At 43.1% G+C, this 124565-nt stretch overlaps 2 protein-coding genes and 2 non-coding genes across 9 annotated transcripts; 3 read left to right on the forward strand and 1 right to left on the reverse strand.

Annotated features, from left to right (window-relative positions):
* Positions 1-1272: 1272 nt before the first annotated feature.
* On the reverse strand, positions 1273-29833 carry LOC140916751 (P2R1A-PPP2R2A-interacting phosphatase regulator 1). Of its 3 annotated transcripts, none has more exons than XM_073358486.1 (10): positions 29364-29833; positions 19641-19719; positions 12364-12420; positions 10001-10044; positions 9864-9918; positions 9212-9304; positions 8461-8549; positions 6668-6732; positions 4895-4991; positions 1273-3211 (listed from the first exon to the last, which is right to left on the reverse strand). In XM_073358486.1, the coding sequence occupies exons 1-10, from the start codon at positions 29816-29818 to the stop codon at positions 3052-3054; spliced, it is 1194 nt and encodes a 397-aa protein (XP_073214587.1). In that variant the 5' UTR covers positions 29819-29833; the 3' UTR covers positions 1273-3051. The 3 variants fall into 3 exon arrangements, with proteins under 3 accessions (XP_073214587.1, XP_073214588.1, XP_073214589.1); XM_073358487.1 differs by having other exon boundaries at positions 9212-9286; positions 29364-29824; XM_073358488.1 differs by lacking the exon at positions 9212-9304 and having other exon boundaries at positions 29364-29823.
* An 8605-nt stretch (positions 29834-38438) lies between these two features.
* Positions 38439-54759, forward strand: LOC140916753 (PABIR family member 2). Of its 4 annotated transcripts, none has more exons than XM_073358492.2 (10): positions 38439-38650; positions 40810-40888; positions 42768-42824; positions 43317-43360; positions 43440-43494; positions 43706-43807; positions 44598-44686; positions 46397-46461; positions 51382-51478; positions 52762-54759. In XM_073358492.2, exons 1-10 carry the CDS (start codon positions 38535-38537, stop codon positions 52910-52912), a joined length of 855 nt encoding a protein of 284 aa, XP_073214593.1. In that variant the 5' UTR covers positions 38439-38534; the 3' UTR covers positions 52913-54759. The 4 variants fall into 4 exon arrangements, with proteins under 4 accessions (XP_073214593.1, XP_073214594.1, XP_073214595.1 ...); XM_073358493.2 differs by lacking the exon at positions 52762-54759 and adding an exon at positions 49673-49830 and having other exon boundaries at positions 51382-51467; XM_078854281.1 differs by lacking the exon at positions 38439-38650 and adding an exon at positions 38983-39036.
* On the forward strand, positions 49722-49852 carry LOC140917829 (small nucleolar RNA U109). The gene has a single exon (XR_012161019.1). It is a non-coding gene; the product is annotated as a small nucleolar RNA U109 (small nucleolar RNA).
* On the forward strand, positions 52527-52671 carry LOC140917828 (small nucleolar RNA U109). Its single transcript, XR_012161018.1, has one exon. It is a non-coding gene; the product is annotated as a small nucleolar RNA U109 (small nucleolar RNA).
* Positions 54760-124565: the final 69806 nt, after the last annotated feature.

A 124565-nucleotide genomic window follows, 5' to 3' on the forward strand; every position in this document is an offset into this window, starting at 1 on the left:
GGTCACAGACTCCTGGAAGTTGGAACTCCATGTCCAAATTCAGTTGGACCTGTAGAATACTATAGTCCTGGCCCAGACTATGAGTGGGAGAATTACAGAATTACACTCTAGGATAAGTAAAGGCATGAGGCCTGACACCTGAGGGAGTGCATTCAGAGACCAGAAATGGGAGAGACGTGAAGCTAGCCCTATACCGATGAGATTAGTTAAATCAAGCTTTAAAATTCACAACGTTCATCTGTTTTGGTATTTACATGGAGAATTAGTAAAAGGTAACTAACACTATATGGGTTAACATGACTATTAACCACTGACTAAAGCCGTGTATGTAAACACAATTATGTGGCCATGCAAATTAGCACAATCTGCTTATTCTCTGATCTTGCAGCCTGGTTGCTTTCCAGATTTTAATCTTTCATTTAAAGGGAAAAAAATTCTCCTCCCAATGTTTCCAAGGTGTGTTGCAGCTAGCTGATAGCATGGACAATGAGGAATCCAAGCACCTCTTTCCTCACAAATTGGAAGTGATTTCTGCTTTTGTACAAAGTGGGATGGAGGGGGAGCACACAGAGAAGGGGAGATTTCTCTTTTCCTCAGTACCAAAAGTATTAACTGCCTTCTGAATGCCAAATCACAAAGACTTCCCCACTCCTTCCTGGGAGCCAAAAGCCCCAGTGTCTATTACCTAGCTGTTGAAACTTCTAGAATGAGCTATGCATTTTCAGGACAAACATCTCCAGCACACTGAACATGGATAATTCTGGGGCAGCATCACATGCATTTCAGTTAATATCTAAGTAAGGAAGAGACTGTGCTTTTATATCTCTTCAAATCACTAGAACCTAGTTTGTTTTTAAATATACTTAATTCTGTCGAGAACTTCCAATCTGCTGTGTGGGAACATTGCAGAAACTAGGAGAAAGTGTTGTAGAATTTAGGTCCAGGTTGCCAAGAAGAGGATGAAGCATTGACTGAAATAAGCACTTTGATTGAAGGAAACAAAAACACCAATGCTCCCCAGGTGAAAGTAACAAAAATATTGTTGAAATCCTGGACACAGTGCACGTTCCAGAAGAAACAACAGCTTTACTTATTTTTTCAGTTCTCTTTATTGGCACTTATTTGGAAAACCAGCATAAATATTTCATAGAGAAGAGACATGTTGACCCACACACAATATAACTACCGTAATTACCTTTCTGTTCATGCATCTTTTAAAAGGATTGGCAATCAGATATTGAGGCCCGTTCATGAAAAATGAGATAAGCAAGATAAAAATCTATAATTTTGCCTTTATCACAGAAGAATGAATGCACAGTAAGTCTTTGGCATATGGCTGAGATTATAAAATAAAGCCATGCTGTATTAAAGCAAGCAAGCAGATGTTATACACAATTTTGTCTGTCTGCCATTGGGAAAGGTAAGCATGAGTCTCAGAACTTTATGAAAACTGATCTGTGGAGTAAGGAAGCTCAGTTGACAGTTGCAATAATTTAGATAAACATGGAGAGTCAACAATAAACCATGTTCACAGTGTTTGAGCTAAGAGTGAGACCACCACACAGATTCCATATCTCCATATTATACAGGAGAAATAAGTCCTTAGTTCTCACTCATCCCAGATTCTTCACATCTTCCGTTTCCTAACCTTGTATGCTGCTGCCCTGTCAAAGTTCTTCTCTGTGAAATAGCCATATGACAGGGTAGAGAACTACCACCGTACCTTGTTTTAGGAAAGGCTCACTACATTCAGTGCCCACCTTTAGCCCTGCATTACAGTTTTACTGTTTAGGAAGGAAAAGCTTTGCTTCATTATTAAGCCCTTGGGGGCTGGCAGACTCTTGCTTCTGTCTTAGGAGTCTTCTAGGTTTGCTATCATGGTGCTTCTGGACATACTAGCTTCTTTCAAATCCATTATAGGAATTCTCCAACATCTCTAAATTGATCGATTCTACACTTGTGATCAATAATTTTTCACTTTATAACATCAGAAATCTCTTTATGCTATGATACTGAGGAACTGGAGGCTGCTTCTACTGAGTTGCTATTACTCTACAGAAGAGATTAAAACACAGTATGTGGTCCGTAGCAGAGTTAAATGTTCATGGATTATCACTTCAGTCTGGACATACTCACTCAGGGTCCCTCCTTATGGCTTCCTTTCTCTCCAACTAAAACCCATTGTTAAGACTCTACCACCTCTAATTTTCTTATCTGAAGCATTTAATTTAGGGATTTTAAGCATTTCATGCACTGTCCCAATACACTATTCAAGTTCCTTCTGTGGGAAAACAGTGCTAGGAGAATGCCTATCACTCTAGATAGTCACACAGGGCGGAAAAAAGGAAGCTGGTGATTTTGGCAGGCAATTTTTTCCATGTTAAGTCTGTATTTAGTCACACCAGCAATTATGATTACAAATAAAATGTAACATATGGACAATTCATCCCATCTGGTTCTTTTCATCCAATCAGAACATAACATTGATTAACAGCCAAACAAATTAGGACTTAGGCACCAATTATATGTTGATACCCACATTTACCTTTTAAAAACAGCAAATGAAATACCCAAAGCTTGTGGAGTAAAATTAATATTAATCAACTGATCCCGTTGATTAGCTTGACAAAAAATGACAGAATCCGATCCGATAAAGGCTATCTGTTACCTAGATCAGCACCATTACAAACTAGTGACAACTGAAAAGATGTAGTTTAAAATGCCTTGTTTCCTCTTGTAGAATAATATATGTATTTGCAATTTATTATGCCAATCAAGATGATCTATTGTAAGTCAAAACACGTATGCAGATATTCGCATATTAAAGAGAACGTTTGGAGTTTAAACATGAACTGTATTTAGTAAAATGTCATACAAATCACTATAAACTTCCTCAAGGAACTATTATGGAAGTTTTCTAGAAATAAAGACATTTCTGGAAGTTCCTATGAGGAACAGGATCAGATAAGAAACTCAGTCACACATTGTAGAACGTTGTCTTTTTGCTCTCCAGCTTGGCTGTTTACCCTCCAGCAGAGGAGTAATAAAGTCTCAATTTGTGGGTAATTTAGCTGAAAAATCTATGGTCTTAAATGGAGATCTGGAATTGGAAAGTGAGGCTGGAGAATCTCTGGTGGTGACAACTTCAGCTGGTGAATCATGGGAAGAGCCAGCACTGCTTTGATTGCCGTCAAGAGTACCTGAAGTCAGACTGAAAAAAAGGGGAATGTAACAGGAGGATATGGAAAATACAAGAGCAGCATTTTTGGGGCAATGCATTAATTTACATAGGTTTATTATTCAACATCTTTAACATATATATGTGAAACAACTAGCTTTAAACATGCACTTAACTGTCTTTTAAAGTAACCTAACTATAGACTCTAATTTTACCTGATTGCCACTAAATAGGGTTTCATGGGACTTACTGCAGCTTGAATTCCAGGAAGGAATTTTACATTTTAAATGATATTAAACATGTCCTATGGAAAAATAACTGAAATATTGATTGCTTTAAGAGAGTAGGAGCAGGTCTATTGCTAATGCAAAGCAGTCTAATTTCCACAAAGCAATCATCTGCATTTTAATTAACCAAAATGAGATATTCTAATTCTTACTAAATTTCAGATGTTTAAAATTCTGGTTTTGATTAGCTATTAAGTCGCTTTAAAAGCAAATATTAGTCATCTTCAAGAACAGTTTTATATTTCATATAAAAATACAAAGAAGTCTACAATAATTTTGCTCTCCAGTCAAACCATAATATTTTATCAAGTAGTTAATTCATTCAGCTGACTCAAAGAATTGCTTATACATTAGAAACGGTCAGACAATGGAACATATACAAATAAAGAAATGACAATCATTCAGCCAACTCTATCATCATTTTTATCTTCTATTACAGGAATTCTCCAACTGGGTGCCCTGACAACACAACTGCCAGCAGGCTCAGTGGCAATGGCAACTTATACTGCACAATATGTGGTATTATTAAGGCCCTACTTAACTTGCAATATTGCGGAAATTGCAGATTCCGCAATATTAGGCTTCTACCACAAATTTGACAGCTGAAGCTCAGTCCCAGGCGGCCAACAGGGAGTCCCCTGGTGGCTGATAGCGAAAAATCATGGAAAAGTAATAATGGTCTTTATTATTGTAAATAATAAGGTCCATCATTATTTTTCCTCAATTTTCTATGGCCTGTTCACAACTCGGGCACAATTTTTTTTACAATCATCCCACAATTCAAGTAGGTGCTTAAGTATTAGGGAACAAGTGCATTAAAACGTATCTACCGATTACATTTTACAGTATCTATCATAGCAAAATTATAACTATGTAGGGTTATTACTATTATTTTCTCCTCTAAAAAACATTCAAAAAAACAACTTCACTCTTTAAACCAGATGTTCACTATAATTTGCTGCACAGTTCATTTTCTCTATCTTAGCACAGTCACAGATCATATGCAGAGAGATCAGACGAGCATTCACCATACGGAACTAAGAGCAAGAGTATAAAGAAGTGACAATTTGCATTAATCTGCAAAATTAAAAGGCAAATGATCTTAAGATCTGAAGCTATTTGCTCCAAAATAGCCAGTCATTGGGGGGTCTAGTTACGAAACATGCTTAACTCCCATAAATGCTAAGCATACCAATAGGAGAACAGAAATCATTTATCTGTTTTTGAAGTCCTTAAATTATAGGCACTGGTACCCAAATATCCAGTTTGTTTGCAATACTTACCTGGATATGCTGAAAAAATCCAAGGCTTATTATATATAACACTGTTTGACTTCAAGCATGCCCACCCATGCCTGATGTCTAGAAAAAGAGACTGAAAACATTTGAGCAGTTTCTGATGAAAGTTACAAGGCACCAGTAATGCTTACCATGCACCAAGGTCTGTCAGATGTGAAACTTCAGGAGAAAGCATGCTAGTAGTTCCTTGAAAAAATCTCTTTGGCTCATCTTCAGTATCCATTTCACCTTTAACAAAACCATGCAATCAGATTCATATTATGCATTAACACTTAAAATACAACTCTGTCCAGATTTAGAGGGATCATTAGCATAGCCACTTTAGATAAACTTCTATCTTAGATCTGGCGCAGATGAAAATATATTGTGACACATTCATACACATTCTTAACATTCAGGTGTTTTCCCCCTTCTCTAAAATACATATTAATTTGAATTTTCCAAATACACCTCAAGTATGGGTGGGATAAAGGTGCTTTACTATGCCACAGTAAAGATATTAACCTAAATATAATTAAACACTAACCTCAAAGGATAACATTAACAAAGAGACACAGACAATGACAATTTGAAATGCCCAGTGGATTAAAACTGTCAACCCCATTAACAATTACTAATTTGAACATGTAACTACTACAAACACAAATATTAAAATATTTACCTACTTCTTAGTTTCATTAATTGAGTAAGCAAGCGCTTTGAAAGTCAGTGAAAAAGCATCCTCCATTCAAATAGTTCTTAAGTTATCGTACTGAGATCCTCTCCTCAACACCCCCCAAAGTAATTTGTAAAACTCCCTCAATAATAATAATTTATTTTCTTATTGAAGTCCATTTTGAAATACGTGCAGTTCAAAGGGGCTGGGATAAATGAGAAGGGAAGGTCTCCCAGCAGCAACTTCCAATTCACAGATTCTCTCATAGAGAGAGAGAGATGCATCTCAAGAGTGTTTCACACACAACCTGGCCCACCACATTCCCTTCCTTCTATGGCAGTACAGCTTGGTTATCAGTACTTGAAACATGACTTAATGAGCCAAAACGTTACTGTTATGGAAGTGAAGGGTGAGAAAGCTTTTAAAAACAGATGCAATACAATGACTGTTGAAATGGAGGCTAAGAGAAGCAAGTGGAGGTGTACAGACTGAGGCACACCTTCCAAAACTTAAACAACTTTTAAATAAAATTACAAGATGAGATGGCTTCTGGGCATCTAGATGTTGAATTTTGAGGCCTGTAGTGAATGAGAATGCAGAGGTTTGTATACCTATAACAGGGCTCAAAAAAGAACTAGATAAGTTAATGAAGGATAGGCCCATCAATGGCTATTAGCCAGGATGTGCAGGGATGCAAAACCATGCTCTAAACTAAAGTTTCCCTAGCCTGTTTGCCAGAAGCTGGGAATGTGTGACGGAATGAATCACTTGATGATTACCTGTTCTGTTCATTCCCTCTGAAGCACCTGGCATTGGCCACTGTGGGAAGACAGGATACTGGGCTAGATGGACCCAGTATGGCCATTTCTGTATGGTTACCAAGAAAACCGTATGCTTGTGATTTTAACTCGATAGCATCTCTGTGCTTCAATTAACTGGGACCTTTCTATAAATGAATGGAATTGTACCAATATCTTTATATTAGAGATTCCATTGGTTCTTTACCAAATGTGTAATCTTGCATCAGTGGATGGGTAGTAGGACAGAGTGACCATTTTAATTATAGATTTATTGAACAGTTAATTTTTCAAATATTGTACTTCAACAGTCCAAACTCCTGGCCATTTCTTTATAGCATATCTTTTGCTAAAACTCAATTGTTTCCTAGCAAGTATCAGTCCGAAAACAGGACGATCAAGAAAGCTATTTGAACAATTTAAAAGTTAACAATTAGAAACACATGCTGTACCTTTTCTTTTCATTGGCCCAAGAACACTTGGGCGAATGCAGTGAATAGGACTCTGACTTCTCCTGCTAAAAGAGTATAAACAGTATATTGGTACATGATAACTGGCATAAATAGCATGAAAAACAACTAAAAGTGCAGAACAAGCATGTTCAGTGCAAGCTGCTCCCTTTAAGGCCAAACACCAACATAAAGGGAAGTAGACAATAGGGATAGCCCCAACAAAAAATATTTTAAAAAACAAACACAAGACATGACTGACCCTGAAAAGTTTAACCACAAAATACTTTTCCAGAAAGCCTGGTTTACAGACTGAAGTTTTCAAAAAGCATTCCCAACATTTCCTCTAATACAGACATCTATATGAGCCAGCAAGTTTCTCTACAATGTACTTTTAGTGCTTGCATCCAACTAAACCCATGAGCACACAAACCTGGTCAGGTTCTCCGACTCCTACTAAAGGTGGGTCCATGAGTAACTGAAAGTAAGCCGGTTTCAGAGTAACAGCCGTGTTAGTCTGTATTCGCAAAAAGAAAAGGAGTACTTGTGGCACCTTGGAGACTAACCAATTTATTTGAGCATGAGCTTTCGTGAGCTACAGCTCACTTCATCGGATGCATACCGTGGAAACTGCAGCAGACTTTATATATACACAGAGAATAACCAATTTATTTGAGCATGAGCTTTCGTGAGCTACAGCTCACTTCATCGGATGCATACCGTGGAAACTGCAGCAGACTTTATATATACATAGAGTATTCTCTGTGTATATATAAAGTCTGCTGCAGTTTCCACGGTATGCATCCGATGAAGTGAGCTGTAGCTCACGAAAGCTCATGCTCAAATAAATTGGTTAGTCTCCAAGGTGCCATAAGTACTCCTTTTCTTTTTGTGAAAGTAAGCCACCGCTCTAAACACAAACCTAGCAGAGTGCTGTCCTTTGTGAGGCTGTAGATTAGTAGCAGGACTAGTTAGTTTCATCATCTGTTTGCATTATGTTACTGGACAAAACACGGAGAGCCAAAATATTTGGTCTTGCACATACTGGTGAAGACTGTGAATGACCCAGGAATTTCAGGACAGAGAGGCAGCCCTGGCCACTGGTAAAGAAAATTAAAAATGCCCAAGGTCCCTGCAGTAACAGTCATTTCTGCCAGAAATACAAGGTCACTTACAGCAACAGATTTGGCAGTTAAGTTCCTTTTCACCTGCACTCAGAACCATACTCTCCACAGCCCAAAACAGTGTCTTCCAGCAGCCTGACCACCCAAAAAAGTTATCCTATTTCTGGCAACATTAAATTAAGGTGGGAGAAAGACAGTAATAATAAGCCTCTCTGACAGGCAACCCATAACACCATGAGGCCATGATCTCTAATTGGGTCCTATAGATGCTATTATAATTTAAAAATTTTAATGTTTCCTCTTAATACTTTTTGCTAATCTACACAGGCTGGTATTGTCCCAGTTTCAAAACCTGGGAATTAATTCATCATCATCTTTTAACAGAAGTTCATTCTACTCTGTATGTGATTACGTGCTAAACAAAACCTATTGAAAAAATCTGATACAGGCTGCATTGTAACCCAGCTTCCTGATGTCAGGAATAAATATTTTGGTACTTTATAAACTCTAGAATTTAAGTTGTATGGATTTACTATGCGAGTTGGAGATCTAAATTACCAAAAACATGGTTTAGATTTACTATGTATCAGTTAAGTCCTGATATTTCAGATGCCTCAAGTGAACAATCCATATTAACAGTATGCAGAGTCAGTTTTACAGACTTGTACGTACTTTAAGAATCGTCTTGTTGGACTGGGACTAGGGCTTGGAGGTAATCCACTGCTACTCACCAAACTTTGCAAAGACGGTGAGAAACATTGCTGAAAACAAAATATATTGCAATATTTAAATATAAATATCATGCTTCATTCCTATTGCATCAAACTAATAATTCTTGACATACAGAGAACTAGAGGGACTTGAGGAACACAAGTAGGGCCTTAATGAGATAATTTTACCATTTTAAAACAAGCACCTCATCATTCATCTAAAATGACTACTTGAGCTATTTGACTGGGAAGGTATCACTTTTGGTTAAGTCTTGAAGAAAGTTCTAGAACAATTTAGACTGATTTCTCATGTACATACAGAGTGCATGCAAGTTGGTAGTATTATATTGATCAGAATATGTATGCATCTCTTTACCTTGGAACAAACCAACTGATTTAGTTCCTAAAAACCCCACTTTCCCCCAAAGAAAGGTAGACAAAGAATATGGCTTTTATTTATCACCAATGTACCAACAATTTATCAATAAATATACCCACTATGTATTGACATTTATGAGATGTTCTGTAGATAAATTCATGGGATGTACAGCTGTTAGCGTGCCTTTTTAATATTTTAGTTGTCTGTCTGCAGTGAATGCCCATGCAGAAGTCAGGGATATGGGAAGTTTCATCCCTTGCTAATGTTAGTGCTAAACAAAAACTTAACTATCGGTACTCATGAAGGAAGACCTCTACCACTTTATTTTTCTTACCTTCCCTATTCCTTTGGTGGGTGAAGGAGCTGGAGAAACTGGGACAAAGTCTATTTGCTTGGGAGAGGATGATTTCTGAAAATCATTGTCACTCTATAAGTATAACAGATCATGTAATTACAGCCAATTGCTTTAATGCAATATTTTCAAGGGCCAGGATATACATTAAATATTATACAAAGCATAGCTTTGTTGTGGAATGGAACCACATGATGCAAGTCAGCCTCACAAATGGCTACATGTAAGAATTGGTTACTATGACTACGTAGAAGACAAATTTCATACTTTTGACAAAACAAAATAATGTTAAGCGTTATGTGCCGATATTAAAGTATCTATAAAACAGAAAGATATAGACGTGAATGGAACTACCTTTAGACACATCAGGAAAAACTATGTCCAATAGCTGTAGTGACAGCCATGTGTCATTGAGCTACTGGTGATTTCATACCTTATTAGTACAAAACTTGTTATAAAGGCAGCAATAAAAAGTGTGTTACTAGACAGAAACAATTTGATGTTGAACAGCAAGCCTAATCTGTTTGATTTTCCTCTAAAAGAAATTTAAGATACTATGGACAACAAAATGCACCAATATGAGATGTCAGAATACTGAAGACAGAAACTCAAATCTAAAGCATAAACACATTACCAGGCTCAAGCTTTCCTCCCACGACTGGCTGATCTGCATTGCTGTTTGCACTTCACTGTAAAGAAGAAAAAAAAATCCATCATCACTGGCCTAGAGACACAGAGTTTAGGTATTCTCATTTGCATACTAACACTCACCGTTCATGTACTGTTTCTCTGTTCATCAAATCCATTCCTTCTTCCTGAAAAATATTAATATAAGAGAGACACAGTTAAGAGTTGTTTTATAGAGCTTTCTTTTGCTAAAAGGATTCAGACAAACTCTTCCTCTTCAGGTCACAATCCGGATGGGCATCTCATCTCATTCCATACACCATTAGCATACCCAGTGAGTGTGCAACTTGTGCAGAACAGAGCATTTTACTGATGGTTAGCAAATTGTTCCACATTATGGAATTTTTTATTGTTTCTTCTAAGAAACTAAGAAATTCTACAAAAAAAACTTGTTAAAATGTATTAAGATAGCAAAACAAAGCATTTTTTTTTAAAGAAAAATAAATTGCATGCACAAACTTAATTCACTCCTTGTATGTATGCATGCATTACAATACTGTTTTTAAATACACAAGCATGTACCATTCCTCAGAACTCATTCAATGCATAGATTGGACAGTGTGCAGTGAAACATGGTAGGAATCCACTTATTGAACAGAGGAGGAATAAATATATGTTAGATGATTCATCCACTGCTTGCTGGCATCCTAGGTATTGAATGATGCAGTCTATGTAATTGAAGACTATGAAGAAGGTTTTTTTTAAAAGGCACCAAACGGATGCTAAGTGCCTAACACCCATTAATGCGTTTGTCAAGCTCCTCCTATCGTAATACATATTTTCAAGGAGTGCAGCTTTAACTCTGACATATCCTGATTTAACTTTAACCTTCAGTGATTCACAAACTATTTTAATGGAGTTTTTATATGGAATAATTACTATGACTATGCAAAAATGTAGGACTCAAATTCCCCAAAATCTGAAAGTTAGCAAACAATTACTATACCATTCTATAGCTTAAAGTTTTAATAGAAATACAGTGTCAAATATGAAGTAACATATATTGTGCCATCCCTGCACCTCCCTTCCATCCCATTTGTGTGTACATATTAACATTAGTCCTTTCCTATATTAAGAATAAAAGGAACTCTCTGATGACTCCTTGTCCTTGTTAATGCTAAGAAATGAATAAATTACACAATAAAAATGAAACAGGCAGTGCATTTCTTCAGGATTACTATATGCCTCAAGTGTTTGAGGAGGCAGGAAGCTGGAGACCAAGTACCTTCAACCACTTGCAACACGTACCCTGGAAATATAATGCCTGGAGAGTTAAATTGCTTTTACAAAGTGAGAAAAATAAAAGTCACAAGATTTACAAGCATTTGGAAATCATGTGTTTTCCAAAATGAGACTTTAAAAGGGAGTCTATCATATGGCACAGCTTTAACTAAACATTTATTTTAATAGCTTAAATCCCTATAATAGAGCTTGTACTATTAGAGGTTTCCTTCTGGAAATTTACATTTTATGATTCTTCCTCTTCTTCCAAAAGAAAACCAAGATAACTGTTTTTGTATTAAATCTAACTGTACTTTGAGAAACAGGCTTGTATTCAAAACAGAAGTGCATTCTTACTTCACCATTTTAATGCACTTACTGCATTAATACATTTGGGGAAGGTATGGTAACCAGGGTTTTTTGTGGTTTTTGTTTGTTTGTTTTTTGGTTTTTTTAAACAAAAAGTGGACAACTCAGCACCACCAATGTTTCACAAGAAGGAAGATTAGGTGGTTCAGAAAGTGTGAAGTTGTGGGACTGTATACCATTATCCTGATATCCCTCAACTTCACATTAGCTTGTCAGCTTTGAGAGTCTCCAAGCTTAACATGCAGCAATCAGCAGCAACCTTCTTACCCTGATGGGTGCTGCACCCATCTGCTTCTGTACTGAACATTGGTATATCTCCTGTCAGTTTCTCTGACTGATTAAATATAGCGTGCCATGCTGCACTACACAAAACTTTTAGGTTTGCCCGATCATGGAGACTGAGATTTGAACACCACAGACTCCAATGAATATCATTTATGGTTATGCACAATTCAGTTGGGAGGAAGGCAGACAGTATATCTGAGCCCAGAAAAATGCAACTGACTCTAAGTTCTAGATTGGAAATGGGGCTGCAAGAGATAGGGACCACCAGCTTTCTTTGTGGGGAGAAAGATGTCTGATGGCTAACCACTTTTATAAATAGGACAAAATCCTGGTTTCAGTATAATATATTAGGACACATTCTATATTTTCTGTAAACTTTTGTATCTCTGAAAACTGATTCAAACTGCACCTTGAATTGACAGATTTTTGCTGAACACTCTTTACAAATCAGCTATTACTTCCAAGTGAAGTCATCAGTGATCATTAGTAGGATACACCAGCTTGTGTAAAGCCAATAAAGCAATCTTTTTATGTCTTGTTATTTACAAAACAGAACTAGAATCATCTCTTACCTGTTTGATTTGATGAAGGCGGCTGCTAGGAATACGAACAGGAGATGATGGCACCAACTGCAAAACAAACACCATACAGCTGAAACATTTTTAAAAACTGCAAAATCAGGGAGGTTAGACACTATTTTTTTTTCTAATATGTTATTTCATTCTCTAAAAGATAACAGCCACTTCAATATCACCAAAATAGCATCTAACACACTTTGCATATGTTAAATGCAATACATTTTGCATACAATTATAAGTGTATATTAGTTTTATAAGTGAGAGCACTAGACTATTTCATTATGAAATTGCTCAGCTTAGAAATGACTCCTAATTATTGCGTGCCAACCTCCATCCCACTTCAGTCTCACACTACTAAAAACCCTCACCTTCCACGAACTGTATTGGCAATACTGGCCACCCATCGTGGTTGCAACAGTACAATAGGTAAAGTAGCATAAGCACTTCCATCTTAAAGCTGTTGTACGTTGCTCATAATGCTAAAAATAAAAATCTATTGAGCAGGAGTTTTCCAGGGCTGGTCTCTGCCTGCAGATGAATATTTTTGACATGGAAGAGCAAGCGAGCTTCGGCCACTGAAGTGTAAGGAGAGTGAAAATATTTCTCCAGCTCTTCTGCCCTCAACAGCTTAAAATGACAAAGTTAAAATAGGAGAGTGAAATGGCTTCACTGAGTAGGAGTGCCTTTGAGCACTCTGTTACCATTTTCTCCCTTGCTGCTGCATAGGACAAATAAAAAACAAAACCCATAAACATTTTCTATTAACAAGGAAAAATCTGAAGGATCAAGTACTAAATCAATCTGGCAGAGACATAAGCCACACTCTAGGGGCTCTAGATTCTTTAGTTTTATACTTGAGTTGACTGCTAGTTTGATAAAAATGATAAATGTATTAACTCCTAGGTATTGAGCCAACAACTTACTGTGTAGTTCATCAAAGAAAGCAAAACTTTCATGATGATTCTCAGCATAGACATTCTCAAGTTGTGGGACAGGTCTTACTTATTAAATCTTTTTACTGGAATTTCTTAATCCACCACTATATAATACAATTAGTTACAAGCAAATTTATGTTGAATCAATTATTGAGTCATTCTCTTTCCCTTACCATTACACATTTGAGTAATTTATGGTGCTCATGACCATCAGGGACCAGAAGGCTTAGGCATGAATCACACAGTTCTGCTAATGACTTATTTCTTTTGAACAAAGATCAACTTTGCCACGTTGTATTGTGGCTTTGTAATGAGGATGAGTGTTACAGGGGTGAGGGCTTCATTCTTTCAGACTGCATGGAAACTGCCAGGTGAAAAGTAAAGGGAATCACATAGCATAAATTACATGCACTTTCTAGTTAATTAAACTCCACCCTGTAGATAGTGGGCTTCCTCAGTTTCACACAAAACATGCCTTAAGTTTTCTACAAGTCCAATGCTACAGGATGTGGATCAGCATTCAACCACCAGCTAGCTGTATCCTACTTCAATTAGTGCCATGGAGAATGCAAATTGATCCTCCTAGGAAGACAAGGTGAGTGAGGTAATAATATCTTTTATTAGATAAACTTCTGTTGGTCAGAGAGACAAGCTTTTGAGCCAGACACAGCTCTTCTTCGGAGATCCTCCTGTTTTTAGAAAAGTCACACAGAGAATAGAACTTTTACTGTTTGCTTTATAAACTTGGACTGCATACACTCAATCCAAGCAGCATGCACTACTTGCTTGGGGAATGAGCATATTTAAGAGATGGTCTCTCAAGACAATAAGCTGAACACAAGACCAACAAAACAGCCTGCTCACAACTAGTCCTGGAAGCAGGACTCAATCAACAAAGAATTAAAGGAAGGTAGCGTAATAAATGCCAACAAACATTTCCACAAAAGCATTAATGGTAATCTGGGTTACCACTTGCAACTCTGAAGCTCCTGGCTGGTGAAAGATGCAAAATCCTGCTACTAACCTAGAACTTAAAACCACTGCTCAGTGCAACTGACTTCACAAATTACTGCCCAGCATCTAATTTTCATTTTCAAGTTAGCTGGTCACAGAGTTCACAGAGAAAAGTCTCCAGTTTCAACTGTCAGCTCAGTGCTCTGAACCACTCACTCTCAATCATCACATTTTAGGCCAGAGAACAGACCAGTGAGTTATGAGGAACTCCAAGGTGAGGGCTCCAGAGGTGGAGGAACCAGTTTCCCATTATAATCCTTTGGGCTGGGTTTGAGAGGAATTAATGGATTCATGTCAGGGTGTCCTATCCACCCTGTGACCTTTTGATGTTCAGACAACAATAGTATCAAATGTTAAAGCTGAATTCAAGCATTATGTAAACGTCTTGGTCTTCTCTTTTCGGATGTATAGTGCTGGTTTACTTGTTTTATACACTGGAACTTAGAATTTATTTGGTTTGTTATAAGAAAAAATGATTGAAAGAGTTTAATAATAAATAAGAGCTCCTTTTGGACTTCAATACCACTGAATTTTCAAATAGCTACAATTGTGAAAGATTTTCTTCCATCTGCAGAGAACCGCAAGACAACAGCTCATTTATCAAATTTGGACCTGGATAAGTGGAATACATTTTTGTGACCTCACAGCTTGAAACTCCTACGTAGAAATGTAGCTACTTGCCCTGAAAAAGTTTCAACTGGTACAGAATACAGAAGCCCACCTGCTGAGCAACATAGGATGCCACGAGCATATCGGCTCAGTGCTCTATTTCACTGTCTCCTAATGACCACTCCAGACTGAATTAATGAACTTGCAATTTATTATTTACAGTTAAAAACTAGAAACAAAACTCTGGTCCTAATAACCTGGACGAGCCCACTGAACATAACTCAGGGCTGCCGATGTAGTCCTGGTTAGTATCTGGGAACTGCAGCCCAATATGCCTGGTCTAAGAGTGTGTTCCACACTAAGAGAGACGATGGCTTGAGGTCTGAGAGCTGGAGGTGGGTGCAGGCAAAGAGATCAGGAGAGGTCAGAGGGTGTTGCAGTTAGCCTCCTAGCTGTGGTATCTCCACACCCACAGAGATGGGACTGGAATTTTGTATGGAAGCACAATCAAAGCATGAGAAACCCTGATTATAATTCTAGACATACTCCCAACTGTTTCCTTAACAGCAGACTAACACAGACTAGGCAGACAGTGTTACTGACTGCACCTCAATCAGGAGGAACTTAAATCTTCTTAATATGCCAAAAGTGTTAATATAGTATTAAAAACACATTGACTACATGATTAAAATTAAAATACAGTCACATTCTCAGACCCACTTTTCCCTCACTACTAAAATTTAATTTGCATGAAAACTTGGATGAACTTTTCTGAATTCCAAAGGTTAATTTTATGAAAGGAAGAAAGTACTTTTTAAAAAATCATTAAACACCCCATTAAAGTTAACCCTGTTTAGTATTTTTAAAAAAACATTTCCCCATGCAACCTAAGACTATACCTATGTCATCTACTATTCTCAACCACTGTAATAAGCCACCATATGATGCAAGTTTCTACATTACTGGTTCTGCCATTAGAAAAGTACATTAGTAGTGCTTTAATGCACACCCTGGCTGGTTTATTAATAGAATATAGCTCCTTCATGTTATGCTTCTTTTTCAAATCTTTTTAAAAACACAAGTTTTAGGGTTTTATGCAATGTCCGCTGAAAAAGATTACTTCATAACAGAACACTGTGGTTTTTCAGGTCAACACTACCCTCCTTCTGTCAGTAGTACAGTGGTACACTACCCTCCATCTGTCAGTAGCACCAGAAGTGCTTGCACTGACTAAAGAGGGGCATCATTGAGGTCTGAGAGCTCGGGCTTGCAGCTCCCCACCGAGCTCCCCGCTGGGAGCTTGCTGTCTCAAGGTGACAGTCTGAGCTTTGAGCCCCATGTAGGGTTCACAGCAGGGAGACAACCAGCCTTTCTTGACAATTTCACTGCTGCCTCAGGCTCAGAGAGAGGGGCTCACAGCTGAAGCTGTGAAATCAACAAGAAAGGCTGGTAGGCTCCTGCTGTGAAATTGAAAATGACAGCTAACAGCACGCAGTGTCTACACAAACACTGTGTCACCCTAATTACACCGACATAAGCACTATGCTTCTCATCGAGATGGAGTTAATATGTTGGTGTAGTAGGGCACTTATATTGGTGGGTGCAAGGCTGTAGTGTAGACACTGACATAGTTAGGTCAAGCTGCCTTACGTTGAACTAACTCTGTAATGTAGACCAGGCCTAAGACGATGTATACACAAGAAAAAAGCTGGGAATAGCTATTCTGCACTGGTTTCTTAGGGCAGTAGCGCCTCTGGTGAAGATGCTCTATGCCGACGGGAGAGCACTCTCCTGTCAGCATAATTACTCCACTTCTGCGAGAGGTGGAAGCTATTTCGGCAGGAGAGCATATAACTTGCATTACTCGGGGGGGGGGGGGGGGGAGTGTCTTTTTCACACCTCGAGCGATGTAAATTACATTGACTCAAGCGGTAGTGTAGACGTGCCCTTAATGCAAAATAAGAGTGTCCACATAGGAAAATGGTGTAGAATAGCTGTTCTGCTGTAAATTTAAACCCTAGCTAATTTCCTGAATAGAAAAGTCCTAAAGTGAACAAGGAATTGCTTTAGGGTTCCCACCTCAACCTTTTAAGTAAGATTAACACTTTAAGATTATCAGTTTATGACAAAAGGCAGGTTGAGGGGAGGGGTGAAGGAAAGAGGAAACTTTATCAAATGGATTTATAGATTTTAGATTCCTTTTAAACTAATACCTTTAAAATAAAGGGTAATATTAAAGATGTATCTCCACTGAAACAAATTAAATGCTGATAGTCTGAATTTTTTTTTCTGATGAGCAGAATCAGACATTACTGCATTACTGACAGCTGGTGAATTGTCCTAAGATCAAAAAGGCCCAGTTAGCTGATCTGAATGGGGCTTGGAAAGACAGCATACAGTGTCATACTGTACACTCAAGTGTGCTCCACCATACACTACAAGGACTGCATACATCTTAACCAACTCCCATGATTTCTGAGCTAGATTCCACCCAATTCCTACTGTGCATGGCCAGACTGGTAGAGCATTATGAAAGGGGGTGAGGCACTCCTAGTGTATGGCACTCTGAAGGTGTAAGGAAGGATGTGAGATCCCCAGCAATACCAGATGTGCATGACTGGAGAGAGGATTCTTCAGCTGAATTGGTGACCTGCTTTAGACCTCTTTTCTGGCCATGATGTAGGCTATTGGCCTTAATAAGGAGTACTTTATGCCCTTTTCCTGCAAGGCTACTCTGCTCCCAGCCAGGGAAATGGGCTCTCAATCCAAAGAACAATGACATGTTTCCTTGCCTTTCACAGTTCTTTCTTGCATATACTCTCAATTATCATCTCTCCCTTTCCTGGGAAATATCTGTCTTTTACTAAGTAAGCAGATACCTCATTCTCTGGAATATTTTTACTACTGCTGTTGGTGTGACGGTCCATTGCTAACAGTCACTTTTCTTCGCTCCCCAACCTTGTTTATATTGCCTGCTTCATCTTGTTTTGGGTCACTTGTGAGGGCAACAATACCCTTTTCTAAACCACTGTAGATCTTATTAAAAAAAAAAGTAACAAAATCAAAAAGGTAACTTCTATGAAGTACATGAGATATCTTTAGTTCAGTTAATCTTCAGGACAGACTAAGGAACTAGATCACCCCACTTGCGCCTCTTTGGCTTTGTATCCAGGTCAACCGAAAAAGAACCTTAGTGTTTCAAAACTGTTTTTCTTAAAGGGCTACTGCCCTCTTTGTAAGTGCTGACTCTTGCTAACCACTGGTTAAGTGAATCTCTTCAACACCGTAGGAAAAACAAGTTAACTGCTGGAAAGGAAAGCAATTTATCTTTGGTCTGAAAGCAAGGATAGAAATTTCAGCCTAAAATTTAACTTCAAACAAATGCCTGAATAGAAAAGGCTTCTGACTAAATGTTTCCTCAACCATAATTACAGTGTTACTGGCACTACATCATGTTTTGTTTCTTAAGCGGCAGGCACGTTGCTTTTATGTTATGCTCATCTGTTGAGGCCTTTAAATAAAGGATCTCAAGACTACTACAAAAACAAATCCTCTCCAAACCAGTTGTTTGGCCTAGTTTTGAAATGGAATTTTAGTTTTTGTGTGGGCAGAGAGGCTGTATGGAAGGGGTGGACAGGAATTAAAAGTTATCTCCACTTAAAGTAACCCAAATAGCAACAAACAATCATCAAGTTAGCATATGTCTGAGCATCTTGTATACTGTATGTAAGAAAAAGAGAAACTGACATTAACACAAGACACTCCATCGGTCCAGTACATTAGTTGTGAACTGTATGCAATCAACATGTAACTATACTTACGCCAGTTTCTTAAAATTAGAACATATTTCAGGAGAAATGTAACAGTTTTTGGTTAAATTTTTTAAATCTAGGCAAAAATTCCTCTTGTTTAAAAAAAATGAGAACTGTTTTTCCTTCCCATGCCCCCCAGAAATGCATCAATTTATGTATCTGTGGTTCTTTCAATATGGTCAAGAAATCCTTTAATATGCCAGCACTGACTCCAAAATACTACTGGAGCAGTCCAAACCACTTTTTGACCATAACTCAGACTATAATGATTTACTTAAAAGAAACACTATTTGAAAATAGAAGTTGCATCTTCTTTGGGTTCATAAATAAGTATTGTACTAAATTTTGAGGCAGACATTTACTAACAAAGTCATTTAAGTTTACAAAATTGTGATAGTGGAAATTTGTTAATTAAGATTGGATGTTTTTCTAAGATATATACTCTAGTTCAAACAGGCATTAATTCAGTGAAGTCCTATGGCCTATGTTTTACTGGAGGTCAAGGACAAAAATATTTCAGATAAATTATCATCACAGTCCTTTCTGGTTTATAATCTACGATGCAATATAAATGTAAAGTCAGTGGATTTATTTAAAAACAAACATTCAAAGCAGAGATTATTGAGACCTAAGAATAACTGACTGATACTTCTGAATATACCAATTCTCTTTCCAAATTGGTCTTCTTATCCAATCTTAGAATATCTGCTTAAATAAGTTATGAACTAGGTTGTCTTCAGAATGACACAAATGTGTTTTCTAAAGCTAACTGATCTTTAAAAAGAATTTCACTACAGCTGCAAAATATGTAGTGTTACTTTTCAATTTACACTCTTATCTTTAATCCTGTTTAGACCCAAAGAACAAGTGGGCAACATGTTTGCGCTAAGCATTTTCTTACCAGACTATGACGATTCATCACTGTTGTACTGTTTCTGCGGGTTCGCAAAATGTTGGCCTGGAACACCTGTGAATTATCACTGTGAAAAGAAACACTTGTCAAATTTAAGAGCCATTTCCCTCTCCTTCACCTCCTAAAAAAAAAAATGCCTCAATATAAGCTATGTAAGTGTGTGCTTTCATCCTCTCTTAACCCAAAGTCTCTCTCCCCAAAACAAGTTCCAACTACCACAGTTAATGACATTAATCATGCTGAGTCCTCACTAGAGTGGCTGCAAATTTTGTATGGATATGTGTCTTCTATGGAAATGTATGAGTTTAGAGTGTAGCTCTCTATATGCAGTCCTTAGCACCAAACACCATTCATTCACTAGAATTTGAGATTACGCATAATCAATAGATGGACTGACGCAAGCCTCCATACCAGTATTATCAAAGACAAATCACACTGCAGGTCAGAAGTTTTGTCACTGGGAGCACCTTATAAGTTACAACCCCTCTTCACCAAGGTGCTGATACAGCACTCAAAATGTAAAATTAAGCACTCAGTATATCCATTTAGAAAGTTCTAATTATTTTTTGAAGTGGTATCTCGGTAAAGATGAAGAGGAGGTTACTTACCTGTAACTGGAGATTCTTCGATATGTGTGGTCCCCATCTGTATTTCAGCATGGGTTGTGTGTGCGCACCATGTGCCTGGAGCTGGACAATCTGAAAGTAGTGTCCACTGATCCACGATCACACCCTGGATCACCTCATGCCTCTGACCAAGGGATAAAGAGAGGGGGAACTCTCCAGTTCCCTCTCTATTGTGAATCAGAGGCAATCCAAAGCAGAGGAGGAGGGCAAGTAGTGGAATACAGATAGGGACCACATATCTCAAAGAACATCCAGTTACACGCAAGAAACCTCTTCTTCAAGTGATGGTCCCTATTGTTTTCCACAGTGAGTGATTAACAAGCAGTAAATAAGAAGCGAGGATGTACACCACGGGTTCTCAAACTTTTTTTTGCTGGGCCCCCACTTTGAAAATATTGCAGTTAAAGGCACTGAAGCCTTTCAAAAAGTGTTAAAGTAGGGTGACCTTTGGAGCAGGGCACCCGGCCAGCAGTCACCACTCTCTGGCCAGCCAGCTCTGAAGGCAGCACCTCTGCCAGCACTAGTGCAGAAGTAAGGGTGACAACACCATACCATCTCGTGACACCTCCACAATAGTCTGGAGACCCCTATTTGGTCAGGACCCCCAGTTTGAGAAACACTGATGTAGACAGTAGGGTTGAGCAAAGGAGTCACCAGCAGAGGAGTCCTGGACTAAGGCACAGTATGTCTCACAAAAGTGTGAACGGAGCCCCCACCTGGCTGCTTTACAAGAAGGGATACCTCCTGAAGCAATGCCATAGTTGCTGCTTGTGCTCTCATTGAATGGTTCTTATTCTATGGGGAGCAGGGAAGGTTTGATAGTTGATAGAGTAGACGGAGATCCATTTGGATATCCTCTGAGTGGAGATTGCTTGTCCCGATTCTTTCTGCTATAGTGATGAATAGTCTCTGGGACTTCCTGATTAGGCTTGTTTTGTGTAGGTAAAAGGCAAAAGGCCCACTAGACATCAAGAGCATGGAGTCTCTGTTCCTCTAAGGAAGCATGCAGTTTAGGGAAGAACACAGATATGTGGATTGATCGGTTCAATGAAATTCAGCAATAATTCTGGGCTGAATGTGGGGTGTAAACATAACAAAACCTTATCTTTACGGAACACAGTGTCAACAGATTCCATCGCCATCACTCCAAGCTCATCAACCCTTCTGGCTGAGGTGATGGCTAAAAGGAATGCAACCTTGATGGAGAGAAGGGACACTGAGCAGGAAGATAGGGGCTCAAAAGGGTGGCCTTGTGAGTCCTGAGAGAACAAGATTCAAGTCCCATTGAGGAACAGGCTTGTGAACAGGTGAAAAGGTTCTGATTAGGCCTTTTCAAAATCTGGTGGTCAGAGGGTGAGTGAAGACAGAGTAACCCTGAGAAGGAAGATGGTATACATTAATCACTGTCAGGAGGACTCAGAAGGAGCTAAGGGATAGGCCTGATGCCTTTAGAGAAAGCATGCAGACTAAAATGAGAGGAGTATCTGCATTTTCTGGAAGAATGTTCCTTTGATGTGCTCAAGAAGAAAAACATCTCCACTAAGTCCAGGTCTACACTACAGACCTATATCGGTATAACTGCATCGTTCAGGGATGTGAAAAATCCACACCACAATGATGTAGTTATACCGACCTAACCCCCCATGTAGCTAGCACATCGACAAGAGAGCTTCTCCCACTGACATAATCTACCTCCCCAAGGGGCAGTAGCTAACTACATTGAGGGGAGAAGCTCTCTTAAAACTGCCTAGTGGACTCCTTCCTATTATTAGAAAGTATGTCTCATACGGCTGTGGGACATGACCATTCTAAGGAGGATCATCCAAAAACCAAGCCCTGAGGTAAAGTGAACATGGATTGGGGTGCTTGATCTTGCCATTCCTCTGGGTCAGTAGCTTGGGAAATGTTGGGAGATCATCAGTGCTCAGGATGACATGCGCAGGAGATTTGAAAAATAAAAACTGTCTGAGCAATAGGGGGAGATCAGGATAACCCATGCCCTGTCCTGATGGTAGGAGCAGTAGCAGAGAGAATGCATAGTTCAGGTGATCTGACCAAGGAAAAAGTAGAGTATTGCCTGGAGAGTGGTGACCTAGGCTCGTCTGGAGCAGTATGCGACGCATTTTCTGTTTGTTACAAAGGTGAACAGATCCCTAGATGGGATTCCCCATAGATCAAAGACTTTGTGCAGTACCAAGTTGTGGAGTTCCCACTCATGGTTGACTGCAGAATGTCTGCTGAGAGTGTCTGGGAGCATATTTCATTTTCTGGGAAGGGAGGCTGCTGATAGGGTGATTTTGTTGCCAATGACAGACAATGAGACCAAAGCATCTGGCATGATCGGTCACTACTGTGAATACTTTGGTGAAGACTCAGTAGATGAGGGGAGGAAGAGGGGTGTCTCTATGCTGAAAGAGAGCACTCTGTACTGAAAATGGTCGAAGCCCATCATGAATATGAGAAAGCATCTGTGAGTGGGATGAATATCTACATGAAAGTAGACATCCTTGATATTGAAAGCTGTAAACCACATGTCCTTTTCTAGGACTGGTATTATAGAGCCCTACATGACCATACAAAACCTGAGTGAACTTGAATGAAATGAATGGGGTAGCAGAGGTTGAGAATCGGTCTTCATCCATCCTTCTTTTTGGGTATAAGGAAAGAATAAAAGCTGCTCTCTTGGTATTGAGGAGGGACACGTTCTATCACTCCTTGCTCTAATAGGGAGTCCAATCTCTTGCTTGAGAATAGTTTCCTGAGAGTGCTCCTTGAAAGGTGGAGGAGGCAGGGATGCAAACTTGATCATATAGTCAGAGTGGATGAAGTTCAGTACCCACTGGTCTGTTGTCACTGTACTCCAGGTGTTGAGAAAGAGTGCTAGACGACCTCCAAATGGTGTGTAAAGGTGGGGCAACGTTGGGCTTAATGCCTCACAACTCTTGAGATCCCATCAAAAATAGTGCCTTGCCAGTAGGGTTGTGATTGGGATGCTGAGCCGGTTGCAGAAGGTGCGGGGAAGCAGGTCCTTTGAACCCTTTGCCTTTTGTGTGGTGGTTCATAGGGCCTCTAATAAAAAACTTGTTGAACCCATGGGTCTAGGTCTAGATGACTGTCGATGGAATTTCTTCACAGGGACAGGTGTATATAACCCCAGAGAGCGGAGGGTAGCCCTAGCATCCTTCAAGATGACTCATCTGACTGAATAACTGTAATTCATTGAAGGGGAGGTCCTCCATGGTATTCTGGACCTCATGAGAGAACCCTGACACAGTGAGCCATGACCTTCTGTACATAACAATGGCTCTGGAGGATGTGTTAGTGGCATCGACTGCAGATTGGAGAGAAGTCTTTGTTACTAGTTTGCTTTAGTCTATCAAAGCCTGGAAACAAGCTCTGTCCTGTTGTGGAAGTCTGTCAGTTAATTCTGCAAACTTGGGTAGTTCAGAAAGTCATACCTGACCATTAGTGCCTGATAGTTGTCTGTCCTGAACTGGAGGCCAGATGATGAGAAGACCGTTCTGCCCAGTAGGTCTAGGTGCTTACCCTCCTTGTCCACAGTGGTAAACCAGGGGTGTTGCTGTCTAGCCCTTTCAGAAGCTGCTTGAACCACCAAAGAATTGGCAGAGGGGTGAGAAAATAAGAAATTAGCCCCTTTGGCTGGCACATAAGAGTTTTTCTGCCCTTTGAGGGGTGGGAGCACAATGGCTGGGGTGTGCCAAATCTTGCTGACTCCAATATAGCTTCATTAACAGGGAGTGCTATTTTGTTGGATCCAGATGGGTGGAGGATGTCAAGGAGCTTGTGTATGGATTCCTTAATCTCCTCAAGAGGAATCCGTAGTTCACCTGCAATTCTACAAAAATGACCCTGGAACTGCCTGAATTCTTCTGGGGGGAGGGAAAGAAGACATAGGGGTTACCGCTTTGTCTGGACACAAAAATGGTAATCTTGCTGGTTCCAGTGGAACTGCCAGATCCAGTGCATATTGTTCTTCCTCCTCTGAAGGATCCTGGGGTGATCTGACCGCCTCCTTCAAGGGGAAGCAAGAAGAGACTCCTTATCGACTCTGCAGGGTGGGTGTCAGTCCCAGGACCCACAATGTGGCCAGCAGGAAGTCTCGAAAGGGAGAAATGGTGGCCCCCATGACATGAGGTGCCAGCAGCTCCAAGCTAAACGTAGAGTTTGGTCCCAAGTTGGTGTAAGTCTTTTGGGAAATGGAGGATATATAGGGTAAGGAAACGAAGGCTCCTTGGGTGGATCACTCTCCTGATGAGGAGAAAGCTGAGTTCTGTTCCATAGGTGGTACCGTTGGTACTACTGAAGGAAAGCTGTACCTCGGGGAAGGAGCGGGTGATAAACTTCTCCAAGTGATCGACTCCCCAGGTGGTGTTATGACATCTCTAGAACGAAACAGACCCAATGGAGGGGATTCCAGATCAGGGGGAAGCGAAGATGTTCTGTGGAGCAGCATGGGACCCAGGTCTCTCCAGTGTGAGAGGAGTTGTCTTTGCCCAGATCATTGTAGCTGGAGAGGGTGCTAACAAAGATGGTGCCAGGGGTAGGCAGTGAGCGGTCTATGTCGGTGCCTGTAGATCGCATTTTGGTACTGATGGAGCCCAATATTTATGGGCTTTCTTGTCAAGCCTCTGGGACTTAGGACATGCTAAGTCCTCTTGGGATGAGGTGCCAGGCTTGCTCAGAGCTGAATCCAACTTCTTCTAAATGGATTTCGAGGAAGACTTAATCTCATGCATATGAGAGTCCTTCCTGGGTTCCTGAGAAGATCTCGCCAGTGGTTCTGTAGAGGTAGATTATCTGGCACCAGTGTTGGAGGCTCACTCCTTGCTGAGTTAGGCCAATGCAAATGTGGGTGGGTGGGAAGTCCCAGCCTGGGTCCGATTGAGACCTCAGGCCCTTTTCCATGAGGTGTTTTTGAATGGAGAGTTCCTGCCCTTGTCAAATATGGCTGGGGAATGAGTGGCAGATACTGCACTTCACTACGATGTGTGCTTCCCCAGGGCAGTACACAGTGCTGGTGGTCATCACTGACTGAGAAGGATCATGGGCAGGAAGTGCAGAGTTTGAAACCAGAGTCCTGGGCATAGTCTAGTACCAGCATGGGGCAGGGAGATGTGAGGGGAGGGAGTGTTCCCCCAACAATTAATCTAGCACAAAAAACTACGAAAACACTAAAACTATAAACTGTACAAGATGCTAAAAACTATTTACAAATCTAAATCTTATCTTAAGGGATGAAGACGAAGCTAAGGACACAGAGAAGTTCCAACCTGGACCATGCAGCAGTGAGAAGGAACTGGAGAGGCGGTCAGTCTGCCTCACCTTTTATCACCTCAGTCAGAGTCATGAGGTGAGCCAGGGCACATGCACAGACCAATGGACATTACTTTTAAATTCCCCAGTTCTGGGTGCATGGAACACATGCATAACCCACAGTGGAATACAATAGGGACCATCACTCGAAGAAAGGGCAGATTAATTTAAGATTAGTGGTCTGGATTATTTAATGCAAAATGCTCTCTTTTTAAATATACTCTAGTAGCAAGTTTTTCTGCCATTTCCTACATTCCTGATAGCCAAAACGTTGCACTTTATGAATAATCAGACTGTATGAACTGAACACATTTTTACAGTAATTAATACTATAGTTTAAAGCCCAGTCCTACAATCTGGTCCACATGCCCACACACAGTCCCACTGACTTCTGAATGTGTCAACCTGATTGCGAGATTTGTATCAAAGTGCAAAAAGTCACCTACTTTATCTTTTGCTATCTTAACTAATTTCTGATCTCAAATGGATGGACACAACTACCACCTTATAAGAAGCTTTTTGTCTTTAAAAATACAAGCTGGACAGTGGCATTAGCTTGTTCTCCAAGGTGGGAACTGAGCTGTAGTTCAGTAGAGAAATTTTCAGAAGCTGAAACTCTCATAGTTCAAAATGCTTGTTGTATCTGTTAGACAAAAACAACTTTAGAATATTTTTAGTTTGTTCAGTCATACGATCAGTTGTCCTTTAAAAAATTGTAAAGATTTAAGATTCAAACAGGGATCGTTCCATATTGATAAATTTAATAATCTAAATGTTTGATGATGACAACTATTCCAACTGTAGTAAACAACATACAAAACAAGAATTTTACAGCATTACAATTTATACACCCATTTGTTTTCCAGCAACTTTCAATGACATTATGTTGGAAATTAATATAAAATAAAGCTACTAAATAAGGCTTTACATTCTGCAGGAAAAAGCTAGTATCAACTTGTTCACAGAAGCTATTTCAGAAACTTTCCATTCTTCTTTAGGAATCCAGTGCAGGCCTTTTCACCAAAATTATACCCCATCTTTATTTGCCCATATTTGGCAATCGCAATTCTTGAGGAAATCATGAAGAAAATCTTCTCACTGGTTTCTCTTGCATATGCTAATTATTTATCATCTGATACAGGAAGTGGGTCAGGGAGAAGTTGAAAGGGGCTATGACCCAAAATTTAGAGATGAGCTTTTTCCTCGGCTGAGATTAGTAGTGAAGAATTATCTATGGCATCTAATTTATAGGTAGACAGACAGCAGTCATAAAGAATACATCCTAGATTTAGGAATGGAACCAAAACACAGAGAAAAATAGTTAAAGGGCCATGGAGGGCCAGAAGAGTGGCCACGGTTGGACAATTCCAACTACTCCTCTTTTACTGACTTTGTTTCTTTAACATGTAAATGCTAAACAGAAGACTAGACACAAAGGCCCTGATCTGCAAATTCTTTCTGCACAAGCAGCAGTGCTGGTCAAAACTCAGAATTTCCCTTTCATGGGAAACATTTTAGAAACTAGTAAGAGTCAAACACTTATAAGATGATATTCACTTAACATTAATGATGACTGGGAATAAAAAAAAATGAGCACAAAATTCTTTACTGTTCTTTTTAAACCAGTTATAGTAAATTTTGTCCTTAAGAGTAGAAAGATTTACACCATTCTCGGAGCTAGCCATCTACTAATAGCTTCTTATAAATCTCATGTTTATAATCTACAAAATGAATTTAGAAAAAATACTAAAGATACATGTACAAGGCTGCATTTTAAGTAGTCTAATGTCTACAATATAGTTCCTGAATCTCTCACTATAGTGTTCCACTTGCCAACACAAGCTACAATTGTCCAAAGTAAAATTAACAGGCCTGTTACCACACACAACTGTCCTCATCTTTAATGCAGAAGTGAAACCCCTAGAGGTTAAAGGGCCCAGTAAGTAATTTTCCCTCATGATTTGACTAAACTCTTCTCAGATAATTTATTATTCTAACGTTTGTATAGTGCCTTGCATCATGAAGGATCTTAACAGCACTTACAATCTTAAACTGAAACACAAATAGAGTGATTACTGTTCTATCCACGGCTGCCACCACTGCCACAAGTGAACGCAACAGCTGTTTTAACTCCATGTATTACCACTACAAAATAGTTTAGAATAAGAAGTAAAAAATACAGTGTCTAACTGAAACATCAGGGAAAGTCTAGTCAGGCAAATTCTAACTAGCTACCTACATATTTCCACACATACAAGGGCCAAAATAGTGGCCCTCAGTTTTACAGTTCTCAGTTTTACATCTTATCCAAAAGAGAACAGAGCACCAGATACCACTCTGAAGCATTAGTAGTAGATCTACAGTTTCATATGGAAAAGCATACCAAATCATAATACCACTTTCTACAGCATCAGCATATCTCATCCAAATATTAATTAACTCTGCTTAGCTATTGAGATGCAACTGGATACAAAACATGCTTCTGTTTTAAGTATGAGAAAGGCTGTATTCCACTACATTTTATAGAAACTCAAGCTGCTGTTGCCTCAGAAACAACAAAATCGAAGTATGGCAGTGGGCAGATACCTTGACATAAGGGCCCAGTTACATCAGCTAAGGTGGAAAACTGCATATTAAATCCAGTCCAGGAATCCACTGAGGATAGGTCAGCCAGTTGGCTCTTTCCATCTCTGGCTCTCACAGAAAAACTAATTTGGTGATGATGCAGTGGACATATGCTCCTGATCCCTGGCGAATGGTTATGTATTTGACAACATATGTGTCAGTGAGAAGTGCATTAAAGCACATTCCAAAGGGAAAGAGTGTTTTAAACTTTCATCAGGAAAATCAAACCCTGCATTTAACCTGAACAACTATGATCAAATATCAAAAGTGAGCTTGCTCCCAACAGCCACTTTAGGGAGGCAAGGTGAAGATGGAGACCAGCCTGGGCACTTCCTCAGTGCATTAGCTCCTGGGGAAAGGGACTGGAAAGCACGCGTGGACCAAAACCTACTCTCCTGCTCTGCCATGCAAAAAGGAGGCAAGAAATCTGTGTCCAGAGAATAGGCCTCTTCATTTCACCCTGGAATATGACAGGAGGAGTCTGTGGATGAGGTGAGGAACTCTCACCACAGTCCAGGCCTGGGGTTGGGGGGGGTGGAGGGGCGCCAGGCCCGGGTCTCGCTCGCCCCTCAGCCCGGGGGATGAGGGAAGGGGGGGAGGGGCGAGCCCGGGGGATGAGGGGGGAGGGGCGGGCCCGGGTCTCGCTCACCTCAGCCCGTGGATGAGGGAAGGGGGGGGAGGGGCGGGCCCGGGTCTCGCTCACCTCAGCCCGTGGATGAGGGAAGGGGGGGGAGGGGCGGGCCCGGGGATGAGGGGGGAGGGGCGGGCCCGGGTCTCGCTCACCTCAGCCCGGGGAAGAGGGAAGGGGGGGGAGGGGCGGGCCCGGGGATGAGGGGGGAGGGGGGAGGGGCGGGCCCGGGTCTCGCTCACCTCAGCCCGGGGATGAGGGAAGGGGGGGGAGGGCGAGCCCGGGGATGAGGGGGGAGGGGGGAGGGGGGAGGGGCGGGCCCGGGTCTCGCTCACCTCAGCCCGTGGATGAGGGAAGGGGGGGGAGGGGCGGGCCCGGGTCTCGCTCACCTCAGCCCGGGGATGAGGGAAGGGGGGGGAGGGGCGGGCCCGGGTCTCGCTCACCTCAGCCCGTGGATGAGGGAAGGGGGGGGGAGGGGCGGGCCCGGGTCTCGCTCACCTCAGCCCGTGGATGAGGGGGGCGCTGTTCGATCTCCTCAAGCTCCCCCCGTCGCTCGGGGCCGGCGCGCTCCCCGCCGGCAGCTCCAGGTCCAGCTCCATTTTCTCTTGAGCCATCGCGGCGGCTCCGGCTGCTCCTGCTCCGCCGCGGGGCCCATTCACTGGGGGCGGCCGCAGCGGCTCCTCATGCCGCCCCCCGCCCCGATCCGGCCCGGCCCCCCCTACAGGCCCCGCAGAGGCCGCTGCAGGCAGAGCCCGGGGGCGCTGCGAGCCGGGCGAGGGGGGCGGCACCAGCAGCGCCCCATGCTGGGGAGACGAGAGGGGGCGGCCCCTTCCCCCCTCCGCCGCCGCCGCTTCCTCGGCCCCTCTCGGCTCCCTGCGCGCGGCGCCGGCCTTGCCGCCTCCTCGGGGAAACAAGCGACCGGGCCCAGGGAATCGCTGGGAAGCAGTACGCATGCGCCATAGCGACCCAGAATGACAGACGCAGCAGAGTCAAGAGGTGTCAGCACATGCGCAGTGTAACCGTAGTGAGGCGCCCGGCGCCTGAGTTGCCATTGCGCCTGCGCAGTACATCAACGCCCGGAGAAAGCGGTTAAGAACATCGGGACTGCCATTGTGGGTCACATCAATGATCCAGGCAGCGGAGTCTCCTGTCTTCTGCTCGCGGCCGGGGCCAGGGGGCAGGAAGGGAATAGCACACGTTTCAGATCAGCGGCACTGCTATGGGTACCCGCATGGCCCCACAGGATGCCAACATTGTTATGGCTGACTTAGAACAACGCTGCCTCAGCTCTTGTCCCCTAACGCCCCTACTCTACTTGCGCTACATCGATGACATCTTCATCATCTGGACCCATGGAAAAGAAGCCCTTGAGGAATTCCACCATGATTTCAACAATTTCCATCCCACCATCAACCTCAGCCTGGTCCAGTCCACACAAGAGATCCACTTTCTGGACACTACAGTGCTAATAAGCGATGGTCACATAAACATCACCCTATACCGGACACCTACTGACCGCTATTCCTACCTACATGCCTCCAGCTTTCATCCAGACCACACCACGATCCATTGTCTACAGCCAAGCTCTGCGATACAACCGCATTTGTTCCAAACCCTCAGACAGAGAAACACCTACAAGATCTCTGTCAAGCATTCTTACAACTACAATACCCACCTGCTGAACTGAAGAAACAGATTGATAGAGCCAGAAGAGTAGCCAGAAGTCACCTACTACAGGACAGCCCCAATAAAGAAAATAACAGAAGGCCACTAGCCATCACCTTCAGCCCCCCAACTAAAACCTCTCCAACGCGTCATCAAGGATCTACAACCTACCCTGAAGGACGACCCATCACTCTCACAGATCTTGGGAGACAGGCCAGTCATTGCTTACAGACAGCCCCCCAACCTGAAGCAAATACTCACCAGCAACCACACACCACACAACAGAACCACTAACCCAGGAACCTATCCTTGCAACAAACCCCGTTGCCAACTGTGTCCACATATCTATTCAGGGGACACCATCACAGGGCCTAATCACATCAGCCACACTATCAGAGGCTCGTTCACCTGCACATCTACCAATGGGATATATGCCATCATGTGCCAGCAATGCCCCTCTGCCATGTACATTGGCCAAACTGGACAGTCTCTATGTAAAAGAATAAATGGACACAAATCAGACGTCAAGAATTATAACATTCAAAAACCAGTCGGAGAACACTTCAATCTCTTTGGTCGCTCGACTACAGACCTAAAAGTGGCAATTCATCAACAAAAAAACTTCAAAAACAGGCTCCAATGAGAGACTGCTGAATTGGAATTAATTTGCAAACTGGATACAATTAACTTAGGTTTGAATAAAGACTGGGAGTGGATGTGTCATTACACAAAGTAAAACTATTTCCCCATGTTTATTTCCCCAACCCCCTACTGTTCCTCACACGTTCTTGTCAACTGCTGGAAATGGCCCACCTTGATTATCACTACAAAAGGTTCCCCCTGTCCCACCCCACTCGCCTGCTGGTAATAGCTCACCTTACCTGATCACTCTTGTTACAGTGTATATGGTAACACCCATTGTTTCATGTTCTCTGTGTATATAAAATCTCCCCACTGTATTTTCCACTGAATGCATCTGATGAAGTGAGCTGTAGCTCACGAAAGCTTATGCTCAAATAAATTTGTTTGTCTCTAAGGTGCCACAAGTACTCCTTTTCTTTTTGCGGAATAGCACAAGTATCAAGTGGTCTACTGTGCAGGGGACTGCTGCTGCTGCTGCTGTGTGTGCATGTCCTCCTTCCCATTATTGATGGGCTGTGCTTGACCCATGCAGTTCCCGCGAGCTCCTGCTCCCTGCCTGTAACTTCAGAAGGTTGGATCCTTGGGGACTTTGTTGTGGATTGTTAGCTGAGAGCCCCTGGGCTGGAGGCAGGAACTCAGTGGCCTGAGAGCTGCTGTCTCACGAATACTCTTTAATTAAATTAAATTAAAGAGTGGGAAATTCAGAACCTGTAATGGAAATACTTTTTATGCAATGTGTAATTAAGCAATAAGTAATTAAACACAGGGCATGAAGGACAGAGGCTACAACAGAGATACACAGCAGTGCCACGTGAAAGTCAAGGAGCTCAGGCAAGCCTACCAAAAGACAAAGGAGACAAACGGTCATTCCGGGTCAGAACCCCATACATGCCGCTTCTATGATCAGCTGAATGGCATTCTAGGGGGGGACCCTACCACTACCCCACCACTATCCGTGGACACCTGATAGGGGGGAGTCTCACGCAACACAGAGGAGGATTTTGTGGATGAGGAAGAGGAGGAGGAGGAGAATGCGCAGCAGGCAAGGGGTGAATGCGTTCTCCCTGGCAGCCAGGATCTTTTCATCACCCTGGAGCCAATACCCTCCCAAGGCGGGATCCCCAACCCTGAAGGCAGAGAAGGCACCTCTGGTGAGTGCACATTTGTAATTAAGGTACAGGGTTTAAAAGCAATAGTGTTTAATGTGTGATTTGCCCTGAAGACTTGGGATGCATTCGCAGCCAGTACAGCTACTGGAAAAGTCTGTTAATGTGTCTGAGGATGGAACTGGAATCCTCCAGGGACATCTCCTTGAAGCTCTCCTGGAGGTACTCTGAAAGCCTTTGCAGAAGGTTTCTGGGGAGGGCTGCCTTATTTCGTCCTCCACGGTAAGATACTTTACCATGCCAAGCCAGTAGCAAGTAGTCTGGAATCACTGCAGCACAAAGCATGGCAGCGAATGGTCCTGGGTTTTAGTCGCATTCGAGCAACATTCAGGCGATATCTTTCTGTGTTAGCCTCAGGAGAGTGATATCATGCACAGTCACCTGGTTGAAATAGGAGACTATTTGTAAGGGAACAGTAAAAGGACCCCATTTATGCTGGGCTGTTTGTGTTTGCCTAAAAGGGATCATCCCTGAGAATGGCCACGCGGCAGGGGGAGGGGTGAAGGGATCATGCCAAATAGCCACGCAGAGGGGTGGGGGAGATGTGTGCTGCACATCCACCCAAAAACCGCAGTCCCTCCTTTTAAATGGCAAACCCAACCAGCATTGCTTGCTATGGGAAAGGAGGGCGCTGCAGTTTGAAAACCTTCCCACATGTTATGAAGGCGTTAGAAGCCAAACCCGCGTACCTTTTGGCTTACCATGGCTGCCTGGAAACTGAATTCTGTTGCCCAGCCATGTGTGATGTGTCACCATACTGGCAGGCACTCAATATAAAAGGGAATATGCAACCTTGTACCTAAAGCACATGTGCTGTCTGCTGTGAATTGCTTGATTCACTGTGAAAGAGTCTCCCTTTTGTTCTCAGAAATGTATCATCTTAAATTTTACTCTCTCTTTTTATCCCTCCACAGGTGCAAATGTTTCTATGCTCCCCCTATCATCTCCGTCCCTGAGGTTATCACAGATTAGAAGAAGGAAAAAAACACACTTGCAATGACATGTTTTCCGAGCTCATGCAGTCCTCCCGCACTGATAGGGCACAGCTGAATGCATGGAGGCATTCAGTGGCAGAGTCCAGGAAAGCAATAAGTGAGCGCGATGAGAAGAGGCAGGATGAAATGCTGAGGCTAATGGGGGGAGCAAACGGACATGATGAAGCATCTGTTGGAGCTGCAAGAAAGCCAACAAGAGCACAGACCACTGCTGCATCCACTGTACAACCGCCTGCCCTCCTCCCCAAGTTCCATATCCTCCTCACCCAGATGCCCAAGAATGCGGTGGGGAGGCTCCAGATACCCAGCCACTCCACTCCAGAGGATGGCCCAAGCAACAGAAGGCTGTCATTCAAACAGTTTTGATTGATTGAAATAAATTTGTTTGATTTGTAGTGTGGCTACAATAAGCAATGTGGCCTTGTCCTTCCCTCCTCTCCTCCTCCCTCACCCCACCTGGGCTACCTTATCAGTTATCTCCCCTTTCTTTAATTAATAAAGAAAGAATGCATGGTTTCAAAACAATAGTGACTTTATTTCCTTTGCCAGCTGTGATTGAAGAGGGGAGGGTGGTTGGCTTACAGGGAATTAAAATCAACAAAGGGGGTGGGTTTGGAGCAAGGAGAAACACACACAACTGTCACACCGTAGCCTGGCCAGTCATGAAACTGGTTTTCAAAGCCTCTCTGATGCACAGTGCGCCTACCTGTGCTCTTCTAATCGCCCTGGTGTCTGGCTGTCCAAAATTGGCAGCCAGGTGATTTGCCTCAATCTCCCACTCCACCATAAACGTCTCCCCCTTACTCTCACAGATATTATGGAGCACACAGCAAGCAGTAATAACAATGGATATATTGGTTGTGTTGAGGTCTAACCTAGTCAGCAAACAGCGCCAGAGAGCTTTTAAACGTCCAAAGGCACATTCTACCACCATTCTGCACTTGCTCAGCCTATTGTTGAACTGCTTCTTACTACTGTCCAGGCTGCCTGTGTATGGCTTCATGAGCCATGGGAGCAAGGGGTAGGCTGGGTCTCCAAGGATAACTATTGACATTTCAACATCCCCAACAGTAATTTTCTGGTCTGGGAAGTAAGTCCCTTCCTGCAGCTGCTCAAAGAGCCCAGAGTTCCTAAAGATGCGAGTGTCATGCACCTTTCCCGGCCATCCCACGTTGATGTTGGTGAAACGTCCCTTGTGATCCACCAGTGCTTGCAGCACCATTGAGAAGTACCCCTTAGGGAACCCCAGAGCAATAAAGCCATCCACAAAGGTCTGCACATTTCCCAGAGTCACTACCCTTGATAGCAGAACATCAGTGATTGCATTGGCTACTTGAATCACAGCAGTCCACACAGTAGATTTGCCCACTCCAAATTGATTCCCGACTGACTGGTAGCAGTCAGACGTTGCAAGGTTCCACAGGGCTATTGCCACTCAACTATTGCATCTCAACCATCAGGGCAGCTCTTATCTTGGTATTCCTGCATTTCAGGGCAGGGGAAAGCAACTCACAGAGTTCCAGGAAAGTGGCCTTACGCATGAGAAAGTTTCACAGCCACTGAGAATCATCCCATACTTGCAACACTATGCGGTCCCACCAGCCTGTGCTTGTTTGCCGGGCCCAGAATCGGTGTTCCACTGTATTAACCAGCCCCACTGCTGCCATGATGTGCCAATTGCGTGCTTTCAGGAACATGTGTCCATATCCTCCTCACAATCATCCTCGTGCTGCTGTCTCTTAGCCAGGTTCTGCACCTACTGCAGTATAATGTGCGAGGTGTTTACAATGCTCGCAACAGCAGCAGTGCGCTAAGCAGGCTCCATGCTTGCCATGCTATGGCGTCTGCATGGGTAACCCAGGAAAAAAGGCGCAAAATGATTGTCTGCAGTTGCTTTCACAGAGGGAAGGAGGGAGGGGAGACTGAAGACATGTACTCAGAACCACCCATGACAATGTTTTTGCCCCATCAGGCATTGGGAGCTTAACCCAGAATTCCAATGTGCAGCAGAGACTGCAGGAACTGTGGGATAGCTTCCCACAGTGCACTGCTCCGTGAGTTGATACTAGCCACGGTAGTGAGGATGCACTCCGCTGACTTAATGTGCTTAGTGGGGACATACACAATTGACTATATAAAATAGATTTATAAAAATCGACTTCTATAAAATTGACCTACTTTCATAGTGTAGACATACAGCTGTGAAGCTATCTTCCAGAGATTAGACAAATCCTGACTCTTTTATTAAATGCTCAAAACTTTTCTGTTTAGTAAACTTCTTCCACCATAAACAAAACAACACTCACATCACTTTCAAAGCTGGAGGGGGGGAAAACAAAGGGTTCTCTCTGTCTGTGTGATGCTTTTGCCGGGAACAGAAAAGGAATGGAGTCTTAGAACTCAGTAAGTAATCTAGCTAGATATGCGTTAGATTCTGTTTTGTTTAAATGGCTGATAAAATAAGCTGTGCTGAATGGAATGTATATTCTTGTTTTTGTGTCTTTTTGTAACTTAAGGTTTTGCCTAGAGGGATTCTCTATGTTTTGAATCTGATTACCCTGTAAGGTATTTACCATCCTGATTTTACAGAGGTGATTCTTTTACTTTTTCTTCTATTAAAATTCTTCTTTTAAGAACCTGATTGTTTTTTCATTGTTCTTAAGATCCAAGGGTTTGGGTCTGTGTTCACCTATGCAAATTGGTGAGGATTTTTATCAAGCCTTCCCCAGGAAAGGGGGTGTAGGGTTTGGGAGCATTTTGGGAGAAAAGACGTTTCCAAGTGGGCTCTTTCCCTGTTATATATTCGTTAGACGCTTGGTGGTGGCAGCAATAAAGTCCAAGGGCAAAAGGTAAAATAGTTTGTACCTTGGGGAAGTTTTAACCTAAGCTGGTAAAAATAAGCTTAGGGGGTTTTCATGCAGGTCCCCACATCTGTATCCTAGAGTTCAGAGTGGGGAAGGAACCTTGCCAATATCCCTTATAACGATACCAGCAAACCCTTTTTACTGTAGACCAGTGATTTTCAACCTTTTTTCATTTGCGGACCCATCAAAAATTTGAAATGGAGGTGCAGAACCCTTTGGAAATCTAAGACATAGTCTGTGGACCCCCAGGGATCCACACACCACAGGTAGAAAACCACAGTTGTATGACAACCTTTTATAGACACCTTATTAGATATAGTCTGCAGACCAGCAGGGGTCTGCAGACCACAGGTTGAAAACCACTGCTGGAGATAAGGCCTGAGTTACACCTCACTGAAATAAATGGGACAGTTCACACCTAGGGTTGCGAATACCAACCCTCCCGGTTTCGCCGGGAGACTCCTGGAATCGGGCTCTATCTCCCAGAGGTTACTGAAGCCAAACCAGGAGATTTTAGGCACTAAAAGTCTGGCGGCGTAGCGGGGCTAAGGCAGGTTCCATGCCTGCCCTGGCTGCGTGCCGCTCCCGGAAGTGGCCGGCACATCCCCGCTGCCCATGGGGGAGGGCAGGGGGTCTCTGTGCGCTACCCTCTCCCTCATTCCGCAGCTCCATATTGGCTGGGAACTGTGGCTAATGGGAGCTGTGGGTGCATGCAGAGCACTCCCAGAGCTTCCACCCCACACCCCTTTCCCCAGCCTCAGCCAGGAGCCCCCTCCCGCACTCCAAACCCCTTGGCCCCAGCCCAGAGCCCGCACCCCAACCCCCTGCCCCAGCCTGGTGAAAGTGAGAGAGTAGGGTAGCCAGTTTTGGTTGGATGTATCCCTAGAGATTTCATCACATGATATAATCATTCATTAAAGATTAATCTTTAATTCCTGGATACTCCAGACCAATCCTGGAGGATTAGCAAGCCTAAGTGAGGGCGGGGAAGAGCCCACGACACAGGGAGGGAGGATGGAGTGAGAGGGTCAAGGCCTGGGAGAAGGAAAGAGGTAGGGCAAAAGTGTTTGGGTTTGTGTGATTAGACAGTTTGCAACCCTATCAGAACTATTGTTCCAAGCTTCCTGCAGATTCAGAAAAAAACCCCAAAACCTGAGATTCTGGAGAAAAAGACAGCATCTTCATAAAGGTGCTGGTAAACCATACTGTTGCATACTAGTGGATGTGATGTTTCTCACTTACTATGTTACAGGGCAGGCAGACAAAGACAGAAATGCAATCAAGTCGAGCGTTTGACCTTGCTTTGCTTGGCCAGCAAAGGATAAGATCACATACAGCCAAACGCTACGTGAGAAATCCTTGCAGGAATCATATTGTACAGATTTGGGCAAATTTTTGTAGCAAATTCCTGAAGATAAGGGTGTAAATTGTGCACCGATGCTGCCCCAAATCCCAGATGATTTCCTTTGTCTTTGGCAATCATATAAACACCTAACAGATTGGATGGATACACAAAGGTGCTCCACCAGACTATGTGATGTGGTTATGGTCATATTCTAGTGTACTAGAGCAAACCATAGGAAAGCGGCTATGAGGTGTTGCCACCATGGATAATATAGTAAATATATAGCACAAGCAGAACCCGTAATTAACAGGTTCCAAGAAAATTCCACAAGGCGCTAGTGGTTAACAGGGGGCCTCGAACCCACAGTCCCTACATCCAAAATTCAAAAACTCCGGCTCCAACCATTGCATACAACGTCAAATTTCTTACTGCCTATTGGGCCATTTCAAACACACGCCCTCCCGGTTCAGCCAATCAGCGTACCCGCCCTTCCCTGGCGCCCGGGCTTCTCCTTGAAATCAAAGCTCTCCGGAGGAGGCTCTTCCACGCATGCGTATTGGTATGATGCAGCTGCAGAGCCCATGCGCGTTTCCAGCACACCAGTTTCCCCCACCCCGCCGGCTGCGTGTGGCGCATGCGCAGCGCTTCCAGTAGCGGCGCGTTCTGTGTGGTGCTGCTCTAGGCCCGGTCGCTTGTTTCCCCGAGGAGGCGGCAAGGCCGGCGCCGCGCGCAGGGAGCCGAGAGGGGCCGAGGAAGCGGCGGCGGCGGAGGGGGGAAGGGGCCGCCCCCTCTCGTCTCCCCAGCATGGGGCGCTGCTGGTGCCGCCCCCCTCGCCCGGCTCGCAGCGCCCCCGGGCTCTGCCTGCAGCGGCCTCTGCGGGGCCTGTAGGGGGGGCCGGGCCGGATCGGGGCGGGGGGCGGCATGAGGAGCCGCTGCGGCCGCCCCCAGTGAATGGGCCCCGCGGCGGAGCAGGAGCAGCCGGAGCCGCCGCGATGGCTCAAGAGAAAATGGAGCTGGACCTGGAGCTGCCGGCGGGGAGCGCGCCGGCCCCGAGCGACGGGGGGAGCTTGAGGAGATCGAACAGCGCCCCCCTCATCCACGGGCTGAGGTGAGCGAGACCCGGGCCCGCCCCTCCCCCCCCTTCCCTCATCCACGGGCTGAGGTGAGCGAGACCCGGGCCCGCCCCTCCCCCCTCCCCCCTCATCCCCGGGCCCGCCCCTCCCCCCTCATCCCCGGGCTCGCCCTCCCCCCCCCTTCCCTCATCCCCGGGCTGAGGTGAGCGAGACCCGGGCCCGCCCCTCCCCCCTCCCCCCTCATCCCCGGGCCCGCCCCTCCCCCCCTTCCCTCATCCCCGGGCTGAGGTGAGCGAGACCCGGGCCCGCCCCTCCCCCCTCATCCCCGGGCCCGCCCCTCCCCCCCATTCCCTCATCCCCGGGCTGAGGTGAGCGAGACCCGGGCCCGCCCCTCCCCCCCTTCCCTCATCCACGGGCTGAGGTGAGCGAGACCCGGGCCCGCCCCTCCCCCCTCCCCCCTCATCCCCGGGCCCGCCCCTCCCCCCTCCCCCCTCATCCCCGGGCCCGCCCTCCCCCCCCCCTTCCCTCATCCCCGGGCTGAGGTGAGCGAGACCCGGGCCCGCCCCTCCCCCCTCATCCCCGGGCCCGCCCCTCCCCCCCATCCCTGGGCTGAGGTGAGCGAGACCCGGGCCCGCCCCTCCCCCCTCATCCCCGGGCCCGCCCCTCCCCCCCCCTTCCCTCATCCCCGGGCTGAGGTGAGCGAGACCCGGGCCCGCTCCTCCCCCCTCAACCCCGGGCCCGCCCCTCCCCCCCATTCCCTCATCCCCGGGCTGAGGTGAGCGAGACCCGGGCCCGCCCCTCCCCCCCCCCCATTGCAAGGGCAGTGGAACAATTCCTGCAGTGGCCGTGCTGAGAGCCATTGAAGCAAACTGTGTATATGATGGAAACGACTTCAACGCTGGGAGTGCGGTAGCCGCCAGCCCCCCCCCCCCCCCGTGGTCCATAGGCTCGGGTTGAGGGACTTGGGTCTGGGGTGTGCCCGTTCCTGGGCTCAGAGGGGATGGGGGCCCGGCTGTGGCATCCTCCTGCCATCCTGGGGCTCCTCTTCCCCATGTCTGAGAGGAAGCTGTGGGTTTTGATGGTTGCTGCCCTGCTGTTAGACGTAGAAGATCCATCCCCTTACCTATCAGCCCTTCTTTCCCCATAGAATCATAGGTTGAAAGGGACCTCAGGAGGTCATCTGATGCTTATCCAACTGATCCCTATTCCATCTTTGGTACCGTCTCCAGCTGGGAGAATGCCCACAAGGGGCTGCTCCCCAACCATGGTGCAGTGCATTGTGCAATCAGGAGTTCCATAATCCATTGGGCTGGCCCTGAAATGGGTCTATTATACAGCCTTTTTGTCAGGTGCACGAAGTCTTTGAGCAAGCAAGACAGGCACTCCCCTTCCATCCAGTCCGTAGTTGCTTCACTTCTTGTTGATGTTTATGGACAACTAATTCCATATAATTCTGCAGGTTCTCCATGTAGGTTAGGCTCAGTTTAACTGTCACCTCTTCAAATCTTTTGTGGTTCTTTGCAATGCTAGAATTGTGTTAATGGTATAAACCCTAGTTGGGGGAAGCAAGAGTGTGGATGCCAGTCTACTGTCTGCTTGCTAATCTCAGTCCAAGGGACTAGTCTGCTGAATACCACACACTAATTAGAACTGTGCAACCAAACCTTTTCTGAAGATCATATTTGTAGCTGGTTTTAAAACAAATTTTTTTTAGACTTAAGGAATATGGCTGTCTACAAAAGGCCCCTGAGCAATCTGTCAAAAAACACTAGCATTTCAGATACTGAAAAGTAGAATGAGACCATTAATTTCACTCAGCTAGAGAGAAACTTGAGTCAAAAGCTCTTCAAAAAACAACACTGAGTCTGGTGGCACCTTAAAGACTAACAGGTTTTTTTGAGCATAAGTGGCGGCTTTTTTTAACCTACAAAAGCTTATGCCCAAATAAATCTCAATCTTTAAGGTGCCACCGGACTCCTTGTTTTTGTGGATACAGACTAACACTGCTACTCCCTGATACTTAGCTAGTCAAAGGTGACAAGCTAGTATCCTCCATGCCCTTACCTTCTCTAGTTTTTTGAAATAATATGCCAAATAGAATGGGAACATGTCAGTATCTTGAAAAATGTAATACAAAAAGATTGTATAACTGATGTGTGCCTTAAATTAAAGTAACTATTGTAATCTCTTTCAGTGATAATTCACAGGTTTTTCAGCCTTATGTGTTGCGAACCCGCAGGAACAGTACAACAGTTATGAACCGTCATAGCATGGTAAGTAATCTTAAACGCAGTGTTCACACCTCAACAGTGTGTAATTGAGTGAGGGGAAATAAAAAGTTTAAACTTCATTTAAAGCTGTACTGAAATATTCTTACAGACCTCTTGGCTGCAAAATGGATTTCTTTAAATTACTTGAAAATTTCCTCTGAAAAATCAAGAAATTTTGTAGATATAAGCAGGATACTCCACAAAGCATATTACTGATTACTACCCTGCCTTTTTGTTTTGGTTAACATTGCCCATAGTTGGGATACCATAGCAGAGTGGAATCCAGCATCTCTTCTGGTCTCAAAGCTCAATGCATGGAATTTGCCTGTGGGAAAGAGTAATTGCAGTCTCATTTTAAAATAACCCTGCACAGTTGAACTGTCTAAAAAAAAAAAACACCACAAACCTTCTACTTACTTGACTCTCTGATAGGGTGATGAGAGCTGGAGGTGGACAGCAGGCTTCACAGCAACAGATTAAGAGAAGTTAATTTTAGAATAATTCATATGCTGAATGTTACTCTACTCCTTACTGTTTAGAGTTTTCAGCATACAGTCCTGTGATTATTTCACTTTAAGATGTTTGACTCTTTAAATGTTTCCTCATCAGTTGTTAACTTGGACAAATCATGGGAAATAGCATTACTGTTTTTCAGCTAAAATCATTTTATTCCTATCTTTATAGGAAGTAAAGAGTAGGTCTTGGCTCTTTAAAGAGGTTATGGGACTTGAAAGGTCCTAAAATCAATAAAATATCTATTGCCTCTGTCTTACATAGCAAAAGAATAACAGAATTCTGGGTCTAAACTTTTTGTTATGGACCTGTCACTTCACTGTCTTCCCCATGCCTAATGTTGTTGTTAGTTATAGTAAACGCTTATTTTATGGTAGTGCCCAAAGCCCTAAATTAGATCTATGTGCTGTACAGACCTAGCTATGAGACAATCTTTGCCCCAAAGGGGTTAAGTTTATTGCAAAGGGCTATTTCCAATATTTAAATTCCCTACAACTTTTCCTGCTGGCACTTCTGAAAATTTGTGATACCATTATAGCTTATCTGAGAGAAATTGTTTAAGGTATGTGAATAATATCTTACCACTTAAGTACAAAGTTAGATTTTTGTAATGTTCTAACTAAATGGCTCTCAACCTTTTCAGACTACTATACCCTTTTCAACCTTTTCAGACTGCTATACCCTTGTCTTGCATGCTCCCAAGTTTCACCTCACCTAGACTTCTTGCTTACAAAATCATACATAAAAATATAAACGTCACACCACCCTATTACTGAAAAATTGCTTTTTCATTTTTACCATATTATAGAATAAATAATTTTGGAATATAAATATTGTACTTATATTTCAGTGTATATAGTACATATAGTACATAGAGCCATATAAACAAGTCATTGTCTGTTTGAAACTTTAGTTTGTACTAACTTGGCTAGTTCTTTCTATGTAACCTGTTGTAAAACTAGGCAACTACCTAGATGAGTTGATGTACCCCCTGAAAGACATCTGCGTACCCCCAGGGATATACGTACCCCTGGTTGAGAACCACTGTTCTAACTCATGCTCACATTCTTATTCCAGTACCCTACCTTAATTGTTTATTATTGCTACTACATTTGAGGGCAATAGCCAGTGGCTTCCTACAGTTCTGAGAACTGTGCCATCCACTGATTAATGGAATGAACTTCGTAAGAAGAGAGCACTAGCTATACTAAGGTCAACTATCATCTTACTACAATGTGGTCTGAGTTCTGAGCACTTATTGACACCTGGTTATCTTAATTCTAATTTAAAGAGAACATAGGTAACTGAGAATAAGTTGTATGCAGACTACTGATTTATGATTGAGAAGTGGATGTTTACTCTTTTCTAGTTGCTGTCATCATCTCCCATTCGAATTCCTAGCAGCAGACTTCATCAAATCAGAAGGGTAAATTGCATTATTCTACTCCACATGTGATATTTTATCAAAATATTTCACTCTCCTTCTCTTCGTGAAGTATTTGATATGGAAATGATACTGCTGGCATTTCTTCTCCATTAAATCATTTAGCTCTGTTTCATCCCCTAACCTAGAGTGTTAGTCTCTAAGTTGCCACTAGTACTCCTTTTCTTTTTGCGAATACAGACTAACACGGCTGCTACTCTGAAGTCTGGAGTGGTGTCCTCATAGGGCTTGTTCTTTCTTCATATTGAAGTGCTTCAGCACTTTCAAAGCTACTATTATGATCTACGTATTGGGCTCTGGGATGAACAGGGAGACATGGTGAGTTGGGACGGATGACAGGCCTTTCCTTCTGGAGTGTTACTCTGGCTTGTTTAAATTCTAAAGGCAGATGACTGAACTAGGAAGAGTTCATTCAGCTTTGAGTACCATGATGAACTAAATATTATGAAAGCTTATAGCACTTATCTCCTGCAGGAGGAAGGAGTGGATTTAATGAACAGAGAAACAGCACATGAAAGGTGAGTGTGACTGAAAAATAAGAAAGTATCCAGACTCTTCATCTTTGTAGCCACTGATGGGATTTTTTGTGTTTTTTAGGGAAGTGCAAACAGCAATGCAGATAAGCCAGTCATGGGAGGAAAGCTTGAGCCTGGTAATCTCTTTACAGATGTTTAAATTTTTAATTCTACTTCTACGCTTAACCATTGGCTTTAAGGAAAAAGTGGAAATGACTTTGGAAATAATTTTAGAAAACATAAGTTTGGTGTTCAAGTTGTTCCACTGATTTGGCCATTGAAATGTTGTGGCTTGGGTTCTAAAGATATGTACTATATCAGCGTAAGGGCAACATTTTGTATTTACAGAGTGACAATGACTTGGACAAGTCCGAGAAATCTTCCTCTCCAAAGAGAATAGACTTCACCCCAGTTTCCCCAGCACCTTCACCCACCCGAGGAATAGGGAAGGTAGGATAAATGAAAAACAAGGAAGAAAACACAAATTTCAGATTAAGATGAACTGCAAAGGATTTTTTTTTAAACTCCCAAAATAATTTACTCTTTTTAAAGAAGAAAGTCTAACACCATTGTTAAATCTAACTACTGTTGACTTTTCTCAATATCTAAAACTTACTACCTAACCCTGCAAAATCTGACCTGCTGACTTCCTGGTTCCTTCACCACGTTGAGTGACTTCAGCAGCTGCATTTTGTGTGCTTTAGGGAGGGGAGATGCTAGGGAGGCGGCTGTGGTAATCAAATTGAAAGATGAAGGCCTGGATGAGATTTTAAGCTGCCTAAAAAGAAAGAAAAGGATGGATCTTAGAAATACTATGGAGGAAGCAGCAAGATTTGGATACAAGCTGTGTATGTGTGGAGGAAGAGAGGGAGGAGTGCAAGACCCCAGTGAACAGGTCTGAGTGCTGGGAAAGATGGTGTCAGCAGTGATAGCTTGGGGTCATTGGAGCCTTTTTGGGAGGAAAGATTAGGAGTTCAGCTGTGGCCATGTTAAATTTACAAGGATGGCCCTTTCCCTTTATTCTGTGTTGCTCCTGGGTCTCTTCACTGCAAACCCGGGAAGGGTGCAGTGGAGACAAAGACCCTCCCCCAGCACCACTTCTTCTCCCTCTCTTACCAAGCTTCCAGTAGGTGGTTGTTGGCCTTGTTACTTTCACTGGGGATTTTGGTTGGGGTGGGAAAAATATTGATGATTTAAAAGCAAGTTGCAGAAGTATTTTATTGTTTAATTCTTTTCCCAGCAATGTTTTTCACCATCCTTACAAATGTTTGTGAGTAGTAATGGATTACCTCCAAGTCCTATTCCTAGTCCAACAAGGCGATTCTCAAAGTAAGTCAATTTGTCTCAGTAACAAATGCATACTGACTTAGTTTCAATAATAATCTGGCAGTTTAAGACAGTTCAGTATTAAAATTCAGGCCTGGAAATTGATTTGAAGCAATTTTCATTTGTAATCTCAACTGGAATCCATTAATAGAGTGACTTCTGGATGGTTCTAGTTTTGTCCTGCTTTAAAAGGTGGCTGAAGTTTCCTTTAAAAATGACCTGCTGACAAAATATTGAAAGCTTTTTTTCTTTTTAAACTGCCCTGATGTTGAAATTAGAGACCCCACCATTGCCCCACATCCCCCAAAATTTTGAATGTTCAACTTTGCAAGAGGAAGTTGAATGCTAGCATTCTTTGAATTCTTTAAATTTAGATTAGACTGGGTCCTTCATAGAGAATCTCCTAATGCTTATGAGGCAAACTTTTTAAATCCCTCAGATGTATACAAGCAGTATACCTAACTTACAAATGGATAAAATGAGACTGACATTCCACAAGTAAAGAGAAATTAAATGATCTACCAAAGATCATATGGTAGATATCCTTGTTAGGGGGCTTATTCCTTCACCCACTTCCTTCCCTGGTCCTTCTTGCATGAACAGAGAGCAACAATACCCGAAGTCCAAAGGTGCAAACAATTCAATGTTTATTGGGGTGAACTTCCAGCAAGCATGATTCCAGTTTCCTTCCTTAGTGTCCCCCTTCCCAGCTCTGACACCACAGAGCCTTACACCTGTGTTCTTGTTCCCATTCCTGCCCTTAGCCAAACATGATTCCAATTTCCGCACCCCCATTCCTTGTTCCCATTTCTGCCCTCCCCATACCCACCCCCTCACTTCCTGATTTACTATATAGTCTGCAGTCAAACTTGAGTTTTGCTTTGCTATACCTTAACCAATCATTTTCCTGAAATTTAACTAACCAATCTGAACATATTGTAACATGATTATTTAATCAATTATATCCCACCACCTTAGTTTACACCCAGCAAAATTAATTATACAGCAGACAAACAATCACAGAACCAGACTTTATACAGACAAACAATGGCAAAGTGGGAACTATAATGACAAAAAATACAGAAGTGAGGATTTCACATCCCAGCTATTGATAAGTGAGTTCTTGCCAGACAGGATGCTATCAAACTAAGTTTCCTTTTACATCTTCTAGGCACTTCCCTTTCTCTGGAGGTGACAGGCATTATCAGGACAGGAGTATATTCCTAACAGCCCAATAGCACCTTATTTCAATGTGACTAGTTTGGAGTGTGAGGATGTGACCGGTCGCTTCCCAGCTTATGGCTGCCTCTGCTGCTTAGCCAAAGGCCTTAGCCTAAAAACAGGGCCTCAGACTGTTGCAGTAAGAGAAGGACCTTACACCGGCAGACAGTGATTTTGATTCTTTTATACCTCTATAACTAGCCAAGTGATAAAAATACACCTAAATTCTTAGAGTACAGGCCTTTACTGACAGGCCTGAATATCTATATCCTAACAATCCTTCTCTAACGAGACAACACCATTCAAAACCTAACTTTTCTGTTTAACTACAGTATCAGACTCCCAATTGCCTACGTATTTGAACTGTACAGAACTGTTTTAAAACAGGAATTCACTTTTTAAAATGTGGTTGTATATTGATGTAGTATTTAAAACATTTAGTTCAAGCTTAAACTTTTTAGAATTTATTGATACCAGTATTGGCTCTTTTAGCAGGAGGAGTCAGAGTCCAATCAACTGTATCAGGCCCAGTGTTCTTGGTCCCATTAAAAGGAAAGGTATGTTTAAATACTTCTGATATTGTAGAGATGATAGACTTTCTGCCTTTAAATCCTAATGCTAAGCTAAGCAGTAGCCTTTCCTCAAAATATAGTGCGTGCTCCTCCATGATGTATTGGAATTTGCCAATCCAAACTTCCAGCTGTAAAATAAAACAAAAGGGCTTGCCTAAAATACTATAAATCTGACTTCTACTAAACTTTACAATTACTTTTAAAATAGTCACTTGTATTTACTATTTAAAACTTGGAATGTTTTTCACCTTTGACTATTAGTAAACATGGGCTGGAAACTGGAAAGATTGACTTGCTAAAAATCAGATGTACATAAAAATCTATGCTAGATGGGCAATCATTTTTAGCTGCAGGAAGCTGTAAATTAAGACTCATTCTAAGATAAATATGCTTCACCTTTAAAGTTTTTTTAGATTCTCTGGCAAGGTGGATCAAAACATAGTTTAAAAAACATCAAAATTGGATTTTGATTTAAATTAAATAAAGGTTTGTCTTTAAAGTAAACCTATTTAAAATTAAACTTGAAATTGACAACCCTATGTTTTACTAGGCTACTTTATACGCTAATGTCATTTAAACTAAATACAAAAATTATTAAGCAGTACATGTTTGCTGCCACGTTTTAAAGACAGTTATACCACTGAACTGGTGGAAGTCAGTTTAAGCACCTGGAGCCAGAGTCTAAATATTTAAACTAGGTTTGGACTCGCTCTTCTGAGGGTATAGAGAAAATATTTTCTTCTTTTCAGTTTATGCATCCAGTTCAGTTATTACTTCATTCAAAGTTAAGAAACCCGTTGGGAGTTGAAAAAGCAGGAAAGCTTGTTTCTTTCACTCTATGAACAAAATATGTGAGAGCGCATTAGGTCTGCTAGTTCTAAAACCTTGAAGGACATGGTGACCAAAACCAATCAGTTCAATTCACTAACTAGAGATAATACTACCTTTGTTTTAATAAACCAGTTAGTGTTAAATACAAAACATGTTTTGATTTCTCTTATATAGCCAACATTTTAAGGTAGTTTTATTTTTTAAAATACTGTATTTATGCATTTAATTGAATTTGAATTTCTAGCCAAATAGATCTCGACACAAACCACAAGTAAAAAGTTAATCTGGTAAATAGAAATTTATGAATTATGCATTTTTAGCATAAAATGTAATCTGAATAAATAAATTCAGCTATATAATTGCTTAAATATAGAGTATCCTTCTGGTTAGCAAAAAAATTTAATATAAAAAGCTTTATTTAGTTGCATATCACCATGGTTCAATGGATACCAGCTAATGAGAACTGGCCTATCCTTAAGAAAATAACAAGTACAAATGCAAAACATAATTAAAATCAGTGATTTAAATCGAGGTTTCCGGCTTGAGTTTAAGGTTGAGGGTTGTAAATTCAATCCTTGAGGGGGCCATTTAGGGATCTGGGGCAAAAATTGGGGATTGGTCCTGCCTTGAGCAGGGGGTTGGACTAGATGACCTCCTGAGGTCCCTTCCAACCCTGATGTTCTATGATTAAAATTGGCGTCTGCCTTGTATTCTGGGATTACTATATTACTGTGGCTCCCTCTGTATTTAACCATTTTTGTTACGTTAGAAATATATCTGGCTTCCATAAATGATGTTCTGAAGGAAATAGATTGTATAGTGGTACATTTCAAAAGTTTATTCTAATTATGGAAGTATTCCCTTTTATATGTTTACTGAATATCTTTGAAATTTTATACCCAGTGTTTGTTTTATACTATGAAAGTTCAAAAGATGGATATTTTGAGAATTAGAGGGATGGAAGTAGCATAGAGTACATGATAGTGTTTTTCCTTTGAAAAATCTGCTTTTCTTAACAAGAAATGTGGTGGTGGTATGGTGTTTGAAGTAAAATTTATATAAATTCTCCATATTATTATTAATTGGCACTACATTAAACTGAGGGATTTAAAAAAAAACTATTTACCAATGCTTATGCGGCAAGTACTTCTCCACCTACCCCATCCAGTTCTGTTGATCTTTCCTTACTCAACCACACTAGTGACATCTCCTTTTATTCTCCCTAAGTGTGTATTTATGAAATTGTGAAGTTGGTTGTTTGCTTTAAAAAAAAAGTGGCAAAATAAATTGACCTACTTCCAATCTGTCAAATCTGGTCTAATTTATTTCAAATTTGATTTTAAAAAAACCCTGCCTTTACTGCAGATGCCACTTACTTAGTTTTGAGGGGATTCCTTTGTGGATTTTAGAAAGGGCGTATGCAAAAAAAAATCAGATTTCTAATAGAAACTGAGTTGCAATATTAAATGCGAAGCAGCTTTTAGCACCCATAGTGAAACTCACTGAATGTAAGATGCCAAAGTACATTAAAGTGCACCACTTAAAGCAAAAGCACAGTACAAGTAAAGTCCAAACTAGAGCCTGCTTTCCCATTCCCCACTCCACTTTGGTGCTTTTTGGAGCAGTTCTCACAGATGAAGAGCAAACTCATTTCTACTTTTACTGGAAACACAAACCAGTTTTAATTATGCATAAGGCTATGATTTGGTCGCCAAAGTCATGGGAATCCGAGACTTCCAGTGACCTCCGTGACTTCAGCCTGCAGTGGTTGGGAGCTGCAGGGTCCCCCGCAAGGGCAGGGAGCTGTTGGGTACCCTTGTGGCCTCTGGCAGCTGCCACAGAGGACCCTAGCCACCACCCAGCTACCCCACTTTAGGCGGTGTGGGGACCTGCAGATGCAGATCCCCATTTTGTCACAGATATTTAGTAAAAGTCAGGGTCATGGGTGCAAAAAAAAAAAAAAAATTCACAAAAGCCATGACCCGTCCCTGACTCTTACTAAAATATCCGAGACAAAATCTTAGCCTTAATTATGAATAGTCCTTAATCATAAATGTCACTAAGTACACCTAATTCCTTCATATCCTCCTGAAATACATAATTCTGGTTGCTTTAATTTTAAACTCTTGAATTGCTTAGCGGTCCTTAGTCTGCATTTATTACATGGTAACATGTATAGTCATAGCCATAAACTGAAACAATCCCTAATAGGAAAGTCTCGGCATATCAAAGTGTTATATTGTACAACTGTGAAATGCTAGCTGTTAAAATATCTTCTAGTGGTAAAAATGATGCATGTTACTATGCAGCCTTCCAGTAGAATTTCACATTTCTTGAAAGAGTTGTCTGACCTTTTTCTTCTCAGTTTGTGTGAGGATCCAGAGTATTTTACATCTATGTTCTTTAGCTTCAGTCTGTGTGATGGAAGCCATCATTATTTCATCAAAGGAGAATGAACATATTCCTTGCATGCTACAGAAAATGAGTTTTCAGGGCTGCCAGTCTTGGAGTAAAGGCTGAGTGGTAGTGTATTTCTCCTACATTATGTACACAAAGTTAATTTATAGTATGTTTTTAATGTGAAACCTTTCAGTTAGTTCCCCAAGTTGACACTAGAACTGCTACAAGTTAACTGGAAGCTGAAAAAGTAGTGCCCAAATTTCAAATACACTTTTGCTGGTAGACTGTGAATTAAACTACATCTGAAAACTCTCATGAACCTGGCAATAAAAACGAAACTGAAAAATACTAAAGTATCAGATAACTGAACTTTATATAAGAAACTGATAAATGAACTGGGTATCGTCAGGATAACCTGCGCTGTTTCCTGCAGCTCCCATTGGCTGGGAACAGCGAACTGCAGCCATTGGGAGCTGCAGGCAGCTGTGTAAATGTAAAAGAAGGTCTGACAGCCTGCCAGTGGATTACCCTGATGGGCCATAGGTTGCCCACCACTGGTATAATATACTAAACATATGGGACCCAATTCTGCCTTTCACATTACAATCCCAAAGAAGTCCATAGGTTTACATGGGGGGGTGAGGAAGTAATCTGTCTCACAAAGAGGAAGCAGAAGTGATTAGATGTTGTGCCTAATGTTTTTTGTGTAAGGCTTTGTGAGTGTGCTTTCATGTTTGTCAATATTGGCATGAATATCCAAAAGGGCATCTTTGGGTCCATTCTTGACCCATGCTGTTTAAATTTCTCAAAGTTACTGATATTGTGACAATACAATTTTTTTTTAGTGAACAAAATGGGAGTGATTGCCTGCTCTTAGATATTAAGAGAACGATATGCGGATGGCCAGAAAATGGTCCATATAGCAGCCCAGTTTTAAACAAGTTATACAGCTGGCTGTAAAAATGAGTCCTTTTAAAACCACTTACATTTGACATTTATATTGCTTTTAAAAACATATGTTTAAAGCATATACAAGCTATATAATTCTAAATATATAACAATTTAAGCTTAACATCGCTGAGAAATAACCTTTTAAAATAGAGTATGAGACACTGCACAAGACGCAAACTGCTATTCAGCATTTCAACAAACACTGCAGAGTGCTCACTTCTGGGTTGGAACCAGGCACCTATTTAATAGCACAGAGCAACACTACACATTACTTCAGGACAGGGAATGAAGAATACAGTATGCAAATGAAACTGCAAAAGGAGTTGATATAGGCAGAATGAAATCAGGGTTTGAATTTGGCAAGACACTGGGTCTAGATCCCAACTCCTATGAAAAGTGCTGTGAGATCTTAGAGTGACCAGAACCTTTGTTTTACTGCACTTTCAGTAGCATCATGTCCCTTAGACAATGTTGAAGCATTAGTTCAGTACATACTCAAAGGTTGGACTGAATAATCAAATCACTTCCTATAGCTTTAGGGGTGTTAGGGCTCTTACCAAGCTTAATTAGAGATCTGACCAGATCACAGTGCAAGATGTTATGCATGTAATTACTTACTATATGGGACACCCAAAATAGTCTTGGATAGAAAGAACTTTGAAGTTACTCTGCTGAGATATTTCACAGAACCAAACAAGTTTGACTGTTAATTACTTTTCTCAGGTGAAATGGAAACTGAAAGTCAGCCAAAGAGACTTTTCCAAGGAACTACCAACATGCTTTCTCCTGATGTTACACATCTGACAGATTTCAGTTCATGGTAAAATATTGTATTATAAACACTGAAACACCAAAGCAGAGGTCCTTTAGATATCTTCAGCACCTTGGTTTTTCAGAGAAGTTTTAACTTGTGCTAAATAATTTGCATTTGCAGACTAGTAGAAACTATACTTGGCATTTCATCACAGCAATAATAAAGCTTCCCCAACTCTCTGGAATTAAAGTTTTCTTGCTTGCTGTTTGGCTGATTTGATGAGCTGCCCATAAGTGGTTCACTCTTCTTGGTCACATCTGAACATCTCACAAGAACCCCTTTTTGATACCTGGAATAGGCAGGGAATCCTTGCTGCTCACAGGTCAGATGCTTCATAGTAAATGAAATTATTGTGTGGTGTCCTTACTTTCCCTCAAAGCAGAAATCACTCACTATTAACTATAATTTGCTGTCTGCAGCACCTGCTAGGTGCCCTTCTGTTTCAGAATGGTATAGTGAGCAGAATGATATTTTTGGAATTATAGTATCACATATCTCCTGTGCATTCCCATAGGCTAATAGTTGATATGAAGCTAAATTCTTATGATATTCCACAGTTAAGATTATATTGATGTGTCACTCACATCTTAATTTGATGCATCTCTGTCTGTTTCGTAGAAACAGGAAGGTGACTTGTCTGGCTTGAATCTTGTCTCTTTCCAAGGAGACACATCAGATAGATTAAGTGGTTCTAAAATAACAAACTTCTTCCTGAGTTTTGTAGAATTGGAAAGCCACCTACAATCAGTGAGAATTGTCATTTTTTCAACTCTTATGAAGTTCCAGTTTGCAAATAAAAATCTGGAATCATGATAGCCTTTAAAATCCAAGTGTGAGAGAATTTTCTTAAGGAAAAAAAACTATTTTGCAAGATCCTGCTTTGAAAGAATTTATTTGAGAGCAAACTGGCTAATCAGTGGCATCAGAATAGCTATGTCATTGGAATCTTCATCAGAAAAAAAAATTCCTTCTTTCCCTTGTAATTGTTAAAGGCACTACTTCTGTTAACTGACTTTTCTATTCTACAGCTGGCTGAAGTTTGTATCAATTTATAATGCATGTTTTTAAAAAAAAAATTCTGCTCCTCTTTCCCTTAAGGAGCATGAATGTATCCATAACATGCTAGAGCAAAATAAGGAGTCTTCAGGGCTGCCAGTCTTGCAGTAAAGGTTGAGTGGTAGTATGTCTCTCCTACATTTTTTTTTTTAATTTTTTTTCCAAGTGCATTAACTTGGTATGCCAATTCATAGTTCACATGTTCTTAAGTAACCATTTTCCTGTGTCTCCAGTTTGTCTTCAGATATTCTCGATAGGAGTAGCAGCAGTATTGGTTCTTCCTCTGATTCACTGGCTAAAGGCAGCATTACCACAGAATCTCCAGTAACATGCTCAAACTCATGCTCTTCATTCATTTTGATGGATGATCTCTCACCTAAGTGACTTAATCTGTTCTGACTCAGTGTTTAGCTGTGCTGTACATTTGTACAGAGAAATGAAGAACTCCGATCCTTGAGAATCACTAACATGAGGATTAAAATACTAATGGAAAAATTAATGTAATCTTATTTCTTGACAACTCTTCCCAGTGGTTTTGATTTAGCCTTAATGGACACTTTAGACCATATTAATGTCTGGTTTTGATTATTTTACAAACAAGATGTCTGTTCAGTTTATACTAACTCTTCTTTGTTTTAAAGAAAAAACCTTTTGATTCCTGAACAGATATCTTTTTACAATATTAGTGTTATTTCTACGACAATACTGGGTACTGTTACTGCCATGGTCACCTTGTCTGGAGAAACAGGCGGTGGTTGCAGAGATGTTTGGAAATGCTCATTTATTCGTTGACAGATTCTTTTTAGTAAATTAAATTTTGCTAGATTTTTATTTCATAAACACAATTTCTGGTTGGGGTAAATATCTAATTTCTCCCACTAACCCAAAGTAAAATTATTCCGCCAACTCTGTAGCTGGGAAGAAATGCTTGGCTGTCTGTAGTGCTACTGGTAATTGCTTCATTGCAGTTGAACACTATGGTTCTAGAAGTTGTTTGTGTTTAAAACAAAATGCAGACCCTTCTAGGGTGACTAGCATATTTATCAATAGGGGAAATACAAATACCCTGTGAAACATGGTTAACATAACTGCATAGTTCTCTCCCCACCCCCTTCATCCAGTAGATTCTATGGAATATGGTAAATATTCATAGTTATTTGGCCAACGAGAAATAATCCCTGCTTTGATCTAAAATGTATGGTGCAAGTAACTAAGTTACTTAAACTACTGAGTAAAGAAGAATGTGTACGGCGCCATCAATGTCTCCTGTGGCATTGAGGCCATAGGTATTTTTGTGCCTTAGGGGACATTGTTAAAATTAAGGAATGTAAAACTGGTGGGTGGGCAAAGGATGTTGTTTGTAGAGTGCTTACCAGATGCTGTCTTCAGTGCTGCTTTCTCTTAGTGCTTGCTGTTTTTCAAGGTGTTTCTTCTATTGGGAGGTGCTATGGAGAATCCCAATTATTTTGTAAGATAGCAGTGTGTGTGTTCCTGTCACAGCTGCTGTATAGCTTTATGCCTTTGTCTGCCTTACAGAGGGCAGGCCACTAAATTAACTTTAATTTCTAGGAAAAGGCTTTAAGGTTGGATTGGATACTAGCTCTGCATATCATTTAAGGAGTTACATTTGAGTAGTAGTCTTGATACAATACCTTGGTCAGTCTGAGGTAATACAGTAGTATACTTTTTAAGAAGACCTTACTGGGCTAAAGTAAATCCATTTGTAATCTACTGTTATTTATTATTTATAAACTATGTAAAAAAAGTCTGTGGTGGTGAATTATAGTATTTTTTTATGATTGAATAAGGTTTTTTTATGTTCAGTAACAATTGCTAGTTGGTTTCTATTTAATATGCAACATTGTCTGCCAGAATCTTAAGCTTCCAGTTTGAATGTTTGTAAGGTAACACAAATGCTTTTGTCATCTAAAAGTACAACTTCTGATTTCTGAAAGAAAATAGCACTGAATGTAAAGTAAGTGTGCTTTAAAGATGAGCACAGTCTCTGGCAATACTGTCTGGCTAAGAATGGGGAGGGAGCACCATATTTTTTCCACGCTAAAGATGTTTAGTTTCCAATAGCCCTGTCCTACCTAGCATTTTACTTTTCAAGTGTTTGTTTTAAATTGTACTAAGTACCATAAATGGCCAATCGAGGCACTTATCTGTATTATCACTTCACTTGTGGAGCACTAGTTTCCCTGCCTCAAATAAATGTGCATATTGTAAAATATTGTCCAGTGGTGCCATTTTTAAATGAGCTCTGCAGTATTCCATGTTTGTGTATGCACAGTGCTATTTCTTGCATTTTGGCTGTATCTTGGATTGCTTTAACTTAATGAATTTTTATCCATGTTAATACTTTGCAAGGCTGTTCTGATATTTTGCAAAGTATTGATCAATGGTCTCTGAAAGTACAACGTATCATTGCCCCAATTTCATTATACCATGCGTTTATTGGTACTATGACTTAGAAATCTGCACAAGGGGGGTAGCAAAACAATAAAGCTTCTGCATGCTTTCTTATAGCTGAGAACACAGCTATTGCTTTTGGGGTCGGGGGGGGGAAGCTGACTAATCTATCTGTACAAGTGATTGTATTCAAGATTTCTGTTTTTGTTAGTAGTGGGGAGTCATAAAATGCTGGCCTTTGTAGAATGTAATCTTCATAAAACAAATGCACAACTATTCCATTTTGTTACAGCATTTTTTTAAAAATGGTCTGGCTGCTCTCCACTCTTTGGAGGTCTCTACTGCTCACTAAAACTGTGTTAAGATACTGTCTGCTTGTTCGATGATGAATGTTATCTTGTGGTCCTGACAGGCCTAGTCTCAGATACTCGATTTTGTTTCACACAACTAGCTATATGTAAAACCACTTCCTTTTAAAACTAGACATGTCAATCTTCCTTTGAAATACACTTTAGAATAAATTGCATCTGAGCAACCAGCATATACACATCCAGTTATGAACCAATTTTGAATCATATGTACTCTAAAGCTATTAAGGAAAAGACACCCCAAACTGTTAACCCAGCCCCAACTATAGAAATCCAAAAGGTGTATGGAAAACAAATATAGTGTATTACTTATGCAGAGTACCTTATTTTCTGTATTCTCATCCATACTTCTCAGAATGGTCAGGGTTAGCTGTAATAGTTGAAAGAAAGTCCACTAATCAAAATACCTGAAAATGTCAAGGTAGGTCTGATTTAAGCAGCCTTCTGGATACTCTATCTCAGAACATATAGTTATACACAGGCCAATCCGGATGTGGCTGGTTGGTGGTTATTCTTAACTGGATGCTGCCCTAAGAACTATCAAGTGGACTAAGCCCCACTCTAAGAAGTGGATCATCTTTATTCTGTTACCCCTTTTCTGATTTGGTGACTTGTGTGTAGATACCTCACCTCACTGTTTCTCATGCTAATACTGATTTTAAATGTGGGATCATGGATGAAAGCCTGTGCTTAAATGTCTTTTTCTGTCTGCATTCTGTATGTTTAAACAAGCTTCCCTACACTATTTGTATGTAAGATAGTTGGATGTGAAAATGTCAATAGTTGGTGGTACAGACTTCACTGGGGAAATCTAGTCTTACCATGCATAAGACAAATGAATCCTCCTGCTGAGTGGTGTAGAAACACTGAAGGGAGAAGTTGGTCACTGACTAAACTGAAATGTGTTTGTAAGCACTAACCAGCATATTTCACATTTAAATATTTTTCAGAAAGTCTAAGGTCTCAGTCCCCCAGTGAGAGCTGTGGGCAGACTCCTTTGCCCTCAGAGCCTTAATTAAGTGTATGGGGCTCTGTGTAGGCTTATTTGAGCAAATCTCACTGCAGGATTGGGACACAAGATTTTTTTGTTGTCTGTAGATAAGATGGAATCATCTGCTTCATGTTCACTAGTTTGCAGATGCAAATTGTGAACATTCTTGTAGAGCCAAACACCAATCCATTTATCATGCAAAGGCAGAGATGAGGGATCCTCTTTTCCCTGAAGGAATATCATCCACCTACACTCTTCCTGGCAACTCCATAAAGAAGTAATTTTGTATTAAAGTTGCATAATCCTTTTATGAAGTTACTATCCGAAGTGGATAGTACAGCTGAATTTTTTCTCTTAACTAAGCTTTTGCAGCCTTTGATCACTTTGCCTTTAGAGTTCAAGCTAAACTATATTGCTTTAGAGCTATTTGGTAAGGTTATTGTAAGAAAAGCTTGGTTTACAGGATCATTATACAGCCAGTGTCAATAGTAGTGTTGCATTTCTCATTTGTCTTAAAAATAAATATTCCACCTGTGTCTTGAGAGGCCTTTTAGACTGGGAGGATATTCACTTTTATGCCACTTAATCTCTGGCAACCACCAAAAAAGCCCTTTTTTCTGTCTGTAACAGAGTACATACTTTTGTAACAGGGTGCCTCTTCTGGCAAATAGCATTTTTCAGGTCCAAAGCCCCCTTCTGTCACTCGTTTGCACACTTACAGTTTCTTTCTCTCTGCAGTTTGGGGTGCTCCTGCTTCATGACTTGGCCCTTTGGCCAAGTCACTGTGTGCTTTTCTCCTTTCCAGGGTATCAAAGTTTCTCCATGTAAACTAAGTCAGGCAACCTCCTCATGCTCTGGCTCGGCAGTGAACACTTCCCCAATGCTGGTAGGGGAACCCAGGCCTGCCCTCTACTCCAAGTTCCAGCTCGGGGATCCTCTAATCAGTGGCCAAGGTCTGCACCATCTTAAACCTTACTGCTATTCCCCTGAGCCTTTTCCTATACCCTTTCCTTCTTAATTAATTAATTTCCTTCCTTCCCTCTCTAATGTCCAGAGAGGGGCTGCAGCCCTCTGCTTCTGGCTTTATCCTAGCTGTGCCTGTTCCTTCTCAGCTGGGCTCCATCAGTCAGGGGTTACTTAGGCCACAGCTGAGGGGAATTAAGTTGTCTATCTGATTAACTGTTCCATATTTTGCCTCATTAACACCTAGGCTAGTGTGGGGAGAACGCCCCATCACATTTGTTTAGCAGCCTAATGTTTCAAGGAGACAGGGTGCTTTTGCCTTGAATTTTTGAGGGTCTCACCTTGGAGTCTCTAAAGAATGGTTTAAAATGATCTATTCTAACTCAATGTTAATAGCATATCTCAACTGGGGAGACTTTAACCCCCACCCCCCAAATGTCAAGGGCTCTCCCTCCAAACCAAGTGGTAGGCCTGCAGCAAAATGGTGTTTGACCTCCCAGTGTGTAGTTCAGAAGTAGCATGTGATGTAGGGTGTTGCTGTAGGGCACTATTCAAAGGTCCTGCTCACTTGTAGGATTTTGATATTCTCCTCCCACCCCCCTTAAAAACAGAAACCTCACACCATCTGAAATTACCTTCTCCAAACCTACATTTTTATCTTGTCGTCGGTGGTGGCGATATCTCAGGGTCGAGGATGATATCTTTCACAGGTTTTATTTTTTATAGGTCCTTTGGTTACAGAGGAGTCCAATCCTTGAGCTGCAAATTCGTTGCCACATGTTGCAGGTGATGTTAGAAGGCAGGGTTGGGCTTCTGAGTTGCTGCATGAGAGTCATCTATCCTTTCTTTTCTGGCAAGTTTCTGCAAGCAGAGCAAAGCAATTTTCCTCAAAAGTGGTAGTTTCTTCTCTGACAAGTCTTCACCAGTTAGCCCTGTCCTGGGCTACTGTCTCCCAGTGTGTAGTATCGATGCCACATCTCTTGATGTTTGTCTTGAGGGTGTCTTAGAAGTGTTTCTTTCCTTTCTCCTTTAGTGAGTTGGTTGTACAGCAAGTGTTGTGGTAGGTGTGCATCAGGCATGCACACACAATGCCTGCTCCACCTCAGCCGGTGCAGGATAATCAGGGTCCCAACAGTGACGGTGTTGGCCTTCTGACGACAGTATGGTGATCCTCCCACTTTATGTTGACGATCTTCCAGAGAAAGTGCTGGTGTTCCAGGTTTGTCAGGTATTTTCTGTAGGTCACCCAAATCTTGCAGCTGTAGAGGACAGTTAAGATTACCACCGCTTTGTAAATAGGGTTGGTTCCCAGAATTGGCCTCAATCTCCTGGCAGCTAATGAAAGCCAGCCGGGAGATTTTAATAGGCTGCTAAAAGTCTGGTGGACAGCACAGTAGGCCTAAGACAGGCTCCCTGGCTCTGCACGACTCCCGGAAGCGAAGGGCACATCCCTCTGACTCCTAGGTGCAGAGGTGGCCAGGGAGTCTCTGTACGCTACCCCCACCCCAAGTGCGGACTCCACAACTCTCATTGGCTGGGAACCCCGGCTAATGGAAGTGGCAGGGGCAGCGTGCAGAGCTGCCTAGGAGCCGGACATGCTGGCTGCTTGTGGGAGCCACCTGAAGTAAGCGCTGCCTTGCAGGAGCCTGCACCCCCTCATGCATCCCAATTGCCTGCTCCAGCCCTGAGCCCCATCCCCTCCTGCATCCCCACACTCTGAACCCCTTGGCCCCAGCCCAGAGCCTGCACTCCTGCCCCACCTGGTGAAAGTGAGTGAGGGTGGGGGAGAGCGAGTGACGGAGGGAGGGGGGATGGAGTGAGCAGGGGCAGGGCTTCAGGAAAGGGGCAGAGAAGGGGCTTGGGGCAAGGTGTGGGTGTTTGTGCGATGAGACAGTTGGCAACCCTATTTGTAAATTAAAAGACTAGTGTGTGTTCTGATGATGTGGTTGTTGAACACCCAGCAGGACACTTTTATCTTGTACGCAGCAGCTCAGACACCACAACGGAAGTAAACTGACTCCTGCCAACTGGACTGATTTTGCTGATAAAGGACTCTTCAAGGGCAAGTGCAAAACTTGCAAGGCCCTGTACTATCCACCTCTGCAGGAAAGAGCTACATGGGCTAATCCCAGGCTCTCCATAACTTTTCAATGAAAATAGTAATCTCCTGCAAACATGCAGAAAGGGACCCCTTTTTCAAAGGCCCTAAACCAGTAGTCCCCAAATAGGGGCACACTCCCATGGGGGGTGGGGAGAGAGTGCCATTGGCTGGAAATGGGAAACAGTAGCCACTGGGAGCTGTGGGCAGCCATGTAAATGAACGGTCTGGTGGCCCACCAGCAGATTACCCTGACGGGCCGCAGGTTGCCCACCACTGCTCTAGGAGAAAAGAAATTACACTCGATGTAGCCAGGACTTTGCTTTATTACGTTAACAGAACGAAACCATTCAAACTACTATTCCATCTCTTTGGCTATAGTTTGGCCTTTAATGCCCTGATGTCGCCCCACACAATCTCAAAATGGATCACGCAGTGCATCTTTGTACCTTCCCACCAAACATCAAGGCTCACCCCACCACAGTGCAAGCAACTTCTTCTGCCTACTTCAATAGCTGCCAATATCAGAGATCTGCAATGTGATGTGGTGGACTAATCCACTGTCCTTTGCCAAGTGCTATGCTTTGGACTTAGCTACAAGGCCAGATACTAGGTTTGGGGGAGCAGTACTGCACTCACATTTGGACTATTGCAAATGAAACTCAGCATCTCCTCAGGCTGGTGGGAATGAGATCTGCCAGTCACCTACAATGGGATCCACACTGACACAGTCCTGAAGAAAGAATAGTTAACTCCAGTTACTGTAGGGTGGTTCTTTGAGATGATGTAGTCAGTGCGAGTCCCATGACCTACTCTCCATTCCTATTTTTTGGAGTCTTTACCTACCTTGGATTTCTAATTGCAAAGGAACTAAGGGAGGGCCACTGCAGCTCCACCCTCTATGCCCTTGGCCCTCACATGGTGCACAAAGAGGCACAGGCTGCATGTGTGGCTCCAACAACCAAGGTTATTTTAAAAAAAAAAAATCTCACTTACATGAGGCACATGCCCACCTACAATGAGATCCATACTAACTACAACCTCTTGAGGAACCACAGTTACTGTAGTGTGAGCAACTGCTTTAACCAATTGAGGGAGTTAGGGTCCATTTGTTTTTCATTACTGTGTTGCTCTTTGGAATAATCTTGCAAGATGCAGTTTTAAAAGGAGATGCATGTTTAAAGCACTGTAAAAAGTAAAAGAGGTGGTGGGGAAAAGAGGACAAACATCTGCTTTTAGAAATACAGACTGGTTTATTCTTTGCTATCAGGCTCCTATTTATCTAAGATGTAGGAAATAGTTTTTTCAGTGCATTCTTAGCATCCCAGGAACAACATCCATTATGGTCCCCCTTATTGTAAGGTAGCAGATAAGAACTTTTTTGGTCACTACAGGGCCACAACAGTTTCATTTAGAACAAAAAGAGGATGTAGTCAGTCTCAGGTCACTGAGTAATACTTTGAAGTAGCAATCCCCTATGATTCAATAAGTCTGGTAATTATGCTGAGCTGTCTCAGACTTCCTCTCCTTGTGTTTTCTGTGGTTCTCTTGGACGCAATGGCAATACAAGAAAATAGTCTCATCTGTTTTCTCGTGGTGTTTAACAATTTAGCGCCCCTTCAAAGCCGCTTGGTTCTGATTTTGGGGAAAGGTGTTTTTCTGATTTTTAATATAAAATCTATCTACGGATTTTATACTGCTGCCCGTCACTGTAGTATCAAGCTGCCTTCCATATAAAACCAATAGCAAGGTCCCTAGTGAACTCCATGGATTCTGACACTTCTTCCTTTTGGGGTAGGGTTTTTGGTATTGATTGTTTTTGAAGATAATATGATGGCATTGCTCTAAAAGAGAAGGTTAAAAAAAATTCTCCACTGTGTACTATGCAGTGTGAAGTTTAATTCTGTAAAGCATAGGGACATATGGCTTGTGCCGAATGCTATATGAAATCCAGGTGCGCTGTATTTATCAAACAATGTGAGTTAAATGAACTTTGGCAGCAATGACTTGACCTTTTTTCTACATCTGAATCTGGTACTGAATGTTACCCTTTATGTTGCTCCCAAACCAGCCCTACTGGCTCCATCACTGACTAATTTGCCCTAAAACTAGTTGAATGAGTAGAAGTGCCAGAGTACTACTGGAATTGCCATAATCTAGTGAGTTGGGACAAATGTATTTCAATAAGAATTAAGGATGTTCTGGGTGTGGTGTGTGCCATGGTTTTCATGTGAAAACAGACTAGGAAAGAAACAGCTTTGTGCAGGAGAAGCAACAGCAAAGAGCTAAAAGGAACTGGAATCCTACTGAAAACCAGCTGCTTTTAAAAAGTGTTACTGCTACTGGTCACTCAGTTTACTGTTTTCAAAAATATATACATTGTCCTCAGAGGCAGTGATCCTGGCAGTGGGCCTGGGAAGAGAATAGGGGGACAGATGTCATTGTTACAAACAAACAGCAATCTAATCATGCAATAACCAAGTTCACCTGCTTGTCAGGATTCCCCAATTACTCTAGATGTTTGGAGACATTTTCAAACATTTTCACTAAATGGTACTATGATACTGTCGTCTTATTTCATTACAGTTAGCTCCTTTGATTGGAGTAAGTAGTTAATCATGTTATTTATGTGACCACATGGGGGCATACCACAGTTTGCAAAGCACACAGTAGCATCTTAAAATGTCAATAGCAGTGTCCAAAAAGTACAGCTAAGAGTTGTGTTCATTTTACTGTTGTGGGATTTTCTTAGGCCAGTTTGATTCTCTCTCATTCAGAATTTTAGCTGCTTCTTTCTAGAAAAAATGACAATTTCAATAGCTTGGGATGGATTTACTTACAGTGAAGGGATTCAAACTGATCAAAATTAAAGGGTAGAAGTTCTCTGTACTAAAAATAACAGTTTGGTTCCAGGGGAGATTACGCTCAAATTTACTAGTGATTGAATTAATTGGAAGGCTATTAATTAAAAGGCTCTATTCTGAGACTGTGAGCCTGGCTGTGAATGTGCTGTATATTTGTTCTCCTTGAACATGTTTAAAGCACTGTGAATAGTTTTTTAGAAGTCCACTCATATACTTCTATGGTTAGCCCGTTGGTATATCAATACAAACTGATGTGTGTTGGAGGGTAAGTACAAGCTTAGATTTTATCACGAGTACTTTTGCTCCATAGCCTCTGTTTGCCTGAAGCTGGGAATGGGCGACAGGGGATGGATCACTTGGTGATTACCTGTTCTGTTCATTCCCTCTGTGGTACCTGGCAGTGGCCACAGTCGGAAGATATTGGGCTAGATCGACTTTTGGTGCGACTCAGTATGGCCAGTCCTATGTTCTTATGCTGCTGTTTCCCTACCTTGGGCGTGTGACCCCCCTTCTGCTCCCAGCTCTCTCCCTAGATGCATACAACACCATATCATTCCTCCTACTTTTTAGGCTAACTGCACTGGGTGGGTGTCCGGTTACAGGTGTGCACTGACCACCGGTCCAATTCTGGCTGCATGGAACATGAGCTGAGTGCTACTATTTGTGATGCCAAGATTTTTGTTGTTGCAAGTTTAGGTGCAAAAGAAGCTAAACTCTTACCCGCCATCCTGTGCTCAGCACGCCTGGCTAAAGTACAGGTTCAGGTTATATCTAAAAGGGTCCCAGTCCCAATTATTAATAGTCAGACTGCTTCCCTTCCCTTTTACTTTCTCCATTCCAAGCAAGTCTCCTTTTCAGGTTGGTGGGTGATGGGGGACCGCAAATGTGGGATTTGGGCTTGCGGCCCAAGTCAAGGAACAGTCCTGTTGGCCCTCAGTGCAGCTTTAGCTTGGGAGTGGCTCCTCTACTCTTTCACAGCATACCTTCTCCTTTGCACGTCTATGCCTGGACGTGCAGATTCAGCAGGCATTGTACACTGCAGCAGGCTGCCAGCTGCCTCACCAAAGTTAATTCACAATTCAAGTCACTCCTGGTAAGTTTGAAAATAATGCAAAAAGATTTCTGAACTAGAGAGTGACTGAGCTGAGCTCTCTGTTTCCAATTCACCAGCCAAATGAACCTAAATGTTTACCCCTGAGAGCTCACAGCTATAACACTTTGTCCTTTTCTAGCACCTTTTGTACACAATCAATCTTCACAAAAGTCAGTATTTTTACTTTATAGAGAAGTAAATGGAGCACAAGGAGGGTAAGTGGACGAGAGGCCTAGGAATTGAACTCAGGAGTCCTGACACCCAGTCTGTTGGTCTGATCGCTACACACCACTCTGCATTTAAACTCTTCCCCTTTCAAGGTAACTGTACATGGTAACTACTGAAAGGGAGTACATAAGGAGCGGGCCAGGGCTGACTGCATCCTCAGGTTGCGGGATCATGAGCAGGGTTAGACAAGCAGATCCAATTCAGAAGCAGTTTAAAAGTTGGTGTATGTCTAGTCCAGCGTGGTTTCTGAATTTGTTTTAAGATGATCTCAGAGTCAGATGGAAGGGATGTGCGAGATTTTTAGCTCCTCTTTTGACATGCAAATAGCTTTCCTTAGAAGAAGGGATCTATGTAAAATCCAAACTGGGTTTACCTGCTGTACGTAACCTGTGTTTGATATTACAGGCCCAGCCGATAGGTTAGTTTTGTTCAGAACTTGTAGATTTATAAGGGCAAACAAATCTCTAGTGTAAAACCACAGAGCCAATAGAATCACACAGATGAATTAGGCCATTCCACGCTAAAACAAACTATATTAGGTATTTCTACTTCTGGCAGTGTGGCTGATTTTGCTGCCTGGTGGAAGCAGTATCCTACTGGCTTACACTTACAATCTCTGTATATTGTACGTTTGTAGAAGTGCAACCTTCGCTGTTGTCAGGCCCGCCAAATAGCATACATTGATGGTAGAACTCGTAGTTTCATTGTGGAGCATCCATATTCCTTTCATTCCATAGAATTTTCTTTCCTATTTCCTTGACTGATAGTTCAGCACAGGTGGGTGCATATTAAAAATGGAAATTAAAGAGGAAAAATGTAAAAGCAATCAGCCAAATCCATCCTTGTTGTAGCTCCTCTGTATTTGATGGAGTTGCCCTAGGGATGAATTCAGCACATTATAGCCAACTTGCCCCAAAGTTAAAACTGGCTAAAGTTTTACAGATGATCACAACTTTCCAAGCCTCCTCCCTAATCAGCTAAAACTTTCTAGCAGAGGAAATGTCCCTGTTCTGTGGAGACTCTGAGTTATTGAATCCAGAGCAGTGTTCTGTGTTCTGAACCATTTAAATTTTATCAATTATTATATCTATTAGAACAACCTGAATGGAACTCAACTGCTGCCTCACTCTGGTTGGAGTGAGAAACCCCATAAGGTCATTCATTGGCGATTCAAATCTGCATTGGCCTATCCTCTGAGATGCGAATGTCAGGCTGCCTGGAGCAGCTCACGAGCATGAATACCAATTCCAGGGCAGACTGTCAAGAAGCAGGGCCCAAAGCCAAAACTGGTTGTGAGTTCTATAGTTAGATTTCACCAACCAAGTTTCAAGTGTGAACTCCTCAAGCACTAGAACAGCCTAACCATAGAGTCACAGACAGGCCCCTGGGGTACTCCAGTCTCTCTTGCCACACAGGCAAATTTGCCTTTGAGAGAGATGGTCACTTACACCCAAAATCACAATAATATTCAGGTTACTCCCAGTCCCAAAGGACTGGTGCATGCATGCAAGGGAAGGAGAGGGTGCAGTTGGCTTCCCTATGTCCCCCTTTGTGTTCCTGCAAAGGCCAAGACACAATCAATGTTTGTGTTCCCAGAAAGGGCAAAGATGGGGCCTCAGCAGTGCAGAGCTGGTGTGCACAGGGGCGGTGAGTTATATGGGCCCATGGTGTCCGTGCTCCAGCAATTTCATTCATCCCCCAGAAAGTATGTGCTAATACAGCTGTTTCTGCTGGGCCATCATCAGCTGTTGATACTTTGATTATTGGCTGAAAAGGGGGAGAGAGGCTCTGTCTATATCATAATTTGCATGCTTATGGAATGGTCAGGAGTGCTTACAGCAGGGAATATGTGCTCTCTTTTATTGCATCATGTGTATAAATCAAAATTGAACGGAATGCAAGGGGCTCATGCGAGGAAAATTGTGGGCAGGCACTATTATGGTTATTTTTGAACGGACTATTATTGTTCATCAATACAAGTTATCTATGCACCGTGGGGGCACTTGACCAAAGGCTGAGTATTTCCACTGATCGGCAGCTGAAAATGGACCTTTGCTTCCACACAGCAACCCCCCTGGACGCAAAGGTCTCATTCTTTACTGCAAGGAACTTTTCACTAATAATTGTCAGAGCTTCTCAGACCTTTACAAAACTGCTGGAGCGGAGGGCACCTTACGCCAAAAGAATGAGTGGTATATGGCCACAGGAGCAATGAAGGAACAGACTAGGAAACACAGCAATTGAGAGAAGTTAAGGGGATGATGGATGGTCTTCTGGTCTAAACACAGGATGGGGAGTAAGGAGATCTCGGTTTATTCTTGTGTGACCTTGTGCACAGCTCTTAGTTGCCCTGTGTTTTAGTTTTTTATTACTATACATGACTTAAATGAAGGTGGAGTTTAGCCACTGGACATCAGATTAAGAGTGTTTAAGAACATTAGTTCTCTCTCTTCATTACTTCATAACATGAAGCAACAGTGTCCCAGATCTTCCCCATTTTCCATTACCTCCACATAGCAACAATGCCTAACAAACACTTATAATGTGCACCAATCTAACATTCCAAGTCCCTATATTTTGAGACCACTAGGGGGCTTGCTAGGACTTTCCTCCTCCCCCCCCACCCCCATCACAGTTTTAAGAATAAAGGCAGCATGGCATGCACTAGTGTGTGGAAGGCTCTCTAGTCATAGGTTTATAGTCGTTAGAGATGAGAAAGATCCAGATTTACTAGAGTTAGTTCCTATGCAGTCTGTCCCCCAATGGAGACTGTGAATGATTATATTTGCTCTTACACAAAAGGCTGAGAAGATAGGCTGCGAGTCCTCCCATCTCTGTGATGCGATGCCCCTGTGTACACCACCCAAAAAATCACGCGGGCAATGGCAGCAAGAAAAGCCAGACTCATGTTGCATTTGCTGTAAGCAAGTCTCTTTCAGAGCAACTGCTGGAAATGGCCCACCTTGATTATTGCTACAAAAGGTCCTTCCCCCCCACCCCCCCCACCCCCGCTCTGCTGGTAATAGCTCACCTTACCTGATCACTCTCCTTACAGTGTGTATGGTAACACCCATTGTTTTATGTTCTCTGTGTATATAAATCTCCCCACTGTATTTTCCACGGCATGCATCCGATGAGGTGAGTTGTAGCTTACGAAAGCTCATGCTCTAATAAATTTGTTAGTCTCTAAGGTGCCACAAGTCCTCCTTTTCTTTTTTCAGAGCAAAAGGAGCACAGATGCTCACTGTGACCCAGCTGTAAAGGGATAATCAGCCTTATTACATTTTCATTTGTGAATAATTGCAAGTTGGCCATCTACCTGTGTAAAGGGGGGGCTGAGTCACTATTGATGCCAGCTCCTTTACGCTGCTCCTGTGGTTTAAGGGGCACAGAAGTGGCTCCTGGAAAACTGCACAGAGCTGACACAACAGCTCCATGCTACTCCCCACGTAGAGGGCATGCCAAGAACATGGAGGGCTGGGGCACGGTTGGAGCACTCTGCACTTTGGCTGTTCCAGGCTCATGGATGGTCCATAAGGTGCCCTTGAAGCTAGAAGTTAAGTTAGAGCAGTCCTAGGAACTTGTCCTATGTAGCCATACCACTAACCAGAAACGTTCAAAAATCCTGGGCTCCCTAGAATCAGGAGGTTGGCTTAACACTCATGGGGATTTAAAAACAATTGGGGTTTCATTTTATTATCATTAATTATTATTTGTATTATTGTAGCACCAAGGAGACATAGTTATGGATCAGGACCACATTTCTTTGCCTGCTGGTTACTGAGCCTTCTGTGCACTTGGGTCACATAGTCAAACTTTTCTCTCCTACCCTGAGGGCTAGAAACTTGCTTCAAAAAAAAAAAAAAAAAAAAGAGAGCTGATAGTCTCAAGTAATCACTTGTTGGACTACAAGTAAAAACATTGAATATTGCAAGACACACGATAAAATCAAGAGAGTTGGCAAACTATGGAATGCTGTGTTTTCCTCCAACAAGCCAAATCGTGAGTCAGTGGCAAAACTCCCAGTGGCTTCAATGGGATCAGGATTTGGCCTAATTAAAAAAAAAAACAAAAAAACAAAACAAAACAAAACATGTGGGTCTATGTGTTAGCAAAACCCTGGCAATATCTCTTCAGGCATTTTCCTCTTTTCTGTCATGGTGCTAAAGCCAGCTTGACATCACAACAGCTGAGGGGCTGTTTAATGCAAAGAAAACAATGCCTAGACTCCCTGGGCCTGCTCTCATCATTGCTAGTGCCTAGAGAGGGCCATGGCAGTAGAGGAGACAGAAAGGGTTAATATAGGTGGAAGTCAAAGTGGAAAGCCAGAAGCAGTGTCCTGCAAGCTTAACCAACAGCTACTGAATTAAGATAGGTTTCAGAGTAGCAGTAGTGTTAGTCTGTATTCGCAAAAAGAAAAGGAGTACTTGTGGCACCTTAGAGACTAACAAATTTATTTGAGCATAAATTTTTCGTGAGATACAGCTCACTTCATCGGATGCATTCAGTGGAAAATACAGTGGGGTGATTTATATACATAGAGAACATGAAACAATGAGTGTTACTGTAAAGGATTCTGGGTGGACTCCTCCTGAAGGTCGAAACAACAGACTGGACTTCTACATAGAGTGCTTCTGCCGACGTGCATGGGCTGAAATTGTGGAAAAGCAGCATCACTTGCCCCATAACCTCAGCCATGCAGAACACAATCCTATCCACAGCCTCAGAAACAACTCTGACATCATAATCAAAAAGGCTGACAAAGGAGGTGCTGTCATCATCATGAATAGGTCGGAATATGAACAAGAGGTTGCTAGGCAGCTCTCCAACACCACTTTCTACAAGCCATTACCCTCTGATCCCACTGAGGGTTACCAAAAGAAACTACAGCATTTGCTCAAGAAACTCCCTGAAAAAGCACAAGAACAAATCCGCACAGACACACCCCTGGAACCCTGACCTGGGGTATTTTATCTGCTACCCAAGATCCGTAAACCTGGAAATCCTGGATGCCCCATCATCTCAGGCATTGGCACCCTGACAGCAGGATTGTCTGGCTATGTAGACTCCCCCCTCAGGCCCTACGCTACCAGCACTCCCAGCTATCTTCGAGACACCACTGACTTCCTGAGAAAACTACAGTCCATCGGTGATCTTCCTGAAAACATCATCCTGGACACTGGATGTAGAAGCCCTCTACACCAACATTCCACACAAAGATGGACTACAAGCCATCAGGAACAGTATCCCTGATAACGTCACGGCAAACCTGGTGGCTGAACTTTGTGACTTTGTCCTCACCCATAACTATTTCACATTTGGGGACAATGTATACTTTCTAATCTGCGGCACTGCTATGGGTACCCGCATGGCTCCACAGTATGCCAACAGTTTTATGGCTGACTTAGAACAACGCTTCCTCAGCTCTCGTCCCCTAATGCCCCTACTCTACTTGCGCTACATTGAGGACATCTTCATCATCTGGATCCATGGAAAAGAAGCCCTTGAGGAATTCCACCATGATTTCAACAATTTCCATCCCACCATCAACCTCGGCCTGGACCAGTACACACAAGAGATCCACTTCCTGGACACTATGGTGCTAATAAGTGATGGTCACATAAACACCACCCCATACTGGAAACCTACTGACCGCTATTCCTACCTACATGCCTCCAGCTTTCATCCAGACCACACGTGATCCATTGTCCACAGCCAAGCTCTACAATACAACTGCATTTGCTCTAACCCCTCAGACAGAGACAAACACCTACAAGATCTCTATCAAGCATTCTTACAACTACAATACCCACCTGCTGAACTGAAAAAACAGATTGACAGAGCCAGAAGAGTACCCAGAAGTGACCTACTACAGGACAGGCCCAACAAAGAAAATAACAGAACGCCACTAGCCATCACCTTCAGCCCCCAACTAAAACCTCTCCAACACATCATCAAGGATCTACAACCTACCCTGAAGGACGACCCATCACTCTCACAGATCTTGGGAGACAGGCCAGTCCTTGCTTAAAGACAGCCCCCCAACCTGAAGCAAATACTCACCAGCAACCACACACCACACAACAGAACCACTAACCCAGGAACCTATCCTTGCAACAAAGCCTGTTGCCAACTGTGTCCACATATCTATTCAGGGGATACCATCATAGGGCCTAATCACATCAGCCACACTATCAGAGGCTCGTTCAACTGCACATCTACCAATGGGATATATGTCATCATGTGCCAGCAATGCCCCTCTGCCGTGTACATTGGTCAAACTGGACAGTCTCTATGTAAAAGAATAAATGGACACAAATCAGACGTTAAGAATTATAACATTCAAAAACCAGTCAGAGAACACTTCAATCTCTCTGGTCACTCGATTACAGACCTAAAAGAGGCAATTCTTCAACAACAAAACTTCAGAAACAGACTCCAACGAGAAACTGCTGAATTGGAATTAATTTGCAAACTGGATACAATTAACTTAGACTTGAATAGAGACTGGGAGTGGATGTGTCATTACACAAAGTAAAACTATTTCCCCATGTTTATCCCCCCCACCCACTCCCCACTGTTCCTCAGATATTCTTGTCAACTGCTGGAAATGGCCCACCTTGATTATCCCTATGAAAGGTTTCCCCACCCACCTGCTCTCCTGCTGGTAATAGCTCACCTTAAGTGATCACTCTGGTTACAGTGTGTCTGGTAACACCCATTGTTTCATGTTCTCTGTTTATATAAATCTCCCCCTGTACTTTCCACTGCATGCATCCAATGAAGTGAGCTGTAGCTCACGAAAGCTTATGCTCAAATAAATTTGTTAGTCTCTAAGGTGCCACAAGTCCTCCTTCTCTTTTTGTATCAGATTATGCATTATATTACCTTGGATCAACTGCTTTTTAACCTGCTTTCGAGACTAACAAATTTATTTGTTAGTCTCTAAGGTGCCACAAGTCCTCCTTTTTTTTTTTTTTGTGGATACAGACTAACACGGCTGCTACTCTGAAACTTAACCTGCTTTGAGATACACAGTAGGTTCAGGTCAGAGCCTAAAGAAGCTAAGGGAAGTTTTGCCATTAGATTCAATAGGAGAAGGAGAAGCATGACATGTAGGACATAAAACCAAAATTTAATTCTATGCTGTCAGCAAAGATGGAAATAAAGGTGTAGGAATGTGTAAAACCAATTTATAAGGGTCTCCTATATGCTAAAATACCTGTTCCATAATGTCTGCCATTTATTGTATGAACATATTGCGTAACAGCATTGGCAGTATTTAATTTTTTATAAAGTATGTAAAACAATAGATTAACAAAACAGTCACTGCTTAATTAATCCTGAAGCAAATAAAACACCCACGGAGAATAGACTGACTTGTAGAAATGTTATTGCCAGTTGAGACAAGCATCAGCGATTTATTACAAAATGTGCAGTTTGCACATACAAATTTACTGATAGTTTAATCTGTTAAAAAAAAAATAAAACCCTGTATTTGTCAAGCCCACGTTATGTCTGCAAACAGCACTGATAGTTACCAATCCAAGGAACTATGCACTACAGTAATTTCTGAGGAGATACTGTATCTGCTACTTAGATTTTTTACTTGGCTGATTATATCAAATAGCCTATACAGAATTACGGTTAGAAGGTTAACTTCTATAAGACATTTTTGGTATTATAAGAGTACAGCAACAGCAATGATGTTTGTCCTCTATGACACCTTCCATCCAAAGATCTCATCGTTTAACTTCACATCACCTCACAATACCCCTGTGAGGGAGGTATTCATTACACCTATTGTATAGATAGGGAACTGAGGCAGAGAGAAGGTAAGTGACTTTTTCTAGGTCATGCAGTAAGTCTGTGACACAGCTGGAAAAAGAACCCAGGAGCTTTGGTTCCCATTCCTGGGCCCTAATCACTGCCTCCCTTTTAGATTAATATCAAACATGCTCCTTGGGGAAGCAATGCTTATACTGGTGATTGTAGCACGTTATGCTGCCAGCACTGGTGTGCAAACTATGTTGTATTTTCACCTCAGTGGAATTGAATTTGGTTATCTCTTGTAACAATCAAAAAGTACGTTCTGCCATTCTGGAAATACATGTGTTTGGGGGGAGTCATGTGGTACAGAGCCATTCTGTGCACTAATGAGTTAGGAGAAGAGAGGTGAAATGGTGCCTGAAACTTATAAGCACTTACAAAAGATGCACTAAGTTCTTACATATCTGGCGTTGCCAACTTTACATGGGGTGCACTTAGCTCAGAAGGGTGCTGTGGAGAGGTCCTCAGAACGTTTGGATTCAAAGAGTGCATGTTCAGTTGGGGATGTGCTGTTTGCAGTTATTAGTTGGTATTGCCTTTGGCCTGTGTAGATTTTGGCGTCTCTGTCTTTTTTACTTGCCTCCCTCAATAAATCTTTCAATTTTGCTTCTATTTGTGTGGTACTCTTGACTCCCTGGAGCCATTAACAGCCATTCATGGCTCTTTAATTCCTCATGCCCTGCAGGGTGAATGCCACAGAATAACATTGAGTTCCTGTAAAAAAAAAAAAAAAAAAAAAAAAAACCACCAAAAACAAAACAACCCCCCCCCCTCAACTTCCTTCCTGTAGGACAAGAAGATATTTTAAAGGGTTGGGATGTATCTGTGCACTTACACTGGATCTGGTGCTCGTGTGTTTCTGCACACTGTGCCTTTCTGAGGAGGGACCATTCCTGAAAGAACCAGGACAAGAATTTCAGCTGTGCTTCAAAAGGAATGCCCCATACATCTCTCCTCCACCCACTACAAATAAATCTAGGATCCCTGATTCAGAGAAGAGATTCAGTGTCACAGCAGAGACAGCTCCCAACAACATTGACCTACCTGGGGCTACCCTTATAACCGAGAGGATTTCACTGAAAAAAGAAGAGCTAGGAGATGTAACAGCAAATTTGATCAATTATTAGCTGGAGGGAAAAGGATGATCTTTTGGACTGGAACTCAGGAGACCGGGGTTCCATTCCCAGCTCGGCCACAAACTCTCTCTGTGATCCTGGGCAAGTCACTTAGCCTCACCTTGCCTCAGTTCCCCAGCCATTCAATGGGGATAATAATATTTCCACTCTCACACCCTTCATGGCAGGTACTGTCTCTTATAGTGTCCAGCACAATGGGGCCACGATCTCAGCTGAAACTTCTAGGCACTACAGTAATACAAATAAATAATAATACTATATTAGAATATACTGATTATTGTGTGGATGTCTAGAACCATCTTAAGATATGATAATATTTACTGAACATAAGATGGATCCTTTTTTGAACTTGAAAGCTGATTTCAGGTTGTTGCTGGCACTTTTTATTTTAATCTATATCTTGCCTTTATCATTGTCCAAACTTTAGTGCGATGGCTGACAACAGAAGAGGCAATGCCTTTGTGACTGTGAAATGATGTAACTGAAAAGCATCTCCTCATTGCCATTATTTCTGTTCAAAACAAACTCCAAGATGTCAATTAACTTTGTTTTCCTTAAAAAGAAAAAAATTGGTGTTCAGCATAGAGCTGTGGAAGGAAAGCAGATGAACTTCTTCTACAGGAATCAGGAAACAGACACAAAAATGGGTGGAAATGCCCAAAGCGAGAAACTTACATAGATTTCCTCTTCCAGAAAGTGAACAAACAAGAAAAAAATTCTGGTACATGATTTAAAGCTGCCCTTTGCCAGATTTAACTTCTGTGAATGGTTAGCTCTGAACTCACACGTGTCCACCAAAGGGTGCCCACCAGTAGCCTCCCCTCTACTGCATGTGTGGCCATCAAAGGATATTTCAGAGTTATTCATCTTAAATACAAATGCTCTGCAATGAGTGCATTATTATGGCCACAGAGAGGATTCATTCCAGGGTACCACACAGTGCCACTTAAATGAATAAAGTAAAAATGTAGTGGTTGACAACACTTATTATTTTGTCTGTTGCTAGGACATACGATTTCTGCAGACGGAAGGCTGTGCCCCACTGAAGCATGGCTAATACAACTTTCAACTCCTGGCAAATGCCACGCTGCTGGAGGACAGAATATTTATCCCATGCGCGTTAACAGAAATCTGACTGTGTGTGCATTCCTTTGGTCTCAGTAAGCTAGGTATGTGGCCAGCTTTGGATCAAAGGAAGATTCTTTACACTGGCACCTGGTCACATGTTTCTAATCCTGATGCTGGAAAATTGATGCCTGCTCTTATTTCTAGTTTGTTCTCTGAACAATATTGGGAAAACTTTCAGTTTCTGGAGAGGAGCCCACTGGATCTGCACATACAGCATCAGACCAGCAGAGAGCAAGAGAATGGGGAGAAGAGCTGGAGATTTAAAAACGACCCAGCAGAACAGTGACGTAGAATGCCTTCACCTCCCCGGTCTGGTTTGTTGCTGGCCATTTTATTGTTTGGTGTAGCTGGATACAAAGAGCTTGGGCTCTGCTGTGCAAACAGATTGTTACATAATACATCAAATGGCAAATAAAGGGCGGCCTTGTTTACACAGGAAGTTTTACCAGTTATACCAGTGTAATTAAACTGCAAGAGTTAAACCAGTATAAGTCCCTGTGCAGACACTATTCTTCTGGAATAAGAGTGGCTTTTTTTGGTTTAGGTTAAACCCCTTCCCAAGTGACACACAAGAAACTGAAATAACCCATTTATTCCAGAATAAGTTTCTGCACAGTGGAGCGGATAACCGTATCAGTTTAAATTCACATTGTAGCTTATACCAGTAGAACATTCCCATGTAAACAAGCCCACAGGCTGACTAAAGTCTAGTTACAGCAGTTGCCTTTAAAAAGCCAGTTTATGCCAACATTTGCCCTGAGTGGCATTTGAGATACCACAGGTCTCCATTATACTAAAACAACGAGGAGTCCTTGTGGCACCTTAGAGACTAACAAATGTATTTGGGCATAAGCTTTTGTGGGTTAAAACCCACTTCATCAGATGCATGGAGTGAAAATACAGGAGCAGGTATAAACACATGAAAGGATGGGGATTGCTTTACCAAGTGTGAGGTCAGTCTAATGAGATAAATTAAATCTGATGCTATTCAGTGTGCCATCAGATTAGGCCTGAATAGAGACTGGGAGTGGTTGGGTCATTACAAAACCTAAATTTAATTTCCCCAATACTAATTTCTCCCTACTGTTACTCACACCTTCTTGTCAACTGTCTGTAATGGGCCACTCTCTTACCACTTCAAAAGTTATTTCTCCTCCCTTGGTATCATGCTGTTAATTGATTTATCTCATTAGACTGACCCCACACTTGGTAAAGCAATCCCCACCCTTTCATGTATTTATACCTGCTCCTGTATTTTCACTCCATGCATCTGATCTCAAGTTGCAGTGGGGGAGGTTTAGATTGGATATTAGGAAAAACTTTTTCACTAAGAGGGTGGTGAAACACTGGAATGCGTTACCTAGGGAGGTGGTAGAATCTCCTTCCTTAGAGGTTTTTAAGGTCAGGCTTGACAAAGCCCTGGCTGGGATGATTTAACTGGGAATTGGTCCTGCTTTGAGCAGGGGGTTGGACTAGATGACCTTCTGGGGTCCCTTCCAACCCTGATATTCTATGATTCTATGATGAAGTGGGTTTTAACCCACGAAAGCTTATGCCCAAATACATTTGTTAGTCTCTAAAGTGCCACAAGGACTCCTCGTTATTTTTGCTGATACAGACTAACGCGGCTACCACTCTGAAACCTGTCTCTATACTAAAACAGGAAGACCTTGTGTGGGAACAGCTGTTAAATAGTGAACTTTTTGAAGAGGAGATATATTGAACTCTTTTACCTTAATGCAATACAATATTGTCTGCTATTACAATAACATTCTCCACCCCACTGTGGTGATAAGAGAGGCAATGACTGAATTTCTTTGTTACTTTCACCAGCAGTCATCTTTCTGGTTGCATGCATGGGACCAGCAAAGTTAGATGACCTCACCGCTTGCTAATTAATCAGGGTTAAGCGTTCATTAAGGCATGGTCAAAAGATGAAGTAATTCATAAGCCATGATAACATTCATGAGAAGAAACATCACAAACACATGACAGCAGAGTTTCTTGATTTTACATATTGTGATTCTACAAGTGTCTTTCAGAAACGTAGGTGCTGGAAGTAGGGGTTCTGGGGGTGCTGCCACACCCCCTGACTTGAAGTGGCTTCCATCATATATAGGGTTTCCAGTTTGGTTCAATGGCTCTCAGCACCCCCAGTGTACAAACTGTTCCAGCACCGCTGTTCAGAAATAAACTTTATTTGATTTTTCAGACATGTAGACTAGAATCTTGGGTCCTAGTATCTTGTTCTGAATCATGGCTCAACACTAGTTTTTACTTTTTTTCACTGCATGCAGTGTAATATCTATTTAATTCTACAGAAGTATTATAGATGGTGGGAAAGTTTTGCAAACTGTTCTTAGAGTAGACCCTATCCAGTGTCTCTTCTTTTCTATTTGTGCATCATATAATGAGCATTAGAAACATAAAGATGGTCATTGACATTAAATATGAGCACCGTATGCCTTGCTATAGCACTAACTCCACCTCTGACTTCAATCCACTTTCAGCCATGCACAGCTGTAGCCTACTTCGGAAATGACCAACTTCCATCCATCTCAAAAACGGAAGAGTTTCTAAGATTTTAAAAGTAATAAATGAAATTTTCTTAATGATGAATAAGATTATAAAATATGCTCAATTCTCACTGTGCTTAAAAGATTAGTGAGTATTAGTATGTTTTTCCATTCAAGTCTCAGTCCAAAGAAATATCACTAACATCTATTCCATTCATCACTTTAAAAACACACACATACAAACTGCATTTCATCAGGTTCACGTTTTAGCTATCGCAAACAGTGTATCACCACCCTGCCTCGCCTGCCAGAATTTTAGTGCAGGGGCTATTGTTCTAAATGCTAATCCTAGTAATTAGAGAAAGGCAAGTTTAAGAAAGGAAACAGCTGTGATTCCTTTGCTGAGCGCTCACTCATATTCATCCCTCAGCTGTATCCTAATATAAATAACCTTTTAATATCACCACACAAAGTCTCTGTTAAGACTGGGGGTTGTATAAATGTAATACTTTATCTGCATGTTTGTTTTTTTCCTTCTGCATCGGTCACTATTTTACTGCTTAGGAAAGGAAATCAGATGGCTGTTAATTAGAAAGCATTTATGATGGTGATGGCACAATAGATGCGAAAGTACATCAGATTTTCAGCTTTCTGGCATTTACTAGCATGTTTTTGATAACTGAAAGCCTTCTGTAATGGATTCCGGTTTACTGTGAACCACCCACAGTACCATGGGAGAGAAGTTTCCTGTGATTTGTATCTCAATAGTAAGAAAACAGAACAGACTCCTGGTGCGTTGTACAGAGAGAATAACCAGGCATGTTGATGAATCATCCTTTACAGGAAAAAGTCCTAGAGAATTTAATAAAATGTGTGTTTTATTAAAGGGTGAGTTGTTTTTTGGGACCATCCTATATAATTTAAAAGAATAATACAATTCTATCAGATGGCTCAGAAAACCTACAGAAAAATTATTATTCTCTATCATATTCTATAGGACTATAATACTTCTATAGAATCCTATTTTATATATTTTTATCTAACAGCTTTGGAGCCAAAGGGTACCAAATACATTTAAATAAGGGAGAGATTCTGACACCAAAGGATTATTTTCCTTCAGTTGGTTCATTATAATTTAGACACGGAATGAAAGAAAATGTTTTGTTAAAGGGCAACCAATCTCTCTCCTAGTTGTTCAGGTAAGGGTTATCCTACGGTGAGGTTAGGGAGAGCTGCAAACATTGAAACTGAGGAGAAGATACCGCAGTGATGTGTCAGGTCCACAAAGTGCAGTGGGAATGAACTTGAACCCATGAGTGGGGAAAATAGAGCAAGCAGTTTGAAATCAAGCAGGGAACCAGGTTATATGCAATTTTGGAAAAGGTACTACACATAAAAAGTTTTTCACATATGGAATTAAACAGCCCAAAAGAAAACAAACAAGTGGAATGAATCATTTCAAGAGCATTTATTGAGCTTGCCGGATTTCTGGAGGGGTTTTTCTAGGGCTTTTTTATGGATGAAGCACCTGACCTTTGGATCTGTTTGTCTCACTCTCTTGCTCTCATACACATAAGTACAGAACACAGCTAGGTTTAGCTTCTTGAGTTACACAGGGCGTGATATATGAAGACATGACAAATCACATTACACTGTGCTTGGAGTGCAGTGGATGAGTGCAACTGCTGAGGACAAGTTGGTGTAACTTACACTGAAGGGACAAGAGCGGGGTTGTAACAGGAAGAACATGAAAGTGTTAGAGTAGGAGAAAGAATGCTCCCACTGCTTTCATTGGTCTATTCATTTTTTACACCCTTCCATATCCCTGGACTGGAACTTACACTAACTTGGTGGCATAAGACTTACACCACTATTTATCATGGGCCAAATTGGACAGTCCCTTCGTAAAAGGATAAATGGACACAAATCAGATATTAGGAATGACAATATACAAAAACCTGTATGAGAACACTTCAATCTCCCTGGACACACAATAGCAGATTTAAAGGTAGCCATCCTGCAGCCAAAAATCTTCAGGACCAGACTTCAAAGAGAAACTGTTGAGCTTCAGTTCATTTGCAAATTTGATATAATCAGCTCAGGATTAAACAAAGACTGTGACTGGCTCGCCAACTACAAAAGCCGTTTCTCCTCCTGAGGTGTTCACACCTCAACTGCTAGAAGAGGGCCTCATCCTCCCTGATTGAACTAACCTCGTTATCCCTAGCTTGATTCTTGCTTGCATATTTATACCTGCCTCTGGAAATTTCCACTACATGCATCCGACGAAGTGGGTATTCACCCACGAAAGCTTATGCTCCAATACATCTGTTAGTCTGTAAGGTGCCACAGGACTCTTTGCCACTTTTACAGATCCAGATTAACATGGCTACCCCTCTAATACTTACCACTATTTATGTCACTTCTGAATTTGACTCAGTGTTTCAGCTTCTCTGAACAAATCAGTTACATTTCTGTACATCAGCCTAACCCTAATGATTTATAAATCCTAGGCAAACCAGAAGAGTTCATTTGTCACCTGTTCTCTTTCTGCCATGTCAACCAAAAGGAAGATCCCCTTAGCAGTAATCCAGTCCAGCTTACTTCACACAGCCACTTAGGAAATTAGGGCTGGATTTTCAAAAGTATCCGAGATGCTCGGGAGCTTGAAAAAAAATCAGTGGGATTTGTGCTCCTAAATCTTTTCGAATCTCAGCCTTACTCTCTAACGATTCTACCGCCAATTATGGTAAATGCCGGAACACCTGGAAAGGTTCATAGGAAACCCCAGTTTGTTTTTTGTGTATTTATTACTACTCATTTTATCTTTGTAATGGCTTCCAATATAGCCCTAGTAGTGACTGTGACAAGGAAATCTGCTGGGTTGCCTTTTAAAGGACTTAATTCAAAACAGAGCTATTGCCATCAGATCAACTCGCATTTTTCATGTAAAGCAGAGTCAGGGCTAAAGATACTCTTCCCTCTAAGATGTTTGGCAGTGTATTTTGGAGGTGTAAAGTTTAGGCCTTTTCTATGCTGGGGGATTTTGTACATCAGTGTAGAGGTTATATCTAGCCAACTAACACCTTGTCAGATGAAAGGAGACGGAACAAAGTTGGTCCATCTTTCCACAGTGGCTACAGGTCCACTCACCAGATGGAAGTTGAAGCATACTCCGCTTCCTGGCTTGCCTGCAGGCCTCAGCCTGGGCTCTCTGATGGCTCTCTGCCATGACAGCACCAATCTTAATCTGGCTTCTCCAGACTCAATGATTTTGGACAGAATTTTCCCAGTTGTCAATGGGAATGCTGAATTTTTTGAGGCCTTGCTTGACCTTGTCACTGTATGGGAGCTTTGGCCTTCCTTGGTGCTGTGGGCGGTTCTTAAGTTGCCCATACGACACAGCCTTTGGCAGATGATCTGGAGGCATGCGCTCCACGTGTCCCAACCAGCAACATCCAGTGTAGTCTGCATAGACTGTAGGCCAGTTCTCAATTATGCAAGCATTTTTCTAACACAGGGGAGGTGGAAATGGTTCAATCTCTGCTCCTGCTTGTAGTATGTAACCCAGCTTTCACAACCGTAAAGGAGGTAGTAAGGACAGAAGCCTGAACACAAAGGTCTCTGTTTGTCATGGTTAGCAACTTGTTGTTCCAGACACGTGAGGTAAGTTTGCCAAAGGTAACAGAAACTTTGCTGATTCTAACATCAGGTTCCCTATCAAGGTTAAGTGAACTGGTAAGAATTGAGCCGAGATAGCAGAAATGATCCACGCTGGCCAGAGCTTCATAATTGACACACCACACAACAGAACCACTAACCTAGGAACCTATCCTTGCAACAAAGCCCGTTGCCAACTGTGTCCACATATCTATTCAGGGGACACCATCATAGGGCCTAATCACATCAGCCACACTATCAGAGGCTCTACCAATGTGATATATGCCATCATGTGCCAGCAATGCCCCTCTACCATGTACATTGGCCAAACTGGACAGTCTCCACGTAAAAGAATAAATGGACACAAATCAGATGTCAAGAATTATAACATTCAGAAACCAGTCGGAGAACACTTCAATCTCTCTGGTCGCTCGATTACAGACCTAAAGGTCGCAATATTACAACAAAAAGACTTCAAAAACAGACTCCAAGGAGAGACTGCTGAATTGGAATTAATTTGCAAACTGGATACAATTAACTTTGGTTTGAATAAAGACTGGGAGTGGATGTGTCATTACACAAAGTAAAACTATTTGCCCATATTTATTCCCCATCCCCTCCCCCCCCACTGTTCGTCAGACGTTCCTGTTAACTGCTGGAAATGGCCCACCTTCATTATCACTACAAAAGGTTCCCCCCCCCCCGGCCCCCACTCTCCTGCTGGTAATAGCTCATCTTAAGTGATCACTCTCCTTACAGTGTGTATGATACCCATTTTTTCATGTTCTGTGTGTATATAAATCTCCTCACTGTATTTTCCACTGAATGCATCCAATGAAGTGACCTGTAGCTCACGAAAGCTTATGCTCAAATAAATTGGTTAGTCTCTAAGGTGTCACTAGTACTCCTTTTCTTTTTGTTGGTACCTTGTGACATGACAACTGTTGCTTGATACTGATTACCAGGCCGAACTTGGTGCATGCATCAGAGAACTTATTCATCATGATCTACAGTTCATCAGGTGAGTTAGAGATGAATGCAGCGTCACCTGTGAAAAGTAGATCCTGAATAGTAGCCTGGGTGACATGCCTTCTGCTCTGGAATTGTCTGATGTTAAACATGCTGCCATCCATCCTCGATTTAATTAATATGCTAGATCCATCATTTCCAAAGGTGTACTTAAGGAGAATAGAGAAGATGTCAAAGCCAGTGAGCGCTAAGTCGCAGTCTTGCTTCATACCAGTATCAATACTAAACTTGGATGATATTTCATTTTCATAGTGGATGGTTGCTTTCATTCCCTTGTGGAATTCCTTGAATAGGGAGAGCACCTTTTGTGGACAGCCAATTTTCAACAAGATCTTATAGACGCCATTCCTGCTAACCGTGTTGAAGTGCAGAGGTGCTGTACAGGAAAATCTCATTGGTAAAGCTCTCTCTTGCATTGGTGCTGCACGCCTGCATTAGGGATTTGCACTGGTGCAACATAGTCTATGTCAAGTGCAAATTTCCCTGTCTAGGCAGGCCCTGTGATTTTCCCCTTTCCCAATTACTGTTTCAAAGACTGAAGACAGCAACCACTTATGAGTAAGGGAGGAGGAAAAGTCAGTAAAGGTATTTTCAAGGCAAAGAAAAAACTGTGGACTAAGTATCTGCCCACATAGGAAAGTGAAAGAATAGTGAATGGTTTTCAGAAATAACTCTGAAACCTGACAGTCCCAATCCACAAACACTAACTTATCAGTACCATACAAAAGCTTATCTCCTCAACAGGATTCCTGTGCTAAGTGTTACACAGCTCACAACCCCTTTCTCTAGGAGCTGACAGTCTGCTACCCCTGTAGCTTTCCAGTGCCAAGACTCTTAACTTTTTTGGTTAGGACAACTGAGTCTTCCAGCACTATATCCAGCTGATCAGCCCCATCCCTGGGCAACTCATATCCAGCCTCAAAATGACTTTACCAAGGGGAGTATCCCAACAATGAGACTCGTTCCATGCCTCGTTGCCTGGTTGTCATGCCAAGTCCAGGAGATCAAACAAAGAGTCCACTGCATCTGCCCAAGATAATATTGGTGATCAGAAGCTAGTGAGTCAGCATCATTAAATGTCCAACCGGCCATGCCTCCTGGCTAAAAATAAGGCACAGTCTTTTCTGCAAGAGGTTCTGGCTCCTAGTTTTTGAAGGAAAGCCCTAGCTGCTCACCACGTTGTGCTTGGCCAGTGTATGCTCAGCACACCTATATGCTTTACATAAACTACTTTTCCTGTACATTTAAAACACGGCACCTGATTCTCTTTTCACGGTGCACTATTTTGCTTTTTAAATCTTTAGGTACGAGTCACTCAAGTGATGGTACGCACTAGACAAGAGCTGCAACATTCAGAATGTTCGTGGTGGGCTGAGACATTGGGGCTGGAAGAAGTCACATGGCAAGACAATGTTCCTTTTGTATCTGCTACACACATAGATTGTTTTTAATGTGAATGTTATTGTCTCAGGCAGACTTTGCCTCACCAGTGTGTAGGATTTCAGAATGCTTTAAATAAGTTCTGGAGGCTAAAAGTGTGTTAGTCATTGTCCACATTACTTGGGAGTGGGGGGGCAGACTCTGCATTTATTGCTAGTATCCAGCAGCTGTTTTGTGTTTATAAAGATTTATTCAATGACAGGAGGCAGGTAAGGAACCATAGAGGAAGACAATCTAGACCAGAGCAGGGTTTTCAGAGCTCTGGCAACCATTGTTAAATCAAAAGTTAACTACCTTAAAAAAGGGGATCTATAACACAAATAGGTTTTTAAACAATGCACAGTTCTCACACGCTTGGCAGATAATATTCTTCCATTTAAGGTAACTCAGAACCAATTGAAGTGTTACACTTAGCAAATGCCTATTTTAGAGATGCTAGGCCAATGCTATTCTTTAAAGAATGCCTGATGCCTCCTGGAAAACATTACAAAAACACATTACAACAATCCTCACCCTGGTTCTGGGCATTGTACACCACGTAAAAGGGCCAGAGCTATGTAAAAGGGCCCTAAAAGCCCCACATTTGGCCAGGGCAGGATTCCACCGGCGCAGGTGTGGTAGAAAATAGCTACAAGGCTGATTTCTGAAGACCCCTTCGTAAGTCCCAGTGTAGAGGATGTGCTGAGGCAGGGCAGTTGCTGTAGTGCAGAATGCTGTGAAAACAGCACTGCAGCCCTTAGGGACTCTGGTCGCGTGCTGTCATAGACTGGCCCCCCAGAGCTCTCTAAATCATGCTGTGGTCTCGTCAGCCCCTAGAACAGCCCTGGATTGTGCAGCTGCAAAGCTGGTTTAAGTCTTTCCTCCTCTGGGCTATGAGTTCTGTGGTGCACCCTCATGTTAGAAACAACTGTAATACGTTCTGTATTTCTCTTCTCATCTTATATATCATTAGGGGCATCTGCATAAAAAGAGCAACCCTGATTTTTTAAGAGTTGGTTTGTTCTGGTGTTTGTTCCCCTCCTGAATCTGTAATCCTCTGACATAAAGATGAGCAGCTCTGGAGATCATCATAATATTGCAAGGATCTTCTATGACTCTATGTCTGTGAGAAAGAGCTGATGAATTCCCAAGGGATCTTTGCTTGGTTTTCCTCTAAATACGGAGAGTCATTAAAAAAAATCCATAAATTATGACAACTTGGCAGAATAATTTCTAAATAAATTCTCCATTGGTGCCTACATTGGTACAGAGATAGTTGTACAAATACCTCTGACAGACAACTAATCCAGGAGGTGTCAGCAGGGTGAAACACCTTTCAGGAGCTGAAGATGCCAACAGTCCATATCCAACTCACATCAAACAGGAATGACCCAAGTACTGAAATTCCATCCTGAGCACCAATCAGATTCAGGTCTTTAGCACGCACAACTACACACTCATTTGTGACTCTGAAGGGCTGCCAAGGGACCAGGAGGACTGTGTGGTGGTGCCATAATACTTAGTTAGTGGAAGGTGTTGCAAAGCTTGTGTATCTTTCTGCAGTCTGCTGAGGTCATTGCACAAATGGTGAGCAATGACAATGAGGGTCTAGCTACACCATCACATGTATTTTCCTGTTGAAGAAGATACATGATGTCTCTAAAACCACTTTGAAACAAATGATGATCCAACGGTTGTGTATGTGGTGGAGAATATATTAACCATGGTGAGACCCCTTGCACAGAGTAAAAGGAGGAGTTCAGGAGACTGCTTCCTTATGGCATTTTTAGCATCTCAGCTGAGAGACAACATGCTCATGTTTCTCCCATGAGGCAAGGTCAACAAATTGTCAGAGATAAGCAGCTCAGCCAAATTACAGAGGTGTCTCTAATCAATCAACGACCTCATTTCTTATTAGGGACACAGGGATTGTCAGACTGGATCAAAGCCAAGGTCCATCTAGTGTGGTAGCCTATCTCTAACAGTGCTCAGAACCAGCTACTTCAGAGGAGGGTGAAAGAACCTCATGATTATGAGATAACCTGCCCACAGGGAAAGTTTCTTCTTAATCCCCCTGTGACCGGGTGCCGAAGAGCCACACTGAGAATGCCACACTCAGGTCAGACTGCAAGAAATAGGGCAGATGATCCTCAAAAACCAGTGGTTTATTCCAACAGTTCTCAACCAGGATTCCGGGGCCCCCTGTGGGGCCGTGAGCAGGCTTCAGGGGATCCACCAAAATAAACCACAGAGCAGGGCCAGTGTTAGATTTGCTGGAACCCAGGGCAGAAAGCTGAATCCTGAGCCTGCGGCTGAAGCCGAAGCCCAAGCAACTTAGCTTCATGGGGCCCTGTGCAGCATGGGGTCCTGGGCAACTGCTCTGCCGGATACTCCCTAACACCAGCCCGGGCTATTAATCTATTGAAAAACGGTTGTGGCAATGGTGGGCCATGGAATTTTTATAGCATGTTGGAGGGAGTCTCAGAAGGAAAAGGGTTGAGAACCCCTGATTTATTCTATAATTAGATTCACCAAGCCAGTAGCAAAAGAGCTTCTGCAGTACCACACTGGTTAAGCAGAAGCCAAACAAACAGAGTCCCCTTTAGGCATTCCAGCCCTTGGCTCCCATCTAGATAAACAGGTCTAATACAGTGAGAGGTTATTGAAAACCCATTTCACCATGTGTGAGGTTCTTTCTAATCCCAAAGAATCAGACACATACCCCAGGTCAATACAAACCTCAGATCTTATCCAAATATCATACAGTCAGCAAATCCTTAGTAAACCAACTAAAGATTTAATAATAAAAGAAAAGAAGAGAGTTATAAATGGTTAATAGCTCATATACATAAAAATGATCACAAAATCCTTATATCAGGTTTGTAGCAGTGATGGAATCGACTGCTGGCTCGTACAGTCTCTTTGGTAACTTCCAAAAGATTGGAAGGTCCTCAGTCCTTAGTTCAAGATGCTGCTTTTTAGTTGTAAATCCACTGTCCAGAAAATCTGAACAGAAAAGAGGCAAAATGGAGATATCTCAGGGGTCTTTTATATCCTCTGCCATGTGCTTGGAATTTTACAGCCCCTGTACACAGAAAGTTACTGGCCCAAGATGGAGTCCAGGGTCACATGAGCAAATCACATGTCCATACATATTTTGCTGAATCACAGGGGGTGGTCATTGGTTCCTCACTGTCTGAGGCGTCCTCAGGAAGAGCTATCTGGACAGGATGAGTTTCTTCAATGGCCCATTGTGAGCACTGAGTGTCCTTAATGGGCCATCCACACATAACTGTCTAGCCCTCATGTACATTCTATCTGGTGGATCTCACCCAGGAACAAAACGCACATTGGAGATACCAATACACAGCCAATATTCATAACTTCAGATACAAAAATGTCACATGGATTTAATCAGGATGATCACACTTGATAAGCTGTAACTTTTCCATTGACACCTTACATGATATATTCGGTATGTCTACACTACGGAATAAGGTCGAATTTATAGAAGTCGGTTTTTTAGAAATCGGTTTTATATATTCGAGTGTGTGTGTCCCCACAGAAAATGCTCTAAGTGCATTAAGTGCATTAACTCGGTGGAGTGCTTCCACAGTACCGAGGCAAGCGTCGACTTCCGGAGCTTTGCACTGTGGGTAGCTATCCCACAGTTCCCGCAGTCTCCGCTGCCCATTGGAATTCTGGGTTGAGATCCCAATGCCTGATGGGGCTAAAACATTGTCGCGGGTGGTTCTAGGTACATATCGTCAGGCCCCCATTCCCTCCCTCCCTCTGTGAAAGCAAGGGCAGACAATTGTTTCGCGCCTTTTTTCCTGAGTTACCTGTGCAGATGCCATACCACGGCAAGCATGGAGCCCGCTCAGGTAACCATCACCGTATGTCTCCTGGGTGCTGGCAGACGCAGTACTGCATTGCTACACAGTAGCAGCAACCCATTGCCTTGTGGCAGCAGACGGTGCAATACGACTGGTAGCCATCATCGTCATGTCCGAGGTGCTCCAGGCCACGTCGGACGGGAGTGCCTGGGCAGACATGGGTGCAGGGACTAAATTTGGAGTGACTTGATCAGGTCATTCTCTTTAGTCCTGCAGTCAGTCCTATTGAACCGTCTTATGGTGAGCAGGCACGCGACACGGATTGCTAGCAGTCGTACTGTACCATCTTCTGCTGGGCAGGCAAGAGATGAGGATGGCTAGCAGTCGTATTGTACCATCTTCTGCCGGGCAGGCAAGAGATGAGGATGGCATGCAGTCGTACTGTACCATCTTCTGCCGAGCAGCCATGAGATGTGGATGGCATTGCAGTCCTTCTGTACCGTCTGATGCCAGCCAAAGACATAAAAGATAGATGGAGTGGATCAAAACAAGAAATAGACCAGATTTGTTTTGTACTCATTTGCTCCCCCCCCTTCCCTGTCTAGGGGAGGCATTCCTCTAGGTCACACTGCAGTCACTCACAGAGAAGGTGCAGCGAGGTAAATCTAGCCATGTATCAACCAGAGGCCAGACTAACCTCCTTGTTCCAATAAGAACAATAACTTAGGTGCACCATTTCTTATTGGAACCCACCGTGAAGTCCTGCCTGAAATACTCCTTGGTGTAAAGCCATCCGCTTTGTTGATTTTAGCTCCCTGAAGCCAACCCTGTAAGCCGTGTCGTCAGTCGCCCCCTCCCTCCGTCAGAGCAACGGTAGACAATCGTTCCGCGCCTTTTTTCTGTGCGGACGCCATACCAAGGCAAGCATGGAGGCCGCTCAGCTCACTTTGGCAATTAGGAGCACATTAAACACCACACGCATTATCCAGCAGTATATGCAGCACCGGAACCTGGCAGAGCAATATCGGGCGAGGAGGCGATGTCAGCACGGTCACGTGAGTGATCAGGACATGGACACAGATTTCTCTGAAAGCATGGGCCCTGCCAATGCATGCATCATGGTGCTAATGGGGCAGGTTCATGCTGTGGAACGCCGATTCTGGGCTCGGGAAACAAACACAGACTGGTGGGACCGCATAGTGTTGCAGGTCTGGGATGATTCCCAGTGGCTGCGAAACTTTCGCATGCGTAAGGGCACTTCCATGGAACGTTGTGACTTGCTTTCCCCTGCCCTGAAGCGCATGAATACCAAGATGAGAGCAGCCCTCACAGTTGAGAAGCAAGTGGCGATAGCCCTGTGGAAGCTTGCAACGCCAGACAGCTACCGGTCAGTTGGGAATCAATTTGGAGTGGGCAAATCTACTGTGGGGGCTGCTGTGATGCAAGTAGCCCACGCAATCAAAGATCTGCTGATATCAAGGGTAGTGAGTCTGGAAAATGTGCAGGTCCTAGTGGATGACTTTGCTGCAATGGGATTCACTAACTGTGGTGGGGCCATAGACGGAACCCATATCCCTATCTTGGCACCGGAGCACCAAGCCGGCGAGTACATAAACCGCAAGGGGTACTTTTCAATAGTGCTGCAAGCTCTGGTGGATCACAAGGGACGTTTCACCAACATCAACGTGGGATGGCCGGGAAAGGTACATGACGCTCGCATCTTCAGGAACTCTGGTCTGTTTCAAAAGCTGCAGCAAGGGACTTTATTCCCAGACCAGAAAATAACTGTTGGGGACGTTGAAATGCCTATAAGTATCCTTGGGGACCCAGCCTACCCCTTAATGCCATGGCTCTGAAGCCGTACACAGGCAGCCTGGACTGTAGTCAGGAGCTGTTCAACTACAGGCTGAGCAAGTGCAGAATGGTGGTAGAATGTGCATTTGGACGTTTAAAGGCGCGCTGGCGCAGTTTACTGACTCGCTTAGACCTCAGCGAAACCAATATTCCCACTGTTATTACTGCTTGCTGTGTGCTCCACAATATCTGTGAGAGAAAGGGGGGGAGACATTTATGGTGGGGTGGGAGGTTGAGGCAAATCACCTGGCTGCTGGTTATGTGCAGCCAGACACCAGGGCGGTTAGAAGAGCACAGGAGGGTGCGGTACGCATCAGAGAAGCTTTGAAAACCAGTTTCATGACTGGCCAGGCTATGGTGTGAAAGTTCTCTTTGTTTCTCCTTGATGAAACCCCCCCGCCCCTTGGTTCACTCTACTTCCCTGTAAGCTAACCACCCTCCCCTCCTCCCTTCAATCATTGCTTGCAGAGGCAATAAAGTCATCATTGCTTCACATTCATGCATTCTTTATTCATTCATCACACAAATAGGGGGATGACTACCAAGGTAGCCCAGGAGGGGTGGTGGAGGAAGGAAGGAAAATGCCACACAACACTTTAAAAGTTTACAACTTTAAAATTTATTGAATGCCAGCCTTCTTTTTTTTGGGCAATCCTCTGTGGCGGAGTGGCTGGTTGGCCGGTGGCCCCCCCACCGCGTTCTTGGGCGTCTGGGTGTGGAGGCTATGGAACTTGGGGAGGAGGGCGGTTGGTTACACAGGGGCTGTAATGGCAGTCTGTGCTCCAGCTGCCTTTGCTGCAGCTCAACCATACACTGGAGCATCCTGGTTTGGTCCTCCAGCAGCCTCAGCATTGAATCCTGCCTCCTCTCATCACGCTGCCGCCACATTTGAGCTTCAGCCCTGTCTTCAGCCCCCCACTTACTCTCTTCAGCCTGCCACCTCTCCTCCCGGTCATTTTCTGCTTTCCTGCACTCTGACATTATTTGCCTCCACACATTCGTCTGTGCTCTGTCAGTGTGGGAGGACAGCATGAGCTCAGAGAACATTTCATCACGAGTGCGTTTTTTTTTCTTTCTAATCTTCACTAGCCTCTGGGAAGGAGAAGATCCTGTGATCATTGAAACACATGCAGCTGGTGTTTCAGGGACAGCGGTATTTAAAAAGACACATTTTATAAAACAGTGGCTACACTCTTTCAGGGTAAACCTTGCTGTTAACATTACATACATAGCACATGTGCTTTCGTTACAAGGTCGTATTTTGCCTCCCCCCACCGCGTGGCTACCCCCTCAACCCTCCCCCTCCCCGTGGCTAACAGCGGGGAACATTTCTGTTCAGCCACAGGCAAACAGCCCAGCAGGAACGGGCTCCTCTGAGTGTCCCCCGAAGAAAAGCACCCTATTTCAACCAGGTGACCATGAATGATATCTCACTCTCCTGAGGATAACACAGAGAGATAAAGAACGGATGTTGTTTGAATGCCAGCAAACATACACTGCAATGCTTTGTTGTACAATGATTCCCGAGTACGTGTTACTGGCCTGGAGTGGTAAAGTGTCCTACCATGAAGGACGCAATAAGGCTGCCCTCCCCAGAAACCTTTTGCAAAGGCTTTGGGAATACATCCAGGAGAGCCGCGAATGCCAGGGCAAAGTAATCGTTTCACATGCTTGCTTTTAAACCATGTATAGTATTTTAAAAGGTACACTCACCGGAGGTCCCTTCTCCGCCTGCCGGGTCCAGGAAGCAGCCTTGGGTGGGTTCGGGGGGTACTGGCTCCAGGTCCAGGGTAAGAAACAGTTCCTGGCTGTCGGGAAAACCAGTTTCTCCGCTTGCTTGCTGTGAGCTATCTACAACCTCATCATCATCATCATCTTATTCATCCCCAAAACCTGCTTCCGTGTTGCCTCCATCTCCATTGAAGGAGTCAAACAACACGGCTGGGATAGTGGTGGCTGAACCCCCTAAAATGGCATGCAGCTCATCATAGAAGCGGCATGTTTGGGGCTCTGACCCGGAGCGGCCGTTTGCCTCTCTGGTTTTCTGGTAGGCTTGCCTCAGCTCCTTAAGTTTCACGCGGCACTGCTTCGGGTCCCTGTTATGGCCTCTGTCCTTCATGCCCTGGGAAATTTTGATAAAGGTTTTGGCATTTCGAAAACTGGAACAGAGTTCTGATAGCACGGATTCCTCTCCCCATACAGCGATCAGATGCCGTACCTCCCGTTCAGTCCATGCTGGAGCTCTTTTGCGATTCTGGGACTCCATCATGGTTACCTCTGCTGATGTGCTCTGCATGATCACCTGCAGCTTGCCACGCTGGCCAAACAGGAAATGAGATTCAAAAATTCGCGGTTCTTTTCCTGTCTACCTGGCCAGTGCATCTGAGTTGAGAGTGCTGTCCAGAGCGGTCACAATGGAGCACTCTGGGATAGCTCCCGGAGGCCAATACTGTCGAATTGTGTCCACAGTACCCCAAATTCGACCCGGCAAGGCCGATTTAAGTGCTAATCCACTTGTCAGGGGTGGAGTAAGGAAATCGATTTTAAGAGCCCTTTAAGTCGAAATAAAGGGCTTCATCGTGTGGACAGGTTTACATCGATTTAACGCTGCTAAATTCGACCTAAAGTCCTAGTGTAGACCAGGGCATTGTCATGTACATTGGCCAAACAGGACAGTCTCTACGCAAAAGAATAAATGGACACAAATCTGACATCAGGAATCATAACATTCAAAAACCAATAGGAGAACATGTCAATCTCTCTGGTCACTCAATAACAGACCCCACAGTGGCAATTCTTCAACAAAGAAACTTCAAAAACAGACTCCAATGTGAAGCTGCAGAACTGGAATTAATTTGCAAACTAGATACCATCAGATTAGGCTTGAATAAAGACTGGGAGTGGTTGGGTCATTACAAAACCTAAACTTAATTTCCCCAGTACTAATTTCTCCCTACTGTTACTCACACATTCTTGTCAACTGTCTGTAATGGGCCACTCTCTTACCACTTCAAAAGTTATTTCTCCACCCTTGGTATCCTGCTGTTAATTGATTTATCTCATTAGACTGACCTCACACTTGGTAAAGCAATCCCCATCCTTTCATGTATTTATACCTGCTCCTGTATCTTTTACTTCATACATCTGATTAAGTGGGTTCTAGCCCACGAAAGCTTATGCCCAAATAAATCTGTTAGCCTCTAAGGTGCCACAAGGACTCCTCGTTTTTTGTGTGTGTGCAAGATTGGTTGCAACAGTCTAACAGTGGTAACGTCAATGATATAAAATAGTCATCTTTAACCACACATCATCACTCCCACACCAGTTAGAGGCAGGTTTATGCCCTGAAGCAGGAGGGTTTATCCTTTCCAGAACTCATGGGTAGTGTTTTACATCATTGCTATTACTAAATGCAGGGTCTGACTTCAGTGGGAGTTACAGGTGCTCAGTAGCTGCTCACTTTCTCTCTGGACTAAGACCAGGTAAAGGAGAATGTAACAAAAGTCCCAAGCAGCAATTCTGACTCAGGAAGTGCTGACCTTCCATAACTGCACAATTGTCTACCCCACACATCCAACACATTCTGCTGAAATGCAAGAACGGTCACATGGAACAGGCTCCCTCCTTTTCATCTAATGATGGTGACAGAATAAGGCAAAGATGGCTGAGGAAGCTACCATCCCAGCACCCCAAATACTGGGGCCCTACATTCAGGAATAGTGTAATCCTTCACTATGTCAAGACTCTTCTTTCTTGGCATGCCAAAAATATAATGGGCCAAATCCTCACATCTTTAATCAGTCTTTATCCAGGCAAAGCTACCATTGAGGGATTGAGTTAACACTAACTGAGGACCTCAGACTTTGGCTGTACGTTTCAGTTGTACTAGGAGATCCTAAAGTGCTTCTTTCGGTTGAGTCTTGAGGATCTAGATTTCTAGAACAATTGCATATTCATCTTGTTTACCTTTTCATCAAAAATGCCCATTTGGCTGCAACGGTAGTACCCTGTAGGTCTGATTACAGGGAATGGAAACCCAAAGTTCTTCTCCACATGCTTCCTAAATTTCTCCCTACAGTATAAAACAGATAAGATATTCTGCCTTATTTCCTCTGTCCTCAGGACAACTGCTGTTTAGTTTTGTTGCATACTGTCAATCAGGTGCCTCGGAGATGGGAGGTGAAGTAACACCTGTATATGTACAGACAGTGAGATTCACCAGCGTGCTTCAGCTGCCAGTTAAGTTTGAGGCTACTTTGCATCACTGGAACACCACAAAACAGCCAGAGCCTAGCAATGAATGTTGTTCACAGTTTGGGAAGCACTCTAGAATCCTGCGGGACGAAAGGCTCTACATAAATGGAATTATGTAGGATCATTTTATTATTTAATTTGTTTTGTTTTCCAAACCTATCCCAGAATCAAGGGGATGACCCAGCCACAGTCCAGCACTATCCAGAAGAGGAAATTTAGATCAATTCTGCTTTTGGGGCCAAGGTTTTAAATGTACATTTTAAACTATCAGAGTTTGCCAGGCAACCAAAGTCTAAGGAGTCCACAGACAGCTTCTTCAAGGCTCTGTTACAGATGTAATGCAATTTTTAGCATGTCTGTACTTTTGAGTGTGTGCAAAAATAAATGTATATATCACACAATTCAAAGACCATTTTTTGTAGAACTGTCTCCTGCCATATCTGATGGTAGGTAGTGGTAACTGGAGATAGTTCTCATAGGCCTTATCTATGTAATTTGCTCCAATTCCAATAATCAGTGGCCAGACACCAACGTAGCTGCATGGGGCAAGTGCCCAGTGTAGACAAGAAAATCCATGATTTGCACTGGTGTAGTTTACCAGCTCGACTGATACTTCTGCACCTTTGCTGTCCATATCAGTGATTCAGCTAAACCAACAAATTAAACTGGGACTAATTCCCATTGCAGATGAGGCCTGAGAAGAATTAAAAAAAAAAAAAAGTATGAACAACTAGTTCAGAGGTTAATAGAAGCTGAAAGACTCCAAGTGACGTGCCTGAGTGTGATGCTTGCAGTGAAAGGAACAAGCAAACTCACAGTGTGGGACGTTGTAAAGATCCTGAAGCTGCTGGAAAGTAGCCAGAAGTCCATGTCTGCTCAACTCAGAAAAGTGTACCAGACCTAGATCCACCCACTTAGACAAGAACGGAGCTGTCTGGCCAGACGACATGCCTGGATTACTATCCAAGGTGGCCAAGTGCCAAAGAGGATTTTTAATCTCCAGATGCTTTTAAAATAAAAATAAAGACCGTGCAATAAGTTGCCCTTGAATGGACAAGCCAAACAGCTGGCTGATATGGGCTAGATGGCTCGGCAATAAAATTTTTAATTTCAATCTGGTTCATTGTGAACCCCGGCAAGCTCTCTTCTAGCCAAGTGTATAGCTCACTGTTCAGAATGCAGTCATGCCCTCCTCTGCTGCGAGGCAGGCAAGGTCTGCTGAATCTTAGCCAAGAATTTCCTTTTTTCCATATCAAATTGTCTCACCATTTTTGTATGCTTTGGGCAAATGAGCTGGCAACTACACAGATAGAGTCAAAGGGTTTGGGGGGAAATGTCATCTACATCACATTGACTATGCTTATAAATGCATTCCACTTTGATAAGGAGGAGAATAATGCACTGCACTTGGATCTGAATACTGTGCATTCAAAGTAAATTCATTGTAATTACGCTGTTAGATAAGACTTATTTCATTAAAATGCTTTGGAGATAGCACACACTCCCAAATGCCAGGAACGTTTGGGGTCCACACTGTAGCAGTGCCTACAGAGTTTGCCTTTCCCTCACCAAACACATCAGCCTTTGTGATAAATGAGCGGGGGGAGCTCCCTTTTATGGACACTCAGCCAGCCAGTAGCTATAAAATCCCTCTTAGTAACTGTTCTCCAATTGCTCTACCTGTAAAGGGTTAAAAAGTCTCACTGCTATGCATAGGTAAAAGGAAATGAGTGGGCACCTGGCCAAAAGAGCCAATGGGAAGGCCAGAACTTTTTAAAATTGAAGGAAGACTCCCCTTTTGTCTGTCTGTTGTCGTTCTCCCGGGGAGAGGCAGACAGGGCAACAGCTATGCTGTAAGAAGCTTGGGCCAGGTATGAAAAAATCATCAATATCATACCTAGAATGTACTCATTTAAAACGCCAGATATGTAAGTAGATCAGGAAATGTCTAGGATTACGCGATTAGGTTTATCCCTTTTATTTTGTTATGGCTTGCGGATTCCCCTGTGCTACTCACAGGTGCTTTTGTTTTGCTTGTAACCTTTAAGCTGGACCTCAAGAAAGTGATTCTTGGTGCTTAATTCTTGTAGTTCCTCTTTTAAAATCTAGCAATAGCCTGAGTTCCCAGATGTATTTTCTTTCTGTTTTTTTAATTAATAAAATTTACCTTTTTTAAGAACAGAATTGGATTTTGTGTCTTAAGAGGTTTGTGACATTGTTTGATTAGCTGGTGGCAACAGCTGATTTCCCCCCCCCCCCAGCTCTTCCCCGGGGCGTGGGTGGTGAAAGAGCTTGAGGGTACCCCACAGGAAGGAATTCTCAAGTGCACCTTCCTGGACTCTAAAAGGGGTTCTGCACTTGGGTGGTGGCAGCATCTACCAATCCAAGGTCAGACAAAAGCTGTAACCTTGGGAGTTTAATACAAGCATGGAGTGGCCAGTATTAATTTTTAGAATCCTTGTGGGCCCCCACCTTGTGCACCTGAAGTGCCAGAGTGGTGAATTAGCCTTGACAGCCTTAAACACACTGATCCTATGAACATTTATTTCAAAATTAGGAAAGTTGGGTCTTTTTTTCCTTTTCAAAATTGTGCTGGTTTAACTAGAGGTGTGTTTCTAAATCAATATAGTTGAGGTAGTACTTAACCTAGTGTGGACTCTCTTTGTTCAATTTAAACCTGATTTATACCAGTTAAACTTAATTCAGCTACAGAGTGGCCACACTGGGTTTTGCGCCACTTTAACTAAACTGATTTAAACACACATCTTTAATTAAGCTGATGCATCTTTGAATAGAGATGAGGCCTCAGCCAATTCTCTGCTCTCTGTACTAGGTGTGAATTAGAGGGACCCGACTGCAACTCCTATTGTTGAGAAGTAACAAGTTCATTTTTCTAAACTGGCAGTTTTGGTTGTGTAATTCAGGGACCTCAAAACTCTGATGTGTGTATGCAAATCGGGTTCTGCATTTAACTTCCTGATCTGCCTACACAAACGCTGTTTGCATGAGCAAATCAGAGGTGTGGGGCAGCCAGGATATTTGGTTGCCCAAAACTGCAAACCCAGGAATATTGTGCGCATTCAGATTTAGAGACCAGGCTGAGGTCACATTGAAAATATGTTCCATATTACCTAAGCTGAGAGATAAGGTCTCTGGACAGAAGGGAGAAAGTATACTAGCTTCCCTAACTGAACCAATCCCTGTCCTACCTTCCCTAACTGAACCGCTCCCTGTCCCACAAGAGCAAGTGCTCTGAAATGGGGGAAGGAAAATGGACTCAAGCCCATCTGCCCTGGGAAAGAATATCTGAGTTTGTTACAGACAGAGACCGTCAGTACCTCTCTGGGAAGAAGCTGCTACTGGCAAAGACATCCTCAAAAGACAACACTATTGGCCTTGTCCATGACAAAATAAAGATGCATGTAAACTTCACCCAGAAACTAGGAGGAGTGACCTTGGGAGCCAATGCAAAAATCCTACAGGCCTCTTCATTAGCCCTGTTTATTCTGTCACAGAGCATTGCTCTCTTGTCTGGACATACAGCTCCCACACATCACTCGTCAATTCTCATCTTAACACCACCATATGGATCATTATGTGCACAGAAAAATCAATGCCACAACTATGGCTTTCTGTACTGGTGCACATCTACCAATCCCAACTTCATTGTGACCTGAGACTCCTTTGGGAGTTCCATTGTATTCAAGGGAACAAATATTTCCCAATACATGAAGACCTAAATAATGTACCAAGATTCCATCTCAAATATAGAAAACCTTTTTGGCTTTCAGTGCAAGAGCTTGAAGACTCAGGGTCCATCCCACCTGCCCAAAGATCAATGGCGAGCAAGCTGAAAGGATGACAACATCTCAAACAAATATTTCATCAACCAGAGAACCCAATTGCCTTTCCCTCCTGTGGAAAATATGGTGCACTTTGAACCACATCTGCACATCACATGGCAGATGCACCTACCTCCTCCATAAATGGGGACTGAGACACAATCCTATTTGCGACTGCAGAAATGGACTTCAAACTACAGAACGTGTTGTCAATCAATGTTGCAAATAATCGTATCCTGGTGGTATCTTTGTCATCCACTCTGTGACACCTGAAGCAATCTAGCTTGAACATCGAATGTTGCTGGTTTTAAGTGATACAAAAGAAGTGCCTTGCAAATTATTACCCACTCTTTAACCTCCCTTTCTTTGATAAAGTAACAACAAAAGTGGTAGGAGATAAACTGCAGTCACTATCTGTTTTAGCTTTTTTATAAATATAAAAATTTCACTCCAGCACTTCACTTCCACAGTGAACTGATTACTTCATCTGAACGGATCTTTTTAATTGCTTCATTCTCTGTGGAAATTATTGCCTCCTACTCACTCTTTGCAGACTAGTTGTATTTCTGTAGTAGATTTTTATTCTTTAAAAGGCATGGTATAATCCTTCATGGAAAGGTGACTGTTATGAGGAGTGTCATTACCTGATGGCTACTAAGATTCCAGTTAACAAAGGATTCAGATTATAGGAACTACAAGGGAGAGGGGGAGAGAGAGAGAGAGAGAGAGAGAGAGAGAGGGCCTTTGATCTAGTCTAGTGAGGTCATTTTCTCTGTACATGCAGAGGAACATACAATGCTAACCTGGATGCCAGGTGATCAGTGCATTAGATATGCCTAAAATAGAAAGGCTGATTTACCTGCCTGCCAGGTTAGAGGAAGGAAAATACAATCCTTCCTAATCTCAGAGATTTAGATTACAGGGAAGCTGAAAAGAAGGTTTATCATGTGGTTTAGTCTTTAAAATCTAAAATTCCAGATGCCAGGCTAAGACAGGTAGGATAGGTTACCTCTACATATCTTTTGAAACTAAGTTTTCTGCCAGATTACCAACATTTCAGTAGTTTACAATCATGCATTTTTTCCTGTATTCACTTATTCGGCATGTTCCCTGTATTGATTTTCACCATGTACCTAGTGTGCCATACACTGTTTGAGGAAACACACTTAGGTCCTTCTGTTGGTCAGTTTTCTTCCTCACTAGCCTAAGGACTCCCAGTATTTTACACACATTACAAGCCAAGGAGTTTGTGTTGCTGTGGTATGATCTTGCATAGCCATTAAAGGTTTCTGATTGTATCATACAGGCATGATTGGGGGACTGGGAGAGATGTTTGGAAGGGATTAATGAAATTATCTTGTGCAGGCAAATTGTGAGGCACAGCCGCACGACCTCTCCCATGCAGTTTGGCCTTAATTCTGCCTGGAAACATCCCTGCTATTTTAACTTTAGGCCTCTCACAAGCAGGAACTACTAAAATCATGCAGAACTGCGTGGCTCCATGAGGAGACTACGCAGTTACTCTGATGAGCTCATCAATCTCATTTTCACCTGTGACCAAAGAAAGGATTTGAACACAGGACTCCCCAGGTGGAAAGGCTAGTTCATTAACTTTCTGCAGAGAAAATTATTTCCTTCTTGCCAGCCTTGCCTTCCAATATCCTCCATATATCGTTGGTCTGCATCACTGACCCTGTAGGGGTTTCTAATCTCTGTTTCTTTTTGAATTTCCTTCAGTTCCTCAGGGCATGTTAAAAAGAATGAATGGGCAGCATGCATAAAACCAAGCTAGGCTTACTTTGGGAAGACTAAGCTGACCTGACTCCACAGTCATCTGCCTAGGCAGAAGATACCACCTGTCTCTCATATATGTCAAAGGATTTTAAAATGTGAGACAAGGAATTGCCTAAATCTTTTTCCTCCTGCTCAGAAACTCTGAAGCACTGAACACCCATCTGTACTGATCTGCATTACTCATTTAAGTGGATGCATTTAAATGGATTTTAGTGGATTTAGTGGATTTTAGTGGATGCAACTCATTTAAGTGGTAAGTGGGAAAGCGGGATACCGGGAGGAAGCACAGGCAGGAATGTCTGTGAGGGGAGGGCTCCGGCCTCATACTGGCAATGAGGGGCGATCAACAGGTTATCTCAAGTGCTTATATACAAATGCACAAAGCCTTGGAAACAAGCAGGGAGAACTGGAGGTCCTGGTGATGTCAAGGAACTATGACGTGATCGGAATAACAGAGACTTGGTGGGATAACTCATATGACTGGAGTACTGTCATGGATGGTTATAAACTGTTCAGGAAGGACAGGCAGGGCAGAAAAGGTGGGGGAGTAGCACTGTATGTAAGGGAGCAGTATGACTGCTCAGAGCTCCGGTACGAAACTGCAGAAAAACCTGAGTGTCTCTGGATTAAGTTTAGAAGTGTGTGCAACAAGAGTGATGTAGTGGTGGGAGTCTGCTATCGACCACCGGACCAGGGGGATGAGGTGGATGAGGCTTTCTTCCGGCAGCTCACGGAAGCTACTAGATCGCATGCCCTGATTCTCATGGGTGACTTTAATTTTCCTGATATCTGCTGGGAGAGCAATACAGCGGTGCATAGACAATCCAGGAAGTTTTTGGAAAGCGTAGGGGACAATTTCCTGGCGCAAGTGCTAGAGGAGCCAACTAGGGGGGGTGCTTTTCTTGACCTGCTGCTCACAAACCGGGTAGAATTAGTGGGGGAAGCAAAAGTGGATGGGAATCTGGGAGGCAGTGACCATGAGTTGGTTGAGTTCAGGATCCTGACGCAGGGAACAAAGGTAAGCAGCAGGATACGGACCCTGGACTTCAGGAAAGCAGACTTCGACTCCCTCAGGGAACGGATGGCCAGGATCCCCTGGGGGACTAACTTGAAGGGGAAAGGAGTCCAGGAGAGCTGGCTGTATTTCAAGGAATCCCTGTTGAGGTTACAGGGACAAACCATCCCGATGAGTCGAAAGAATAGTAAATATGGCAGGCGACCAACTTGGCTTAATGGTGAAATCCTAGCGGATCTTAAACATAAAAAAGAAGCTTACAAGAAGTGGAAGGTTGGACATATGACCAGGGAAGAGTATAAAAATATTGCTCGGGCATGTAGGAATGTTATCAGGAGGGCCAAATCGCACCTGGAGCTGCAGCTAGCCAGAGATGTCAAGAGTAACAAGAAGGGTTTCTTCAGGTATGTTGGCAACAAGAAGAAAGCCAAGGAATGTGTGGGCCCCTTACTGAATGAGGGAGGCAACCTAGTGACAGAGGATGTGGAAAAAGCTAATGTACTCAATGCTTTTTTTGCCTCTGTTTTCACTAACAAGGTCAGCTCCCAGACTGCTGCGCTGGGCATCACAAAATGCGGAAGAGATGGCCAGCCCTCTGTGGAGATAGAGGCGGTTAGGGACTATTTAGAAAAGCTGGACGTGCACAAGTCCATGGGGCCGGACGAGTTGCATCTGAGAGTGCTGAAGGAATTGGCGGCTGTGATTGCAGAGCCACTGGCCATTATCTTTGAAAACTCGTGGCGAACCGGGGAAGTCCCGGATGACTGGAAAAAGGCTAATGTAGTGCCAATCTTTAAAAAAGGGAAGAAGGAAGATCCTGGGAACTACAGGCCAGTCAGCCTCACCTCAGTCCCTGGAAAAATCATGGAGCAGGTCCTCAAAGAATCAATCCTGAAGCACTTGCATGAGAGGAAAGTGATCAGGAACAGCCAGCATGGATTCACCAAGGGAAGGTCATGCCTGACTAATCTAATCGCCTTTTATGATGAGATTACTGGTTCTGTGGATGAAGGGAAAGCAGTGGATGTATTGTTTCTTGACTTTAGCAAAGCTTTTGACACGGTCTCCCATAGTATTCTTGTCAGCAAGTTAAGGAAGTATGGGCTGGATGAATGCACTATAAGGTGGGTAGAAAGCTGGCTAAATTGTCGGGCTCAACGGGTAGTGATCAATGGCTCCATGTCTAGTTGGCAGCCGGTATCAAGTGGAGTGCCCCAAGGGTCGGTCCTGGGGCCGGTTTTATTCAATATCTTCATAAATGATCTGGAGGATGGTGTGGATTGCACTCTCAGCAAATTTGCGGATGATACTAAACTGGGAGGAGTGGTAGATACGCTGGAGGGGAGGGATAGGATACAGAAGGACCTAGACCAATTGGAAGATTGGGCCAAAAGGAATCTGATGAGGTTCAATAAGGATAAGTGCAGGGTCCTGCACTTAGGACGGAAGAACCCAATGCACAGCTACAGACTAGGGACCGAATGGCTAGGCAGCAGTTCTGCAGAAAAGGACCTAGGGGTGACAGTGGACGAGAAGCTGGATATGAGTCAGCAGTGTGCCCTTGTTGCCAAGAAGGCCAATGGCATTTTGGGATGTATAAGTAGGGGCATAGCGAGCAGATCGAGGGACGTGATCGTTCCCCTCTATTCGACATTGGTGAGGCCTCATCTGGAGTACTGTGTGCAGTTTTGGGCCCCACACTTCAAGAAGGATGTGGATAAATTGGAGAGAGTCCAGCGAAGGGCAACAAAAATGATTAGGGGTCTGGAACACATGAGTTATGAGGAGAGGCTGAGGGAGCTGGGATTGTTTAGCCTGCAGAAGAGAAGAATGAGGGGGGATTTGATAGCTGCTTTCAACTACCTGAAAGGGGGTTCCAAAGAGGATGGCTCTAGACTGTTCTCAATGGTAGCAGATGACAGAACGAGGAGTAATGGTCTCAAGTTGCAGTGGGGGAGGTTTAGATTGGATATTAGGAAAAACTTTTTCACTAAGAGGGTGGTGAAACACTGGAATGCGTTACCTAGGGAGGTGGTAGAATCTCCTTCCTTAGAGGTTTTTAAGGTCAGGCTTGACAAAGCCCTGGCTGGGATGATTTAACTGGGAATTGGTCCTGCTTCGAGCAGGGGGTTGGACTAGATGACCTTCTGGGGTCCCTTCCAACCCTGATATTCTATGATTCTATGATTCTATGATTTATTCCTGACTTGACATGTCTTCAGAGTCAAAACCACAATGAATCTTCCTTTTTTGTGTGTGCGTTTAGCTTGTTAATTATATGGACTGTACCCTATACACTGGCCTCAATGAATCCATTTGTGATGCAGTTGAGACATACATACTGTAGCATTAGATAGCAGCATATAATTATTTACATATGAATGCTGTCAAACAGTTTAATCAGACACAAAGCTGCCTGGTTTTGTGCCCTGTCCTACCTCATTGCGATCTCAGAAAGGAAGCCCAGCTTTCCTGAACAAAGAATGATTCCGGCGAGTCTCTGTGTGTACTCTCTTTGCATAATTTCTTGGACCTTGCCCTGTTCCTCCTGCTTAATAATGTAAAGCTTATTTATGGATAATTTATATGCAGCCCACTCTGCAACTGCATTCTGGCAGGAGGTATTTCAGAACTTTGGGAACAACCTTCTTCTGCAGCTTTCTGCCCTCAGTTGGTGTGACCCGCTAAGTGCGAATGTTTCATCAGCACTTCCTTGGACCCTGCATGAAACATCAACATGCAAAACAGTAAGCACTCTTCTGTTCCTCACAGCTGTATTCTATCCTGTATTCTATCCACCTCCTAAAAAACCCCCTTTCCACTGAGGTGGATTAGAAACTCTTTGTGTTTGCCACAAATCTGGTTGTTGTTTTTTTGGTAAATAAAATTGGAATGATAGCTGAGATAAACACTCACCCTTCTAGCTCTTCCTTTATTAAAAGAGCAGAGTATTTCTGTAGTGCCCAGGGGCCCTGGAAGCTCTCAACGGAAGTGAACTGTTATTGGAAAGCATTGTTCATTCCATTTGTTTGTTCCACATCTTCCTAGAAGCAGCATCTAGCAAGAAACTGAAGGAGAGCGGGGAGTGTAAAGGGAGTTCTGTATGTGGTTCAGTTGGAAGCATTCCAGTTGGGGGGAAAAATACATTTATCTGTCACAAATCATTTTCTTGTGTATATATTAAGACATACACACAGAGAGAGTCCTGAATGGCCTTGACAAACATACTTACCTTATGATACACTTTTCCTGTGCGTAACTGTGATACAAGATGTTACAGGTACTGAAGTTTATGGACCAGATCCTCAGTCTCACTGAACCTGATTTAAATGATCTGTTGGGGGATCCACAGTGGCTCTGACACCACTCCATCCCTGGCCTTTTGTGACCAACAAAAGTAGGTGTGGCCAGAGTGCACTCCCTGAAGAGCCGCGAAGGGTGACTGAGGAGCCCGCAGAATTGCTCCATGATCGCAGAGAGTTCAGCTGAGGATCTGGACCTTTGGCTGTAACTCAAAGGGCAGCTAACACCATCCGAGGACCAGAGGAGAAGGCTATGCAGAAAGAATAAATGATCTCAATCTATCCTGTCTATGAGAGAGAGCACGAGAAGGAATTTGCTACTGCTGTGGAAATGCCTTCTTGGAAATAATATCAGCGAACGGAGGGGATTTTCACGTTACTGGCAAATAGTTAAACAAGCTGCAATGGCCCTAAGCCCATAATGAAATCACTGAGGCTAGACACGAGGTAAGCAATGACACACGGCAGTGACATTCCACTGTCAATAGACGCACAACTGGTTGTGGCAAGGAGAATCAAATCATGTCCCTTGTCCACTACCTCTGCACGAGGCTTGTCCCTTCCAAGGTGGAGCCACAGTGGACTTACTAATGGTTCACATTGGTGCAAGGGATGTGGTGCAAAAAGAGGCACAGACTGTGTCCTGGGTCACTGGTTTGTCCTTCTTTGTTTCCCAGAAGCAAACATAAAGCAATATGAAACAGTTCAGTGACATTGCAAAAGCCAGTGCTTTACCAAGAGAATCAACTGGCCCCAGCCAGACTGAACAGGGACTAGTTTACATAGTCCATAAAGCATATGCCCTCCCTGCTGTTGTGTTTGTCTCACTTAGTTTTATTTTAGACTGATGTGATAAATTTACAAGGCCTCTTGAGTGCCTGGTAAGCATGGGACTGGGTGGAAGAGTCATATCTATACAGTTAACATACTGGATTAGATCTCTGGCCTGGTGTGAATTAATGTAACCCTGCTGACTTCAATGGAGCCAGGCTGACTTTGGCCCAGTATAATCCACCCTCTGCCCCACCAGAGTGCTAAACACCCACACATGGTGTGTCTAAAATTGTCTCACAAATCTGGCTCCAGCTAGAAAAATTACTAATTCCCAGCCATTCAAGCCCTGCTGTTATGAGCTGGGTTAAACCTTGTCATGGGCCGAGTTAAAACCTCATTGAAACTGACGTGTGAACATGTCCTTCACTTAAGATCGCTGTAACAGACAGTAAAGGGGCCACACCTGAAATGAGGCCTCATAGGGTATGTCCACACCGCATTTTGGAGCAAGGTAGAGCAAACCTCCAGCCCGGGTTCACAGACTTGGTGTAGCAGGACTCATGCTGAAGCTTGGGTCTGAAGCCAAGGGAGAGGTGGTGAGCTTCAAAGCCTGACCTGCAACTTCCAAGGGCTGTTCACACAGCTATTTTAGAGCACTAGCTCGAGCCCTGCTAGCTTGAGTCTGTGACCTGGGCTGGGAGGCTTGTTCCAAAATGCTGTGTAGACATACAAAGAAAGTCTGCCCAGAAACTAACACCATGTGTGCAGAGGGTTCAATGAGGCATTATTCTGCCCAGTGGGTGGCTGTGTCTGCAGGTGTGGAGAACGTCTACCTGGGCAAGCAGAAAAGGATCTGAGAGAAGAGAAGCTAAGAAACTCCTCCTTAAGCTTTTGGTTCCTCCTGTGTTCACAGACGCAGGACTCTGCACATTCCTTGTAAATAAACAAGATTGTATTAAAAAAAACACTAGACTCCATCATCAATTAGTATTCCCAGCTGAAACATTCCCAGGGCCTTGAGCTTTGACTAACTGCCTGGGTCAAGAAGAGTTGATATCTCCCATCCCTCTGTCTCTCTCTTCACCTGTTGAAACTCCCTGTTAGTGGCCCCTGGTCGCAAAGTTCCCCAGTCACTTGCTCACTGCTTTATAACGCCCTGGCCTCCTTTATAGCCCCGCCCCCTGCCTAAGGCTCAGCCAAGGAACAGAGGCTTCTAGATTTCAAACCTTGTTTAGAAGCTCACAGCTTCCAACTGCCAGCCACGACACATGGTCCTTCAAACAAACAAACAAACAAACAAACAAACAAACAAACAAACAAACAAACAAACAAACAAACAAACACAAGCTCAGCACACAGCACATAACCCCCAAACACAAACACACACTACAGACAGTCACTTACCCCAAGGGTCCCGTATTTGCTCCTCCTTCACCTGGAGAACTCCCTCTCGAAACGCCCTGTTAGTGGCCCCTGTTCGCAAAGCTCCCTGGTTGCTTGCTCACTGCTTTATAAATGGGGAGTGGGAAGGCGAAAAGGTACACTTGCCATTCTTTAAAACCTTTGCACTAAACTATTATCAAAACTTCTTGATTTAATCAAAAACCCTATCATTAACCTAGGTAACCGTAGGAGAAAATGCAGACAGAAGCCCAGCAGCAGAATGGGGGCTATCTTGTTTATTGCACTCAGTGTAGCATGTATGATTATCTGCCCTGTGGGCTGGTGGCATATGTGTGCATCGGTGCAAGGAGCTCCTGGCCCTCAGAGACCGTGTACGGGCTTTGGAGGCCAGGGTGGCAGAACTGGAGGAGCTAAGGGAGGCAGAGAGGTATGTTGATGAGGCTTCCCGGGACACCGTAGATTTGTCCCACCTCCGGTCAGACAACCCCTGCGCTGTTAAAGAGGATGAAAGGCCCAGAGAAGGAGAGCAGTCAATGGGAACAGAGAGAAACCTTCCCATAGTTGGGACCCTCCTTCCAGATGATGTCAGGGTATCCTCTCGCACTGACGTTACCTCTCCAGGGGAGAGAACTCCAGTCATTAGGAAAAGGCAGGTGTTAGTAATGGGAGATTCGATCATTAGAAACATAGATAGCTAGGTTTGTGATGACCGGGAGAACCGTACGGTGACTTGCCTGCCTGGTGCGAAGGTTGCGGATCTCTCAAGGCATCTAGATAGACTTATGTGTAGTGCTGGGGGGAGGAGCCGTAGGTACCAATGACGTAGGGAAGGGGAGGAGAGATGTCCTGGAGGCCAAATTTAGGCTGCTAGGAAAGAAACTGAAATCCAGGACCTCTATGGTGACATTCTCAGAAATGCTTCCAATTCCAGGCGCAGGGCCAGGTGGGCATGCAGAGCTTCAGAGTCTCAATGTGTGGATGAGATGATGGTGTAGAGAGGAGGGATTTAGATTTATTAGGAACTGGGAAACTTTTGGGATGGGGGAGCCTATACAGGAAGGATGGACTCCACCTAAACCAGAGTGGATCCAGGCTGCTGGCACGTCACATTAAAAAGGTTGCAGAGCAGTTTTTAAACTAAGAGATGGGGGGGCGGGGGGAAAGCCGATTGCTGCAGAGGCGCACGTGGATTGGATGGAGACTTCTCTTAGAGGAGAGTCTATTGACAGAGATTCTCTAGGTTTTAGTCAGGAGGAGGGGATGAAAGAGGACAAAGTATGGGCCAGATCAGACAAGAAACATTCACATAAAGAATCTGACACATCAGAAAAGGGCAGACAAATAAACAGTGACAAGTTTTTAAAGTGCTTGTATACACATGCTGTAAGTCTAAATAATAAGATGGGTGAACTAGAGTGCCTCGTGTTAAAGGAGGATATTGATATAATAAGCATCACAGAAACCTGGTGGAGTGAGGACAATCAATGGGAAACAATCATTCCGGGGTACAAAATATATCGGAAGGACAGAACAGGTCGTGCCAGGGGGTGGGAGGGAGGGGCACTATATGTGAAAGAAAATGTAGAATCAAATGAAATAAAAATCTTAAATGAATCCACATGTTCCATAGAATTTCTATGGATAGTAATTCCAGGCTCTAATAAGAATATAACAGTAGGGATCTATTATCAACCACCTGACCAGTGATACTGATAGTGACAACGAAATGCTAAGGGAGATTAGAGAGGCTATCAAAATAAAAAAAACTCAATAATAGTGGGGGATTTCAATTATCCCCAAATTAACTGGGTACATGTCACCTCAGGACAAAATGCAGAGACAAAATTTCTCGATACTTTAAATGACTGCTTCTTGGAGCAACTGGTACAGGAACCCACAAGGGGAGAGGCAACTCTTGACCTAGTCCTGAGTGGAGCGCAATCTGGTCCAAGAGGTAACTGTAAGAGGACCACTTGGAAATAGTGACCATAATATAATAACATTTAACATTCCTGTGGTGGGAAGAACACCTCAACAGCCCAACACTGTGGCATTTAATTTCAGAAAGGGGAACTATGCAAAAGTGAGGAGGTTAGTTAAAGAGAAATTAAAAGGTACAGTGACTAGAGTAAAATCCCTGCAAGCTGCATGGACACTTTTCAAAGACACCATAATAGAGGCTCAATTTAAATGTATACCCCAAATTAAAAAACACAGTAAAAGAACTAAAGAAGAGCCACCGTGGCTTAATAACCAGGTAAAAGAAGCAGTGAGAGATAAAAAGGCATCTTTTAAAAAGTGGAAGTCAAATCCTAGTGAGGTAAATAGAAAGGAACATAAACACTGCCAAATTAAATGTAAAAATGTAATAAGAAAAGCCAAAAAGGAGTGTGAACAGCAGCTAGCGAAAAACTCAAAAGGTAACAACAAAATGTTTTTTAAGTACATTAGAAGCAGGAAGCTTGCTAAACAACCAGTTGGGCCCCTGAATGTTCGAGATACAGTGATCATAACCAGGCCAATGGAGCCAAAGGGAAAGAGTAAAGGGGTTTCTTCTGGCAAGAAATCTCTCTGTGCTTGTACTGTTCCTGCTAACTGCCAGCTCAGTCCATGCCAGGTCTGGAGCTGAAAGACACTCTGCCAACTTGGCACCTTACCACCATTCTCCAGATTGCCTGTCACTTCTGCACTGACCTACAGGGCAAGTGCCAAACCTCTAACCCCTCAAATGAGTGACCAGCACGCCCACTTCCTCTTGTTCCCATAGCTCTGCTGGCTATCTCCCAGGGACGCCCACTGCTCATGTCTTCCATCTTCCCTCTCTGGGGAGGGGCTGCTATGTCTTGTAACGTACAGCCAGTCAGTTATGTCTCTCACTTTGATTACGATAGCGCCAGAAAGCACAGTGGATCACCAGGTAGCCAAAGTAGCCCAGCAAGAGGGCCCTGGTTACAAGTTACTTTGCACTTAGGTTCAATCTTCAATCAACCCATCTGCCACTCTGATAAATCCGTGGAACTTGGCCACCCAGAAAGATCCAGAGGCTAAAGGTGTAACATCCGCAGCTCCAAACAGCAAAGGGGTACTAGGCAGAACCGCCCCCACCTCCCCAGGTTCCAAACACTGAAGGGACACTATCGTAAACTGTTGGGTAGTGAGATGCAGCAGTAGAGCTGGAAACAGTCCCTCCTGCTCTGCTATCAGCTCTGTACTGTGCCTGGGATCTGAGACACCCCAGAGTCTCTTCCATTGGGTAGCTAGGAAAAACAATACTGACCTTTCTTTAGTGATATCTTAAGTCCAATGCAGTAACGATCCTTTCCCTAGGCCAGGGAAGCGCCTTCACTGTAGGTTTTCAAAAGGAGGCTGGACAGCCATCTGTCTTGGACGGTTTAGATACAACAAATCCTGCATCTTGGCAGAGGGTTAGACCAGATGACCCTGGCAGTCCCTTCTCACCCTATGGTTCTATGATTCTGTGACCTCCCACACCCTTCCTCCCCTACAGAGTTCCTGATCTTTTCCCCACACCTGCCTTCTTGAGACACCTGTTACTTGCAAACTCCCAGATCAAATCCAGATTCCTTTTGCAGCAAATTTCTTCACCATCCCAGAGTAATTTTTTTTAGGTGGAGTGCTGTCTGTTACAGAAGTAGTAGAGGAACACCACCAAACGACACCATGTGTAGGTCACAGGTCACAATATACTGCTGGGAGAACAACAAAACTCTGCTGTCCTATGGAACTGCAGAGTCAAAAATGTCAGCATATCTTGGCGTACGTAACAATGCATTGTACCAAACCCAGAACTCCCTGTTGTAATATTATGAAAACATGTTCCATATCTAAATCAAACTCTATGGGTCCAGCTAGGCCAGCCTTCTATCACTTCTGTCATTATTGCAGTAAGTGCTTCTGTAGATGGTCCTGTGGCAAATAGTTACATGATACCTATATAAAATCAGTTCTGGGACTTCTTGTGCCTAGTTACTGAAACACAGGATTTGCCATACCGGAATGTACCAATAATCCATTAAGCCTGGGTCCATGACTCAGCTGTTAAGACTATGCCAGAAGAAGGCAGCCCACCTCTGCTCTACAGAATGCACCTGGCCTACTGAAGCGTGTTACATGGGAGGTCAGGTACCTTCTGACCCCTCATCTATGGTACAATACAGACACTCAGAGGGGGCGGGGGGGGGAGACCAAGTTCCATTTATTCCTGTGCCCCTGCAGCCCTAAATAAATTTAGCACACATGAGCCGTAATCACCTTAAATCCTCTCTGACTATGTTTCTCATTCAGTTACACATGAAGCAAATATGTTTTTACATGTAAGTACTTACATGGTTACGGCTGTTTATTTAATGCGACAGTAAATGGTACCAAAAAGGTCAGAGGACAAAGCAGGAAAAACATGTTAAAAGAGGAAGATTAAGAAAATAGTAAACACAGGAAAAGCTACAAAGCTCAGGCACTTCCCCAAATATTTATGCAACATTATTATTGATTAAAAACGTATATGTTTGCAGAAACATTTAAGAAATTGACTACATCTTGCATGACAATATTAGAGAACAAAAAAAAGGCACATAATGACGCTGTCTCTGGTGCCTATAATAATAGCAGCTCAGTCATTATGGAGCAACTTCACACTGTAGCTCTCAAAGCATTTTTAAAAGGGACAAAAAGAACAGGAGTACTTGTGGCACCTTAGAGACGAACCAATTTATTTGAGCAGAAGCTTTCGTGAGTTACAGCTCACTTCATCGGATGCGCTCAGTGTAGCTCACGAAAGCTTCTGCTCAAATAAATTGGTTCATCTCTAAGGTGCCACAAGTCCTCCTGTTCTTTTTGCGAATACAGACTAACACGGCTGCACGAAGGGACAATTATCCTCATCTGACAGATGAGAAAACTGAACCACAGAGCAGAGAAATGATTTGCCTAAGGTCTTATCTAACAGGTCGGTAGCAGAGCTGGGAATAGACTCTCGATCTTCCAGGGCCTAGTTCGTACCCTACGGTCTTCCTATCTACACAAATCTCTTTAAAGGCCATTCTGCAGTGACTGGGAGCCAATACATACAAAGAAAGCTTTGGTTGTTCCGTATTTCCCTGTGTTTACCTTGCATTGGACCAATGCAAAGTGCCAGAGCTCATGGCCTCATTCCTGCTCCCACCGAAGCCACTTGACTGAAAAGGGAGTGGGATCAATCCCAGAGCAACTGTTATGAGTGGGATTTTCAAAAGTGCTCAAGCCTTGGCCAAACTCAGTAAAACTCCTGTTGACTTCAACAGGAACAGAGGCAGGCCGCTGCCAAGTGCTTTGGAAAATCCTGCCCTTGAAGCATGTATTGGACAGAGGTGACATTATCGTTTGCAGAGGAGAAGCCACTGTAGTAAGTAACGGTCACTTTACTGAGAGATGGAGTCTGTCCTGTCTGCTGGGACGATGTTTGTTTTAAACGTGGGTAAGAGCACCCATATTCTTCATGGCTCTTTATCAACGGGAAGGGAGGGAGCAGGTCTCCCCCATCAAGGGAAAAACATTTTCCCATATGGTTTACTTCTGAGTCCGTCTCCTGCAGCCACTGTACCTCTCACCCCATCTATTGCCATATACCAGATCACCCCAGACCAAGAGCCCTTGACTTTTAAAAGATAATGGGGAGGGAAACTGGGAACAGAGAAAACACCCCATATTCATTCATGGAAATTCACTTCTCATGTATGTCTTCAGCTATAGTCATATACAGACTACAAGAACTGGGTCTTTATTTAGTGAGACTGACCTCAGCTATAAAGTAAAGGGGTTTGCCCAACGCAAAACCAATCATTGATGGTTGAGCCCAATCCACACCCATGAGAGTCAATGTCAAAACTCCCATTGGCTTCAGGAGCAGACCCACTGAGGGCTAAGTCCTGCATGACAAGGTAATAGCAAGTGAGGGACAGGAATAGTGTGTCAATGTGAGCCCAGGCCTGGGCTGCAGGAACACCTGGGTTCTTCTAACCCTGGCTCTGCTAATAATTCACCCTGGGACCTTGGACTAGTTGCTATTCCAATTCCCTGTCTGGAACATGGAGATATTTCTTTCCTGCTGTGAGGCTGAGCTAGAGCTTGTGCGCATACAAATTCAAACTGGTTCAGCCAAACCTGCTCTAGACTAACTGCAGCTAAACTGAAATACGCCTGCTTTAAACCAAAACGAGGGGACTACTGGTTTAAAAATCACCCTTTACTTCAACCTGGCACAACTGTGTGTGTAGACAAACCCTTCACGTGTGTGTGGGAAGGTGCTGAGTGTAGATTCCAATACTTGTACACTTGCTGAGAAGCAGCTTTCGCCACACTTAGCCCATAGATTTGGGGCTACAGGGCAACGACCCACAAGGACTACTTAGGTGTATGAGGTTCAGCATACACACGAGTGTTTGCAAGATTGGGGGGGTTCAATGATATTCATCTGCATCATTACACTGCAGCACGGGTTGTCACTTTAAAATAATTAACCACAGGCTTTACATGTCCAAGGCTCTGTGCTATCTCACCTTACACAGGTTCTGAAGTAGTCTCTTTCTACTGAACAAATTTCAAACCTCTAGCAGGGCGATGTACTGTGTTTTGTGACTCAGATTACACCATGGATGAAGCCCTGTAGTGCAAAGGGAGTGAAGTGTCAGCTGGATTTGGTTATCTTTTGAAACTCCCACTCTTATGTCTTTTCAATTAGAGACATGAATAGGAATTTAGAGGGGTTTCTTAAGGAATCAGAAAAGCATCTTGTTCCAAGTAATTACTGGTCTGCCATGAATAAAATGGTTCCTTTCTCTCAAACGCCACAAAGACTATTAAAAGTATTACTGATAAAAGGCTAGAAGCTGGGGAAATGACTAGACTAGACTATTTTTAGCAGCAGTGGCATCTGGACAGCATGAGAATTGCTTGTTACAAATTTAGCACAGCTGATGTTTGAAGAAAATGTTTGCTAGACAAACTGAAGTCACACAGAGCAATACCAGTTTAGCTCAAAATGCTAACTCAGAAACCAACAAGAAAAACATGAAACCGGCTATTACCGAGTCCCATATAAAAACAATATTTTCTTTGTCAGATAAATATAAAAAAGTAATTATGTTTTAGTCTGATAGCTAGAACTTGGTAACGAGCACTTTGAGTAACACTTCTTTATGACTATGCCCACCTTGAGAGCAGAAGGGATTTGTAGGTACCCAGGAACTAAAGTGAATGGAGGTTTTTCTAGGAACAGTGCTAGGCAAACCATGTTCTAGACAAAAGTAGGAAAGAAAGGACGCCTGCTCGCACACTCCCCCTCTGCTGTTAGTTAGACTCTCTCTCTCTCTCTGCTGTGTCAGCTGCAGTTTATGCCAAATGCCAGCTGCTTAACTTCAGGTCGATTAAGAGAGGAAATCTATTAAAAAGTCCAGTGTGTTTAAACAAACAATGTCAATATTTTAAATACTGAAACTATTTAAAAACATGCAATTAATTTCTGACCTGAGATATTTTATCTGAGCACATGTTAAACAGATACTTTATAAACCCTTAAAAAAGTAGTTTCACAGTGTAAAGGCTCACAAAACCTTCGCAAGAGTCAGACCAGCGACAAAAGGAGCTTTGTGCAAGTTGCAGAAAATATCCACTTCTGTCATTAGGCCAAATCCTGTCTTATTTACTCACATGAGTAGCCACACTGAAGTCGAAGGGTTAGCAGGCCCCAAAAGAATATTTGAAGGAGGGGGGTGGAGAGGTGTAATTCACTATTAGTGTAACTCCACTCTGGGTGTGTGTGTGTGTGTGTGTGTATGTCCCCTACACCTGCAGTATCCAAAGAGTTCCAGACATTTACCAAAAAAAATACCATGCAAGAGAGTAACAAAATGCTATGAACTGATTGTTTCCCTTTTTTGCTTTTTGTTCAAAGCACCAGCCCGTCTTGGTAGAGCGAGGATCTCAGGGCAGTTACAAATTAATTACTGAAAACGGTTTGGGCTCAGATTTAAAACAGCATAAAAACAAAAGTGTTTCGCTCAAGAAAGAGTTGGGGTATGGTGGGCGGGAAAGCCCCACCACCCACCCATTTCTGTAGCTTGAAATGAAACTGACACCCCTCCCCTTGCTCCTTCCCCAGAACGACTTATTTCTACACCGCAGCACTTCTGCCTGTCCTGGGACTGAAAGCTTTGAGTCATAATAGAAAGCAGCCCACTCGGTGCAAACTGCACTTTTTAAATTGGCAGCAACCATTTCTGTGCAACATATTCAAGAAATGACATTGGATCAAAAGCATTTCTCAGCCATGAAAGTGAGAAAGGGAAAGTTAGCCACCCAATAAAGAGATGCAATAGGTGTAAATCAAGTCCACAGCAGCCATTTAAATTGCCAAGTGAAACAAGGCACAAATCAGGGATATATTTCCCACACACACACAAAGAACCCCGGCCCCCTGCATTCTTACAGATTCTCTCACACACACTAATGCTTCTGATTTTAAATTAGCTCTTGGATGAAGAGCTGCTGTCTTAAGTTGGGCTCAGACAAGACCAAGGTCTTTCACCTCCAGCTTGCTAGAAAACGTCACCCCTTCCTCCAGTGTGAGAAGCTGGCCACAGGGACATGCGCGTGTCCCCTGCAGGCTGGATCACTGCAGCTCATGGTACTGGAAGCTATGTGATGACAATGCACAGGATCCAGGTGGTGCAGACTGCAGCTGCTCCCTTCTCCATGGCTCTGTCTGCCGTGAGCCCACCAGGCCTGCGCTCAAGTCCCTCTGCTGGCTCCCCGTCAGCTCCTAGTACTTGGTCCTAACATTCAAAGCAATTAATAGATCAAGCCCCAGCCACACCATAGACTGAATTTTGATTTATGAACCTGTGATAGCTGCGCTCCTCTGGGATACCCCAGATCACAAAGCCCCAGCCTAGACAAAGCCTGTGAGTGCAGGGGACAAAACATGTCCTGTCCAGGGGATCTGGCAATAGAACAATCTTCCAGAGGAGATCAGGCCAACCCAGAGACTATCTAGGAAACACTGCAAAAACTTCCTCTTTGAAAAGGCCTTTCTACCAGAATGACACTCACAACACTGACATTCTCTTCTCTCCCTAAAGACACACCTACAAAAAAGTGAAAAAAACCTCTCCGCAAGAGGGAGAAGTGCTGGAGACTCCATGAAGTCCACCTGGCACTTGGCTGTTGCTATTGATTTCATGTGGCAGGTGCCCAGATAGTATGAGGAGAGGCAGCAGTGTGAAACCATTTAGCTATATTGATTGTTTGATAGTAATAATCAATAATGGACAAATCTATTATCTAAGGTTATTAGCTGGGAATCAGCATTTCACTCCAACGGGAAGGGAGGGGAACAGCTAGGCCCAGAAACACTCAACCAGGAAGCTGAACAGTCTGCTAAGGTTGAAAGGGTCGCAGGCAGAGGTGTCATGTTGCCAGGGCAGTTCTGGGCATCACCCTGGTACCTGAAATCTAGGACTTTGTGAGGGGGGGCAGGGGCGAAGGGGGGGGCAGGTCTGAGGGGGGGTGTTGAGAGGGGAGGGGCAGAGCTCTAGTACTGTAAAATTTAGCACTAAATCATTGTCCCAAGGCAGGTCTGTAATTTCCGGCTCAGGCAGACCTCCCCACACTAATTCCGATCGAAGCAGTGTGCTAACAGTCCAAGTGTAGTCATGGAAGCGCAAGCAGCAGGATTTGGGGGGTGGGGGTTGGCCATCCCATGTACGATCTTGTTCGAGAGCCTAGGTACATCCGGAAATGATGCCTTCCAACTCCACCATGGCCATACCCAAAGTAACTCCTCACACAGCCTCCATAATGCCCCTGTTATGAGCGTGAACTATGTCTGTATGTAGGTAAACAGTCAACCGAGAGAGGACCAGTAGGGGCTCAAGGATACATGTCACATTTCCTGGGCTCTGTTGGCCCGATACAAGTTGTTTCCTGCAAATGGCTTTCTCTGGCAGTTCTTTGCAGCGCTCAACAGGCTGGGTGCTCATCTCTGCACAGAGTTCTTCCCAGCCTGCCCTTGCCCTGAACTCCCTTCAGATCGGCCTTCTCTACCTGCCCCCTCGGTCACCCAATAATGGGGTAGAGTCCCCAGGGTGGTGAAGGGCCCAGTTTTCTCCCCCACCCTTACTAGCTTCCTCTTCCCATATCAAATTTCCTGGCCCCTTCCACTCTCTAGAGCATGGCTGCTGGTTTGCCAGGCAGGACTTACAGCGAACTGCTGCCCCCAGTCTGCCAGTCTGGGCCAGTCCCTCCCATTTGCACTTTCCCTTTTGACAAAACACTCCGTGTAACATGCTCCTAGCATGAGATTGTCCCTCCACTCCACCTAACGGACACCAGTTCCAAAAACCTGGCCTCATTCTTCCATGGCCCTGCACCAGCTATATGCTCAGCGCTGTACAGAAAACAAGATTCATGCATCTATAACAGTAGTTCTCAAACTTTTGTACTGGTGACCCCTTTCACTTCGCAAACCTCTGAGTGAGACCACCCCTTATAAATTAAAAACACTTTTAAATATATATAACACCATTATAAATGCTGGAGGCAAAGCGGGGATTGGGGTGGAGGCTGACAGTTCACGACTCCCCATGAAATAACCTCATGATCCCCTGAGGGGTCCCAACCCCCAGTTTGAGAACCCCTGATCTATAGTCTAGGCTTGATAAATAGGCTGTGATTCCTAGTTGGGTCACTAGGTGGCACTGAGTATGAGATGAAGGTGAAAGGAAGCTGGGACAGCTCTAGTTAGAGTAAGTGCAGTAGAGAAGCTTGTAATGGCTGCATTGCAATAAAAAAATAGTGCTAGAGTGAAACCACTGCCATCTGTCTTTGTTTTGCTAACCCACTTCTCTGGTCTGCGTTGGCAGTTTGATACTATGTTGGCTACAGGCTCTTTTCCTAAGTTTGTTGAAGGCAGCACGAGCTGGCTTGATATTGCTGAGGGCTTCCAAGTGTATTATTTCTCACTGGAAAAAAGTTTTGCCCAAGTACTGTACATGTCATTTGGAAATGGGCAAAGCAGGGTGGGTTTGCAACACTGAAATGAAAGCGGGGCGGTTTGGATCTGGATCTCATTTTATCTGAAGCCCCAGCATTTCAAAATTGGAGCAGTAGGAACATGCAGGACCATAGTGACAGTCTCTCAGGTGACCTGTTAAAGAATCGGTGAACAGGAGTCCTCAGTGACTGGATAATAAATGTCTGACACTACAAAGAAACCAGTCAAATAGGCCCTGAAGATGTGAAGCACCGAAGTTAGAAAGGGATATGACTTATCAGAGTGAAATCTTGGCCCCTGTGAAGTCAATGGCGAAGCCCCTACTGACTTCAGTGGGTCCAGAACTCCACCCTATAGTTTTGAAGCTATACCCTGCCAATGTAGGATTTTTCCCTAATGAACATTTTTCTTGTCCTTTGTCCTGTTTATTGTTATTTGCTTTAACAATTATAATGCAGAAGTGCCTAGAAGCCAACCGGGTCAGGCTTCCATTGTGCTAGGGGCTGTACAAATGGTTAGTAAATATATGTCTCTGCTGTCACAGTTTCAGGGTAACTGCACTTGTATTTCCCCTCCATGGTCCCTTGACAGAACCTACTTAATGTCTCAGTACTCCAGCTGTCACCTCCCTTGAGTGAAGACCTGCATCCCTCTATCTCTTGACTGGGGATTTTAAGGTTGCACAGCCCCCTGCCACGCACTGTGATATCCCCAGCAAGCCAGTCTGTGTAACGGCCAGCGCATGGGCTGTGATTTCTCTCAGAGAACAATGCCCAGCATGTGCCAGCAGTAACAAATTACCATACAGCTCTTTCTTAGCAGAGAACATTTATTCTGAGGATAAAAGCATCACAGAGAAAACATAAAAAAACAATAAAAATTCCTACACACCTACTACCTCCACCAGAAACCGATCATCTTCCACCTGTGGAGTCTGGTAGGCTAATGTCCTTTCAGCAAGGGGTAGGGTCCCCTTGGGACCATAGGTCCTGTCTGTGTGCTGAATCAAAAAGAAGACCCTGTGTCTGTTTCAACTCAGCCTTTCTATATCCCAAGTTCTTTCTTCATCTCTTGGTCTCTGGAAAACCCAGTTTGAACCAGTACATGCAAACCACCCGAGGAGGTGGCACCTCCTTGGAATTGTTTATAATCTTCACAACTCGCCTTAATCATCGCCCACTGTTTTTAGTTTCTGGAGGAGCTGTGGTAGCCCTCCCTGCATAGAGTAGAACACAGTCATACATAAACCACTCATAAGTTTCATACAATGGTCATCAAAGATACTGCATGGGGTTGCAATATCAGCCACAACTACCTTGGAAAGCTTGCAATCCTGTCTAGATTTAAATGTCTCAAGTGGTATGTCTTCTATCTATTCCCTTAGCCTATTCCATAGCCTACTGCTCAGTGGTACAAAGGGGAAGAGCACAGAATCGGACTTCCAAGTTCAGTTTGCTGAGGTCTATGTAGTCATGTTATTCATTATTTGTGATTATATGGACAAACTACTAGGTACTGGTGCAAATATTTAGGAATCCCGCAAGTCTCATATATTTCAACACCAATCATTATTCCTCCAAAAATTCACACCAGAGCATGTTATTTGTTATTCTCCTGTTTAAAATGTTTCAGCCATCCAATCAGGGAGCAGAAACAATATCATGTGACTTCAAAGCCCAGACAACACAAAAAAATACCCAAATCGTCAAAGCAAAGTTGGAGAAAACCCACAATCTGAAAATGTTCTGTCTGAAATATTAGGTGACTATGGACATATAATGAAGATGTTTGGAGCAAATCAGGCTCCGCTCACAAACAACCCACTACCCAGAACAGGGGCTACGTTCATGACAAGTATTTACAACAAACAGCTCTGCCAGCTAGCCAGAATTAGCCTTTGAAGATCTGTTCTCGGCAAAATGGGATATCTGGTCACCCTGATCTAGGGACCTGTGCATTTTGTTCAGTTTCTTTTTGCTGGGTGCCCATCTAAATGTATACGCCGCTAAAACAAAACAAATTAAGCACATACTGGGGCAAATTCACCTCAGGCACCACGCTCAACAGATCTCAGCAGGGACGATTTTTGCCCATTATTTTTAAAATGAATTCGAACAGGAGATTCTGCTTCTACTGCCCACATCACCACCCTCATTGTAATAATTAAAAGGAAATGGAGCCCTACCCCTCCCTGCTGCATGGAAGTGACCACTATTGGATTCCAGCCCCTCCACACGTTGAAAATCCAAGAACAGGGGGGTTTGAATGACTTTGTCTTGCTGAACTGGCACAAGCTGATGGAAAAAGAACAGTGGCAGACATTCATTTTTACTGTATTGAGCCTATAGTGGAAATGTACTTTCTTACCACCAATGGGTGTTACGCAGTATGAGCAGCTCACTTTGAGGGGAACAAATGTAAGAAAGATGTAACCAACTACTCTCTCTTGCCTTCGTTGCAGATAAACAGTGAACGCTGTTAAACTTTTTATATACCATTTTCTAAAGATTAAATAAGAATGCACCCTAAGTATAACTTAATTATACTGCCTCAGGCTTGGTAAGGTAAATACACATACCTGCCAGCAGCATTGTTTGAGTCCATTCCAGGGGGCATAAAAAGCATGTAACTGTCTCAGATGAAAAGTGTTAGCTAATGAATTATCCCAAGTAAATACAGAGATTGAAGACTGCTCTGTCTATCTGATATTAGTGCAGACTTTTATTGGGTAACAGATCTCAAGTGGTACAGCCTGTTATACAGATAATTTCCAAGGTGGATTATACTGCACTAGCAACATTCCTGGGTTCTGAGGTCCGATGTGTTAGGTTATATGGTTAATAAGGGTATTGGGGTTACAACTTACTCACCTTCTCCTGCAGAACAGTTACCTTTTTGCAGTTTGCACTTGAGTAAAATACTAGAGTTGGTTAGTGGTGAATGACCTAATTGAGCATAGTTGGCTTTGAGTCTGAAACCACCATCCCTGCTGAGTGATGGCATCATCTTTCTTGCTAACTGGCACCTTTCCACACCTTCTATTCTTGCACTACTGCACACAGGCTAACACTGTTAGAGTGAGATCTAGAGAGCCAATGCTCAACAGGATTGATCAAGATACCTCTGAGAGTATTTGCTGTGTTTGTACTGACACTCACCTGCACTGTTTCTCAAAGGGCTCTCTGATTCAAGAGCAGACATGAATTTTAATAACCTTAAGTTAGTTACACAAACTCAGAAAAACAAGGACAGTTAAAGCAGAGGATCAAGCTACACACTTAATGCACTGAGTTTAGCCTACATATTGTCATACCATATGTATGTCCATTTTCACTGCTCAGCATATAGTACTGCCACAAAACTGGTATAAACCATGATGTTGCTACTTCAAAATAAAACATTTCATACAGCAGCAGCTACATTTAAAAAGTGATTCAATCAAGAGACAGACAGACTATGGCAGAACAAGCTTCAAGAGGTGATATGCTGACCTTCTGAAAAGAACTGCCTCTCACCGGACAAAATAAGCATTTTCTCAAGAATCCACCCCATGCATCTGGACAAACAGAACTTACAACCATATCTGTAACACCAGCATCTGGCAACTTATAAACCATTACAAAAGGAACAAAGTCCACAAAATGCTTCGTTAACTTAAATAAATATGTTTCAGAGTGGTAGCCAGGTTAGTCTGTATCAGCAAAAACAAAGAGGAGTCCTTGTGGCACCCTAGAGACTAACAAATTTATTTGGACATAAGCTTTTGTGGGCTAGAACGCACTTCACCAGATGCATGGAGTGGAAAATACAGTAGCAGGTATATATATACACATAGTACATGAAAAGATGGGTATATATTTAAATAAATATGTACCCAATCCTGGAAGACCTCATTGTTTCTAAAACTCCCATTGCTGTCCAGGGACTGCACTATTAGCCCAAAAGGTAAAATTCCTCCCTGTGCAGAGGGCCAGCACAAACTCAATGTACCATATAAATGTTCAATTGGCCTCATGCTAACCCTTTACACAGGGGTGAATTTCAACCAAAGTAAATCAGGCCACAACCTTTTTTCCCCCCGAGACAAATATGGGGATGCCCTTTAATAACAGTTGTGACTGTATCTTGGCCTGCTATGGGCCATGGCGTTTTCTGTACCGTATAAAGGAGTGGATACCTCACCCAGGGAAAGCAGGAGGAAACCCTTTCTAATAGTCCCCTTACAATTTACACCTAAGGCTTGTTAAGAGACAATACCAAAGCAAGTAGATTTTGGCTCTAGCCACAGTGGAGCCCTGAAGTCAGGTTGAATAAGGCAGACAGAGCCAGACAGAGCCATGCAGGAGACTCTGGGCTTGTTGGGAGAATGTAAGTTAGTTCTGTAGTTCTAGACGGGACAAGAAGGCAGGCGTCACTGCATTCATCTTTCCTGCAAATATCAAAAGGAAGAGAGGTGCCTCAGGTCAGACCACTTCATTTGAATTCATTCATCTGACAGTAGAAACCAGAGCCAAAGCGAATAGATTTTGTTCATTTACAGACCACCACAGAGAATTCAACATGTATATCAACAAGGCAATAGACACAAAAGCTCCAAAACTCATCTCCTCACTTGCCTCCCTAGGATTTTCACAGGTCATCTCTGGTCCAATCCACACAGCTGGGCACACCCTAGACCTGATCTTCGGCCTAGATGTTAAGGTAGAGGACATCACAACACAGTCACTCTCTTGGACAGACCATCATCTCATTAGAGAAATAGTCAGAGACCTTCTATTGCCCAAGCAAAAAGACAGACCATTGATCTTGATTCAATCATGATGACTCAGACTCCAACAAATTCAAAGGACAACAGCACCCTGCCTACAGAACAAGGAGTCCAGGCCCTGGTGAATCATTTACCTTTCGACACTAACCTCAACCATTAACACGCTGCCCCCCCAAAACAGCCCCTGCCTCCCCATCGCCCACACAGGTCTCCTTGACTTTCTGACACCCTGAACCAGATGAAAAGAGAGGGGTGGAAACCTGAACACTGATGGCAGAAAACAAAGGCTGATTCAGACAGGATGACGCATAATGAATTCCTCAAAGTGGATGCTGAGGCTGTACTATGGGCCAAGAGAACCTTCCTATCAGCCTCCTCTAGGCTGCCAAATCCTGCCCCGAGGAGCTATCCAGGGGGCAAACCACTTCAGCAATCCTGAATGCCTACAGACTGCATCAGAGCTGAGCATCTAGCACTGCAAAGAACTAGCATCTGACTGCACTGAAAAGATCACATACGTCTGAGAAGCTCTCTCCAACAGCCTGGATCTGCTCCACCTGAGTTGACCAACCCACAGCCCACCTGCATTCCCAGAGCTCAGAACAGTCACTCATCAAGAAGTTCTAGAAACTCTAAAAGAGTCTCAACCCCAGACTTGTGAATCCAGTCTATGCACTTCCTGACTTTTGAAGAGTTGTGAACAACTGGTGCCACTCCTGACCGAAATAGCCAATGCCTCATTCAGAGAAGGAATTTTCCCTTCCTGCTTCAAGCATGCAATAGTCCAAGTAACTCTTAAGAAGGCCCCTGGATACTTCTGTCCCAGCCCCATGTCAAACCTTCCAATCCTGACCAAGCTCATAGGGAAGCTATTGAAAGGCCAACTACAAGGTCACCTAACTGAAGCTTACATTCTAGAGCTAATGCAGTCTAGATTCAGAGAGCCGAAACTGCTTAAGTGGCACTGATGGATGATCTTCTGATAGAGGGCAGACATCCATTCTCATCCTCCTGGACCTTTCTGCTGCAGACAACAATATTGACTATGAGATTCTGTCTCACCTGAAAGAGGTGGACGATATCTAGGGTAATGCACTAAAATGGTTTGAGTCCTTCCTGGAAGGACACTCCCAACAAATAGTGATGCTCTGCACCTCCACCACTAGACTACATATGAGTGTACATATTTGTTGTTCAAAACCCCCTTTTCATTTAATGGTTTGTTCCAACTGCTAAATGAAATACTTAGTTTAAAAAAGGTCATTGGTCACTATATCACTGGTCACAGGCTCCCACAAGGAGGAGACACAGGTGCCTGAAATCCATTTGGATTTGCAGGGTGGTATATGGTTGGTACGTAGACCAGACACTGGGGTCACTTCCCTAAGTGGAAGAATTGTAAGAGTCCACCACAAGATAGGCCCTTTTCTGAGGAGGTGCACGTGGAAACCAGAAAGGCAACAGGGGAAGCTAGCCTTGTAACCATGCCAGGCACCATCAGAGTCAGGCTGCCTAGCTAAATTTGGTGGAGAACCAAACATCACATTTATATGTGCAGCATTAGAAAGCTTGACACGGAATCAGTAGCTGCTGTCAACACTTCAGTAAAAATAAAAAATGTGACTTAGGCTATCACTTTAGAGTCCCCTGGAAAAGGTGTTTGAAAAATTCATAAACACAGGATGTTCCAGTAAAGCACAACAGAACTATAACTCAAGAGTTTTCTATAGGACGACTAGTGCGTTGGCGTGTGAACTGAGATAAACAAGGAAAACAGATGTTAGTGTGTTCTGAGTTATAATAATTGCTTCATGTGTTATCAGATAAAACCCAAGTAAGGGTGTTCTGAAGGATCCTTTAAGATGATATATATGGATTTTCCACCTGTCTCTGTAGTTTACCTAATTGCTGTCATCTGTATGGATTGTTCAGAGTTTATTTGAATAAACTAACACCCTGCTTTCTCATACCATTTCTGATTGCTATAAAATGCACAGAGATCAATTCCGTGAACACATTTAGGCTACAATCAGTAGGAGCAGTAATTCATCCTATGAGTTACCTTTATAGAAACAGTGAGTCAAGTTTACACTGTGCATAAGTAGAACACTGTGTGTAGATTCACACAGAGTAGCTGAAAGCAAACCAACCAAAGCTGGTACTTTCAGGTATGTACTTGTAACAAACTCTCACTGCAATCACACAAACCCCATGATCACTGATAGGAATCGAACTCCAGACCTTCCACAGCAAAAATCACACTTGAGCTAACAGTGAACAGCTTTCCCCATGAATAGCTGCTGGGATCTGCCACTAGAGGGAGACATGATCACATGTGCTAGGCCTGCATAGTCCCGTTTGTGCAGCTCTTTGAATAGGTAAAGTTCTAAATAAATGCTTTTATGATGATTTGTGAATCCTGGGCTGCCGTTGTGCAGGAAGAGGTGACAGCAGCATCCCTCACTAAACACCCTAAGACTAGCGGAAATTACTTTTCTAAACCTTGGAATCCCAGTGAATATACCAATCGGTCTTTACCATACAAAAATATCGACAAGCAACATTTGAGGCCCTGCTGATGTGGAATTTCAAGACAAAATACTTTATATTAGTGAGATCATTGTTTCCAGCACATTTTAATTATTTTCTATAAGAAGATGCTCTGCAGCTGTGGTTGGCAGCATCTACACAAGATAACATAGGCTTCAAGAAGACCCTAACAACCAGCTACACCTCACCCATTGCAGGGCAGAGTTGCTTTGCAAGTCTATTCACTGACCTCTGTTTCAATCACTTAACAACTAGGCCCTGCACCAGGGATTATTGACTCACCCTTGTGATGTTTATTATCTTCAAACCTACTTGATATATTTCAAAAGGGGAAACAGATCCTTAAAACCACACCAGGAAAGAGAATCAACCTAAGCCTTACTGGTTTCAGAGTAACAGCCGTGTTAGTCTGTATTTGCAAAAAGAAAAGGAGTACTTGTGGCACCTTAGAAGACTAACCAATTTATTTGAGCATAAGCTTTCGTGAGCTACAGCTCACTTCATCGGATGCATCCAATGAAGTGAGCTGTAGCTCACGAAAGCTTATGCTCAAATAAATTGGTTAGTCTCTAAGGTGCCACAAGTACTCCTTTTCTTTTTGCTAAGCCTTACTGTAAACGAGCAAGAAGTGCAACCCTGATCTCAATTGTTAAAGGGTGTGAGCAGTTTCCTGCTTTCTGTGGAAGCCAATAATGACCTAGAGTAACCCCACACCTGTAGGATGGGTTTTGGTCTTTCCGACAGTGAGCAAGATCACACATTGTCACAGCAGTGTTTCATAACCAGCAATATGGATGATTAAAATTACCATGCAAGTCATCTGATAGCAGGTGCTCCACATAAATTATTGACTGTTTTGGGTGAGCTTTGTTTTTCAAATACCATGCCCGTGGCCACATACACAGCACCGTTGCTGGCTTGACAGCACTTCCTCAAATGCTCTGCTGTTAGCAACCGACAAGGGCAAACAATACGTCTCCCTGGGTTATGCTTATCTATAGTCAGAAGTTAAGCAATACACTCTCAACAAGAGGTCTCAGTCCAGACCATAGACAAAATGACTCTCCCTTGTGCAAATCATGATGATGATGAAGATTTTTAATATCGGGACTCTATAGAGGCCACCACACATCCCCCAAGCCAGCAAGAACGGGTAGTAAGTAATATGCTCTTGGAAAAAGTTATTGGTGGAAGTAGGAGACAAGTTCTCTTGCTGGTGGGCCAGTTCTCTGGGTAGGTGGGTAGGTAGCAGAAAACCTGTTTTTCTCAGACCTTAAACTGCTAAACTTTCACCAGTTCATATGGTCTTCAAGCTCCTGTGATAGTGGATCATTCTCCCTCCTTCCAGCAGCAAGATGAGTTACTGAAATGGAATTTGAAAAAGTGCCATTAAACAAATGGCAAAGCCAGTTGCATAGGAGAGGCTCACAGGGCCTCCACTTCATTAGGTAAGAGCACAAAGACCTGGCCATGCTGCCGTAAACTCTTGGAACAGATAACTATGCCCATACCTACAGAGGAGCCTAAAATGGGACCTTTTTGTTTTTGGGAGCTCTAGATCTGAGCTTTGCCTATCTCTGCTAATGACCAAGAGCTCGATCTCTGCATTCATGCTCTAGCTGATACAGACAGGCGGAAACTCACTGCCTCTCTACTCCAAACATTCCTCTCCTCACAAAATGGAGGGTGCTCTCCAGAGGGTGCAGGTACACAATCTTTTTCATGGGAAGCTCTGAGATGATCTCTCTTTACAAAGGACTCTCCTAACCATATTCTGCAGGGAAATACCAGACACCTTGGTATAGCTCAGTTTTCTGCATAAACACACCAACGATGAAATTCTGGCCTTGCTGAAGGCAATT

This window comes from Lepidochelys kempii, chromosome 9 (genome assembly GCF_965140285.1).
Source record: "Lepidochelys kempii isolate rLepKem1 chromosome 9, rLepKem1.hap1, whole genome shotgun sequence".
NCBI lineage: Eukaryota > Metazoa > Chordata > Testudines > Cheloniidae > Lepidochelys > Lepidochelys kempii.

Bases quoted from the DNA above. Each gene is read 5' to 3' on its own strand.
- LOC140916753 (XM_073358492.2), top strand. From the start codon at position 38,535: ATGGCTCAAGAGAAAATGGAGCTGGACCTGGAGCTGCCGGCGGGGAGC. The intron at 38,651-40,809 runs GTGAGCGAGACC...AATCTCTTTCAG, and splicing joins CCCCTCATCCACGGGCTGAG to TGATAATTCACAGGTTTTTC. The intron at 46,462-51,381 runs GTATGTTTAAAT...TACTTTTCTCAG, and splicing joins TGGTCCCATTAAAAGGAAAG to GTGAAATGGAAACTGAAAGT.
- LOC140916751 (XM_073358486.1), bottom strand. From the start codon at position 29,818: ATGCGTACTGCTTCCCAGCGATTCCCTGGGCCCGGTCGCTTGTTTCCC. The intron at 8,550-9,211 runs GTAAGAAAAATA...TTTTGTTTTCAG, and splicing joins CCACCAAAGGAATAGGGAAG to CAATGTTTCTCACCGTCTTT. The intron at 4,992-6,667 runs GTACAGCATGTG...GTTTTGTTAAAG, and splicing joins TGGGCCAATGAAAAGAAAAG to GTGAAATGGATACTGAAGAT.